The 132,998-nt window shown below is 40.8% G+C and overlaps 2 protein-coding genes across 3 annotated transcripts; both read right to left on the bottom strand.

The window, feature by feature from the left end:
- Positions 1-10,553: 10,553 nt before the first annotated feature.
- VAPA (VAMP associated protein A) lies at positions 10,554-39,498 on the bottom strand. Its single transcript, XM_061356287.1, has 6 exons — positions 39,198-39,498; positions 22,043-22,195; positions 17,297-17,400; positions 15,232-15,312; positions 12,357-12,533; positions 10,554-11,347 (listed from the first exon to the last, which is right to left on the bottom strand). The coding sequence occupies exons 1-6, from the start codon at positions 39,271-39,273 to the stop codon at positions 11,189-11,191; spliced, it is 750 nt and encodes a 249-aa protein (XP_061212271.1). The 5' UTR covers positions 39,274-39,498; the 3' UTR covers positions 10,554-11,188.
- Positions 39,499-56,234: 16,736 nt separating this feature from the next.
- On the bottom strand, positions 56,235-121,499 carry RAB31 (RAB31, member RAS oncogene family). Of its 2 annotated transcripts, XM_061356303.1 has the most exons (8): positions 121,293-121,499; positions 95,757-95,836; positions 93,039-93,120; positions 78,761-78,832; positions 76,842-76,948; positions 71,776-71,885; positions 60,358-60,438; positions 56,235-56,835 (listed from the first exon to the last, which is right to left on the bottom strand). In XM_061356303.1, the coding sequence occupies exons 1-8, from the start codon at positions 121,329-121,331 to the stop codon at positions 56,831-56,833; spliced, it is 576 nt and encodes a 191-aa protein (XP_061212287.1). In that variant the 5' UTR covers positions 121,332-121,499; the 3' UTR covers positions 56,235-56,830. The 2 variants fall into 2 exon arrangements, with proteins under 2 accessions (XP_061212287.1, XP_061212286.1); XM_061356302.1 differs by lacking the exon at positions 56,235-56,835 and having other exon boundaries at positions 60,037-60,438.
- Positions 121,500-132,998: the final 11,499 nt, after the last annotated feature.

A 132,998-nucleotide genomic window follows, 5' to 3' on the forward strand; every position in this document is an offset into this window, starting at 1 on the left:
AACAATCGTGGCTGTGAGAAACAAAATTGTAAGTACCTTCAATAGCAAAGGAAACAACGTTGGCCTGAGCGATTATTTATCAGGCACCTTTTCCCACCCTTCTTCACAAGTCTGCTCCACAACATGTGACTAGTACATTGGATGGATTCTAGCTACGGTGCTACCAAGACCCAAGGACAGTAAGTAATTCCTACATGTCTTCTACTAATGGGAACTGCCTGTGATCATCCCTTTGAAGCAGGAAGACACGATTCCCAACATCCTTTTCCCATGGGAATCAGACTGGTTCTTGTCTGCTACCATTTCCAAAACAGTCTATTGGACAATGAGAAAGCAAACAGAGCAGGACAGTGCTGTCTTCAAATAAAGAAACAGAAAAAGTCAAGGGGAAGTCAGGGAGGGGGGAAGAAAAGCCAGGGGAAAAGCCTTACCCTTGGAGTTGTTAGGCATTAGATCTCCTGAATTAATTCTGCTGAATTCTGTAATTCCACCAACAGAAAAAAAGCCCGGGATCTGAACTGTCTGTACTCTTACCCAGAGGACAAATGCTTGCTAGACAGACATGGCATTACGAATTCTCAATAAATGCCGAACTACCGGATCACTTTTAGCTCCAAACAGCAGCCTGAAGACCCCCAAAGATAAATCAAATCAATATATAGAGATTAGCTTTATTTAATTACCTAAGGTCCTATATACGGCTGTAAACAACCGTATCTTCCAGCAATCACAACAGTTTCAACACCATACGCAAGAAACACACAAGGAGCAGAATACTCCGCCACAGAACCGAGCTGTACATAGGAATCCGAGCAGACATTGCCATCTGGCGGCTAGCACCTTCTCAACAGTCGGTCTCCTAGCTTTCCCCCTTCCTCCCCAAAATTCCAATCGGAATGCAGTCCGAGGAGCCGGAAGGCAGGGGTGACAGAAACCAGCCACGCTTTAAGGGTTTAGTTCCCTTTACCAAGGACAATAAGCAGCAGCAGAGTTCAAGTTGAAGAGACCAGGAATGCTTTCCTTTAGTCTGCTTAGTAATTAATTTAGACCACTTGTTAGACCACTTGATAAGGTGAAATAGTAACTGGCGCAGAGGAGTGCCAGCCAGGTAAGAGGGTGACACCATCATCTCTTATGAAAGATGACAGGATCATCAGAGTCTGGGTAACTGGGCAAATTAAGAGGGATGCATACTGGTCCTGAAGCAAGTTCTTCTACTGAGCCCATGGTTTTAGCACACAGAAAACAAAGCATACGCGCATCTTTTAAAGACGTTTTTAAAGTCTTCCTTCAGGTTCAGACTAACGCTAGTTTCATTCCACATCATGCTCTCTCCTTAGCACAGGGGCACACCATCCATAGGAGTGGTAGTAATAAGGGAAATCACAGGAACTACACTTGGAAGAAATTTTAAATTACACTTCTAAGAGTTAAGAAATGCCCAAATGAAGCCTTACCCCTGCAGCCTTCACAGAAGCCTCTCCTGCATGCCCACTTGCCCTACAGTTAGGGTAAAACTTGTTGAACCTATGCAGCATGCACTAAAGGAATCCCTTCTTCACACTCCATAATGGATACTGGGGAAATGATTGTGCGGTCTAAGCTGTACCAACCATTTATGCATGTTTAGTTTTAAATTAATACTTGAAAACAACTTGAAAACACTGTTATTAAGCTGCAAACCTTTCACTGCTTCAACATATTCCCATCTGTCCAAAAATGTATATATAAATGGTAACTGAAAATTTTAATTATATATATATATATCACATACATGCATATATATATATATATCCCATATGCAAGTACCTTATCCCTGGAATTACTAAAACTTTTAATGCGTATCATCAGACATTCACTAAACTAAGAGCTACACAAACTTAAATACACTATATATGCTAAAAAATATTGCTACATTTTGACAGACACTATAATTCTATATCTTAATATTATTATCAGCACACCCTGCTATAAGAGGAAGTGCTTTAACTTCCATGATTCCAACCTGAACAAGGCAATAGCTACCCATGTATAGCTACAGGAAAGGGAGACTTAGAAGCCAGCAGGCACAAGACTAGGAAGGATTTCCTGTAAAAAAAAAAAAAATTAAAGGATTTCTGGTAAAAAATAAAGAATAAGCAATTTTAAAGTAACTAAAAAATTAGGAACTGTTAAAGGAGGAAAATTAGAGATAACTGAAGCAATTACAGACATATATCACATTCTAAAGGCTTACAGTAACCCAGTCCACAGTAAACACCAGTTTGCATATTAGCATACAGGCACCCCAGATCAGATGTAAATGAGTGTACACAGACAAACAAAATGGTTTTTCATAACCCAGTTATTATGCCTGCCCACAGGGGGATAAATGCTTGTGTGGCTCACCTTACGAGCAGTGCTGCATGCACTGAGCACTGGAGGGCTCAGGTCACACAATGCTCTCTGCTGCACTCAGAGCAGTAGTCAAGGAGATCAGGAAACACTGTGTGCATGATGCTGGTTAGGCTGCTGAAAATGCTTATTTCTGATTAGTGGCTTCATTTCTATGCCTCTAGTTCCACAAACACAACTTCTAAATACCTATAGAAGCGGTCTTACAAAACTGTAATTACCTGGTCTAAGGGAAGCTTTGAGCTCAGTTAGCTACTCTGAACACTCCTCCCATTCATTTGCAATCATCAAACCATTAGCATTTTCTCCAGCCTGAGCAGAGCAGGTTGGAGAAGTAGCCATGTATATATGGAGGGCTACACTTTCTTCCAACTCTTAGTGTTTCTCAACTCTGTTATCTAGCAGCTTTCTTGCACCACCTCCTTCCTGCCCCCAGGTAGATCAAGCTCCACTCCCACCCTACACACCATCCATGAGCTTACTGTGGTGATAGCTAGAGTTCTCCCCTGAGATGCCTGCTAACCTTGCAACACACCTATCTCCTGCCCACATTGCTACCACCAGCAGCTGCCAGGGTGTTTGACCTATGGCCATGTTGACAGCTTGCAAGCACATCAGCAATAACTGGACAAACAGCAGCAAACAGAATGAGTATCATTCCAGCTCACTGTGCAGGCTTGCCCTGGATGGAAGCACCAATCTACATGTCTCTCATCTCAGCTCCAATTTTCCTGTAATTGGTAGTTGGTATCTGTGAAACATCAACCTCTCTACCAAATGTGGCTTGAATTAAGAGTTCAAATTCACACAGGGAGAAGCAGGATGAAGATGCTGCAAGCACATAAACCTTGTCTCTTTCAGTTAAGTCTTCCCACAAATCCTGGAAGCAGGATAAAGATACAATTCCACCTCATGAAGAAAATCAGAAGAGATGGCTTCCCTGAAGCTGGGAAATGAAATGAGCCACAGCGCTTTCCACCATTTATCCAGTGATAAGGAAGGAAGCTTTCTAACAGCCCAGATGTCCTGAAAAGACAAAGCCACCAAGAAAGCCGCTTCTGAAGCAGTCAGCCTCACTCTTCTCATGGTCTCTTCCTATCATACTCCTTTTTTCTTCACTTGACACCAGCCACTCCTGAGATGTGAGACAGGTGTCTCATGTATCAATTCGAAATGTCAAACCTGAGGCGATTAAGGCGAACAAGGAAATTAGCCACTGCCTGAGCACCCATCTTCTATGAACCACTCCATTCAGTACGAAAGCTGCACGTTAGTAACTCCTATAACAGCTCCAGAGCGCTCTCCCTATTTGACTCAGGGTTCATTTTTTGTTTTCTGTAGACTTTCCTCCCAAGCCCTTCCAAAACACAGTCCTACAGGCTGCCCTACATAACAATTTAAAGCAATGCCTCTCAACCATTAAGAGAGCTACATCTTTATAATTTAGATTCGCATTAATATTCCTCATACAAGTGCAGAAGTACACTGCAGTCTGAAAAGCAGCAGTAACAGCAAAGCATTTATTCATTTTGACTGGAAACACGTAAGTGGTTTTAACCTCTAAGAGTCTACTATTACTGGAGCACCTTCACTTGCGGGAGTCAAATATGCTTAGGTTTTCAAGAAAGAAGTGCTTGGCTCTTCTGAAGAAATGCCTCTGAAAATCAGAGTGTAGCTCTCTCTATCATCTGTATTTGGACTATCAAAGCACCAATGGAAAAATATTTTGCCACTCCTGTGAGTAAAGCTATTACAGTGGGTTAACCCTGGCTGGACACCAGGTGCCCATCAAAGCTGCTCTATCACTCCTCTCCTCAACTGGACAAAGACAAGAAAACACAACAAAAGACTCATGGGTCGAGATAAGGGCAGAGAGAGATCACCCACCAATTACCATGAGAGGCAAAACAGACTCGACTTGGGGAAATTAATTGCCAAATCAGTGCAGGCTATTGAGAAAAACGAACCTTGTAACACCTTCCTCCCACTACCCCCTTCTTCCTGAGCCTAACTTCACTCCCGAATTCTCCACCTCCTCCCCCCAGCAGCACAGGGGAACAGGGAATAGGGATTGAGGTCAGTGCATCACACATTTCTTCCGCTCCTTCCTCCCTAGAGGGAGAACTACTCACACCCTTCCTCCGCTTCAGTATGAGGCCCCTCCCACAGCAGGCAGTCCTCCATGAGCTTCTCCAACGTGAATCATTCCCACCGGCTACAGTTCTTCACAAACTGCTCCAGTGTGAGTCTCTTCCACGGGGTGCAGCCCTTCATCAGGACCAGACTGCTCCAGGGTGGGTTCCCCATGGGCTCACAAGTCCTGCCAGCAAACCTGCTCCATTCCAGGCTTCCTACAGCCCAGTCACAGCCTTCTTCGGTCATACCCCTGCTTTGGCTTGAAGTCCTCCACAGGCTGCAGGTGGGTATCTGCTCTACCATGGGCCATTACAGGCTGCAGGGGAATCTCTGCTCTGGCACCTGAAGCACCTCCTCCCCTCCTTCTGGACTGACCTGGGTATCTGCAGAGCTGTTCTCACATATCCTCACTCTTCTCTCTGGCTGCAGTTGTGCAGGCTTTTGATCCTTCTTAAATCTGTTATCCCAGACATGCTACCATCATCAATGATGGGCTTGTCCTTGACCAGTGGCAGGTCCATCTTGAAGCCAGCTGGCATTGGCTCTATTGGACAAGGGGAAGCTTCTGGCACCTTCTGACAGAAGACACCCCGGCAGCCCTACTGCTACCAAAACCTTGCACACAAACCCAGTACAGCAATATATACTACCACTAACAGGGTAGCTGCACAGATTTAGGACCATTTGTTTTCTTTCCAAGTACAAACAGCACTGTCTCCACTGAAGATTTTTGGGGTTTTTTGCTACACAGACACACTTGTGTGTTCCAAGACTACAAACACATTCCCAAATGATCAGTCTTCCTCCTCTTTTCCCCCAGTATCTTTAGCAGCGGTCAGGTGTTGCAATCCTAGTGAGCACAATCCCTGTTAGAACACCTCTCCAACAGCTACATTTTCTGCCTGTTTAACACTCAGCTTCAAGGAACAGAGAAGCCAACAGCTAGTTCTTTAGGAAGGTACCTTAAAAGCCCATGAAAGACTTCCAAGCAAGATGAAGCAGCATTTTGGAATCAAAAACAAAATAAAAAGCAAACAAATAGAAGACTTGGACAAGGCTCAAGGAAGACTTGATAAGAAACAGGATGGAGCACGCACTAGAGAACAGGAGTTGTGCCTAACCCTCCCCACCCATTCATTTGTCCCAACATTTACGCCTCAGTTTCCCTATCTCTAAAGCGAGGATAAACTCTCCTTACAAGGCAGACTGAGACACTTAAAAGATTGCTATTTAATTACTACCCACTCCAAGAACAGCCTAGACATTGATCACCAGTGACAATCCGAATTCACTTATGCATGTGAACCTACAATAGCATTAGTAAAAACTTCCAAGAACAGCATGAAATAATTATTCCCAGACTATGGCAACTTTTTGTTTTTAGAGCTTGAATGACAGACTAACTTTTAAAAACAAATCAAAACAACTCACACGAATTTTTCTTATACACAAGTTTAGAAGTTAAGAATAACTACTTCAGTCACCTTTCAATTCATGTTTCATTTATTTCAAGTGTTAAGAGCTCAGACTGTTTATCTATAATAACAGCAGTCTGCCTCACACCTTTGTGCCTGGATACCATAACACCCTTGCAATCTTTTCCGAAGAGGAGGAAGAGAAGTACAGCACTCCACCCTGCCAGCAACAGAAGTAGCTACTGCATAAAGAGATTCAATACCCTGCTAGCAGTGTTATCAACATTACATAAACTGGTACCAAGCTGGCACTGTAATATGGTGGGAGATGCTTACTTCGCGATTTAGTTAAAGCATAATTTCTAGGGGATGAAACAACAGATTTCATCTGTAACAGTTTTCAGATCCAGGTCACCTGCAAATACATAAACCCTTGTAAATGAGGAACAGGCACTGACCTTACCATCTAGCAGTAATGAGGAATCCAGATAAGAGTCAAGTACTTTGCTTTTGCACAAGACCTCATTTCTACATATCCATTTGTCACTTAAAGGGCAAATAAAGACTGACAACACCATCACCACCTCTGCTTATGCAGCCCTGTCAGACTGAGCAATTCTTAAAACGCACACAACCTGCACTGAAAAACCATACAACAGACCAACTTCAATCACATACTTGGTGTCATGGTTTAAGCCCAGCTGACAAACAGCAGCTCACTCACTCTCCCCCCCCCTCCCACCTTCCTTCCCGTGCTCTCAGAGGAATGGGCAAGAGAATCAAAAGAATGTCACTCCCACGGGCTGAGATAAGAACAGCCCAGTAACTAAGGTATAACACAAACCAATGCTGCTACCACCAATAATAGTAATGATAAAGAAAATAACAAGGGGAGAGAATACAACCACTCACCTGCCAACCAATAACCAGCCTGACCCGAGCAGTGATCTAGGCCTTCCAGGTAACTACCCCCAGTTTATATACCAGGCATGATGTGCTGTGGTATGGAATACCTCTTTGGCTAGCTCGGGTTAGGTATCTTGTCTCTGCTTCCTCCCAGCTTCCCCTCCTCCCTGGCAGAGAATGAGACTCAAAGTCCTTGGTCAGAGTAAACATTACTGAGCAGCAACTAAAAACATCGGTGTTATCAGCGCTGTTCCCAGGCTGAAAGTCAAAAACACAGCACAGTGCACCAGCTACTAAGGAGAAAAATGACTGTTACTGCTGAACCCGGGACCCTTGGTTACATTATTTGAGTGCCCCTGTAAAAGAAATCTAGACAGGAAATAAAGAAATTGGTTTCATTAAATTGTCATTAGTTCCAGTCCTTCCTACAGAAGCTAGCCCCTGTGAAAACTGATTCCTACATTTAGCTCCCCCTTTTGTCCAACATTTAAGTGTGCCACTAGTCTGAATCTGCCACAGCAGCTCACAATCAGCAAAGATGAAGCCTCCCTGGCAACAGTGGTCAGTGCTACATGTGGACATGCCTTTCAGGACACACCGACAAAGCCACTCCAACAAGAACCAGGGCAGAAATCAAAGCACCAAACTGTTTTCACAGCAAGTGGCTGAACAGACAAGCTACAGAATTTCAATCCCACACAGAGCAGGACATTTCAGTGTTACAGTAAATGTTTATTGGGGTTGCTCTGTAACTGTGTACCTCTTGTTCTACCTCTTGGCACAGACTGAAGTTTGCCCTGGCAAGCCAGTTTAAATACCTAAGGACTCCAAACAGGAACAAGAACATTCTTTGTCATGACAGCTGCTGTAAATCTGATAAACCATCAGTTTCCTTAGTGTTGCCTGGATTCAGGCACCTGCTCTTTCAACACTGAATCTTCATCCAGAGCAGCTTCATGCTATTTACTGGCAGTACCTAGAAAAAGTTGCACCTAGGGCAGTTACACCACCTGCAAGGTGGACTAGAAACACCTATTCAGTATCAGCAGTCTACAGAACATACAGCCAGGGAGAAGTTCCAAAATGAAAAGGACACTTCCACATTTTTAATAGTTTATTAACACTTTAACTTTTAATATCTTTGAAAAAGGCCTGAAAGATAAATTTTGCATGTTGATTTTGTCTTTTCCCCTTTGGCAAAATGTCACCTTCCACCTCCTCCCTTCACCATCCCTCCTCCCAAGAGGATAATGAAATTTCAAACTAGTGTTTGGTTGCTTATATGGAAATCAGCTTCAATCACAGCAGCAGCAACATACAAGCCTGGGCAATAGTGTTTATCAACAGCTTTTAGAGAATGCACAGAAATGCATAAGTTACTTACGACTTGTGCATTGATACAAATAACTTTCTTTTAAATGAACTTCAAATATATATATATATATAAAAGCAGGTTAAATTTGGTGTCTCAAACTATTACATAAACTGTATCTTCTATTTAACTACACTTTCCCCCCTCCCAACCACCATACATACTACCTTTTTTTTTGCAAAGTATTACATTATAAAATGTAATCATTTTAAAACACTACCTTGATATCATGAACTTTTTCCATCTTGCCCTTTTGAGAAATCAGAAGAGTGATCTACAATACATACTTAACCAAAGATATGCATTTATCCTCACACGACCTTATGAGCATCATCATTTGATCATACCAACAGAAGCAGTGGAGAGACTGTATTCCCCCCATGCTTACATACACAAGTAAGCAGGTAGACAAAGCAAGAAGTTCTAACCATTTCACGAGCAAAGACAAACCATTTAATCCATATTACATAGTTCACTGAATACAGTTGATCTCATCCAAAGTGACTCCTGAGAACAAAATAGTTTCAACATTACATTTTATATACAGCTATGAAGGGATTACTGGAAACCAAGACAGTCTCCTTATACCATTAGCAAGTACAATGTTTACGAGACTGCTGCACACTTTTCACTTTGAAGAAATTATTTAAGCTATGACGAAGTTTTACCACCAGCTGTTTGTTATTTATGAAAAAAAAAATTCAACCTGATTTTATCATTTTTACCTTATTTCTGCTGCCAGATATAAAAATCTAAGACAGCTGCACTGAGCAGTGACTCCTTTTTCTGCTCTCAAGTCCTGAAAGTGCTAGCTACCTTTGAAAGCTACCATACATCATGCAGTAAGTATCTTAATAAGCAACTTAAGATTTTCCAGACAATTTTTTTTCCCCTCTTTTCCCTTGAAGGGAGGAATGACTGCTCTCTCTGAAGCAAACTACATACTGCACACCATTGCTTTAGTTATTTTCCATGTAATCAGCTTGGAACAGGCTATAAAGTTTGATACGGCAATGTTCTGTTAGAAAAAAAAGATCGGGAGAATTACACCATTCTGAACCAGCGGAACCAAAATAATCAAGACTTTAACATAAGTTATTCCAGCCACTGGGATGGAAGAAGACTTGAATGCAGACCCTGGGACAAGTAATTGGAAACATCTGTGCTTGCATGCGTAAGTGAAAAGTGGTATTTGCATTTTCTTCATCATCTTCCTTGCATATACGCAAGATTTTGTAAAAAATTTTTATCACAGACAGCAATGACAGAACGTGATGTAATTATAATTTGGGTGGGGTTTTGTTGTTTTTTTTGTTTGGTTGGGTTTAAAAAAAAAAAAAAGGCACTAGAAATCAAAGGCAATCAAGATAACATACATCTTTTCCGGAATATTTTTCTCAGCTACATGAGGTGTGCTTATACCAAGGTCTAACACACTTAGCTGCTCCACATCAAGTCAAACTGTCCAAGAGCATACACAGTTTTGCCTACAGGAGTATATCCCTTCCATAATTTTTCAAGTTTACAAGTAATTCCCTGTATTGGATTACGGCAAGTCAGAAGTACAGGTAATATTTTGTTGCAATACTGTTGTTTGGTTTTATGACATATTCAGAGATAAGACAAGACATAAGATTAAGTGCAGGGAAGCAATTCAGATCCCTCCCCAGATGCATTCTCTAAAACTTAGCTGTACATTGTTAACACAGGCAGATCTGCCAAGAGTTGCATAAAGTGGTTTTAGTTTTCTAAAAGTAAGCAACTGAGGCTCACTCAGCAAGTATCAGCTATTCCACAACATGGAATTCACTATGGGTGTCTGAATGATTCAACTTGCACTTTCAAATACCAGGTAAAACAGAACGACAAACTGAGCAAGTTAGTGTATGTGAATTGAGTACCCTTATGAAATCAAAGAATAACTCTGACTCCTGGAAGACACCCAGAAAACCCAAAGATGGAACAGAAGGTTGATTATTATACTCCCACACAATCCAAGCAAATTGTTATTATATTGAAAACATTCACGTCTGGTATTTGTACCTGCTGGATATGCAAATTACTCTGTCCCAGAGCAAGTTTGATAACCATCCTTTCTGTAGCTGAAACCAGCCAGGAAAGTCTATTTAAAAAAAAAAAAAAAAAACAAATAGAATGGAAACATTTTTCCCCACCCCCCAAGCTTCAATTACAACAGTCTAAGCCAGAGACTTAAGCAAATAAACTCCAAAATAGCCATTTGTTACAAGTAGCAAATTACCATAAACAATGAATTGTTAGGAATCCCCTCTAAAAGTACGACACACACAAACAGGCTACCCAGAAGAAAAATCTGTTAACAATTTTATTTCTTTTGTAATGTTAAATATTATGGGACAAGATTGTAAGGGTGAAGAACTCTCAACAATGCCTCACAAGGAATAAGAAAGAAATTCTGCCATGATATTAGCAAAGTAAGGTAAGGAGAAAATTTACACAGTAAGAGGCACCATTTTCCCCAGAATACCTCTTGTCATATTCCTGAATGAGTGGGATTAGCAATCTAATAAATCATTTTTCAAGAGGTAACAGCAACAGATAAAATTTTAAAGTATTATTAAAATAACATTTACAAGACTCTGAACAATTTTTGAATTCTTATTAAAACCACAGAAAGAAAGAACAATTCTTTATTTATGAATTTTCATAAAGGACTGACTGTGCAACTGACACCTGCTATTGATGACATAATGTACAATTTTGTCCAGTAGCCGAACAGTTTGTCTTTTCAAGATTGTGTTTTCTAACCGTGCGAGATCATTAAAGGCAAAGCCTGTTATGATGCTGTACACAAAAATGGCCACTTGGGCCATACTACCAATGAAGTGGTAGGTAAACAAATCTTTTTCTGGCCAAGAAAAAAAAAAAAAGAAACAAAAAAAAAAAAAAAGGAAGCTGCATTTTGCATGCTTCTCACTCATTCTTTCTACAAGATGAACTTCCCTAGAAAGAATCCAATGAAAATGGCTGCAATTACGACAAGAAGTGAAGGAAGAGAATTAGAGCCATTATCTCTGAGGGCCAAAGCTGTGGGTGATCCAGATTTATCCGAGTGCGCTACCTTTCTGAGCCTCAAGCCTTCATCCTGGGGGGGGGAGCAGGGGAACAACAAAGATGGAAAAAAGTTTATGAACACATCTTCTTTACAATAGTAAAAACTGAACTCAAAGGCCAAATTTACTGGTTAATATTTAAATAAAGTCAAAACAAAACAAAAAAACAACAACAAAAAAAAAAAACACCCAAAATCAAACATAAACCTCTCTCCCTGCCCCCCCAACCTTAGACCACATCAAAATCCAAAATATGAACAAAGCAAACTGTAACATTTCAAATAAGGACAGGTAATCCACTAGTCTCCCTCCCTGTTCGTTAAGGTAGATTCTGAAATTCTTGTTATACACAATGAATAATCCTGATTTACTTACTATGCATTAGAATTAAATAGCAGTAATTCCTTACTGTGAATGAAAAACACCTGCTTTGTGTAGTACTTCTCCAAATATTCCAATGTCATCAGAATTAACGATTTGGAGACATCAGCATTTCAGGGTTCTTTAAAAGTCTACTATGGCCAATGACACTGTTAGATACCCAAAAGCAAATATATAGAAAGACACACAAAATTATGTACTGAGAAGTTACAGGTTACTGAACAGAACTTTTAAACAAAAGTAGTGGAAAGTTGTTTTAGGTTACTTCCTCTGGCCAAACCATTGCTCTTGTTCACTAACAATTTATGATACAGAATGTAACCAGTTTGTATCTCATTTACTCATTCTTAATGCATAATCATGCACTTTAATAACAGCTACTAATTTGGTATCTCTGACTTAGACTTCAAGTAACCAAACCCACCTTAAATAAAGAAAATTATGTATCTCAGTATCTCATCCAGGACAATCACAAAGTGTCAATCACTGAGAAATTCAAAATACACAGTATATACAGGACAGGAAAACTATTACAAGTCAATGTTGACATTCTAACAGCTGCATCTACTTTCTGAATACACATCTATTGGCCTAACTGAAAACTAGACCTTTCAATGAAGAGTGAAACTACTACAACATAAACATGTGAGCAGAACTTACTCTCAGGTGCTGATTTTCATCCGTCAGCTTCATAACCTCTGCTTGAAGTCTTTTGCACTCCTCCACTAGCTTCCTTGTTTCAGTATCATTAAGTGAAACACTATGGGGTTTTGGCATCGGTCCATCCTGCTTAGATGTATTCAGTACTGGGGCAGGTTTGCTTGCATCTATATCATTCTACAAATATTAAGAATGACTTGAGAATTTTACTTACCTAGAAAAATCACCCACATTTTAAAACTGAAACAATCCAGCTACTAATACTAATACAGTTCAAAGAAGTTTATATTTACAGTAATCTGTAACAAAGACTTCTGTTAACACTTCAATTCTGATTAGCTCAGCTATTAAAAAGCAAGAGAAGATTGTACTGTTGGCACTACATGCTACTGAGACAAAAATTAATACTTTAGCCGCTTAAAACTGACACAGCAGGCAATCAAAAGATGGCATGAAAAAAAGAAAAGGAACAAACATGGGATTTAAGTTTCACAGCAGTTCTAACACACTACTAATTTTCAATACAAGTGAAAAGTCACATAAAAAGCTGTGAAAAAGCCAAAAATAGAATGAAAAAACCGGTTACCACGGTTCTGCTCAAAATCTACAATAATCTTCATCAGACATTAGTAATACAACAGATCCAACTGTATAGCCAGGTTACTATTTGTAAAAACACAACATTCATATAGCAATACACTCAGAAACAGCTCATATTCACATTCAGGCTTTTCTATTCCTAGTTGCTTGGTTGCACAGCTATGTCATTTAAACCACTAATTGCATCTCTCATAACCAAAGCAGCCTAAAGTAAGCACTAAGTGTAACAGAAAACCTCTTTGAAGGTCAACACATCTATTTAACGGTGAAGCAACTGAAAAATAAAAGATGCAAGAATTTATTTAGTTCCTATGCAAGTAGAAGTCATTTGGTCTACAGCATCTACTTGCACTTTACTTTTTTTGCAATGCAGCCATACACAGCCTAACAGCCAGATCCTGCTACTGCACACAGGTACTCCTAACTGGATTTAAAAGGACCAACATATTTGCATCACGAGAAAGCAGATCAGGATCTGTTGCTTTTTTAATTGGTTTGCTAGCTGAACTGAATTCCTTTAGTAGCACTGAAACTTCACGACAGACCTAAGACTTATCTCCCTGGAACAAACCTCTCTGCTTCTGCTGTTTGACCTCCCTGACTGGTTTCTTCATGACAATCTTCTGGCTATGACTGGTGAGCATCTGAAGGAAGTTGTTGCTGACTGGAGTGAAATACTTGTGTCCTCATGTAAGTATATCCTGAGGTGACAGGTAAGGCTTACCCTCAGGACTTGGCAGATTTCTCATTGCCAGATTTAAGATACTGAATCAACTGCTGAAGCAGGATTTTGCAACCCTATGCTGCTACTCAGAAAAATACAAATGCTACGTACAGCCAACACTGAAAATACAACATTAAAGGAAGTAGAAAAGGAGTTCGTTCTGTATAATCCACTACATTTCTCTCTCTACATTATACGTTTTATAAAATTAAAAACAAGTGTAATTTTTCTAATATCTAATTTACTAAGAAGGTAAAAAATGCAGAAAGTAGATAATTAATTGCCTTGATAATAATAACATGTTTAGCCAACTTACACTTAAATAAAAGGGTACATCTCATAAATTATCCTTCACCAAAAAAGGGGGGGAAAGTACACCAAAAACATTATGCTGACATGGCCTCTGAAAAACATCTTTACATTACAGTCCAAAAAACTGTATTAAAAGAAATGTTGCAAACACAGCTACTGGTCAGCTAACAGCCTTCACCAAGACGCTTTGCGTATGTAAATAATGAGATGGTTTTTACATGTATGGATTCATACTACTTTCCCACAACATGCCTTACAGACTACTGTAAAAGCTGGACAGCACTAAAAGTCAAGGTCATAAAATGAATAAGGCTGTTTACAGAAACAGCACTTTAGCACTCTCACGATGCTACATTAAACTAATAAAATAATAATAAAGGAAAACATAAAAAAACACTACCCCAAACAACCCAGAATATACAGTACCAGATTATATAAATCAGAATTTCAAGTATAAGGGTAAATAAAAAGTTTGTGCATAAGAATGCAGTCATGCTCTACAATACTTCTAGGTAACTGACAGTTAACTATTACTCCAAATATCAGGCAACACAGAGATCTTCAGTCTGTATACAATGAAACTGTCATCTCCTACACAATTGGAACAGATTTTGTGTGAAGGCAAGAGCATGAAAGAGGCAATGCGATTACTATTTTTTTTGTCTGATTATCTCTCTTTAGCATTACCTTAAAAAAAAAAAATGCATTTAGGATTCCTAAAGCAATTTCTAATTAATACTTCCTTTTCTGATCAAGGTGAATTAGAAACAGGATTTTTAAAATTGAAAAGCATGCAATACTTTAAAATAAAATGATGCAATTCACTTTTCACTGTACACAATATTGTATGGGGTTTTTTTTTAATCTGACAACAAAAAATCCCAAGAAAATCAATAACAACAAAACAAAAAACAAAAACAAAACAAAAAACCCCAACAAAAAAACAAACACATTTTTGGCACTAGTGTCCATTGTTGGAGGCTTTTAAGATGCAGTTTGATAGGGTGCTCCCTTTCCAACAAAGCATGGTTGGACCAGATGGTGTTTCAAGGTACCTTTCAAAATGGATTGTTTTAAGATCCTATGAATACCTAAGGTTATATACTGAATACCCTTTCTGTCTCTTTTAGTACAATTTCCTACAACCCCTTTAATCAACAAATCAAATAGGTTTAAAAAAACTTCAAAACAGATTTCCCCAAATTCCTACCAGTCAGTCTATGACAATTTCTTACTTACCAGTTTATCATTTTCATTGGGCATTTCAAACACACATCTCAATTTGGAGTCCATTAACTCATCAGGCTTCGCTTCTTTCCACTAAGATAATAATTAATATAGTTACTTAACATGCTGCACTCATGCAAACACCTAAACAGTTCATAAGCTTGCTTTTAGTACTTAGTACAGGTGAACACTGTCCTTACCCTAGCTGCAATTTTCAGATTTGCTTCTGAACAATGGTTTTTTTTGGTTCACTTTGACTACTGTGAAGTAATGAAAGCTAGAAATGGCTGATTAAGTCTGGAAATGGAAATAAGTAAATTGAATGCCAGGATGGATCCAGAGGTTTTTCGGGGTCAGGGAGGCAACCATGCAGCATCTCCTTTAGCACACAACCAGGAACAAGTACCGTATGAGTCAGTTTAAGAACAAAGTTACCATTCCTTGGTAAATGTACTCCTTGGGTCCCATCTTGGAAGCACCAATTTCAAACAAAGGACTGAAAGATACCTTTTAGTGACTCTGTATTTAGTTTCAGAGTAAATTTCTTTATCTCTTCCTATTTTAGATTTTTAACCACTCCCTCCTTTTACTGCATTACAACTTGGGCAGAGAGAATTTTTCAGAGCTGTTTTTATAAAAAACATTTTAAATTCTAATGGTTGTCAATATATTCAAATGACTGTGAAATATGCTGGAATTTCTCTAACAGACAATTAGCTTTCAAAGCATACACTTCATGTCATTGCCTTAAATCTTTAGGCCCAGAGACTGATCAAGTTTGTGGCAATTTTTCCTATATTAGGTCCTATGAAGTTACCTTAGAATCTTATAGACTAGAATAGCCAGGCTTTTCATAACATCCTTTCCCCACACAAACACTTTTTCTGTTGGTTTTTTTTTCAGTGGCATTACTTGTACAGTAACTTCTAACTACAACTACTGATATTCTGCAAGATGTTTCTCAATATTCTGTACTTGAACAGACTGTGCTACTTCAAAGGTATTTCTAAAGTGGATTTTATATCCTTACCGAATAGTTATGCTTCACTTACCACACATAACCAAGAGCTATCCAAGCATACTAATAAAAAGTAAACCTGCCCAACAATCAAGAGAGATGTTAGCTTTCTACTTACATGTCTCAAAAGTTTAACAAAATCTAACAGGTTTTCCACTGTTTCCAGCAAAGATGCCACAGTAATTTTTGCCTTCAGCAAACGGACAGAGAGCCTGCAGGTCTAATGGATTTCAGTGACTTGATATCAACTCCCCGTCTCCTCCTCTACCTTGAATGAACGTTGAACATTTCATTCAGGCATCCCCTAAAAGAGCCTCTAGAGACAGATGCCTGTGCACCATTCCCTTCCACCTTAATATACGTGCTTATGAGAGTCCACACTCTCTGTACAGGGTACGTTCTGATATCTGAAGGCTTCTTTCCCATTACTGCCAGCTTGTAACATCAGAAACAGGTGTCCTTTCTTCTGAACTAACAAGTACAAACCTAAATAGCTTCTTTCTAGATCTTTCATCAGACCAATCCTGCCTAAGAACTGAATCTACAACATATTCTATTAAAACATAAAATAAACCTATTGTTTGTGCTGTGTTCAGCCACCTGGTATCTTGCAGAGATTTATCTTAGTCTTCCAAATGTTTTAATTCATTATAATTTCATTCAACGTTTCTCCTAAGCACTTTTCAGACCTAATGCACCCATTTCATACACCTTCAGGCTTGTTTAAATATATTCAATTCCTTCAAATACAACATTTATCACTTCAGATTAGCTGCACAGAAGGTATAACATGCCAAAATTTTACCACTGAACTGACCTTACCTTGGATGCACTACTATTTCCATTCAATCAGTTCACTAGCCAGTTCTAAGAACCAAGCTTGTATTTAATACTAAAAAAACTGAATCACATATGGAAGTCATACTTGTTCAGAGAAAACACAATTCTTCTCCAAAAGAAAACTGCAAAAAACACAATTCATTTACACTTAAGCCTGAATTTTTAAGGGGAATTAAAAAAATCATATATATATACACAAGTCATTTTACTTTTACTTACCACTGCCTCCAAATCTGAAATATTTGGTGGTGCATAGGTTGTTTGTACCATAAACTTGTGTTTACTCTTCTCATTTGGGTCGTAGTCAAAAGGCTGCAGCATTACTGTTCAAAAGAAAATACAAAGCACAGAACTGTGATTCTTCAGCTAGTCACTGTGACAGGTAATTCACCATATACACAGCATGCTGTCCACTGTAGACTTACTTTTCCCTGAGCAAATACTGAAAGTTAAAATGGAATACAGAGCAGATATACACTGTAGCAACAGGTACTGAAAGGAAAAATCTTAAGTTTTTCAGAGTCTGGTGCAGCTGATACCATTATTTCTGTAATTACTATAGCTAAACATTTCATATGTTTAAACCAATCCTCTAAGGCAGACCAGAAACAAACAAACAAAACACAAGCCAAGCAAACACCACAGGACATTTCTTTGGAATAAAAACATTTTATGATTAAGTGAATGAAAAGTTAAAGAATTGTAGAACACGTTATGACAGGTACACATTATGAACCTACATTCGGTAGACCACCAAGCAGCGGGGCAAGTGCAACTTCTAACTGTATATGAATCTAAACAGTGAGCAAAACCACTAAAATACTTCATTCAAACTACAGTCAGAGGACGTAAAGCTACCTGGGGCTTTAATAACACATCTTTAAAACACTTTCAAATTGAGTTCTTTAAAAATATATAACTACAGAACACATTTTACTCAGGTTTTAACATTCTTAACTGTAAGTCCAGTCTATCAGCTAACATTTGTCCAAAAGCATACCAAAACTCAGGTACACACTTTAATTCTATGGCAAGTTTTGAGCCTCCACCACATTTTACCAGTGAAGAAAGAAGGATAGGATTCAAAAATCAAATTCCCTGTACAGGCAGCTCTAAGTGAAACATTAAAACCTGTAATACCTGCTCCTAGTATTTTATCTTTTTTTTCTCACTGCATTTTCAGCTTTCAACATATTGTAATGCAGATATTAACTAAAGAAGTCTTTTGGATGAAACCAGACATTTTTTACACAGCACCATTTGCACTGTAAGTCCCAGAGGTGGAAACTGAAAGCAGTCCAGACTTTCTGCATTACAGCCTTTTTGCTGTACTTTCAGCTTTCCAAAGCCAAAAACTCTCATCAGTCAAAACCAGAAACGTAAGTTTCTAAAGTTATTATGGTGAAATGTGCGCAACCTCTGTGAAAAAAAAACTACATTGCTGACACTATTTACAGACTTCCTCAGCAACAGCATCACAATACTTCTAAATGAAAACTTTAATTACAGAAGCATAGGGATTTCATCCAAATTATAAAAACATATAGTCTGCTGGATGGATACATCATAAGGGCTGTCCAGGTCACCCTGGCATCACTATTTTGTGTCTCATTTCCTCAGTTCAAACGACTGAAATAACATGGTATCTATACACAGACCAGGAGATTAGAGTTTTTATAGGATACAGTTGCATATCCAGGTGCATAATGTAAGGGCTTGCAGAAACACCTGAATACACAAGATTTGTTATGATAGTGTTGGGAGACTACTGAAGCAGAGGGATGGATACACAACCAGTAGTTCACTGCCAACCATACTGTTCATCTGGAACAGGCCCTGTCTGAAACAAACTACCATCAGACACAGTAAGTTGCCTTACTCCTGATGGAAGCACAGGACCACACAAATTTCATTTACAGCTATGAAAAAGCTCTAGCAGAAATACTGATTTAGCTAGAAAACACTCAGTATGCTCTGAACATTATTACCATATATTCTAAGCCAATTCAGTCTGCAGACTTCGATACTGCTACAGTTTTCACCATTCAATAATATTCTGCACAATTCTGAATCTTCATCTGATGTTTGGTTCAAGACGCTTGCCTTCACACAGAGTAAATTCTTCATGTCAGGATTGAACTACGATAGTTTATAAAATATTAAGTACAGTACCAAAATTACTAACTTGGTCTTTCCAAATTCACTAGTACCTATGAAAAAAAGGCACATCTAAATTTAATTATACTGCCACCTAACTTTAGGCATTAAATAGTATTTACAAGTTGGTAGTGTTTACTACAGGGTGGATATTTTTTTTCCCCTTAAATGTTACATACAGCATAATCAAAGCATAAGTAACTAATATGAATCATATTGATTCATATGAATTCATATGATTCATAATGAATTATTCTTCCAGGTATGGATGCTATAGCCATTTATCTTTAAGAATTGTTCCATCAACAGACTAATGAGTAGCTTGTAGTACTTCAGTTTCCAAAAGCCAAGTAACCTAAAAGATTACTCTCCATCATCACAGAACTTCTTCAAACGCTGGCAGAATCCTTGGATAACTAGTTAAATAACTTTACGTTCCTTGACCATTTGGTAACAGCTTAAAATCTCATTGAACTAACAAGAAGCAGAAAGAGATAGCTCACAAGTTTAAAAAGCTCTTCAAGCTCTTTACAACTTTAAATAATCATGGAAAATCTCATGAATATACAAATCCAGTTTTCAGTATGTTCTTGGAATCCTCAAGTAATCCAGAGATCACTTCAAGGAGAACTGCAATAAATAGCAAACTTCTTGTTAACAGGCCTAGGTTTTCTACACAGGAGAGCTTTATCTCCACAGTACATACGTCAATGAGGTCTGAAACCAGAAGAAAGAACAATAATAAGTAACAGTTACAAGTTGTGAAAGAAGCAACAAGCTATATTCTGAAAAGAAAAATCAACACTTGTTAACAACAAGCAGTACATATGATAATAGTTAATCTAGGGCACCAAGGCAAAGAAAAACAGGTCTTACAAAATTAGTATTTTTGGCAAAATCTTATAAACATGATTCACAATTGAACAATAAACAAAGTACCCATGCACTTCCCTAAAATGGCTATTAAATCACATCTCAACAATGAATTTAAAAATTGGCTTGAATCAACATCAGCACAACATATTCTGCAGGCTGAAGACAGCTAACACTACCTCAGTATTTACTTTTGAATGCAGAGCTTCAGCCCATGGTATCCTACAGTGATTTCTGTCTGCATAACAATGTGAGAGAAATCTACTTTTAATTACATGAAAGATGAGTTGGCACTGAAAACATTCAGTTGAGAGATTGATAACAAAGTGGGTCAGAAGAAAAATGATATGCGCACTTAGCTTACCAAGTGAACCAAAAGAAACCGTGTGCCTATAAAAACTGAAAAGATGAAGCTGATACTTTGGGGAAGAGAATTTTGAAAAGCACTGTGGAGTCACTATGACTAAACAAGTGCACATGAAATTTGTATCTTGGGTTCACTGCAGCTGAACAACTGCTTGAGCATTCAGTAATAAAAAAAAAAAAGATAAAAAGATATCAAAGATTCCCTGCTATGCAAACTGTGGAGTCAAGCAGTGTAATACTTTTTTCCTTTATTGGTGAACCTGAGGCTGAAATCTTGCTTACAGCTCCAATACTGTCTCATTTGAAAAACTGAAATACTCAAAGCATTAAAAGGATTTGTAACTGTAAAAACACTCTTTGCAACAGGCAAATGGAATCCTTCAATCTATTCAATTCCCTGAAGAAAGTGAATACAGAAAAGATCCCCAATACCAGATCAAATGCACAGTTAAAACAAAATGGCTCTAAGCTGAAGACAGAAATAAAGCAGGCTTTTGACTACTTGAATCTTCAACCAATTCTCAGAAAAATGCTGTTTCATACACAAGATGCTGGACCGTCCACAGTAAGCAATACTGAAATTTTAAAGGGTCACATTCTACTGATTATGTAAGATTAGACAATCACTGTCTCTCCTACGAAGAAAGTTACTATAAGGTTTTAATCAATCCCCAAGTTTTCCGAAGTTATTCCTTGCAACTTCTGAAAATATCACCTGAAGATAGTTCTCCAGCTCCTTTCAAACTTGCCAAAGGGTATAAGGATATGAATCTAAAAAGCTCTGAGGATTGCTCCATGTTTTCCTTTCACTTTGCTGCATCTCTCCAAGGGTTCTATAAAAATCATCTTGCTTGACTTGGGAGATCTAGGAGCTCACACCAGTACTGCTTATGATCTCTACAGCCTATAAAAAGGCTCTCCAAGTTGTGAAATAGGGTAAGTTCAGAGAAATAAAAGATGTTCTGTTTTTTTAGTCCCCTTACCCAAAAACAAAATAAGGAGTGTCACTGTAGTGAAACATACTATATTTTTCAAATTTAAGGGCTACAAACTGCTCCAGGTACCTAAAATAACAGCAAATATTTTTTTTAAAAAGCTATTTAATGATTACCAGTTAACATGTACTACTGTAAATACTACAAATAACACAGTTCAGAGACCAATACTATGGTCAAAACAACTCGTCTACAGTTATGAACTATTTTTTTTTAACATGAGCTGTCCAATGCTAAACTTTTAACACACCAGAGCAGCCGAGTAATGTGCCCTACTTCAAGATACAAGCACAAATGCAGTAGTCTGAAGCAAAAGTACTGTTAATGACATTGCCCGTTTCACAGAGCTGCAGATAAGTGTGACAAATGGAAGTATTTCTGTATGGAGGATTCTTCATGTATTATTGCAGCTCTACATCAAGTTGACATTGCACTAATGAAATGGAACAGTTATATTAAAAAAAATATACTTAAAAGCGCTCATATTTCAAACAATCCCAAAGATCAAGCTTCAGAAAATCTCATGAAAGGCCTATACCCACCTAACCTATAACTGCATGTTATCTGTTTTTACCTGAAACAATTACAGATGATCCAGGGTCAATAATTCCGCTGTTCGGCCTCACACAGTATCGACGAGGTGCTGTGGTCTTCACTTTGAAGCATACTTTTCTGTCTGATGGATTTCGTAGTTTAAGATTTGTAGTTACTACATCTGTAAAGGGACCTGAAAAAAGGGATTTTTTTCTTTTAAATATGAATGTGTATCTGAAAAAGATATCTGTTTGTACAGTATAAATTACTCTTAAAATATAACTTCATGTCAATAAACTTCTAAAAGCAGACTAGATCATACACGTTAAGTACATATACTGTTACACGCAAAACATATTATCACCTTAGTTATAATAATATACATTACAGCAATGAACAAATAACTCTTAAACAGTATGAAAGACACGCTGGTACAAAAATTCATATATACATATGTTAATTTTACCAAATTATTCTTAATATTTTGAATACCTAGAAGGTAATGGTCATACAGAAAAGGAAATTTTGCTGGATATTTTTGTTAGGAATAGAAGCAATACTCTATTGGAATTCTTTCATATGTTTAAAGAAAGAAAATGCTGTGATACTGAAACATACTGCTTTCTGTCCTGCTTATGAGCTCCTACAGACTTACAGAAACAGACATCAACCTCATCTTTTAAATCTGAAGGAGGCAAGAGAGATGACACTCTGTTTATACGTATACTCTGATCCACAGTAAAGAAGCTGCAGTTGCCACACTTCAATGCAGTGTATTTTCTGAACTGTGTTTATGTTAAATCACCAAATAGGAATTGTTTTTAAGACTGGATCAGACAAGAGGCATAAATTTCCATGTCACATCTTCCAACAGAGATAAACTTCCGTGTAATGCCATACAATAACAGCACAAAAAGCAAGTTCAGCGTTCTGAGCTGTCTTAGTCTCTCTTACGCTATTCCACCTAAAAGCAAGACTGTACAGGCACTAAAAGACTGTAACTCAGAAACTGGAATTTCATATAAACATGATATTTATGCAATATTTCACATGTACATTAACTTCTAAGAATCTTCTTTATTGTTATTTAAATATTACACATTAAATTACTACGAAATAATTTTCATTGGTACTGAAAACATGACAATTACTTTTTGATTATAAAAAGGCAAAAAGAAAGCAAGCTTTAGGTCAAATTGGATTAAAATTATGTGTGATATGAATAAGTGGTAAGGTACAACAAAACCACTAATCGCATAAGACAAAGGAATTCAACTCTTTTTCCAGACACCTTATTCCACAGAAGTGTCTGGACTACACTGAGGGAAAAGATACTGGCCACTATCAAAAACGCTACTACGCTAGAGGGCTCACTATCTGTCCCATGTCATTGTTTCTATAACTCACATTTGATTTTGAGAGTGTGTTAAGAGTGTTGACACAAAACACTGAGATACAAACTAATACAGGACCAAAAGGGGAATTACTGAGAATACCAAGATGAAGATACACATGAGATAGCTTCACATTCAGTGAGGCTCTTTTGAGAAAAGAGGACCCGGTATTACTTGTCTGAAGCTTCATGTCTCATCTGGCTTTATACAGTGGATGAAACAGTCACCTTCTCAATCCAAGCAAATTTGACACAGCCTCAAAGCGGAAAATTCACAAAACTACTTCAAAAGTTTTCTCCCATTTGCCTCTTGATGGCTCTTGCAGGATCCAGTTGCATTTACTTATAGAGTGTGATCCAAAAATAACTCTCATCACCCATACCACACACTGCACTAAAATGAGGCAGCTGAACACCCAGTTAAACCTTAGACCGGTGATATACTCAGAAGAAACCAAACATCTACTTTCTTTGAACTACACAAACATTTTTGAGGAAGTTACTCTGGGAGTTCTACTAACAGCCACCTAGGCATTGCCTCTGCAGGGCTCACTGGCAGCTACCTTCAATGTGGCTTTCAAAGGTGTGGATTGCTTTATTTTTAATTTCAGCCCTAAACAACTTAAGGAGCTCTGCTTCTCAATCTTCTCAACTACTTTTACTAAGGGAATTATGGTCAAAGGAAAAAAAAGGCAAAGTTCAGAGGCTCACTTTGAAAGGCAGTCATCTAGAAAAGGAGCTGTACTATTCAAAAACAGCTTCTTTCAAGACAAAGTAGCAGTGAATTTATAAACTGATGATAAACTGGGGTTTAAACTCAGGGGAAAAAAAAAAAAAAGAGATGTTATGTTTTTCTTCTGAGACATGAAAGGTCCCTTCATGCCTACCTTCACAAAGTGCATAATAATGAGACAGGATTCAAAATACTCTTCCAATTATTCTGATATTTACAGTCAGTTCTAATACCACAGATAATTAATTAAAAAATAATAATCTGCTTTTGTTCCCCAGCTACATGAATGCAATGACCTCCTCTGCATTTCCTGGATACTTCCTAAAGAAGTGCTCAGGAACTGTTTTTAGTATCAGACATTTCTTTCAGAATAGAGTGAAATATTTTCCAAGGTCTAGAGTACCCTTCTGTAAGCTTTACCTTTCACCTTCTTTCTAAAAGCTTTAAAGATAAAAAAAGCTGCATAAAGCCTCTCATGACTCGCAACTATCAGACTTAAATAGCTGGTAACAAACCGGTGCTCAACAGGATAAGGTGACCGAATTTCAGTGTTCCTGCAGAACCCAGCTTTTTTGGTAGTTTAGTGACATACTGACAGACAGGAACACACCCAAGGATAGCAAACCTGAAAAATATCTATTACCATTCAGAGAAGTCTCACGATCTAAATTAGCATGTCATATCCTTTAAAAAAAGAAATCATGCAACAGCCTAAGGAGATTCTGGAGTTCACATTCACATGAACATAAATACCCCTACCCTTGGGGGAGTGGGGAAATAAAATACAAGCAGCACTAAGAGCCTGAATGCAAAAGCCTAAATCACGATGGTTCCTTGAGAAAACAAGATGGGGGAGAGAAAGAACCAGGAAAGAAGAGAAATTTTAAGCACACAGACCACATCTAAACAAGAACAGGCAAAGACGGATACAGGCATTCCGCACACATGAAGATAGACAAATACATGCCAACTTCATCTCAGAAGACATACGGCTACACTAGCACAGTATTTATTCTCAAGAAGAGCACCTTACTCCCTGCTTCCATGACACCCAGGCCAAAACTTAGATTAGCACTTAAACCTTAAGACAGGCTCATGTCTAACTATACGCACCACACATTATGAGTACTCATCTACTGTTGTTTGCCCAATACTTCCATTGTCAACTGCTTAAGACTATCTTTTTTCTTGCATTTGTACAACTTAAAATAATGGACTTCTGGATCTGCAACTAGGGGTTTTAGATGCTATGGTAATTTAACTAATAAAGTCCTCAAACTATACTGATGTAAACAGAGATCATTACTACATAAGCCTGTAATTTCAATTCAACAACCTCTGGGAGTCAGAGCTACTTCAAAGGGGACAGGGAGTTCAGCAACTCCCTTAGCAGTGTAAATTCAAGGCACCAATTACCACATCTTCCTAGAATAAAAGTTGTGAGAGTGCCAGGTTATTCCAACTGTTTTGGACGGAGCAGTGACAACCCATGCAGACATTTTTTTCCCTTCTTTTTGACTTAAGAAGGCCTTACAAAGAAATGACAGACACCTGCCTAAGCACACTCAAAGCATACCAGAGATCTCCAAAAACACTGTGTACTGAATTTTTATTCCGCACTCTTACAGTGCAGCCACTGCAACATTAACGCTGGGGTTGCCTCTGGCAACTACGCATCTCAGACTACATCAACTAGTGGGCAGGAAGAATGACACTGATTCTGTAGAGCCAGTTTCCACAGCTGAAACAGTGCCAAATTTCTCAGCTTGCCACAAGTTTGCAAGTTATAGTGCAGTAAAACCAAAAGACTATTACTGGATACGTAGGACCTACATAGACATATTTTGATCAGCAGTGTCATTTTCTTTTCAGAATCAGGTCTCCTTCAGCTCCTCAGCCTTCTACTGCCTGGGATGGTCAAACATAACGGAAAAAATTATTACACAAATACGCCTTTTTGAAGGGGTTAGACAAAATTGCACAGTCTGCGGTACCCCTGGGAAAGGTGAGATCACTGTCAGTATCTCTAGTTCTTGGTAGCACAAAGCAAATATAAAAAGCCATTGAGAAGCACACAGGTTTAGTCATCAAGCAGCTCCATTCAAAACTAGTAAGCTTGTCATAGAATATTGCCTCCACCTAAAATCGGTAAGAAATTATAATTAAATTAAATCTGTGATAATCAGAAGGCAGATAACTGCCAGAGTTGTAAAAAAATGAGCATGCATTATGATACAAGTTCAACAGCATTTTATATGAAACAGCTTAAGTATATTGTCCTCTTTGATTGAACTGTAGCTATTGTAAAAGCTAATACCTAGGCTGACTCTGCTAGAAAGCACTCTATTCCATAAACAGAACTAAAGTTTATTTAAGCTGTAAATTGGCCCAGTCAAGTGATACATTCAAGTCACATGTAAAATAAGTACACATTAAAAAGTACACAGACTGGCAAAAGGAACCCCAGCACCTTAAAATGTGTAAGTTAACACTAACTTCAAAAACTCTTGGGATTATACCCTTTTAGTGGGATGCTGGTTTTTCACAATTGCTTCATCACCTTTGAAATTCCAAGAGCACTTTAACATACACAAAACAAACATACAGAACACTTCAAGGCATTGTTACCAAAGCAAACTTAGTCAGGTTGTGAGCACTACTGAATGAAGACAAAGTTAAAATCACCAGGATAGAAACTAACAGTAGTATTAAAAGCCATCAAGACGAATTTTGGGAGCAAGTTAAATGACTTTTACAAAAAACCTGACAGGAACAGAAGAAAATCTCCATCAACTCATTGTGCCAGAATTGGAAGTAACAACAGAATAAAGAAATTAAATGTACATAGTCTCTTATAACCTACACTCACATGGTGTAAAAGACATTTTATTTTTTTTTTAATTAGGTCCAAATTGAACTGTTTTTCTTTCTCATCATTTGTCACTGGAATTGTGGAATGAGACCTCTGGAGGTCCCCTCCCTCAGGAAGTCATCTGGGCCAAACCTCTGCTCAAGCAGGGACACCCAGAGCCAGTCAACCAGGACTGTGCTCAGATAGCATCTGAGTATCTCCAAGGACAGACTCCACAGCTTCCCTGGCCAAGCTGTGCCCATGCTTGGGCTTGCTCACTCCCACAGGAAAAGAAAATAAAAACTACAAATTGTTTCCTGATATTCAAAGGAAACCTCCGGTGTTTCAGGTTGTGATTACTGCATACTGTCTTGGCACCTGGCACCACTGAAAAGAGCCTGGCTCCATCCTCTCTGCAGCCTCCCTTCAGGTATTTGTAGACATTGATAAGATTATCACCCTGAACCTTCTCCAGGCTCAACAGTCCCAGCTCACCCAGCCTTTCCTCATAGGACAGATACTACAGTCCCCTCATAACCTTCCTGGTTCTTCAGGAGTCTCTCCAGTATGTCCATGTGTCTCTTAAAACGAGCTGAGAACTAGACCCAGCATTCCAACTGCAGTCCCACCAGTGCTAACCAGAGGGGATAGATCTTCTCCTTTGACCTGCTGGCAACACTCCTCATTCAACCTAGGATACCACTGGCCTTCTTTGAAGCAAGAGCACATTTGCTGGTCTCACAGTCAACCTGGTATCCACCAGGACCCCCCAGGGCCTGTTCTGCAAATCTGCTTTCTAGCTGTGCAGCTCCCAGCCTGTACTGGTGCATGGGGCTGTTTCTCCCACAGTGCAGGACTAGTTGAACTTCGTAAGTCTCTTGTCAGCCCATTTCTGCGTCTGCCAGCCCTCTCAGTGTTCCTGGGTGCATTCCCTGAGGGCTCCAAGACTCAAGTATGCCCAATTTACTTAAATATTCCCTGACTTGATCATCCTCCACCAAGGGTACTGAAGAGAATAGGTCTAAAAATGAAAGACCAGTGTTCTGTAGTGAGTCAAAACTACCCTGTCAGATAAAAACAACCCTGATCTTAAAATATACACAAAGCACTCTACTGTTCCAAATCAATTTTGTAGTACTTTCTTAAAAAAGCATAGTAACACAACTGACACAAAAAAAAGTGAAAGGAATGGGGTTTATTTCCATAAATTAATATTCAGACCTCTGTGAAAATAATCTGAAGAGAATCTGTAACATGCACTGCCAATGAACATAATTCCTTTCTTTTGAAATACCAAACCCATGAGCATTCAAGTACCTTCTTGAAAAATTCAGACTCTAACAAATCACCTATATTAAAATTATTCACGGTCTATGAACCACAACAGTTTAAGTTTCATGGATTGATACTTCACTATTACAAGTCTGAATGATGAGGAATGAAGGTGCGAGATTAGTATTACTACAGATAACCATGGCTTTTAGGTAGACACACATGTACTAGAGCAATAATATAGCATCTTTCACTTCTTATTCTACCCTGGCACTTGAGAAAGAGGTTTTAGTTTTATCATCAACCTGCATGTAAATGTCAGAATGCAAAAAACGCTTTATTAGGAAGCTGACACACTTCGGTGTCCACAGCTTCTGAAGCCTAATTCCAGGCTAGCACTGTTTACCATGGGTAACATCAGATTTTATCTGAGCTCCCCACGAGTGCATGCTGTCAGCATCCATGCTGATATATTTCTGTCAAAGATTTTTGCCTCTAAAAAGTGCTGAGACAATGCCCAGGTTTTAATCCGAGAAGAGCTCATCTCCTCTGTCAAAGGAGCAGGCATGTATGTATGGCTATACAGCTTAGTAGAGGTGCTTATGTGGATGTTGGCATACTTAACCGGAAGCTGACGTAAAAGAAATGGGAATTGAAAACTTTTGCTAGCCATTCTGACAAAAAAAAAAGACAAAAAAAAGGACAAAAAAAAAGACAAAAAAAAAAAAAAGACAAAAAAAAAAGACAAAAAAAAAAAAACCAAACCACAAACAAAAAAAAAAAAACAGGAATACAATGCAGTGGCATTTCAAAGCAGACAATTTTTTTTTTTTTACACATTTTTGGATCCGAATTTTCTAGTCACCCCAGTCTGTTACTGACAAGTTGTTAGTAGCCAAAAAATACAGTAAAAATGCAATAAGCATCTATCTCAATGGTAAAATACAGCCATAGATCATTACCTTGAATTCTGGTAAAGAGGACATCTACTTTACAGATTAGATAAAATACAGACTAAAAAGAGATTGTCCTGTATTTTATGTTAAATACAGAAAATATTCTTTAGCCTCAACAACAAACACCACTAACAGAATGGTGTAACATTGAATAACTTGATCTAAAGATAAAGCATTTAGCAAAAACTTTAAAATCTAGCAGTCTGAGTCATATGTCTATTCTTATTTTTCCGATTGAATAAGCGCCATTACTAAAGAACTTTCATGTTACTAACATCAAAGGCATGCCTGTTACTTAACCTCCACATCACTATGAATTCCTTACTTGCAATTTAGCTTTATTTAGTTATATTGTTATTCTTGCCAACATGTTAAAAGCCGGAAATTGGCAGCTCATAATACTACTAGGATAAAATCTTATGAATCTAATGATAAAGTATTAGTCATCCCAAAGTGCTCTCACCACTGAAATAACAAGAGCAGTGGAAATATTCTACTATTGCTAAACATGAACATCTAAACCAGCAAATTAATCCCAAAGTCCTGAAACAACTAAGTAATACGTACAAGCAATCCTTCAGTACAGATGCAGTATTAACAATTTTGGTCAGTACAGAGAATGTTACAAACCCTTCCTTGCTGGAGTAACTATTCTCTTTATTTGCATAAGGTAGGGAAACTAATGAATTTGACAATTACGGAGGCTATTAGCTATCAAGAACACCAACAAATTTGAACAGAATCAAATGAACAAGTAACTTCTCCCTTTCTTTTTCCTTTGAAACGTGCTCAGTATTTCAAACTGCTATATAGCTTACAAAAAGCTTCAGAGATATTGAAAAGCCCAGATCTGTCATTTAAAACAGTTAAATATTCAGCACGCTAAAATATGTATGCATCCTCAAATACAAAATTTCCAATTGGATTCACCTTACTGATCTGAATTGTAACATACAAGATACTCTTCAAACTCTACAGCAGTAATCAGAATCCTTATGATCATCTCAGATGACAACTGCAGTGGCACATAGAAAAACAGTCTTTCCACAGAAGACCTGACCAAAACCTGTTACCTGGCACTTTTTCCAGTGTGCTCCAAGAACTGGGTATCAGAAGCCAGACTCAAACATTAAACAGAACACTAGAGCTCTTTGTGGTTTTCATCAGTTTCTAGTACCCCAAGAGTGTAACTAACTTTAAAAACAAATCCATTCCTTATTCTCCCAGTGTGGACAAAAGGCCAGAATTCTTAAACAAACAAACAAACACACAAACAAACAAACAACAAAGAACAAACAGGCACCAAAACAGAGTTTCAGGTGTCTGACTGTTAGACCGTGTTAGACACTTAACACATTAAAATTTCCTGCATACAGGTCTAGCTAATAGTGGACTACCACCCAAGGAAATGAACAGCTCACTTCAGTTGCAGGGTGACCTTTCATTCTCTGGAAGCACAGACTACAGGTCTCCATCTCCCAGATCTCTGAAAGACAAGTACAGCATACCCTACAGTCACTCAGGAACACAAACACAAGCTTTAAATGCAAGCTACAGTCACAGCCTTGTCCCTCCTTACGTTCACATCACAGTACTGAGCTGACCTAATGCAGCCATGCTTCCCAGGACCAGTCAGCTCCCTTCTACAGAAGCACCTGAATTCTAACTTGAGCTGTAACATGGAACATGTCTACTACATGTCTAGTAGAGATCCAAATTAAAAACAAAATAGTTTATACTTCCATTTGGTTTACCAGACTAAGTGGCCATATTAACATCATACTGTTAACATGTTAAATCAACATCATACTCCTATGAATTATAATTACTAAGTTTACTTCACACATAGAGCAGTTACTCCTAGGTATACAATCTTCAATTAATGAACACCCCTTCTTACAAAGAAAAAAAAATATTAAATACCTACAACATCAGTCATGCTATTCTAATGTCTTGGAATGCAATATGACATATCAGCTTCTAGCTTCAGTACATAATCAGGTACCACCACTGTCCTACCAACCTTTTAAGAACATCATAACCTCATGACCTACAAAAAGCCTTCTAAAGGCCACATGAAACAAAAATAAATTTATAAGATGGTATCTGATGAATTTAAAACTAATTTTGCCCACAGTTTTTAGAAGGTTGGTTCAGACTGACATGATTTAGATTTGAAATTTAACTAATTTCTCATGATCTAAATACATTCATATTGGTGTCAATTCATTTTTGTACCAATCCTACCCTTTAGCCTACATAACTTTTCTTTTCCCTAGCGCTTACCTCTTCTAATATATTTATAGACAGCAATTAGATCCCCTTTCAGTCTTCATTTTGCTCAGATAAACAATCCAATCTAGTCTCCTTCACTTATGTTATTAACTTGATATTTGCACCATTCCCACTTGGGTTCATTTTCCCCTGACTAGGTGTTGCCAGGGATGCATTCAGATAAAGCTTCATCAATGTCATAAATCCTGACATGAATGCTTCCCTCATTACAAAACTACAGTCTCATCTTTGCCCCATTTCATGACCCATCACACTCGCAGTAAACCTGTGATGAAGTACTGGGCTCTAGTTTTACTCCTTCACCACTTCCAACTAAAATGAGAAAATAGCAATCCTATTACTAGCACACATCAAATGCACAATTTTCAGGGAGGTCCCTCAGGGATCCATACTGGGACCAATACTATTCCACACCTTCATCAATGACATAGTGGGATTGAGTGCAACCTCGGCAAATTTGCAGACAACTACAAGATCAGTCATGATGTTGATTTGCTTGAGGGAAGGAATGCCATCCAGAGGTATCTTGATAGACTTGAGAGGTGGGTCCATGTGAACCAACCTCATGAAGCTCAACAAGTCCAAGTGCAAGGTCCTGCACCTGGGCTGGGGCAATCCACAACATAAATACAGCCTGGGGAATGAACAGGTTAAGAGCAGCCCTCTGGAGATGGACTGGGGGATACCAGATGATGAAAAATTGAGTAAGACCTGGCAATGTGCATTTGCAGCCCCACTCTGGGCTGCGTAAACAGAAGCAGGGCCAGCATGTCAAGGGAGGTGACTGTACCCCTCTCTATTCTCTCCTACTCTTCTACCCTTGGAGTACCGCATCCAGTCCAAGACAGTCCTGGAACTGTTAGATTAGGGGGCAGAGGAGCACCACAAAAACAATCAGAGGGCTGAAGCACCTCTGTTGTAAAGACAGTTTAAGATAGCTGGGGTTGTTCAGCCTTGAGAAGTCTCCTGGGAGACCCTGTTGTGGCCTTTCAATACATAAAGTGGGCTTCAGAGAATGATGGAAAAAGACTCTTTATCAGGGTTTGCAGTGACAGGACAAGAGACAACAGAATTTAAACCGAAAAGAGGGTAGGTTTGGACTGGACACAAGGAAAAAAAAATTTACAGTAAGGGTGCCGAGGCACTGGAACAGGCTGCCCAGAGAAGCTGTGGATGCCCCATCTCTGGAAGCAGGTTGGACAGGGCTTTGAGGACCTCGTTTAGTGAAACACGTCCCTGCCAATAGGAAGGGATTTGGATGATTTAAAGGTCCCTTCCAACCCAAATCAATCAATGATTCGATGAAATAATGTAATAAAATCCAGTGGTAACATCCATTTTTGTTTGAGGGAGATACACATAAGAGAGGAAAAAAGAAGACAAAGAGAAGGAGGACTCGGGTCAGACTGGCACATAATACCCAGGACACTCACACTGCATTTTATTCCACTTTCCATTTATCTCCATGTCTTTAATTATTCTTTCCTCTAAGGCTTTGCATACTGTCAAGGTCAGACCTATTCAAGCAGTGAAGTATCAAATTAAGAATTACTCCAAGCGAGATTTCATTTTTAGAAACACAGGAGGGAAAAAATCTGATGTGACTATCTTTTTTAAATGCAGGCAAACAACTGTTTTTCTTTTCTTATTCATGTTATCAAGAATGAAACACCTGAAGTCCTACATGAGGATAATATGTTCCAACCTATCTTAACTCTCAAGATCTTGTTCATATAGAAATAAATGGAAAATATTTAATTTACATAACCATGTATTTCTAAATACTTTCAAACCATAAAATGAAATATGACATCTACACTGCCAAATAATTTACAATGTAATGAAATTAACTGTATGCAATTAAAAAAAAAAATACTAAAAGGTAAGAGAAGCTAAAGAGGGCAATATCAGTATGCACCAGATAAAAGTCTTAACTACCTGAAGGAAAACAAAGTTTCCGAAGTTCTAACTAGTGTTTCTGCATTTTTATTTTCAGCAATTCACTGTCAGAAATTATCTTGGTCATTTTGATTTTGGGGGGGTTTTGGTTTGTTTTTTGCTTTGTTTTAAAGAAATTGGCTTATACACACCTGGCTCATCTAGCAATAAAAGCCTTGACATTTGACCATTTTCACACTGAAAAATGTAACACTTATCTAATTAGTCAGTGATTATTTAGGTTTTTTTCCATTTTACACAGAGCAAGTTCTCTCCAGCAGCCTTTTCCAACTTGGATTTATGCCTTGTAAGCTGAGCATGTAATAACCCTTTAATGACTGATGGTCACAAAGACCTGGTTAACAAACATCTCCTAAAGACAAAGTTGGTCAGAAAGTAAAACACACTCACAAACCATAGTGAAGCCAAAACAGGAACAACTTATAATGCCACAAAGGACAGTTAGTACACTAAATGTTCAGACCTATTAACTAAAGCATAAAACAGCACCTGTGGCAAGTTTCTACTTTTCAACTTGGCCTTGAACAATGGCACAAAGTTCACGTATAGTACAGGGTTTTTTTACAATATTAACACTGTAAAGTGATCTAGAACTCTTGCTTATACTATCAACCAGCAGAATGAGTAGGCACTATGCTACTTACGATGTAAAAGTGAAGCTTCTATAATAAATGACTACACTATGAGTACAAGACAGCGAGGTTTGGCTAGTGTTTCTCTGTTTAGTGAAGATGCAATATTAGGTAAAACAGAGTCCTACAAATTGCAGGTAAAGGGAAAAACTTCCAAATCTTCACTGCTGTATACCTCTGTCATCACAGGAAGACCTTCCATTACTGAATCTTAAAACAAATGGCAAATCAGATCTCCCGAAATATAATTCAAGACCTATAACATGCCTGACTTCACAAACAAACTGCCATTTATTTGTCAGTTTTAAATGCAGTCTAACACCATGGTAGAAGAAACCTCATAAGTAACACATGGTAAAAAACATTCTCTTCCTTTCATTTCCTCAACACATCCCCACTAATAATTGTGTTTTAATTTTCATTAATAACTATCATAAAAAATAGTAATATTACATTTGAGCAAGAAAACAGTGGATAGAAGTACAGATATATTCAGCAAGAATAAACAATTCCAGGAATTCCTCTTGGATCAAAAAAAAGTCAATGACTACTTGTTGAATACTGAGTCACTGTATGGGATGGTCAATCTTTGTCATTACACAATACTCAGCCAGCAAAAACATTAACTTCACTGGAATCACTTCTAAGTATCAAAAAGCCACAACTGTGTTAGTAATCCCAAACAGTTCTTCCCCTCTGCACTCCCATTGTTTAGTTTCAAAAATGTTCTTGAACAAGATACCAGAAAACTGACATCCCAATTGCTTTTTATTTTTTTTAACCATAGAAATCTGGGACATCACAAATTTGCTGGTACTTTGAATAAAGTGAAAAAAGGCATAAATTTGAAATAAGCAAAACTTACAAACAAATAAGGCAACAAACTTCAAATCCTTCCTACACTAAAATATATTCTGTGCCAACTCTGGCAACGGACCTTGAGGGCAGGGGATGCATTTAACATTGAGCTATTTTTACCTTTAAATTTCACCTTCTCGACTTGCAGCAATACATAGCCTGTGGCTTTCAATGTTACCAACAGCAATGTAGTGATTACAAAATCCATAGCAATATCATTGTATTATTTAATAGGTCATCAAAAACTGGATTTCAGAATGAGCCATACTTAAGTGAAGTGCTCTCTACCTCACCTGGGAAGAGTCATTTGAACATATACCATCGGATAGCTGCTTTTATACTAAAAATCCTATATTATAAATCAGATTAATAATCAGAAATGAAACATCATCTGTTATACTGATCTCTCCCAGTAACTCAAACCATCAACGGGAAAATTTACTGCACACAGACATGCTCAGAAGTGGACTTCAGTCTGCTTGCTTGCTGACTTATTCCTAGCCTCGAGGTAATAACACCAAAAAAAAACAGTGTGCCTCATTATTTCGTGATGTTTACAAAGGTAACAGAATTGGATTTCACAAACTTGTAAGTAAGAACTTCAACAACGGATATCAATTTAGGATATTCATACATTTTTATATTGCTAGTCAGACATCTGCAAATCACATGAAATTCAAATTCTGAACAGTGTCTACTAATCTTCCAAGGCTCATCAAATCAACTAGAGTAGATTTTCAATTAGGTGTTGCAGAACCATGTCTGAATGAAAGATTTGGTGAAGGTTTTTTTAAAAAGGACCATCACCCAAGACCAACTTAAATTGCTACTGTTACTTAGAATTGCAAAACTGGCTTCTTAAGGGAGACTGAGTTTCCATACAAATGCTAGAAATCTTTGAACTGAAAACTTCAAGTGCTGCTATTAAACTACAAACTGCTTAAAAAATAAAAAAACCACGTTTACTCCCAAACCACCAATTCCAGATTACCATAATCTTCACTAAACTAGAGCTACAGCCAGTGATGACATGCATGAGTCATACGAAAAAGACCCCAGTAAGAAGCAGATGTTAGCTAAAGTGTCTCATGTTTCCACTCTTCCTATCCAGTCCTAAACAAACCCAAACTTCAGATTCTTGAGGCTCAACAAAATAGATTAGACTAAAATACAGAAGAAAGCTGATCTACAGAGGAGTAATATGGCTGAAGATCTGGATGCAAGTACCACGAGGCAAATTCTCAATGCTCCATACTGAGTCTCTGAAACCAGTATTACACAGCTTCTCAACTGCCTCTTAGTTGCATCACTTTAAAGTATGATTTTCCCCCTCATATTTGCACAATACTCTGAAAAGTACTTATTTGTTTTGCCATTTTCCTTAGGCATTCCTGATGGTTCCAGAATCCAGATATCTAGTTATCATAAAAGCAGAGGGAATTAGCCATGACCCAAAACATCATTAATGACTTAAGTTTCAAGGAATACAAAGTACTAATAAACAGGATTCTAATATTTTGGTTACCAAGGTAAATGTGTAATGTGTTGGCCACCATGGGACATGTTCTTTAGACTTCTCCCTGAAACTGAATAAAATTCAGAATAAATGTATTACAGACCTTGCTTTTGCTAATCAAGTGCAGTAGATTAAAAAAAAAAAAAAAAAAAAAGTTACACCAGGCAATGATTAATTTAAAGCCTTGTTAACAGCTCCTTAAGATAAGTGCTATATATTTTTTAACTTAAATAATTCTTTACATGGGGTCATACCAATACATTTACTGTCACTTTTATCCTCAAGGTCAGCAAATCCTGAGGCAAGAAAACCAACAAAACTATTTGCCCAATTTAGACAATTAGACTCAAAACTGGATCTCTGTTATATGCACATCAGCAGTATGACACTGTCCCAATAAAAAAAAAAAAAACCTCTGAAAAATCAGCTGCACTGAAAAAAAACCACTTTTTCCTACACTAGGTTACACTTATTCTGAGTAATACGTTCTCTTACTAACCAATTACTTTCTAAAAGATAACACTCAGAATCCCCCTGCCAATACTGTATTCTTCAATGCAGTATTTTAGAACTGAATTAGCTTGTGGCCCACAAACCTTTTTAAATACCTCAGAATAATAAGCAGTTAGAAAATATTTATTGAGAGTGCACTCCGTGCTCTCCCAATAGATAGCTCTTTCTATAGTATATTACTGTAATAATATAGTAATGGAGAATGCTTTCTATGGAATATTAAAGACTGCAGCCTCATTATGTTTCAGATTTTTGCTCAGTCTGCTCTATAGCAATTTTGCTAGTACATGCATTAGCCCAAAACCAAAATTTATGCCTAAAGAATACACATTTCATTATTTAAGTACATAAACACTCAGCACAATAAGGATCACTGACAATGGCTTCATACTAAATTTCTAATCTAGTATTTATTCTATATTCCCTGTATCATCACTTTGTTTCATATCATGTAAGTATGGCTTCCAGCTTAAGACCGTTCAACATCTGAAAGCTTTGAATTAGACATAGTAGCTTTTTAATTCAAAATTTCCATTTTCCTCCAACCTGCCCTTGCATTAAGAACACTGTATTGAAATCGGAGTGCAGTCAGACCTGGCAGCATTTTAAAACTCAAAACAGAAGTGGAAAAGATAAATTCTTCTATGAATGTGCAATTCCTCTATATGAATGTGCAATTTAAAAAATTAAAAACTGAAGCTATCAAGAAATCTGCATTGTGGACAGATTTCAGGCTTTATCTGATTTGACAGATTAATGAAGCAAGTACAGTTTGTTAAAAGACTGTCTAAGAATCAGGCAAGCCAAAGGTACTTTGGGAGAACAGTGTTCTTCTCTAACATAAACATTAATTTGTTCTAGTTGCCCATTTAAAAATTTTTTTACACCATCATAAATTCCACTCTGTCCCTCTAAATCAATGAAAGATAAATCTAATAAAAATGAAACAGAATAAAATAGGAACATTTATAGGATTAGGTGTAAGTACATGTACTGCTAAATTCAGATAACATTAACACCTTAAAAAATAATCTAATACTGCAGATTCTAAATCTGAAAAGTTATGAGATTTTTATTAATGACCCTATGGGTATAAAATATAATCACAACATAGTACTGAAAGCTACTTATCCTAGAATGCTTTTGTTTATGTCCTTACCTTTCAAGAATCACTCATCTTTGGAAGAACCTTTCTTTTCACAACTACCGATTTTATTAGCAGAGAAAAAGCCCCACATGATAACCGCACTAACTGGGACCTATGTTCATAGAAACGTGCTATGCCAGTCACAGTTCTGCGCTCACCACGCAATACTAAACAAAAAAACTTCCGAAATGAACACATTCCTTTCCCTCATTCCGAAGAAAGGAGTGAGCTGGCTGTTTAAGTACCGAGAACCTCTCTGAAACATGACAACTTGGGGAAAAGGGCGGGGAGCCATCTACTAGGCCAGCGGGCCACGCAGCACCGGGAGAGGTTGCGAGCGCCTGCACCTCCCTACAGTGATGGTGCAAAACCGCAGCAGCAGCGGCGGGGACACTGGCAGGGCAGGGCCGGGCTCTGAACAGCGCTAGCCGCCGGCCCGCAGGGCGCGGAGGGGGAAACACCAGGCGCGCGGGTCGTCCCGTGAATCGTGTTTCACCCCCACACACCCCGCTCCCCGGCACGGCGGCAAGGCTTGAGCCTCCCGCCTCGGGGCCTCTCCGATCCACTACAGCCACAGGGCCACCTCACGGAGAGCGCCCGGCAGCCACGCAGACCCTCGCGGACACAGAACTGACATGTGCGTAATTCGCCCTCCCCGGACCCCGTTACTCCAGGGCCAGGCCTTCCGAGCGGAGCGCTGCCCAGCATGCGAGAGGAACACACCGAGCAGGGGGCGGACTGGCGCAGCGTTTGGGGCCGGAAGGGGGCGGCCGGCCCCCGAGCGCCGCACCCGGCAGAGCGGGCAGCGGGCAGGCACCCGCTGGGGCCGCCGACACGCTCTCGAGTCCCCACGGGATTCCAAGATGGCGGCGGCCGAGCCCGTTCACCGGCTCGGCGGCGCCCCCCCCAACCCCGAGGGACCCGAGCAGGCAGGGCCCGGCATCGCTGCCCCGGGGAGGCAACGCGGCGCCTGGAGGCGGCCCAGGGCCGAGACGAAAGGGGACACCCCGCCGGGCTGGGCTGGGCCGAGCCATCCCGCTACCCCCTCCCCGCGCCGAGCTCCCCCTCACCTTTGAATTTGAGGTCGGTGGGCGGATCGAGCACCAGGATCTGCTCGTGCTTCGCCAGCGACCCGGCGGCCGCCATCTCGCTCGCTCGCTCCGGCGGGAGGAGGAGTGGGGGGAGGGATGAAGAGGAGGAGGAGGAGAAGGAGGGGCGGGAGGGGGAGGCCGGCCGGCAGCGGCGCCGCTCCCTCGCGGCGGGCTGTATCTCGGCGCGGCTGAGGGCGGGTGCTGCCGCTGTGCGCGCTCCTGCCGCCGCGAGCCCCGCTCACCGCCCTGCCCGCGTGACTGGCTCAACGGCCGGCCGGCAACACCACCCCTCCGCGGGCACGAGGGCGGCGGGGCACCCTTGTGCGCATGCGCGCAGCGACTCCCTCTGTTCTCACCCCCGCCTCTTCCGTTCTGTTCCCGCGCCGGCGGTCGAAACGAGACCCTCCGGCGTGGCCCCCAGAGCGAACCGCCAGGGAGAAGCGGTACCCTGCCGAGTTCACGCATACACAGAGCCCAGGCAGGGGCGGCGGGAGCAGCACGCGTGCGCTGAGGATAGCCGGAAGGGGAAAAGCGCCACCAGCTCTGCCAGCCGCGGGCCTACAGCGCTGCTGGGGGAACTACGGCTCCCGGCGTGCTGCGCGGCAGGACGCGGGGCCTGCTGGGAGCTGTAGTCTTTGAGCGGAGCCAGGGCGGATGCTGTTCTTTCGGGCCTCATGGGGTTGGGAGGATGTTCTTCCCTCAAAGCTGCAGGAGGGACGGCGAGCTCAGGTGATGGGTCCCTGAGGGACACTTGGGAAAGGGGCAGATTGGGCAAATAGTCTTAAACTCACCATGGCCACTGGTTGCTCTGTCTTGGGTTCAGGCTTGAGGTGTTGAGTCAGCTCTCGGCTGCTGTCAGGTACCTGCACCTGGATGGCTGTGGCCTTACCTAAAGGCACCTTTATTGCCCTGCCAGGCAGCACCCAGGCACTGACGTGGGTGGGCCTGGCTCTCAGACAGGCCTAGAAATTGGCCAAAAACTCTCCTCAAACGGGAAAGTTTTTGTTAGGTGAAGGCTTAGGAATGTTAACAGAGTTGATGCTGAGAGAGATTGAGCTCTTGCAAAACTTGAATGAGAAGTTAGAGTCATTACTTATTAATAGGCAGAAACATAGGATATTTGCTATCCTTCTCACTTGCATATTTTGTCAGACTCATGTTTTCACCATAGGCTTTTTCATTAAAGCCATCCTTTCAAGCATATGGTGCATCTTAGGATATTCAAATACAGCAGTAACAAACAAGAAGAAAGAATCAGGCAGCCAAACCATCTGAACCTTGACTCCTATGTCCTAAATCTGCTCTGAAGACTCTGACTGTAACATCTGTAAGTTTGTACTCATCCAAGGTTGGAGTACAGATGATGGAAATGTAGTCAGAAGGATTAACATACTTATTTTTTTCTCTCTTGCAATCTGGTGTAGGTATGCCAAGAAAATGTATATATGGGTATACAATAACCCATTTGAAAAATACCTCCTGGTAATAAATACCTTGAAATTACTTAAGTGTTTTACCTTCAAAATCAGCTCATCATGTGTGGATCACATACTTTGGTGAATGCCTCTGTCTCAGCCCCACCATGAAGGAAGGGTTTTGAAGCCATTTGGCAGGGGAGACCCTCTAGGTAGTTTATATTCAGGCTCTGCCTTGGCTCCAGCAGTGCCTTCACTCTCTGTTTCAGCTGCCTGCTTTACCAAGCCTGCCACCATCACACCTGCCTACTTCAGCACTTTTCTCCATGCTCTTGCCAACAGCAAATGACCATGTGACTTTTAATACCAGTGCTGACTGAAGAAATAAGTAAGAAGGGCTGTAGAAAAGTACTTCAGAGCAGTTTTACTTGGAAATTGGCTTAAACAGGTGGAGTTTTATGGTGTATATGTACAAATGTCACTAGAGGTCTGCAACTGCCCTGGCTGCAGTTTGCCTCTACAGACTTATTTTATGATGTGCATAAAACAGCATCTTAAATTACAGTGCAATATTTTAAGTTATTGTATAGTGGTCTGCTGGGCTTTGTTAGCAAAACCTATGTTCCACTCTTTATGCATTGTTGCCCTTCAGATGTGGAAGATAATCTAAGATAGAGGGGTTTCTCCTGCACTAGTGTATATTTTCTTTCTTCTTCTGTTAACATGGACCGTTACTCTATTACCTCCATTCTCCATCTCTCTTCATGAATCTGCTGAAGATCAAGCCACGGTGTACACTTCTCGCATATGGTAATTCAGCTCCAGAATTACCTGGTGATTATGTACCAGAAGAACCACATCTTGGCTTGCAAAGAATCAAGATACGGGGAACTGGTGCAAAATACTAAATGCCATAAAAAGTTCTGTCTTTTTTTCTTTTAATAGGGTTAAAAAGTAACAGTAAAGAGTACTAAAGATTTAAGAGAAGCTTCCTCTGTACAGATTTAGAAGACAGAAATACCTTTGATTTCTAATTCTTGTATCATCTTGTATAAGAAAATCTGAGGGGAACCAGAAATTAAGATCTCTCCTTAATGCGACAACAGGTCTTACAGGTCTTGTTTGACACAGTTGTGCAATAGACATAACTGACATAAGGGGATGTGCACTGGCTGGGGAAGGACCGGGTTAATCCTTATCACCAGCATATGGAGAGGCAGTAAATGAAGGGCAGGGCACAGCCTCAAGCTGCAGCTCACAGAGGGAATATCACAGCATCACTGAGGCTGGAGGGGACCCCAGGAGAGCCGTAGTTCGACTTCCAACTCAAAGCAGGGTCAAAGCTGAATTCAGGCCGCATCACTCAGGGCTTTGGCCTGTGGGGTTATGAAAACTTCCAAGGACAGATTTCACAGCCTCTCTCCACAGCCCAGCTCAATTCTTGCCTGTGCAGCTTCAATCTGCTCATTTTGTGTTATAGTAATGGCAAAAAACATAAAACACTGAGTGGGTGGCTTAATGGTAATTATGCACAAACGTGATTTTTTAATGTAGGCTTTGTTGTTGCTTGAACACATTGAGAACCTTAATAATGCATTCATCTGTTTTGTTGTGTTTAGTATCATTTCTGATCTAATACTTTTATTTAATCCAGATTGATGGCATTTTTTATATTAAACAACACCTGTGCTGTTGATCAGCAGTATCTGGCAGACTTCTCCAACATCTGATTCATCTTATTTCAACACCTCATAGCACAGTTCAGGAATGAAATCTTGGATCTATTGCAGTCAGTAGAACTCATCTGGCTGATTTTGGTGAGATCATGATGTCATTCCAGAAGTGTCTTTAGTGTATTCATCACTACTTGTAAAAGAATAACATTTACTTTATCTGAGGTCAACTTTTGTCTAGTGTGTTTGTAAATCTTCGTGTTTTTCACATTGTGAATTCAGTATCATGTTACAGTATCTCAGTTGGAGGTTTCAAAACTTTTTGCTATTATATATTAAATAAGTTCCCTCTATACCTGATAAGTAACAGAATAGATTTGGTTTCATAATAGTGTTTTCGACAGTATATTTTGTGGGTAGTTTATTCAGTCCCACCAATTCTGAGCTTGAAAATATTTTGCAGTGAAACAATATCATGACCTTCTTTGCAATTTCTTGCTATTATTAAGACTGTCAGAAAAAGCAACCAAGTGCTGCATTACTTGTCATGTTAATGCAAAAATTCTAGATCTCATGCAGTGAAGTATCTCATGCATTCCGCACTGCTAAGTCAGTGAATATTGTAAAATGTAAAGTTATAAAGGTAAGAGTATGTTTTAATTTCTCTTTAAAGAAGTACCTGGCCTTTTGGTGCTTATTCTGAAATACAGAACTGTTCATACAGCAGGCTCTAGTCATCATTTACTTGACTGCTAATGAGTTACATATATAATTTCAGGCCCACTTGTTATATTGTAAATCAAAGGTAAAATTGCAGTCCGCACTATTGTTGAATATTTATGGCATTATTCAAATGTTGCCACAGATTGGAAAAGCAGATCTGAGTTGAATATCTTCAGGTTTTTTCAGCTACACTGTATTTCTTTGCCCACTGACATTATTATAAAAACATGCAATGCATGTTGAATATTCAAGTAGAAAGAAGCCAATAACACATAATGGGATTGTCATAAATGGCTACAGCATAACATTTGATGTGCTTTACTGTTTTGGACCCAATTTTGTTCTGAACACAGAAATGCCCTAGACCATTAACTTTTGTAGGAACAAGAAAAGAACGTCATCTTTTTGACATCTAATGAGATCAAAAATGCCAGCTTTTTGTTTAAAGGAGCATTTTAAGAACTGAATGATTCCTTGGCCAATTTCATATGTGCTAAGCCATTAATCCTTTGATAAAGGGCAAAGTTATTAAGGAAATGGATTTTTGAATACTGTTTTCAAGAATTGATTTTTACAGTTCATATACATTTGTGAGGGATGTAATGAGGCAATTCAATATACAAAATATGAAATGTGTGTATATTGGCTATTGTTTCCTGGTGTTGCATTTGTAAAAATGCACACACTCCTAAAAAGTAGCCCAAAATCAAATATGCATGAGTAAGTGTACAAACGTAAGTACATAGTTGAAGCTTACCTCCAGCAGGGAAAAACTGTCTTAACAGTCTTAGCCTGAGAAGTAATTCTGCAGAACCAATATGATGGTGCCCTGTGGTCACTGCATCTCTTTCCCAATCTGATATTATGGCAAGCAACATCATAGTCTTTCTCAGTCTCAGTTTGGGGAACTTATCTGGCAACAGGTGTTCAAATCTCCCTTTTCATTTGCTTTGTTAATACACATAGCAGCTCTGCAATACTAATTTTGCCCTCAGCATCTCCTGAGCAGTCCCAGGAAGCTCTCCAATTGTATTGTTAAATTATGCCTAGGTTCATTTCTAAGGGGTCACAAGGTAAATAGGAGCAAATAATGTCATGTCGATGTGTGAAAGACAAGCATTATACTGAGACTGTGCATGACACATAAAGTGCTTTCCCTCTACTAAGCACTGAGAAGACCCACACTGAAATGCTGCATCCAGTTTTGGGCACTATCCTTTAGGAAAGATGTGCAATAATTGAAGGGAGTCCAAAAGAGAGGACCTGTAGTGACTAAGATCCAGAAAATAGATTGAAATATGAGAACAGGTTGAAATACCGAGGTTGTTTAGACTAAGGAAGACAAGATTGACTCACGTGTTCAGTGTTCAAGTACATTAAAAGCTATTGCAAAGAGAAAGAAAATAGTCTGCTCTCATTTACTTGGAATAGGACAGGAAGTGATGGGTGTAGATCAAAGCAAGAACTGATTTAGAGCAGATATGAAGAACTTTTAAGAGTAAGGATAATTAACAAAAGAGATGGCCTGAAAGCACAATCCAGGGAGTCCCAGTCACTGACCTTTAAGAACAGGTTAGACATCTGTTGGGGCGTATAAATTTAGCTGATCCTGCCTTGAGATGTGACCTCTGAAGTGCTTTCCAACCCTATGAGTCTATCACTGTGTAAATTCCACCATGCTCAAACTTATCATCCACAGTGGAAATGTCCATTCCCCAAGGTCTGAGCTAGAGTCCATTAAAATCAGGGGGAATTTTTCCAGTTACTTGAATAAGCATTGGATCAGGCCCTAATTGAATGTGTAATTTGGAGCTGTGCATGGAATTTGGTCCACAATTCTGTTAATGGTATTTGCAAATGAGAAGAATCCAGCTCCTTTTCCCAGGGTCCATTAGTTTGCAATGGCTCCAGGAGAAAGTAAACGTACACTGAAGAAGCAGTGCTAGATTCTTCTTACAAAATTGAGTAGAATTGGCTGAATACAAACACAAGGAAAAGATCTTGGAGGGAAAATGAGCAACTTTTCTCAAGGAAGAACATTTCAGACAGCTATTTTTTACATCAATTAAGCAGGGCCAGACAGAAAGAGATAGTGAAAACTATGTTAACAACACTTTAAAAATAAATAGGTATCGCAGATGTGAGAAAGAAATGTTTGTCTCTGCTGAAAGACCAGATTAGCCAAGAGTCTGAAAATGGGCAAAGCAGAAGAAGGAGAGACATGGAGAAATTCAAACTGGCAGTGCATTCAGTCAGTTGCATAGTGGCTGATGAAATATCCATTCCCCCATAGTGTATTACCAAATAGCATAAAGCTTTTCCTCCACTCTGAAAGATCAATTAGATCACAAGCACTTATGCCAGCTGAAGCTCTGCCTCTGCGATTCCATGTTTATGGAATCCAGAGGAATACCAATATGCATAAAGTTAAGATTTTGCAGATTTGCAGAATAACACCTCCTGTGGGCATCCACAGCCTCTCTGCTTTTGTGAGTTGTGTGCATCTCCTGGAAATTCTTTGTTACCCTTGTCTTGTGGCAGGAAACAGGCAAGAGCTCAAAACCTCCTCTAACAGATGCAGGAAGCTAAGGTTACTAATGTGGGGCTAATACATGAAAGATCTTTGCTCTTGATTAATTCATTATCTCTAGGAGTAAAGACACAAGGTTTCTAGAATCATCTCCCCACTCCGATCTGCTTGTTGCAGATATGTTCTGTGTCTGCACACAAGCTTAAACATTCTACCTGAGAGATCAGTTATGAAATGTTTATTTACTCTGCATTTGGGTAACAAAAAAAAAAGAATAAAGTCTGCATAATATTATTGATGGAATCTTTGACTGCCAAATACTGAATTATTTATAGTTCATTGTAGAAATGATACCCAGGAGGACCTGTAAGATTGCGATACGCAGTTGATACACTGCACAAAAACAGAGTCCTGTCTTTCAGACTTTGTTCTGGTATTTTGGTGGGTCATCTTAAAACAGGTATGAACACTTTGCAGAGACAAAGCTGGAAAACCTGACAGTATTTTTGAAGCTGCAGAAAACCCCATGTAGCAAAAGATGCTCTGACATGGATTACCTCATGTGTGACTTTTCCACTCCCAACCGATGTGCACCCATTGGCCAGTTATCTTTCAAGTTGTGCACAATTCCCTGGTGCTCCCCCTCCCTGGGGGTAACCCAGACCCTTCGGCCCTTCAGCAGGTCCTACCTACAGTGTGGGCACTGCAACCCTTTGCATGGCTCTCCGCCTACAACCATGAATATTCACCATTTTCCTCCCCCGCGCACCAAGCACTAACAGGGAAGTTTAGGAAATCATACCTATTCACCCACTACTTTCGTCCTGTGCCCACCTACATGTTGCAGACAAAAACTTAAATAAATGTTTCTCTGTTAAATTCATAAATAGTTAAAGGCTTGTAAAAATTTTGTGAGCATGCTTTTTATAGATACTTTAATTGTGCAGTCACTGGTTTCATGCCACAGGATTCCTTGCTTCAATTCTGCTTTGCAGTGGAAAAGACTCTCAGTGCATTGAGGCCATTCTGCTCCTACTCCATCACCCCCAAACTACTTACGTCTTATTTTGCTGTTTGGTTGGGGTTTTTTTGCCTTCCTTTCTCCTAATCCACATTGTTCCTGCCCCTGTCTTCCTGCTGGCTAGCATACAGATAGGCTAGCAAACTTCCTCTCCTTTCACCTTCAAATCATAGAATCATAGAATAGTTATGGTTGGAAAGGACCTTAAGATCACCTAGTTCCAACCCCCCTGCCATGGCCAGGGACACCTCACACTAAGCCATGTCACCCAAGGCTCTATCCAACTTGGCCTTGAACACTGCCAGGGATGAAGCATTCACAACTTCCCTGGGCAACCCATACCAGTGCCTCACCACCCCCACAGTAAAGAACTTCCTCTGAGCACTGGGTATGACCACTTGTCAGAGCTCCTCTGGTCCTGGTGCTCTGGGTTATCGCCTGGTGCTCATGCACCACGAAGGTGACCCCTTGTGTGCTGCAGCTGGGAGGGGAAGGGCTTTTTTACCAGCAAGAGTCTCTGGGTTTTTTTGCCTCCTTTGCAGCCGAGTACAGCCCCTCGATGGGGCTCCTTTGGGCTCTTGTGTCCCAAAGGCAGCTGCTTGTGCTCCACGCAGGTGGCCCTCGTCCCCCGCATCCTGGGGGGGACACAGTGTTCAGCACTCCCAGGGTGGCCCCAGCATGGCCCAGGGACTTGCTGCTGTCCTCGTAGCATTGAGCAGCACCCTTTGTCAGGCCCATTCTGGCTGGGTTCTTGCAGTGGTCTCGCACCACCTCAGCACCACTCCTGTCCCGGCTTTCCTTTGCTAGACTGCAAAGGATGTTTTGTCAAGCTAAACTGAAGGATGTGTTAGCCTGCTGCTGGCTACGCATGTGCATCGTGTTGATTCTTGTGAGCATCAGCTCTGAAACAGATTGAGGAAAAGAAAACAATCTAAACTAAACTAGACATAAGTGAGCTAAACTAAGATAAAATCACTTTATTTGTAAATAAATAAAATACTCTTTCCACCTATAACCTTTCTGGTTTGTGTCTTTGAAGGTGCTTTTGGTGCTGAAAATCCCTTGGCATTTCAGGCAAATAATGGTCTCATCATTATACAACTCATTGTGAGTGCAGGGAATGGAATGGAATCAAATAGAATGGAATAGAACAGAGGAGAACGGAATGACACAGAATAGAACAGCTATGATATGTTATGCATATAGAAATGAGGCAGGTGTTTTTTCTCCTTCTTTGTCCCTAGTATGAGAAAAAGCAATTTAATAGAAAAAAGCAGCAATTTAACAGAAAACAAGAGCAAGCTACTGCAAACCTGGAATGTGATTTTTTTTCCTGTGCCTGACCATTCCTTGCATGTTTTCATTCCCTGAGTAAGGCAAATAATAGAAATGAGGAAAATGGGAATATATAGTGGAACACAGAGTAGTTTCTGTTCATTCACCACCCTCCCTCTTTGGGCCAGCACCACAGGCTTCAGAGAGGCCCAACGTGGGCATTTAGTGGGTAGTATCTCTTCCACATTGAGACTCATCCTGGTTTTAAAACCTGGCTTGATGTTTAAGATCCGAAGCACCATGTTCAATACCCTTATGTCATTCTGTTCTCTTTGTTCCTTGCAGCAATTTTGTTGTCATTTGCAAAGTTGTCAGCAAGGAGTTTATGTTTTTTCCAGATCACTGATAAAGACATAAGTGATCTGGAAGCCTTTGAAGCCATTAAATAAGCCATTGGAAGAGAGGAGAAACATGCTGATGTAGCTGCTAATTGGTTCACACAGCACTTGATACAGGTAAATTGATCTTGTATAGTACTGGGGCTTTCTTACAGGACTGTCATGCAGGGCTACACCAAATGACTTAAAGTAATCCATGTGTATTAAGTCAATACTTAAGCAACTGCATTTTAGTCTCACTTTGTTGCTTGACTACACCCATTTTCCATAAAAAAATATATTGATTAACATTACATAAGGTACTACCTATTTGTTTCCCATATTTACCTTTATGAGTATTTTGTTCAGGGCCTGTGTAATGCTTGTGATTATCTGAACCCATTAGGTTTATTCTTTAGTGTGCCACATTCACTTTTTTGCCAGTCATCTGAAATTTCTCCTGTGCACCAATATGTGTTCATAATGAATATCAATGACTCCAGAAGTATCTCTACCAATATTTGTCATACTCTTGAGAGCATTCAACACTAAAGATTTCAATGTGTTTTGCTTTCAGGGATGAACATTCTCTCACACACACAGCAAAAGGGAAAGAATTTCATATCACTTCAGTATTCTAACAGAAAAAAAGCCAGCTTTTCAAAATAGCTTAGTAAAAACTGTTCTTTCTTGTCCAGAAGATAGTCCCTAGGTGAATTCAGTTTCACTTACATCAAAGGCAAAAAATATATCATTGCATTTTGCTCGTTAGCTATTCAGAGGCAATACAATTGTGACAGAAACAGTTGAGCCGGAATTTGGCTTATACATCAGTAACAAAACTTTCAACTAAGTTAAAATATTGGATGTTCAATCTTAGGGATGGATAAACTAAAAAGATCACTCTTTAGGCAATTGTCACATTCTGAGTTCATTTTCCAAGTCTGGCACGTTATCTTCAGCAAATCTTGGGAGGCTTAATCTGGATCACTTTGATGGATGGCGCTACAAGGAACTGCATAATTATATTATTAGTAAGTCACATTTTAAATCTGAGAATTATCTTCCTTAAATGCTGTCTTGTATTTGGGAAAGCTTACGTATTCCAGTGACATCACACCTGGTATTTATTCACTTTTTTTTGCCTTTATATTTATTGAAAAGTGAAGTGAGGTTTTAAATCTTGTGTTTGTCTCTTAGAGAGTGCATTGGGTAGTTTCCGAATGACTCATTTGGGCCACTGACTCAATTGTAACAAACTTCAGTAACAGCTCATTACAAAAGACTTAGACAGGATGGGAGGGCTTCTGACCACATTATGATTGACCCAACTTACAATTGTTTCAGCCTGAATATGCTGGATTAATTCATCCTTACATGCAAGCAGAAGTGATTCACTGATGGGATGACCATAGCAATGTCTATCGATTACCTGACTACTTTTCTAGAAACTAGAACTGCAGAGTTTGCCCAAGATGAGCTTAAACAGGCTTGCACATTTGCAGGTTTTACTGTTACAGTTTCCTTTGTGTGAGTTGAGTAGCTAATTAAATGCAACACGTCCCTTCATTGTGTCATCAGCACATACCAGATGACATCATAGGGGAATGAAATATTTGCAGTTGCCTCCCAGGAAAACTTAGAAACGCACAAAGCCACCCATGAAGTCTCTGTATGAGACAATACAGAGGCCAGTCCTCATGGAAGCGATGGAGTTGCCATGGAGGCCTGACAGAGGAAATAATTCAGTGTACACCAAGGCAAGCTCAGGCGTCAAGGTCTCAAAGGCCTGACTGAAAATTGCCAATATTAAGTAGTCTCAAAGAAGGATGGTGTAGAAGAATACGTCTTCTCCAGCCTCTGTCCAGAGAGAATGGATACATAAATCGGAGGCATTTACCTTGGTGTGAGAAGGATAACAATTTACAGTCAGTCACAATCAGTAAAAATCTCACTGTCCACAGACTAGCTCTGAGTACAAAGGACGTAGGTAAATGACAACTATGATGTTAATGGCTCTGTTTAAGATTGCAGATGATGGCAAAATTTGATAAGAGAATTTTTCCAGCATATCATCATGCACTTTTTATGACATGGTTGTGTATGAAATCAGATAGACCATCTAGGTTGAAACACAGCTTGCCTATATTTCCAGCATGATCTGAAGATACCAAAAGAATATCACAGGTTCCTGAACTCTAATTTCGTGCTTTGGCTGCCTGGCTTAAAATATACATTGACATTATCTAGCGCTCTGATTTTATTATGGCTTGGAGCTCCCACTAAATGGAAGGGAAGATTCCAATGCTGGTTGAAAATGACAGGGATTATGTCTTTCCTCAATCATTTTAGGGGAATGAGGCCTTCTTATGGGAATTCTGGCACCATTTCACCAAAAAAGCTAGCTTTCTTCAAAAGCAGACCTGTCAAGAAGGCAGCCTCAACAACTTCAGTCTCTGCTTCACTACCAGAGACATGGACTGAGTCATCTTGCCAAATAACTAAGTAACTGCTTTCTCAGAGCTTTGAAACCCATAGCCCCCAGACATCCTCACCTTGCTGTCACTGATGTGATGTGAAACAGGCTTCTCAGGCGAAGGCTCTCCTTCTAATCTGGTAGTTGCTTCAGGCCCTGTAATTCTTTTAACTGTGTCCATCACACAAGGAAGGGTGCAATTTTCTGCCATGGTATGCATCTTTCACTGGTGCGTGATCCGCCGCGAGATGAGGTGAGGTGTCTGGAAGACATGCCCGCTGACAGTGATGACTTGGTGACTCAAGTCTTGTGGATTTTTTAAGGCATCAATTTCCTCCCGGGAAAAATAAAATTAAAATCCCTCCATTTTATGTTTCAGTGACGGATGTTGTGTTATTGTAAAGCCTTTATACTCCCAGCAGCAAGTACTTAAGTACATACTACATGCTGCGGTAAAATCAGTCAATGCAAAGCTACTTGGATACATTTATCTCCACCTCATCCTTTATTCCGTAGGCTTCTCGGGAACAATTTGCCCCTTTTGTGCACAATCATTCCAAGACATCACTCAGCCAGAATCAAGCTTCACGAAAAGCTAAACCATGCAGGCAGGGTTGTTGCTTATGTGCACTGGAATGTATTAGCGAGAGCCCTTTGTCCAGGGCTCCAGCTCAGTAACCGGTGTGTCATAGACTACATCAATGGCCATCATATTTTATTCAGTGGACTTTGTACTATGTAAATTCAGGCATACCCACAGGTAAAGATATGGTATCCTTTTTTACAGGTGGAGTCTAGGCACCTGATGCACTCTTAATCTTGTGTTTGTTTATGCTTACTTATTACCTAGGGTTTTCAAGTAACTATGGTGTTGATGTGCTGTGCTATGAAATGCATGCATGTGCACTCTTTGACCATTTATAATGTGATGTCCTTTTTACACCACATTCAAATTTCCTATTTCAGGCATCACTTTTGTTCCTTCTCTATCATCTTGGTGGGGCTGTAACTCACCATGAAGAGGACCTGCCAGGGTAGGATATCATTATTTTGTTTGTCCCTTTTTTTCGTTCCAAACATTATTTTCCTTTTTCATAATTTTGGAATCGATGTAACATTCTGGCTTTTTTTTCTTATTTCAAGAAACCTATTTCCCCTCCAGAAATTCACCTCCTAAAACCATGAAAAATAAACAAATAACCCAGGCTGTGGTGAAAACAAAAAGGGCAAAAAGCATTTTTTTTTCTGGTATCTCAGTCATGAAGAGTTTTATCTGTTGAGAGCCCTTTCCTAGATCATTACGAGCTCCTATTTCCAGCATATCTCAAAAGCCTCCTTTGTAGTCAAAACTGCCAAGAAACTGAGTCACCTCCATTAGAAACGTCAGCAGCAAGTAAGACTTCCGTCCCTCCTTACTGAGACTATGGGAGAACCATTTCAGTGCTAAAGGCTGTACCGTGGGAGGAGAGCTGGTTAGGTGCCAGCAGGCGGTTCAGGTTCCCACCTTGAAAGCAAATTTTCCCTCAGAACGAGGAATGACCTACAGAGTGAGGTATAACTTGGAGGACATGTGGTATTTCTAAAGGGAATGGTGCCAGGAAAGCTGTTTAATTCTCATTTGGCTTCCTGATGGTCTCAAGAAATAGCACAGAAAATTTAAGTCTTTATTCTGAACATCATTTCTGAGGGCTCTTTATTAGATTCCTACTGCACATTTTATGCTTTTCTGGTAAATATCTACAGTGCAAAATTGTCCCATGTGATGAGTGATGAACACTGACAATAACTCGGATATTGGTAGTGATTCTAGATTTGCTGATGACTTGAGTTTTTGCAGAGCTAGAATATTGGAAGTGTTCTGAAATGCACTTGTGTCATCCAGGTTGCATCCACTCTCTTTCTTGCTAAACCTCTGTGAAAACTCCTGATATGTATTTGTCAGCGAAGCAGTCAGATTCTTTGAAGATGACAAGAAGCAGGGATTTCCTTTATAAGGTACTTAACCTACATTTCAACCCTATTAAACAAGCACAGAAAATCTGTTACTATCCTCTTCCTCATTTTTTATTTAAGTCAGTGACAGCAGTGCTATCGCTTGTGCCCCAAGTCATGTTATATTGACAAAGAGGATGGAACGCTATGTTCATTTTCCTCAGGGGCATCTCTTAGACGTGTATGCTGACTTCCTTATTGATTGGTACCAGTCAATATGTAATCAGAAACATCAGGATTGTCTCTCTCTTAGTCTGTAACAGATCATTTCCCCAGAGTACTCTACTTGCTATAGGAGAACAGGGATTTAGTTGTTAGGTATTTATTTTTGGTTTTAAACATGCATTTTACTGTCATGGAGGGAGAAGGAATGGCTCTGACTTAGTAAAATAAATGTTCATAAAATGGACTTCAGGAGAAATGTATCTTTGTTTTCTAAAATTCCCAGAGTGTGGCAATCAGAAAGGCTGAGTGTTTCATCGCAAGTAAGGTGTGTCTCAAACTCCTTTTGACAGATGACGGGAGAGATAAAGCTCAGGCTTTCAGGGAGGTTTTGAGAAAACAAGGTAAATACTGTTCAAAGAAAGCTGCCTTTTTTCTTTTCTTTTTTTTTTTTTTTTCTCTTTAAGAAAAAAAGGAAAAAAAAAGAACTTCTGAGAGTTTCAGGGATAAAAATTATTTCTGGCTGGAGTGATTTAATAGCCAGAAAAAAGAAATCCTTTCCAATCTGATGTTTAATACTTAACCAGAAACCTCAAAATTCTCTTCCTTGTGCTAGACTTTTCTGCACTGAATAAGAACATCTTACTAAAAACTTGTTAATTGGTGTGGTACTAAATGCAAGTTAGTACAGGTCTCTTACAGTTCAAGTTCTGCCAGTGTCCTATCTTCAAGTTTTCCCGACTGTGTTACAAAACAACTCCAGAAACACTTCTACACCCTGTCTATTCAAAACACAGTGATTATGAATGCTAGTATCATGAGCCTGTCCTCATATTCCTACAGAACGCACGGCAGTGGTAAGTGATAATGCAAACTAATGCGCATCAAGACCCATTTGGTAGTATCAGAAACAGTCATTTTGCAGTAAGGGCTCTTCTTAATCGAAAGAGAAGAAACCCATCTGAAATACATTTTTCATAGATAAAAAAATCTCCATTGTGCTATTACTTATTCATTCTCAACCTGCTAAATGCAGTCAAGCACTGATTTTAAAGTTTCTAGTGAAAAGTCTTACTTTTGGACAGTGAGAGAGCCTTTCTATCAAACAAAAAATAGATGCAATCTAAAGCGTCCCTTAGTTTTGATCCAGAACCCCATTGTACATGAATGTATCCTATCACTGACACCAAGTCCTCAGGGAAGAACCAATTAACGGAGGCATTTGTACAAATACTTTTAGCCAACCTGTCCTCCCATGAGTGTTTTAATGCTTTTAAGAAAATTGCTCTGTAGCCTTGCATGAAACAACATTGAGAGGAAAAAAAGTAATAGTCCTTCATCTTACTGTTTTCTTTTCAGGCAAGGGAGGGATTTCACGAACCTGGTAGTAGCCTGAACACTTTTGCAGATTAGCTGAGGGGGTGGAGGTATGAAGTGGATAGACGATTTCATCAGCCTTGCTGTCCTGATTTCAGAACAGTGCTCTGGCAATCACAGGATCTGCTCTTTGCAGAAAGACTGAAGCTGCAGTCGTGATGGTTTTGAAGTCCAAAATGTCAAATACCTTTCCTTAAGTAGCCTGAGACACAAACCTCTATCTTTAGAAGGAAAGCAGAGGAGGTTTATTTTCCAGCCAATTGTACAGCTCTCCTCTCATTGCTAAATTAACTCTGAACTAACCTAAAGCACCATGAGAACATGCTTCCAAGCCATGTAATTGACAATGCAAGGACTGATCCATCGAGGGGCACAAATCTTTCCACACTGAAGGGAAAAACAGTACTCCTGATTTTCCAACACACTGGTCATAGTTAAAAGGGGCTTACTTATGCTTTCCCTAAATTAAGTACATCACCTTTTACAGTTTACAGTTACATACCTGGGATTGTTGTTGTTTATGCATAGCTGGAGATACGATACATAATTTTTTCAATGTGATTATGAAGGCTTTAAAGAAGGGAACAGTATCTTCAGGGAGCTACTAAACTCACAACCTATGTAATTCCTTTTAAAATGCTGGTTTCTCCTTACACAGAGCAATAATGTTCTGTTATTTGAGTTACTGTGCTTCTTGTGTACTGGTGTGCATTGAATTTATCACGGTGGTAGAAAAGCTTTAGTACAAAAACCTGGTTTTCCTTAAAAAAACAAATCAAACCAAATAAAACAACACATTTCCCCCCCTCCCCAAAAAAACCCTCAAACCAAACAAAAATCAAGCCCCAACCCTTTATTCATAGTTCTTGTAGCTGTGATAACTACTTTGAAAATATGAGCCAGACAGTCAAAAAACTGGTGAGTTCAAAGACCTCTTGAAACAATAGCACTAAGAGGTATGAAATACTGCATACTTCTTAAGGGAGTGTTAATTCTTAATTCTTAACTCCTAAACACAAGTTTAAGGGACATAAAGTAAGGGAAAAAAAATTAAATGTACTACCAAAATAAAAGCATACTGTCATGGTTTAGCCCCAGCTGCCAGCTAAACCCCACACAGCCACGTTTTGCCCCAGTGGAATAAGGGAGAGAATCAGAAAGGAGAAAGTGAGAAAAAGACTGAGATAAAGACAGTTTAACAGGTAAAGCAAAGCCATGTATGCAAGCAAATCAAACTAAGGAATTCATTCACTACTTCCCATGGTGAGGCAGGTGCTCAGCCATCTCCCGGAAAGCAAGGCTCCATCGCACGTAACATTACAACATCACTTTGAATGTCCCCTTGCTTCCTTCTTCTTCCCCCGGCTTTAAGTGCTGAGCACAATGTCATAAAGTGTGGAACATCCCTTTGGTCAGTTGAGCTCAGCTGTCCCATCTGTGTCCCCTCCCAGGTTCTTGTGCACCCCCAGCCTACTCGCTGGTGGGGTGGTGTGAGAAGCAGAAAAGGCCTTGGCTCTGTGTAAGCACTGCTCAGCAACAACGAAAACATCCCTGTGTTATCATCACTGTTTCCAGCACAAACCCAAAACATAGCCCTATACTAGCTACTATGAAGAAATTTAACTCTATCCCAGCCAAAACCAGCACGCATACAGAAGAGTGTATACAAGCCATACTAGTCATGGTTGCTATTCAAAGCAAGCGGTAACGGTAAACTCACTTTCTACTGACAGCTGCTATGTTAACTCCCAGGCTGATACTGCCACTCAGGCACCTCTCTTCTAATGGATAAATCAAACAACTTAGCAAAGGGGTTTTCTGATACTCTTTTTCTGGTTTATGAAAGTTCACCTGCACTGCAGGATCCCCCAGGAATGCACTGAGTTTCTGCTAAAAGGCCAGCCACACACACTTCAAGTAGCATCTAAATCCCACGTAGCCATCCACAGACTGCAGACAACCATTTTCCAAAAACAAATGATATGGAAAATGGGACCTATTTTGTTCTGCATTATTGAAACCAGAGCCATCCCAGAATCAGAGGTATTTAAAACATTTATTAGCATTAATCACTGGAGGTTAAATAAAACACAAAACCCCTGTATTTTAGGGCAAAAAATATTATTAGGTATGATACAATTAATATGTAAAACAGAAGGTAAAATATTAACAGATTGCAGCATCCCATACATGAAGCGATTGGGTCCAGCCCAGTCAAAGCCCTTATATAAACAAAACAGAGGAAGAGTACTTAGCAGGTGATTTAAAACTGACTCTGGTTTAAAAAACTAATGGTAGCATAGTAAAACATATCATCACTGTACTGAAAAAGTCTGATTACAGTCAGAATGGCTGCGTATCTACTACACACTTATTACCACATGCCATGAAGCATTAGTGAAGACAAGGGATGACAGGTAACTTTTCTAGGTATACATACAGCCCCATTACATTATAGCACTTTAGAGAGACCTGCTGTACCATGAACAAGAACAATCAATTCTTTTTCCCTTTTGATTTTTATTAATGGGGTGTTACTTCATTACTTCTGAGTCCCAATTCTTGAAAAATAATGCCATTTTTTGGATGTTTCAGTCTGCAAGACAAAATTTTTCTGTAATATGCCATTTTCATGCATAAGAATGGCAAGTCAACAACTGTACCTATGTGCATCTCCATCTTCTTGCTACCTTTGATCTGTCACTTTAAGTTCATAAAAGTGAAATGATCATTAACAAAAAAATGTACTTACAGAATACAATGTGCAGGATATGACAACCAGACATAGTGAAAAAACCACTATTATGTCAGCATAACAATATAAAACTGTACTTATATACACACACGCATATGCAGAGCATATATGAAAACTAGTTCCTTCGTAATCTTGTTTTTAAACTAGTTCATGACGAGCCAGAAAAGCACGTCACCCACACTGGACAGTCACAGTCTTGAGTCATGGTGCAAACAGGCTCCACCAAACACCCTTGATAGTGCAGCCCGTGCCTCACTCCTGCTGCCAGTTCTCTAAAGAAAACCAATCTTGGACAAATCCAGCACCAGCTGGCCAACCTAGAACTGCAGTGTTATTATCATTAGTGCTCCTGTACAGTAATATAGTTTTCTCACGAGACACTTAACTACCAAAAGGAATTCCAGTTGCTGCTGAAAGTTTTGACTCCAAGTCTGGGGTTTTCTTGTATGTCATTCTGGCCATTTATGAAGAGTGTTGGTACTTTCCAAACAACACAGGCAACAAAAGGAAGCAAAAATCATCAATTTGACATTTGAAAATCATAATTTTTTAAACAAATGGTCCCCCCATTTGAAGAGGCATGTTAAAGCTGCAGAGGCAACATCATTGTCAAAGCTGAGCCCTGTCTTCAAAGAAAGTGTGAGCTGTTCTGCACAGCTCAGTGGCCTATTATTTTTTTACTTGTGGCTTCAGAGTTGTCTGCTGAAGCTCACCGTAATCCAAATCTCAAGAATTTACACAATCAGAACCCTTCCCCATTTTAGTCTTTTCCTTGACTAAAAGCAAAGTAAGGGGATTTAGATTTGGCCAACCACATTCAGAAATATCTCTCTGCCTACTTAGCCAGCATTAGAATTTTAAAATCTGCCAGATATCCATGCAAGAACCTTCAATTTTAACCTATCTTAAACTATAACTCATAAACCTGTTTGGATTCACACACAGCTCAACGGCAGCTGTGAGAGCTGGTTGTTCAGCACAGTATCCCATGCAGATCAGCATCGATTGCCAGTCCCAGCATAAGTTAGAGTACACAAGGTACTTGCAGCATTGTCTTACAAAGCTTTCAGACATCTCAAGCAGGGTTTAATGAGTTTTGAGATGTCACATCAAAAAGAAAAGAAAGACTAAGCCACAAAGATTTATGAAAGCTTGAAAATGAGTTATGCAGAACTACTATAGGCTGAACTCAGATTTATGACACCTTTAAAAATGGGATTTGATCTCACCTTGTTTTCTCAGTAACAGGTCTAGCCTTTTACTGGGTTTTATTTAGGAAGAACCAGATCTCTTGCAGCACTGGGTCATAGATCCCATAAACTGTATGATTCTGTGACGTTGATAAGCTTAATATTTCTTTAGGGCTGAAGGCCAGGTTAAATTCTTCCTCCACAGCCAGGTGAATGTCCAGGCACCCCGGGAGACCTGCTTATACTAGGATGGGATAAAATGTTCCCTAAAGGAGCTGTCTCCTTCCCCAGCTACCAACAGTGATGACTGCTGAATTTTCACTTGCATAAACCCGGATTATCTGTGAATAGTTGCTGCAATGAAGCAGGGACATGGGTCATTTATCATCACAGGTGACAGCTGAAAGCTCACCTGAAATACCCTTTCTCATGGTAGCTGTCTGAGTCTGTGTGTTATCCCATTTTCAAGTACAAGTGCTTTCAGGAGTCCAAAACATAGAAGAAATGGATTATATGTAAGAAAACAATGCAGTTTAGATTCTTAGATAAAATCAAGTTGGACATTTCCCACCTATAACTGCTTCAAGCCCTCTAAACACAAAGAAACATTCCCCTTGATTTCATCTGGCTCTCCTTCAAGCCCTAATAATTAGTGCCATATTATCAAAGCAATCTCACAACCAAGCAATAAGCTCTGGTTTTATGTATAAACACAGGAACCCAGTTCTAGCCTGCCTGCTTGTGATTTATTGTGGAAACTTGTTTTTCCCTTTTGTTTGCTTTCTGTAAGCTCCCCAACAGAAGTACAGAGAGGTTAATTTTCCTCCTAAGAGAACAAATGAATGTTGTGGAATGCAGGCTGGACTTGGGTTTTGTAGCCTGCATTTCTTACCCTAATTTTGATTTCCAATGAAATTGAAGATAAATTTGGATTTTATCCTCTCAGTCACACATGTGCATAAAAGATGTAAGCGAAGAACACATACAGTTTTACATTATTTCTGGTTCATAACTGGTATCATAACCACCTATTGGATTTTGTTCTTCAACACTGCATTTTCAAGTGTGTCAAGCTCCAAAGGTATCACACAGGAGATCTTCCATAGCACATCCCCATGCGAGTGAAGAGCCTAGTCCAAAAATTCACAGAATTGCATTTGTAAAGAAACATTTTGGTTTGTTTTATTAGATTCCAGCCTTTGACCCCAAATTATATTGTGCTCTCTTAAGCTGTTTTTGTACAGAAATATCATTCTTCCCACATGAAGACTGCTTGGAGTGCAGCAGGGAGACCGCGAGGAGCGAGGCACTGTGGCACCCTCTGTTAGAAACCAAGGATGTGGCGTCTTTGAGCAGAGACAACTTCAGTCTGGGGCACAGATCTGGAGGAAAGCTGGTACACAGTGGAGATTAAGCTGATGTTTAAGAAAGCCCATGCCCTAGAAAGGGACTCACTTCAGGCAAAGCGCAGTGGCTGCATCTGGAGCAGACTGGAACTGCATGGGGTCCAGCAGTCTCTTTCATGACAATTCCTTCTTCCACATACACAGCACCTCCTGACACAGGTTAACGTCTAGTCTGTAAAAACTGCACTTCCTCATCCTTTGGATCCATTTTTGCTCTACTTAGCAAATTCAGTCAATTTCTTGCTGATGTTTACCGAAAGTACAAGATGAAGCTACAGATTTAAAAAAACACTGAAGCAAGGTCCAGCTAGAAAGATGGCAGAGCAACTGTAAGCCAAAATTCAGGGCTTATAGGGGTTTTCTTTCACCCTATTCTTACAAAGAAAACTCTAAAAACATGCAAAGTCCACTCTGCAATGTAAGAAGGTAAGTTTTCGCAGGAAATCTAAATTTTATATATAAAAGGATCTTTTTATTAAAAAAAAAAAAGTCACTGGTTTGAACAGAGCATCAGAGTACTTTGACACTGTAATTTTGACAGGATATTAGAGAGGATTTTCCAACTAGGTTTTGCAAAATCCCTTTGAAGTAAAGCTTTCTGCTTCAGGTCCTTGCATTACTGCTCATGGGAAGTATTGAAATTACTGCTTTCAAGATAAGGAGCCACGTCATTGAGATCACAAAGTCCCTTCTCAGTGAGAAAAGCAAATGGTGCTGTTTTTCAAGTAAATCTAAAGAGATCAGGTTGGGTCAGCAGCACCGCCTACCCGTCTGTGAAGTCTGCTTTCCAAGTTTGATGGCTCCATTGTTAGTATTTTCATGAGGATCTAAGGGTGGAATCTGCCGACCTGAAACAGAAGAGGAGACAATGAATTCAATTTTCCTCATGTAGTAAACAACACATGCAGTAGCAGAATGGTTTAGTTTGCATAAGAATCCCATCTGTCAAACTTCACCAGAAGACAACTGTCTCCTGTGTACCTTGAATATTTTCTCTTGCATCCTGCTTATGAAAAGATTTTTACATTTAAAAACATGTATGAAATATGTCTATTGAGAATGCATGAAATATATTGAAATTATGTTATCTGTGTATTTAAAAATACAGTTATCTTACAACTAAGAAGAATACCCAGCTTTCTCCTAATTGCACCTAAGTGTGAATGGTGCTAGTTTAACAAGATCTTGTCTGCCCTAAATCCGCCTGGCATTTAGTCCCTGACCACAAGTTTTACAAAGCGCAGCAACTAAATGCATGCTGCCTATACTTGAAAAATGAACCTGTTTTGACTGAATGCCTCTGTCCTCTGAGGGGTACCCATGCCTTTCCAGTTGACAGCTTTGATTACCTACCACCCCCTTCCCCACAAACTCTCCTGACTTTTTAATCATCTTATGGGGCAATTATTTTAAGTGTTTTAAAGAATTTCAGCCATTGCAGCAGAGCTAGAGATACCTCCCTGGGGCAGAAGGCACTGGTCCAACTCCCTCCTCTGTGTGTCCTTCTACAACTGCTGCATCTTCATCTAACTGGCTTCCTACTCATGGACAACATACAATGTGCTTGATAAGTAGAATCATAAATGGGAAAGAAGATCCTCCCAGGTCCAGTCTATCTTCTGTCTCTGCTGTGTGCCTGGCTTTTCCATTACACCCATTGTGTGATGTCTCCTCCATCAGTATTTTGGAGTCATGGTAACATAACATACTTCTCATTACCTTGTAGATTTCCTGATGGGTTTTTTTCTGAAGTTTAATCTACTTCCTATGAATTATTCCTGGTTTTACTATTACGCGTGTTAAATAACAAGAATTGAAATATTTAACATTTGTTTGTTACATGCCACTTTCAGGGGGCATAAAGATCCTGTAAACAGCTCATCATAATCCAGGTGGATTTTAGAGTTTAGGTTTCCGCATCCTTTGCTGCTTTTATTCACAGCTCTCTTTTGGCAAATGTTCCATGAATTACGTATCTATGTTGAAGCCCGAGTCCTACAGATTACCTGGGGGAGGAGTTGTGTGAGGGTGAGTTTAAAGCATTCAGGTAAAATCCAAACCCAGTGAAATCAAACCACAACATTTCATCTGTAGAACTTGTCCGTAAATTACCTTTGGTCAAGCCCATCAAAATTTCACCTCTCTCAGTCAGTCTGAACAGGTATGTTATACAACAAACAAAAGCATGCCTTCTGAAGCAGATAATCTTGGCTGTTTGTACAAACTGAATGAGAGGGGGAAAATTCCTCACATTACTAAGCTAAAGATAGTGTATTTGGTCTCACAGAGTGAGAAATGGGTATCTTGAGGGCTGAAGCACGCATAAGCACTGGCACTGCAATGCTGCACCCTATTCAGGTCACTAAAATATCACCTTCACACCTGGCTTACATTCTGTTTGGACTTCACCAACTTACTTTTGTTTGAAAGTGCCCTTCAAAATGAAATTTAAAGCAGAATGAGTGGTTATAGACAGAGCTGCTACATGTATTAGTTCTGCTGGCTTTGTTTGGAGACTAAAGAGAATCCACTAATTATTAAAACTGCAGAGAATAAGACACTACTACCAAGAAGGTAACACCGTTGTCGTAGAGACCTGCAGAGAACTTCTGCATCAGGTACCTACTATTTCCAAAATGCTTTCAACTCAGTCCCAACTACAATAAAACCCCATCATCTGACCCAGAGCACAGTGTAGCCAAACAATTGGAATCTACAGGCACAGTTTCCATAACATACCATCAAGCAAATGCTCTCTAAACACTTGGTTCTTCTAACAGCAAGTTTAGAAGAGGAGAGCTTTAACATGCTAACTAGCTTAAGCCCACATTAAACAACTATATTGCCTCTATTTGTTTTTCATTCAATGTTGCATATTTCTTATGAGTTTCACCTCTTTTCTACAGTACTCTTGATGTGTATGCAAAGAAACATGCTAGCTTATCTTCGGAACAAAATAATTCCAGGCTTCAAGGTCAATGAGCACTTTGTCCAGTTCAGACCAGGACACAATATATACCAGTAAGAATCACCTTGATGTATTTCATTTCTCAAAACAATAAAACCACAGAGATAACAACTACAAATAATAAAGAGGAAAAAAATCTCTAGACATAATATTTGCTGATCAGTTATTCTGGCCTTTGAACTTCAGTACTATTTGTCATTAACTAGTCCTGTTTCTGTTGTTTGGACTCCCCTGGAATTCAATACAAGGAAATAAACATTTAAACAGTGAAAACTCTTCAAGTTTAAGAGTATCTTTTTTAGTAGCTGAGTTTTTTATCATCATTTATGATTTCTTTTATTACCAGATTTATTAAACCCTTAAGCCATTTTGGTTTAGTAACAAGAGTTATCCCTGCCCAAGCAGCTTTTACCACCTGATGAGCAGTTGACAGGAGTAACCCTCTTGGAGTATAAATTCAGTCTAACACCTGAGAACCAGCTCCATAGCAAATGATACAGTGATTTTTCACCAAGGGTCAGGGGAAGCGAATAACAGTAATCAGTCAGAAACCTGTCTGACTGATTGTGTCTCCCTGGGCCTCCTTGACAGCAAGATGCTGTAACACAGAAAGCTTTACACAGCAGCAGAACACTGAAGGTGAGCAGTGAAATGCTGAGCCTGCATCTACACTTCCTGCTTCTAAACCAGCTCAATCAGTATTGCTACCTAAAAGTGCCATGATCATCTGATCTTGTCATTCAGGTCTTGATAAATATAGCATCAATATTGCTGACACCAACTCAAATATAGCTGGCACGGAGTCAGGATCAACAGAGGTCATAAACTGAATTAATTTTAGAAGATATATAAACATTTAAAGTGTGTATCTCACTGGCATACACGGTTCCAGAGCAATAAAAAAATGCCCCTGTATTAGATAACCTACAGCACGGTTATTAATAATTAATCAGTATTATTAAATAATATTAAATATTAATATTGTTAATAATCAGCATGTTATTTCTTTCATGCAGCTGATGTCAGAAAGGAGCAGTAGTGCTCTGACATCCAGCCCTGCAATTCGCCTACTGAAGGAATAAAAAGATTAAGGCAATTCTTCAAACTGAAAACTGCTCTGTTAAGATAGAGTCAGCTCAAAAGATGCATGGGCGATTGAACTCATCTGTTGCTTAACTTGAATATGACAAACTAGACCACAAATAGAGTCTTTTCTCCATTTGGCAGAGCAGGACAGAACAGAACTAGCCAGCTTCTCAAAGGCCGCCAACAGCACATCTTAAGATTCCAGATTAAACAGCCAATCACACAGAGAAAACCAGATCTGCATACATTTACCTAAGAACTCTGCAGGTGAACTGGTTAAATAAGAAACTTAAGGATATACTATTACTGAGACAGCATAAAAGTCCCATATGGTTCCCAATTCTGGTATTTCTATGGAGGAAGACCAGCTGACTGCAATATAAAAATTAGATTTTGCCCTTGTATTTATATCTGATCATATATTTGGGGTTCATTTTGCTAATGTTCGGACCATGCTTCACAGATTTTGTGCAACAGAACTGTCTGTAACCATGCACCTCTACACGTTTGTGCAGAGGTGTTGGTATCCTCCATGATCTCACTGTAGTAAACGCACGATGGTGTGTAAAACAAGGGTCACAAGAGACTGCCCAAATACAGAGTTACAGAAATTGTCATTGTTCTGAAGTGAACTGTCCAGGTTAACAGGTGGGAAGCACTAAATTGATGGCATCTCCTCCTTTCTGGTATGTCTGAATTTGGCTGAGGCAGTCCAGCATGAAGGTCAGGGTCTTCTCCAATGCCTGGTAGAATTCCAACTCCTTCTACTGAATGTGAGATTTGCTGATGTAAAGAGATTAATCAGCACTCTGGGAGTTGCAGTTCTGAGGGTGCCAAAGGCAAAGAGATTGGGAAACAGGAGGATGGGACAAGAGATAAGCAAAATGGGAAGGAATTAAAATGAAAACTGGAGCAGGGAAGCCAGAGAGATACAAGGACTGGGTGACAGCTCTGTGAGCAGAGTTGAAGAAAGGCAGATGGGAATTGTTTTGCTGCAGCTGGAAGCAGGATGCGTCATCACAGTAACAAAATCTGCAGTTTGCTTCTTTTAGAATGTGATGCTCCGGTTACAAGCTGTGGCATCCATTAGCTAAGAAAAATCAGGCTTGGAGTTGAGCTTCTTGATTTAGGTTTGGGGCTTGCGTGAGTGTGTGTGTTTGGGGTTTGTTTGTTTGCTTGTTTGTTGCTTTGTGGGTTGTTTAACATGAAACTAGTTTCATCATTGACCAGTACAAGAGTGCACGAAAGGCTGGGAACAGTCTGAAAGCTGAGCATAAAGGACAAAACCCACCACTGGTTACCATGCTGACAAAGGGACAGATACAACAATGCATTGAACAGATACTCATTTAGGGTGAAAACTGATGTGATGTGATCAACCCAAGCTGGGACACCCAGATAACGAAGTTCAAGTCCAAAAGAAGCACGGTCTTACTAACACAGCTACAACAATTCTGCTAAGGGTCACAGGCAAGACATGACAGTGCTGCATGGTGGCTTTCTGCTCATTTCCCCCATCTGTTCTCTTCCTGAAAATCACATAGAAATTCGTTTTTTTAGGGGCCTGAAGGAAGGGGAGATATTCATTAGTTCAGGATGTGCAATCCATTTCACTCTGCCCTGGAGCAGCAGCCTGGCAGCTCCTACAGCTTAGGTGAACTTCTCTCATGGCTCACCTCAGGAAAGGCAGACTTCTTCAAGTAGTTGTACAACAGCTATACAATGGCAGAACCTGCTCTTACAATTGCTAGCTGTATCACAGCAGGGTTAGCCCCTGTGAAGCATTGCTCTCCATAAACCTCATTAATAAAGCATAGCCATTTGTGAAGGCACGGCAGAATGAAGCAGGTACATCTTATCCAACAGTTCTGGCATCTGCATACAAGACTTCCTGCACCTGTAAGATGTAGGACAGACACGTCTTATCTCCCCAGATACTTTTATCCTTCAAAATCAGTTTCACCAATATTTCAGAAGTTCCCCATGACTCTCACATGGGTTATAAAGCTTGGCCCACCTATCAGTCTCTACTGTCTTTTTCTCCCCATACTTGTAGTGAAGCAGGATTTCCCCAAATGACAGAGATGACAGCTGTTTACTTCATATTGTAAGCTTTCATGCAAGGTAACACATCTTTACAATACAGGATATTGCATAACTGAACATAGTTAAGTTGCAATTATTTTCATACTCCTAATAGCATCTCCAAGCAAGAAAATAAAGCAAAAGTGTAGATTGCTGACACTGAAATTCTTGCTAGGGAAAGCAGCAATACAACTAAATTTTGCTTGTTTAATTAAAATCTGCTGGAAAAAGAGAGAACTTTTAAATCTCACATGCATCAAAGTAAACAACAGAATTCTTAATTACTTTAATTACTAAGAGATGCAACCTTGATTTGATGTCCTGCCTCTAATTAACTTGAGGTTGTTTTGTTTTATTCACTAATTTATGTTAGAGAGTTTTCCTATGGTTGGAATGAAATCCGGGACCTCACACATTTGACTTCATAAGTAGTCCAAAAGCCAGCAAGTTTTGCTTCATTCATTAAAATTTGAAAGCAACAGGAGAGCTAACCCTAGAACAGGGAGCATAAACTGTAAAGAATATAATCTCAAACATAAATTAGGGCAATGTTTTTCCATCTTTTCACAGGGTGTTCACAGTGAACACCCCCTACAGAAATTCAGTTATGACCTTGGGCTGCCTGAAAAATGGTGTGATCTTCTTTGTTAACATAAATGTACATTCTTTTCTTCTTAGACCTCTCCAAAGTAGTTCACAGATAACAAATCACAGGACAAAAACTACCATACTCATCACTCACAAAGCTTGAAAACTGTCCACCTGCAATTGCACCCATCCAAGTCCATCTAAATCAGTGCAAACAACAACGTCCACTGGAAAGGATCCCTCCCCATTCCACAGATGGATGCTCCACAAATTCCATTCTGGTTTGTCCAGAATACAACAGGTTAAACTCTGAACTCTACAGATTGGATTTGCTTTGGGGTTTGGGATTTTTTTCCTAATCTCCTAGTATTTCTAGGAAAAGAGTATTTGGGTTACATTAAATATTCAATATATGAGCTGCTGGCAAAGCATCAGAAAATCAATAGCTTCATACATTTATTAACCGAGCATTTGCCACATGAAAGGATAGATCCTGAGACAGAAACTCTCTGCTCTAATTAGGAAGCCTCAGCTAGGAAGAGCATCCTTATCTGGATTTTTAATCCTGACTCTCCTCATAGTACTAGCATCAGTAAGACTGAGCATGCTAACAACTCTTTACACACTTCCCATAGAGCGATTCTGACAGTTTCTCTCCTCACTTCCCTCTCACCCTTGACAGAAGATGCTGGAATGCTTCAACTGTGCCCCTTCTGGTAGAACAATTGTCTTCAACATATTCCAGACTTCAAAAATATAATGAATGCCCATCATCTACTTCTTTTTGCTTAAGCACAAGCATATCTCACATTTCACTTGGCTAGGTGTTCTTCAGCAGATCACTCATCCCACTGCGTGTTTACCTTTGGACCTATTGACGCAGACTGGTATTAACCTGGGAGGTACAGCCCCAGCGCTATCATTTATAGAGGCTGGCTTTTACGTGATCTTCTTTTTTGTATCTGGGGCATCTTCACAGTAAGGTAACAGGCAATATACACAGGCTAAAGAGAAGCAGCTGGTCGTATACTACACTTTAATAAGGTAACTAAGGCTTATTCGAGTTCTTAAATGAATGGGTGTCTGAAAATTGCAAGGGTGTGACTGCTACTAAATGACAGTATGCTCAGGACAGCTTATTTAGTCATGGAAAACCAACCAGTTTTAATGGGTAAGCTGCCTTCCCAAACACAAGCAATGGTCAGCAGACTAAAGCCCCACAACCAAGAAGGGGCAACACATGAATGGTATGATCACCTGCACAGGCACAGCTCTTTACTGTATTATACTGCTACTGGATAAATACATTCCAGTCATTTTTGCTGCTGCTGAAGTATAAACCAGCAACAAGGAACTGCTGCGTGTATGATTTGTCTAAGGCTGGGAATAAAATATTAATAACATTTGATCCTACAGACAAGCAGCTATTAAAAAAGAATTACTGGAACACATGAAAAAACACTACAGTAAAGCCCTTTTTATGTCAAAAACCTCCCAAGAAAGACACTGGGAAAAATTTAGAGCAAGGGGGGAATATACAAGTGTACTAAAAGTATTATTTTCTTGTTTACAGGTAAATCAAACCAGCCTGTGACATTTCACAAACACTGCGAGCCTTCAGTGAGGCACTGCTAAATGTAAGCAGAGTAAGTGTAGTGGCTTGATATCTGAAATCACAGGGGTACAACAGACAGCCAGGAGCTGCATCCTATTATGCAGCTCAGAGAAAATGCTCCAGCACGGAGAACACCAACTTCGCTGACTCTTGCGCTTAGTCTGCTTCTTCAGCCTTATTCACCTGAGCACGTGGACTGCAGCGTCCCCCTCCTGCCAGATTGGCCCCATCTTGAATCAGAAACTTCTACTCTCACATTCTGTATTTTCTTGAGAAGAGTGAAGGACAATGGATTTATGCTGAGACTGTGATTTAGACATCCCCCAGAGCAGTCATATCCTCAAATCCTGACAGAAACTTATCATAAAATCTTTCAAAAACAGTGTACTATAATAACCTCAGAAACTAAGTGATGTCTCTATATATAATCTTTTTAATTTACCCAAGATTTATCTGATTGTCAGCAAAACATCCCAGTTCCCCTTTTATTTTCCACCTTCTTTATATCATTATGTTGAGTAAGTTTTTCCCACTACACTGTATCATTCTGTTCACAATATTTTCCCTGAAAAAAAGACAGTTGTTAGATACTTTACGAAGGAAAAATGATTATGTTCAAATGCCCCTGGGAAATGAAAAGCATAAGCAAGCAGGAGGTAAATTTTTAGCTAAATTAAAATGTAGTCTTATCCTTTCTGTTTGGGGTATCATTTTCTAGAAGGTTTTTAATTGAGAAATTCTCCACACTTGTTGGAATATCCTTCCAAATCCAGGCTGTAAAACAGACAACATGTACAGCCTACCTACAATATCCAAGGTAAACAGAAGTTGCTGACTGACTCTCTGTTCAGAGACTGGGGATCTGGAGCCCTTGAAGCTGAAGCTGAAGCTGACTGGGACGCACTGTGCCCTTCTACAGCAGCACAAAGAGAAGGGTGCACACTCTTGGGCAGTGTTAAAGCAAAAATAAAGCTATAGCGTAACTTCTAGGGCCCCACACGAACAAAATTATTCAACAGTGTAGGAGACATGGCCACAGAGGGACTTCATAGACATGTGAAGGTAGAAATACTGCCATCAACTTAGGCTGGACAGGATCTCTTTGAAATTGCACTGAAGTGGTGTGAAGCATCAGAAAGTTACCCATATCCTCTGCCCAGTCACAACCATACTGATTAATTCTCTTGCTAGTCAAGCAGGTTTCCACTATATTTCTATAAACTTACACTACCAATTCTCTCCTTTCTCTCCACTGAGTACTTGATAAGGTCATGACTACATCCACTGAGACCAAATACTTCTATATATAGAAATAATTGCCTGTGGAATTAAGTGCACTTGCCTGAGTATCTAGTTCATACTAAACTTAATTTAGCTGATTCTCCTCATCTGTTATATCCATTATTAGGGACAGCATATGCTGCAGCACTGCCTACCGAAGGCCGAAACTAATTAACTAATTGTGTGGCAAGGATGAGTTCCTCCGTGGGAACACTCACAGCCATCAGGTACAGACAAACTATCACAAGCAAGAACCAGTTCCTCCAGACAGCCATGTTACACACTTCTTTGTAAAGGAAGCAAAAGGAAGGTAGTATACTCTAGAACACCAGTTCTCATTAACTGCTTCAAATACATCCCACGCAAACAAAGCCAACATTTGAACAGACCCCATCTCAGGCAAAGTGTAGTAGATAATATGAGCTGATTGTGAATATGGGAAATGAAATACAACTTTAAAAGAGGCTTTAGGGAAACAATGTTGAGTTTCTGGACATGCTGCGCTCCAAAGCAGGATCCCTGGGGAGGAAGAACCACCAGTAGTGGAAGAGGATCAAGTCACGAAGCTCTGAAAAAATCTTAACCCTTACAAGCCTGAGGATCCAGAGAGAGCAAACCAATGTCACTGCGATGTCTTTATCATTCCTATGATTTTTTAAAGGTTATGGAGAATGAGAGAGGTTCCCTACAACTGAAGAAAGGTGAATGTTGTACATGTCTTCAAAAAGGGCAGTAACAAGCCATGGATCTATGGGCTGGTTAGCTTCACTCGGCTTCCTGGGAAAACCATGGAGCAAATCCTCTCAGAAACTGCTTCTGAGTACATGAAGGTGAAGAGGTGACTGGAACTAGTCAGCACAGACTTACCAAAGGTAAACCATGTCCAACAAAACTGGTTGCCCTAAATAACAGTGTGACTGAACTGTGATTGAGGGAGAGCATTGGATGTTTTCCACTTTGACTTTATCAAGGCTTTCCATACTTCCTCCTTACAGCATGCTGGTATATCCAAGTTGTATAGTCTAGACAGGCAGACTGTTAGCTTTGTGAAAAACTGGCTGAATCATCAGACTTAAAGGCCAGTGGTTAACACTATGTATCTACTTATAGGCCAGTTATAAATGAAATCTATGCTTAACACCTTTTACCAGTGGCCTGAAGGAGGAAAACATATGCACCCACCTCAACCCTCAGATGATACACAACTCACTGGCACGTCCAATACCCTTGAGGGCAGGGCTGCTCTTCAGAGGGCCTTAGGCTGGAGAGAGGAATGGGCCAACAGGAGCTTTATGTGGTTCAGAAAGGACAAATGACAAGCCCTGCTTGTGGGAAGGAAGAGCCCTTGGCTATGAGACAGGATGGGGACTGGCTGCCCAGGAAGCAACTCTGCCAAAAAAGACCTGAGGGCAAGAAGCTGAGCATGAAAAAGCAGTGCCCTGGCAGCAAAGATGGCCAACAGCATCCTAAATTATACCAACAAGAGCAAAGTCCAGCAATCAGGTGAAGTGGTTATCCCCTTCCAGATATGGTCCAACACAAGCTGGTTAATACATCCAGGTTGGGGCCCCAGGATACAAGAAGAATGTTGACAAACCGACACAACTTCAGAGGAGGTCCACCAAGACAGTCAGAGGACTGGAGCACTTGCCCTGCACAGAAAGGCTGAGGAAACAGGGCTTGGCTGCAGTTCAGGATGGTGACAAGATGGCCATGGGGGACTGCAAAGCTGCCTGTCAGTACCTATGGGAAGGGCTGCTAAGAAGACAGATCCAGGCTCTTTACTGAAGTGCATCCAGGACAATGAGCGATAGTGGCCATGAACTGAACCAGGAGAGGTTTGAACTTCATACACCGGCAGGATGCCACTGTGAGGACTATTTAAACACCATACTCAACTGCCCAGAGAGGTTGTGGAATATCTGCTCAGGCCCAGAGAGACAATGGCCAGAACAACCTGGTCTGAATTCACTATCAAGTCTGCTTTGAGTGGGATGTTGGACTGAAGGTCTCCTAAGGTCCTTTTCAGCCTGCAAGGTCCTTCCTACTTGCAGGCAGAGACCAAAACTGGAACCCCTAGAAGGCAAACTGAACAAGATGTCTCTTCTTGTCCTCATGAGGAATGTCAGCCTCAGCTTGTCTAAAAGACCTGGAGAGAAAACATTCTTTTTAAACAGATTCCACTGCAATGACTGTTCTCTACTTATCACAGTTCTCCAGGTGCATTTCTCAACATTTAGGTTTTTATCAACATAATGATAAGATCAACAGTATCAGCTCTATAGCAGGCTTGGTCTGAAACAGAAGATGTGACCCAAGTCAGGATTTATATACAGATTTAGAAGGAATAGGCTTAACCTGTATCTACTATCTACTATGCTTTGCTCTGGTGTAGTCGAAGTCATTCTTAGTTTATGTCAGCATAAAATACAGCCATGCTACTTGCCCAGTGGATTTCTTGATGTCCTTGGGAAAGAAGCTTTTAGATTCGAAACAGACAGCTATTTTTCAGAAGGCCTCCAAGCAATAACAAATAAATAAATAAATGAAGCATTTACTTACTTATTCCTTGAAAAAGTTCCTCAATGTTAACAGCGTTCTTTGCACTGGTTTCAACAACGATTGCACCTATAGATTCTGCGTATTCTTTGGCATCCTTCATAGGAACCTCCCTACCAAAAAAACCAAACAAGAACATAACAAATTTTCAATAAATAATCAAAAACGGTGCAATCAGAAAAGCATTAGTATGCTCTTCTCTGCAAAAGCAGTACTATCTTTCTTCTTCTTATGGCATCTTCGTATCCTAATATCAAAATTTCACCCATGATGGAGCTACAGTTTTCTTGGACTTGCTGCTGAATCCATGCCTTGAAAAAAAGGAAGATAATTTAAATGATGACCCCATTTGTTTGTTTTGGGGTTTTTTAATCAAACTTGGCCATGATAAAAAAAAGCATTAAAACACATGAGAAAAGACACAAAACTCTGCTGGTCCACACCAAGTGATCTGCACGACCCATACCAAGTGTTTAAACAAGACAGGGTATGACCATTGTAAAGAACGTGTGTCTAAGTGTTTGCAAGCAGCGAGGAAACAGAGATTCTGAAAGAAATATGGAAGCCACTGACTGAGCACACAGGCAAAGACAATCTGGGACTGCCAGATTCACTGAGGAGTGACCACCATTCTGTGCCATGTCACAGCAGTGACACCATCTTAAAATCACTGGTAGAACATCCTCACTTTGTAGCCATCACTTCATATGTCAAAAGCTGGTAAATGCAGTTTACAGCCTGCAAGAGACCTCCGCTTCAGACACAAAGCCAAGCCCCCTGCTGACCCTGGATATGCCTGAACCATGTGGAAAAGCTGAATCTGCCTGTGTTTGCTGCTGTCCAAAGCCACCACTATTCCTGAGACTGAACACACTAACAGGCACCCAAGGTGTATCCGATCAGGGGAGACACATTGAAATACCAGGCTGCCAGCCTTATTTTATTTCCAGTTGTTCTATACACCAACTGCTGTGATTTGTGTGGCTTTACAGCTCTGTCGCACACACTGCTCTGATGTACCAATCCAGAGACTCCCAGTACAACTTCCTCCTAGTATGACTGCCTTGTGCTTTGACAGAAGGTATCTAGGTGGGAGCACAGCAATGCAATTTCACAATTAGCTTCTGAAGGTATGTATTTTAAATTAATCAGACCTGCTGTTCATGGGAAATGTGCAGAGAGACAGAATAATTGCCTGGTTTATTACAAATGGTTTTCAAAAAATTAGCCTGCAATTCCAGCATCTGGATTCAGAGCTTGTTTCCATGACTTGCTTCTTTGTATTACACATCTTCTTACTGCAAAGGCACAGGGAAAGCAGCATTCCCATTACTATTTCTGTAATGCCACCTTGGCCTTGTTTATGAAAGGTACCACCATCTGCGGATGGCCCTGGAGATAAGAAAAAAGGAATGTAACTATGTAAGATAATATTCAAACAACATCAAAGGAAGAGATGTGAGAGCATAAGAGTCAAGGCTATGTAATTAAGACTGTCAACTTGCTGTAATTTAGATGAGGATGCAAACTTCAGGAACTGAGGAAATGGTTCAGCAGCAGCAAGTGACCATATCCCAAGGAAGTATCACAAAACTTCTTAGCCCCATCTGATGACATTTCTAAAGGAGGCCTATAGGAGTCCACAGCACATGGGCAATAAGCATCATGCCATCCAGTGCTGCCAGCACCAAGAAGGCTGCATGCATCAAGTAGAATTAACATAATCTGGATGTCAACATTGCTAAGATGCTACCTTGTCAAAAGGAGAAGCGTAAGTGCTTGAACTCTAAACCTAGAGATGAGCACACGCAAGATAGGGTGAAGAGAGAAGGAAGCAAGAACCATCAGTGGAGTGCTGAGAAAGTGTTATTCCACAGCTACTGGGAAAGTTAGAGGAATACCTATTCTGAAAGATTCAAATTATTTCATAGAATCATAGAACGGTCTGGGTGGAAAGGACCTTAAGATCATCCAGTTCCAACCCCCTGCCATGGGCAAGGAGGCCTCAAACTGAACCATGTCACCCAAGGCCTTGTCCAACCTGGCCTTAAACACTGTGAGGGATGGGGCAGCCACAGCTTCTCTGGTTAACCTGTTCCAGTGTCTCACCACTGTCATAGTACAGCTTTCTTGTATCTCATCTAAATCCCCCCTGTGTAAGTTTGAACCCATTATCCATCCCAACCATTGTATTGATTCACTCTGCCTTGAGATTTTCTGAATAATTACTGAATAAAGAAGTATTTTGGAAGCAGAGAGAGAAAATCTGAGCATGAAATTCTGCTGAATTCTCTTAACCAAGGATCTAGCAATTTCCAGTGAACACTATTTCTTAAGAATGTGTGCCACATTTTTAGGGAAGTAAAATACTTGTAGCTGCTGTTATGACTACTCACTTTTATAATGCTCAAAAAGTATTTTTAGCCACTTAAAACAATTTAACACTGAAATCTCAGCTCCTGTCTTTGAAACTACTTTTTAATAACCTGCCAGAGGACAGGACACGTATCAGAAAGAAATGTCTATTACTATTACTTATAGAATGCCAAACACTCAACAGTACTAAAGTTGACAGCACTATAGCAAAGATGAGGATTTTTACTAAACAAAATTGCCTGTCCCCCTACAGAAATTCCTTCAATATGGAGGGGAAATTTACTTCAACAGATTGCCAAGATCTGCTGATAGCCTAATTAACAACACTGAGAAAAGCAGCATGACCCCTAAGTGTCCCAAATCCATCCTGGCAGCTCAAAACCAAATTTTAGATGCTAAATAAGCAGGGTAACATTGTGAATGATTATGAGAAATAGTGTCAGTCTTTTCCCAAAGGAGGATAATCAGTTCTTATTGCTTCCATTCATTCCTCCTTACATTATGCCTTCTACGGTCAGAGAAGGCAGACTCAAATCAACTTGAACCAGGTCAGCCTGTCCTCTTTTGCATCTGTTCACATTGGTCTTAAAAGTAGCTGTCTCTCTGATATCCACCAAAACATCTGCCAAAAGTTCTACAAAACCAAAGCGAGATGCCAAAAACGCATACAAACAGCAGCTTGCTCCTGTGTGCTCACACCATCTTATTTTTAATTTCTCTGTGCCCAAGGGCATATGTATTTTCTACTCACTGGACACAACCTGATAAATTGGTGACACATTTCACCTAAAATCATTTTTCCTGAAGTAAATTTGAAGACATAAAGCAGTCAGAGAATGCATACAGCTACATGTGTTGCATAAACAATCAGATTTCTGGAAGGACTGTGAAAACATATCACGTACAAGACAGTCTGCCCTCTATTTTTCCACCAAAATCTCTTCAGCTGGACATCACTGGATGACTTCAGAAAGAAAAATGGCTGGGGGACGCAGAAAAAAATAGCTGCATGAAAAAACATTCTCAAAACTATTCATAATTATGGTGAGAAAAAAAGCCTCCTCCCTATAAATAATAAAAAAGGAGTAAGAGACATTAGTTCACAGGGTACCATGAGGACCATGCAAACACCAGAACATTTTGTGCATGGAAAAGCTGTACTGGCTGAACAGGAGCAAGAAACAGATGATCAGCAATCGGTAAACAAGTAATGTTTGAGAATAACATGGTGGGAAGATCAGTCACTCTGTAATGAACCCCACTATCCCCACAGCTTTTCTAGGGTGCAGAGTTTTCTTCATGTCCTCAGGTGGAATAGCATTTAAAAGCTTGCGGCCATGGCAAATGCTACCAAAAGCAGGATGAGGGCTGGTTATGGATTCACCTGCAATTGCTGCCATTTGTCACAATCTCCAAACTTATTGCCCTTGATTTAATCAGGCAATTGTATTCTGGGAACATTTACGCAATGAATTTAAAGTGACTCTCAGGGCAACTGAAAACTCTTATTAGTACTAACTGGTTTTTGGGTTTGTTTTAATAATCATCCTTTTTTCCTGCTTCATATTTGGAAACTTACGTTTTGTCATACAGCACTCAGTTTCACCACGTTGACAAGCATCATGCCAATATACTGTCTCCCGATTCTTAGCCCAGCAGAAACCAGGAGTCTTCTAGAATCAGGGCTTGTTCTGATCTTACAGGAATCAATTACTCACAGTTTGTGTTGCTTCATGGCTGATGGGAGCAGAGGTGAACAAAGAAAACAACCCCCCCAAAAAACCCAAAACACATATGCCTTGATTGCATACGCCTTGATTAAATAGAGCACTGCATCACTTGAAATTACACACATGCTTCAGGGTTCTGGTGAACCCAGACCAATGTAATGATTATAAAACTACAGGGGGATGTATTTGAACAACCATAGGAGCCTATGAGATCCTAAAAGGAAAACATCAAATATGAATGTTAAGTCTGTACTCATAGTTGAAGCAAGAAATTAAGAGAGTCATGGGCTGACACAAAGGATCATTCCTGTATAGCAGAATGTGCTTCCATTTCCAGAAAGGATAAATGCAAATCCAAAATAGAGCTAACAAGCAGAACACTGGCTTCACTCTTATGCCAGACAGCACCATGGCAGCTCTTCTGCAGGAGTGCAGATACAATCATCCCCTTTCACCCTGGAGGTTCTTTGCTTCATACTGATGACACAAGTTTTGCTTTAAGTTATGCTGCTAAGAAACAAAAATGCACTTTCTACACCCAGTATTATGGGACAGTTTCAGTTGTGGCAAAGCACAAGTTCTCGGAGCTTCTCTGTGAATAACATTATTCTACCTCAAGCCCAGCCTTTTAGCTCTACACCGCTGGTTTTGCTCATTGCTTCATACATTCTTCACCTTTTCATATGAATGGAACATAATAAAGAAAAACAGAATACTTCTCCATTCCAAATGGTTCAGCAGCCAAAGGGTGTACATTGCACAAATACACAGGAAGGGCAGTAAAAGAGGGATAAAAATAAGTATGTAATTCAAATTGTGCTGCTGCTGGCAAGTTCGTTAGGGAAGACTCAACAGAGCTGACCAAAATTACATACTATCGTAACAACGGTACAAATCGGTTACCTGAAGGAAGGAAACAATATAGTTACTGCAATTAAAGCAACAACAAAAATAATGTATTACCTGATATCAGAAAGATCACATTTGTTTCCAGCAATGGCCATTACAATGTTTTCAGGACCATGTTCTTTCAGTTCTTTCACCCATTTCTTCAAAGTATGAAACGAATCCTAAGTCAGAGAAATAACAAATAAGCTAAAAGCCAAGGCTCCATTGACGTATTTGCTTATTTTGTGAAGTTAGAGGAACACAGCTTTGACAGTATTAATGCAATAATAACTTTATAGATCACAAGACCAGAAGATCACTGTATCTATGTAATCTGCTTTTTAAACTTTAGGTTATAAGACTTCCTCAAACTAATCTTGAACTTGGACACTTGGCCCCTTTGCCCACCTCCCTTCCCCTCTCCCCCAAAGCACTGAATGTCTTTCTTAAACTTTCTTTTTTAGGCTAGTAGCCATTTCCTTCACTTTTAATGTGAGCTTCATTTATCTAAGATCTGCCCAGTGAGTTAACATCCCAACCACTGTCATATTTTCAGTAACACCCAGGAAAGCTTTCACAGTGACACTCCTCTCCCCTCTTCTCTGAATCTGTGACCTGGTAACCCCCAATTTACTCATTATGAAACCAAAGGGACAGGTGAATATTCACTTGGCTTCTTCCCTCCAAGTACAAAATCCAGACACTTTTTGATGTTACCTTTTAATAGTAAATTTTCTATTTCCTTACACTGATGAACTAATAGCATTAAAATCACTGCTGCTCCTAGGTTGAAATTATTACTGAAACTCAAAGTGGGTTCTCAGATATATAATAAACCATTCTTCCCCTTCAGAAATGCACCTAAGAGTTACGCCTAAATCAGCAACGGCTGTATCAGTATCACTGAAGGGAGAACACTATCAGTCATTTGGAGAAAAATGAAATCCATTGTTTTAACAATCAACACTGAATATTAAGCACCAGAAAGTGAAAAACACATTGACCTTCCTCTCCTGTTTTCCCCTCTTGAGCTGTTCCACATAAGCTTGGAGAAAGGCTGGCAAAACAAAACTCTATTCCTATAATGCATTACAAGATCAACTGTGAGATACATGAATTAAGAATAAGCATCAATCCAGCATGATTCACTCTTCCTCATCTTTTCTTGGGAAATTAGAAAAGGAGAACAGTACTGCTGTGCAACAGTGGCCACCATCATTAGCCACAGATCATTACACTAACCCACTGGAGAATCAACCCAGCCCTCTCAGCCTAGTAGTAAATAATTCAATTGGCAGGGAAGGAGTAAAATGCTGGTGAAGTGTCATGACCATCCACCCATTAATACCACCTCTAATTCAGCTTTATCAGCAGGGGTTTCTTTTAAAAGCAGTGGAAGAGGCCTTCAGCTAGAACCTCCTTGACTACTCTATCTGAAAACTGAGCCAGAGCCTTTTAGGATCAGAAAATATAATTTTCATTCCAAATTAATAATGTTGAAACAAAGGCCAGAGACTTTATATTTCATTACTGGCTTCAAAGTTAAGATATGAGTCCCACAGTGCAAACAGGAGATGATATGCTTAGTTAAAAATAATTAGTTTTAAAATCAGTAACATGCAAACAACTGAACTTGTGTTCCATTGATAAAGCAACCAGCTGCTTTTCATAGTAAAAGTTCAGTTCCATACAGAGAACAGAGGTGGTGGTGGTGAAAGGGGTATTGCAGGGTATTACCCTGTCTACTCAGCCAGAGGAAATCCAAAGGAATGCAGTCTCTGACCTTTTGTCTAGATGAAGTTTAAACAACACAGAAGCAGAACTTTGTGTTTAATTTTTTAAGGCAGTGGACACCTCCATCCAAGTCTACACAAACTATCAAAGCCCCACAACAGGGATTAACTTATAAATGCTTCTGCAGTTGTGGGTTTTAAATCCAGCACTGGTCCAAGCAGAAGAGTTGACACAAGCAAAAAGCATACAGGTGGTCTTACCTGTTTGGTGATATCATAAACTATCACGGCTGCTGCTGAACCTCGGTAGTACATTGGAGCCAAGGAATGAAACTGTTAAAACACAACACCCCCGCCCCAAAAAAAACATCATTAATAAATCACAGTTATCACACTCCGTGTCAGGTCACAAAGACCTGCCATGGCAGGACCACTGACTTTCTTTCATCCCATAGAGAAGAGACCTTTTGAGTGGCTACCCATCTCTAATTCTTCTCAAATGTCAAAGAAGCAGAGATCCCTTAAATCCTGCTGTTCTTTATCCTGATGGATTTATGTAATCAGCACTTAGTAGTTCAATGCATCTTTTCCACTAAAGGGCATGGATTCTGAAGACAAATTCTGATACACAGATCACCTACACTTGGAGGGCCAACTTGACAGCATTTAGACCCCTTCACCTGACAAACCCCAACATTTTGCTTTGTAGTTGGTAACAGACTGGATTCATCTGGGGCTCAAGTTTTATAAAACACTGCAAATGACTTGGATAAAATTAACTTGTCAAAAAACTCTGACCACCTGTCATGTTTACTTGTCTATGACAGCTAGTTAGAAAAACATGGGTTCCTGCAGTGCAGTTACTCTTCAGCTTCTTGTTTCAAGGGAAACATCCTCTAAGAAAAAAACCACAAGCAATAAATATGTTTATTATAACAACAGCTTGCCAATGACAGCATAATTTTTGTAATTTACCATGACTAAGCAGCTGATTTAGAATTTCAGCTTATAATTACACAGAGAAAGGAAGTCAAAAAGGCTTTCTGCTGATTCAACTGAACTTTGTCTTAAGCAAACCAAAAATAATCTTTCTTGGAAAAGACATTTACTCTCACTGTACTCTCGCAGCCATTTCACAAATCTTTATTTGCAAAGTGAACTGCAAAAGCTTCATATAAAGCTGTAACTAATAGCAGAGGTCAACTCCTAAATCAAATGCATGACTAAAGCAGGGCATTCACTGCCCACTGAACATGCACAGATCCACATGTTAAGTTGCAAACCTCTGCAGATTTACTGGAGACATCCTTTTCTCAGAACTGTGATTACAGACTGAGCATTTAGACCTAGCAGCCTGCACGTTTCTTGCTGTTTCATGTGCAACGTATAAAGTGAGTTAATTGTAGTATTGGTTCACTTGCCAGTGTGTAAGCTGTTCATCACAGATCACACACTCGGTTCAAGGTTGATACTTTCTCTCATAACAGCAAGGATGCACAACAGCAGTGACAGATGGTCAAGTGCTGAAGTGTTTTGGGGAGCGAGGCAGGTGGTAGAGCTCATTAATAGGAGGAAACAGCAGGAAGGAGGATGAGAAAAGAGAGAGGAATCAGTCAAGAAGCGTGATCTTAACAAAAGGGATCAGCCAAGATCCTGGGGGAGCTAGTCAGACACATGTCCTCCAGGCTTTCAGTGTGTGGCTTGTATTACTTGCATGTTTAATGCAACAAATGTTTTCCAGATTTTTTGGGCTTCTAGATCATGACATTCATTTCCAGTGTGTTACAACAGAATAGGCTATTTCAGCTGGAAGGGACTTACAGTGATCATCTAGTCCAAATGTCTGACCAAACCAGAGCTGATCAAAAAGCATGTTATTAAGGGCATTGTCCACATTTGTCTTAAACGCTGACAGCTTGGAGCATAGACCACCTCTCCAGGAAGCCTGTCCCACTGTTTGACCACCATTTTGGCAAAGAAATGCTTCCAAATGTCCAGTCTGAACCTTCCCTGATGGGATGCAGCTTTGAACCATTCCCAGGTGTCCTGTCACTGGATCTGAGGCAGAAGAGAGCAGCATTTCCCTCTCCACTTCTTGGGAAGCTGTAGAGAGCAATGAGGTGGCCCCTCAGCCTCCTTTTCTTCAGACTAGACAAGCCCGAAGTCCTCAGCTCCTCAAAGGACATTCCAGCTCTTTCAGGAGCTTTGTTGTCCTCCTCTGGACACAGTCAAGGACCTTCACATCCTCCTTAAATTGTGGGGGCCAGCACTGTACACAGCACTAGGACTGAGACTACAATCATGCCTTTTGACCAGCTGGTTCTGCTGTGTTTGATGCACCCCAGGATGCAGTTTGCCCTCTTGGCTGCCAAGGCACACTGCTGACTCCTACTGAGTCTACTGCTGACCAGCACCCCCAGATTCCTTTCTGCAGGGCTGCTCTCCAGTTGCTCCTCTCTCAACTTATATTAGTGCCTGGCATTACTCCATCCTAGGTGCAGAGTTCAGCATTTCAACTTGCCAAATTTCATCCCATTAACCATTGCCCAATTCTCCCACCTATCCAGATCCCTCTGCAAGGCATCTTGTTGCCCAAGAGAGTCAATAGCACCTCCTAGTTTGGTACTGTGTACAAACTTACTAATGGTGGGTTCAACTCCTCCATCCAGACCATTGATAACATCTTGAACACGACTGGCCCTACAATTGAACCCTGAGGAACACCACTGGTGACTAGTCACCACCCAGATGTAGCCCTATTCACTATAACCCTTTGAACTCTGACTCACCCAGTGTTCCATAAACCCACTCATCCCACAGTTGGACAACTTGATGATGTGAGGGGCAGTATCAAAAGCCTTACTAAAATACAGAAAATCTACAGATTTCTTTCTAAATTACAGAAATTCATCGCCTTCCATTCATCCATTAGCCAGGTGACCTTATCACAGAAGGAGATGGAATTAGTTAAACAAGACTGTCCCTGTGTGAGCCCTCCTCCCCCATGTCCTTTTTGTAGATTGGAATAACACTGGCTAGCTTCTAGTCAGCAGGGCCCTCCCCAGAATCCCACGTCCTTTGGTAGATGATGGAAGATGGGTCCTGCTGTAACACCCGCTAGCTCCTTCGGAACTCTGGGATGAATCCCACTAGGTGCCATTGACTTGTGAACATTCAGCTGATACAGCTGGCTCCTAACAATTCCAATGTCTACAAATGAAAAGTCACTGTTCCTGCACTTGTAGTCCTTCAGTGCAGGGGACTGGACAGCCTAACATCTATCAGTGTTATTCAAGGCTGAGGCAAAAACCACAATGAACACCTTCGCTTTTTCTTCATCCCTGTTACTCAGATGACCACGTTCAACAAGAATGTTTTCTTCAGACCTCCTCTTGCTATTAATATGCTTTTAAAATCCCTTCTTGTTATCTGAAACAACACTGTCCCATTTCAACTCTCGTTGAGCCTTGGCCTTTCGTGTCTTCTCCCTGCATAAACAAACTACAGCTCTGGACTCTTCTTGAGAAGCTTGACGTTGCTTCCAGAGAGCATACAGTTCCTTTTACTTTGTGAGCTCCAAGAGGAGTTCCCTATTCATCCAAGCTGGTCTTCTGTCCTGCTTACTTGACTTGCAACACAGTAGAATTGCCTGCTCCTGTGCTTCACATCCCAAACAACTCTTCCTCTATTCACAAAAGTAACACTAGGAGGGCATCTCTCCTAGTGAGTACCTGTGACAAGAAGTTACCTCCTACAAACTTCAAGAATTTCCAAGACCTGCTCATCAACACATGTGTTGCATTAACAGTAGCCTGAAAATTAGGGACCTTAATTGTAGAGGATAGATCTAACCTTTCATGGTGTATGCACACTCATCACACAGTATGTTAGAAATTGGAAGGGACCTCAAAAGATCATCTAGTCCAATCCCCCTGCCGGACTCCTCCCAGTCTGTAAACTCTTGGGATAAAACCAACATAGTCTACACACATGGAGATTTGGTTTTAATCTGGATTACACAGTATTCATAAATTTACAAAGAGCTCTAAGATAACAGTAATCACACTTCCCAGGAGCCATGCAGTTAAACTCACATACTTCAAATTCCTTCAGTAATGGCCCAGAAAGCACACTGAGAACCTGTACAACATCTTGGGAATTTCAATCCTTTTTCTTCTGACCAGGTGACAAGAACACTTTCCATAATAGCTGTTTCACTGAAGATTATTGCCAGTGTTAGGGCCAGAAAATAGTCGTGGTAATAACAATAACAAAACAACACAAAAGCAGACCTCTTTCACTGGATCATGGACAAGTAGAATTGAATGCAAACAACCATTTTTTGGGTAGGATTAATTTTTAGCTGGATTCCCAAACCAGCTTGTTGTTCATCAGATAAGCTCCAGGCTCAACCAAAAGGAAAGGGTGGGAAAGCATGGCTGAGAAAAAGGAGGGAAGACAGGACTACTAGAAAGCAGATTCACGAAGTTTAGACCACACTCAAATAGCTCTGCGCTTGCAGAACTTCTTTGTGCACATCTCTGCTGGTACAGTCTACTGTCACTGGCAATTTTACTGTTTTTCCCATAATGAAAGCAATGGTAATTTAAAATCAGTGCAGGTAATATGCAGAAACAAAGAAAACGTATTTTGAAACATTTCTGGAGATTAATTAGGCTTAATGACAACAGTGTGTTGCACTTCAACAACAGAAACTCCAAACTGTGTCAAGCTATGTTTGACCTGCTGCTTATTTCAAGAAACATAAAAAGCATCAACCAGAGGCGCAGCATGTGGGAGGAATGCATTTAAGACAAAATAATCTACTTAAATATCCTAATTCTTCATAAGACTGGAAAGAGGGAGGGCAAGACCACAGCAAGCTAGGCTCAGAAAGGCAACTGCCTTTGAAAGGCGCTCAGGCTCAGTAGTTGTTGCTAATGTAAGTATGATCTCCCTCATCTACTCTACTGAAAATCTACTTGCTCAGCTGACAGGATAGTTATTTCCTCTTTCATGATTCTTGAGTAATATTTTAGCTATGAGGCCTTTAAAGAGGACAAACATTTTGCCCACATTTGGGCATGCAGATTCACGATCTGAGTGTGTTTTTAATATCGAGGGATAGAATTCATCTGGCATGTAAATTCATATTCCCATTTGGATAAACCTGACACTCAAGATTTCGTATCTTACTTTAGTCAAAGTGCCCAAAATGGGATTACAATGCATCTTAATGCAATTTCTTATAGTCTGAGAAGTACTTTTAAATTGTTTAGTAACAACTGAAAGTACACCAGTAACTGTTATCAGTTACAAAAGTAAAGAATATCAAATAAAACCAAAATTAAAACCACTCTGTCATTCTTTTGTACATTCTCATAAACAAACATGATGATACACCATGTTCCAGTCATAAGAAATCACTGCTGTCCGCAAGAAAACAGGAAAAAACTTTGCAGCACAGAATGAATCAACAGGGTTTGAAAAACTGTAACTCTGAGCAAGATTCATAATAAATAAGTGGACTCTGTGGTTTATGGGCATTGATTTTCAAATATCACAAGCATACTAATAAAAATCTTACGATTATTTTTTTTTCTTCTAAATCAGTGCCCAAAAGCAAAGTCCTCTTGAACCTTTATCTGGCCTAATTACCTGGAAAAACAGAACCACACAAAATTAATTAAAAGGATACAAAATACTAATGTGCACGTTTTTCACCTCCCAAGGACCAAATGTAGGACACATGTCCAAAACAACTGACACTCAAAAAAATCAGCTCACAAAATTAAATCTCATGGGACTACCTCTGTAGTATAAATGACAATGTCTATAACCTTGATTTTATAGCTTAGTATTTCTGTATCCAGTAATTCCAAAGAAAATTAGGAGAAAGAGGAGCAGTTTGAGATTTACCATGAGAACAGCTCTGCTTCTCAAGAAGGGCCACCTAAAATGCTCGGGCAGCCACCTCTGGCTCTGCCACATGGACTCCCAAGTCACAACCCCAACTTGCCGGGGAGTCAGCCCCTCCATAACCCACAGCCAAGAGCAGTGCTCTGGCAGTTGCAACTCCTACCTGCAGCCAGCAGCAGCTCACACCACCTTGGTCTAACAGAGCAACACAGACCCAAACCAGCCATGTCTCAGCTCCCACTATCACAAAAAAACACACTCCTAACACATTTCAAAAGCTAACCAAGATCCAGACTAAAATAGTTAGGGTTTTTTTCCCTATATTCCTACAGGGATCATATGGCTTTGATGATTAATAAAATTCTGAATTCCTAATTAATAAATTTCTTGTAATTTACTTGCCCTTTGACTTACTAAAATTCATGCATCAATGCTTGCCTTTAGCTGAAATATGAATATCGAGCAGTTTTGCAGTATTAACTTTTCCATTCTGATAAACCAGGCTCTTCCAATCTGAAGATGGAGAAGAAAGAGCCTAATCACATTTCTCTGCACCTGATTCAGCTTCAGTTCATCCTTCCTGACTGCTGGTGATCACATTTGTCTGCAGCACTCCAAACATAAAGCAGCATTAACTGCATTTCCCCTTACATGTAATACATTTTCTCGTGGCTGCATCATGAACACATGATCATACTTTAACCATTAAATACACTGTATTAATTAATACATTAAATACATTAATACAGGTGGCTTTCCTCCTCTGTTTCCCCCAAAACCCACTTACAACTTTACAGCATACATTTTTGTTGGGAGTCAAAAGATACAAGTACTTGCTGCTTATACAACTGAATTTCATCCACACCATTTCCCACCATGTCCTTCTAGGGAAGACCCCTTCATATAATGAGTAAGCTGACACTAGCAGCTCACCTACTGTTGAAACTTAGAAGTCCTGTGCCTCTCATTCAGTATCCACAAAACATCTGCCTATTTGCAAATACTGACCCACTTCATCACTCATTAGGCCTGTTCTGCTTTTGTAGGAGTTAATACCAACTTGTGAGGTTGAGATCACCAAACCATGCAATGCAATACTTAAGTCATAGGGGTATGTTTTCGAATACAGCAGCTACGGCCAGGCCAAAAGGACTATTCAAAATATAAATATAAATATTTTTTTTTTTTTTTTTTTTTTTTTTTTTTTTTCACCAAAGACATGCCCCCAAAACCTAAAAATCAATGACTTATATAGCTTCATGGAGACTTTTAAGAATCTCTTCCTTAGAGCACACCACTCAGCGTGCTACACAGTCACGTGAGTTCTGGTGCAATGCTAACTGGGTTCAGAGCACCTTCGTACTTGTGCTGCACTACCAACGCATCCACTTTGCTCTTGTGGTTCATCATCTCTGCCACCAAGGAAGAAGTTGAGCCCACATGCACATTATCAAATTTCCTCCGAGAGCAGGTCCCCTTTTCTCCCAGGCTCCAACCAGAAGCTGCCCAACCTTTACAGCTATACAGCCCTCAGCACAGAGGACAAATTCAGTCTTGGGTGTTGCAAATGCACATTCAGCATAACCAGAGCTGCTCTCATTGATTCCAGGAGTATTTTGGGATTCTGCAACCCCTCATCTGGCCATCTCACGGAAGCTTTGCCCTTATAAAGGGCAGAAAGATGGAAGCAACCAGCCACTAAGGAATTTACCACCTATCTGAAAGCTCTGTAAAATTTGATTTCTGTTTCCTGTGCATGTATCTCATCATGGAGGACGGTATATTTGGTCGGATATGTAATGCTTTTCATGTTTCCTCTGTACTAGCAGTACAGAATGAAGAAGAAAAACCCACATGGTAGCCATATCACAGTACTTAGAAGAGAAAAATTAATTCAAGGGAACATAATTTAAATCACACCTGAGCTGTATTAGTGAAGTCTCTTAACCATGTCTCATTTAATGCTACTTTAGAAAGCAAGAGAGAGGCCAAATAAACAGAGAAATGAAATCTACCACTCCTGCTTATTTACACAGAGGCTGACAAAGACAGTCTGGATTCATTCAATCTGACAGGCACACCAGGAAACACTAATCTGTGTCAGCAGTTCTTTGCACCATCTTTGTGGTACACCCCAGTGCTGGCTTACTGCCACAGCAGGATGTCACTTCCAGACTCCACAGCCAAGAGGAAAAAAGACAACAAACCCAAAACCAATGACAACCACCCCCCAACTCCTCTACTGGGTTGCTTTTACAGTCCTAGACTGTAAAGAACATCACATGTTCTTACTGCAACAGCATTAGAACTCTGCCTACAAACATGTCTGGAAAGGATAAGGATGCACCACATAAGCAGAATCAGACCAGCGCTCAGCAAGTGTTATGCACCTTCTTGCGACAAGAACTGAATTTGGCTAAGATTTTTCCACATAGTGCCTTTTCAAGCACCTGCAGGTGCACAGCAGCACAAGATTTGCTTCCTGACAGCTGTAATCATTCAGCTAGTCATTCCCATTCTTGAGAAGCTGCTCTCTGACTACATACACTGCATATGAGTGGCCAAGACCGCTTGGCTCAAGGTCAGAGATCCTTACCCTTTCTTTGTCTGGGTGCCATTAATGGTAAGGACAGCCACAGCTTCTGTTTAGAAGCTTACCTGTGTGGGCACTGACACAGGTCTGCAACTTCCTTCCCTTCCTACTACACATACTCGCCTTTCTAGACTAGGACTTCGATGCAGCTTGGTCCCCTTGCTCAGCAGTCCCTCCCCAGCCCCTCTGCAGGTGAGTTTGGATGGCCTGTTTCTCCTGCCACATGGCCCCCACAAACCCCTTCAGTTCTATCCTCAAACCCACCTGAAGCACAGTCCTCCTCATGCTTTGGCCCCCATTAGTACAACCCAAACCACTGAGGTTCTCATGGTGAAGAGCACGGTAGACCAGTGTCAGAAACACGCAACTACCAGCCTGTTTAGGAAAGCTGCCTTAACTGTTTCCATGGATCCCCACAGGGAAAGAGCCAGAGGCTACCACAACTGCAACCGACTTGCATGGCTCATTAAAGAAGTCCATGTACCATGAACAGTACCCATTCTTCAGCCTGGGAGCCTCTACTTGCCCAAGTCTGAGCATTTACATGTCCCATTCCTGTCACCTTGGAGGCAGCAGCTACCAACAAACAGAAAGTCAGGGTGTGGAGAGAAGCAAAGGCAAAAACCAGACTCATCGAACAGATTATCCCAACGCATAAGCTGCTCCCACAAGAAGCAGCACAGGGAGGGAGAGATACAAAATTCCTGACATTCTCAGCTGGCAATGAGTGAATGGAAAAATGCTATGCGTGAAAGCCACTATCAGATACCATTAGCACTTTGTAACCTTGAGTAGTTTTCCCTGCATGATTGAAGGCTGACATTCCAGTTCTCAGGATTTGCAAGCTGAATAAATCAGGAAAAATCTGTCTGCTTCTGACCTACATGTATTTTTTGCTAGCTAAATTTAAGAATAATGAGCGTTTTTCTCAAACATGTAAAATTCTAAAAGTGAAGAAGGGAAAAGTTCCAACACTTTGCCATACATGATGCAAGTTTGTTGGTGCTTAAGAAACAACACATCCACACGCATCTCTTAATTTACCGTGCTTTATGCTCACTCTAAAAATAGCAAAAATAACATATTCACTTCCTAGCTCTAATGCCACTGGTGCTCTCACAAGCACACATACTACCAAGTCACCTGCTGACCTCTACAGCACGCAAGAGAGCAGTAGCTCACTGCAGGGAGGTGCTTGCACCATATAGAAGGAGCCACTTCCATGCTGACTGAGTTCTGGGCTATCATCAGCATCACCTATATAAAACTGTAGAGCAAAATCCAGCAGAAGTTAATTCAAGTCATTGACAGGTGGTGTTAACTCCTCTCAGGATAGTCTGGTTTCAGGAGACATCCATAAGCTCAGTGATTAGGTTGCTCAGTTTAGCAAATACGTCCCAGTCAAGACTGCAGCAAGGACAAGTACTCCTCTCAAGGAGCAGTTTTCACACCCTAACTTGTGTCTTAGAATCACCAGGACAGCTACTGGCACTCAGACAAGAGGGGGCTATAAAGCGCTGTAGATCTTCCATCAGTCAGCCTTTGACTTGAAATGGAGAAGTTAATAACATAAGCACACGGCTCAGGGTAATTCCTATCAAATTTAAATTGGGCTCTAGTAATTGAGGCTCCTTCTATTAAACAAAATTAAAAATCCCACAGTTCAGCACACTACATTTTAAAAGGACAGAGATAAATTTTCCTGCCCTAGAAACACAGCCCTCAGGCTCCCTGACTATTTGCTACAATATTCCTCAGCTGGCAAAAAGGAAAGCTGGCAGCAACCCAAGGTATTCACACAAAGCATTGTAATTAGAAACTACTTAGGGCACCATATATGCTAATAAAAACATCATTAACTAACTTGTGAAGAGTCTCTTCTTAGGGGAGGGAATCTTTGCTAACAACAACATAATTGTTGTGCACTGAAGTCCTGAAGTCCACAGCAACAATTTGAAGCTGGGGGGGGGGGCAGGGGGGAAGTGAAGATAGGGAAAAAGAGACATTTGGAAGATGGTGGGGTGGAGGGAAAGTGATTCTGAGGAACAGAATAAAGCAGGCTTGTCTAACAGCACAATGGCATAAAGCAACTGGGTCTGCAGAGAGTAGTACTTAGGCACAGAAAAGTAAGGGATTTTGCTAAGTGTGCTGCCAGTTTGAGATTCTCTCGATCCAAAAAAGGGAAAAAAAGGAATAAGATAAAAGGATTAAGAAGCTCCCTCCTTTTGTAATTAAGTAAAATGTGAATTTTCCGCAGCAAAGAGCTGCCAGAGAGCCATGTACCCTCTCCAGGATCTCCTCCAGGACACATGCCAAGCTTTTGCTCCCACCAAGGCTATCATGGAAATGCTTTTGATCTCCATTTTTTCTGCGCTGTTTTCATTCTGCAGAAGTGACATTTCTCATTATTTCCCCACAAAATTGCACTTCTGGCTCCTTCACTACTCTTGCCTGCAATTCCAAGTTTCCTGACACAGAAGAAATAAAATACTGTACCTATTATCCATATGAACCAGAAGTTATTTGTTCTCCATGACCAATCTCTGGCTGGCTGGCCTGTATATTAAGCTGCTTCAACTAACTCAGTTATTCCTAAAAGCTTTTAAACCCAACAATGACCAGCGTTTCCAAAGGCTTGTAACATGACAAGTGGCTATCTGAAAGTTGATTCAATGCCTCAAGGGGGTGCTGAGTGCTTCCAGCTGGCTTCTCTGAGCACCCAGGATACAACTCCTTTTCAGAAGCAGCCGCACGGATTTCCAGTTTCTCCCAGCTGACTGGAGGCGGCCAGCAGGCACACTGGTTCTCATAGAGCATTGCTGAAATAAGCGCTTGTGACTAAGGTACTGATGAGTGGTTTCTCCACAGTCTCCAAGCTGGCATTTTCCCAGTTTGTTGTGCAGAGAAACTCATGAAAAAGGAGAAGAAAACTCATGAGAAAGGTGAAACTCAGGAACGAGGAGCACAGACCTGCTGCTGTTATTTCCACCTGCCTCCTCTACCATGCTTAAGGTTTGAGATTATTGGCATAATAAGGCTTCAGTTAAATCGCAACCAGGGCTCCTCTGCTGTGAAGGCTCCACATCAGCATGTAGACACAGCAACAGCTGGGGAAGCACAGGGCACCCTGACCCCAGAATAAGCACATGCAAGCCCTATGCTTGGCCTTGCATTTAGGAGAACATAGCCAAAGGCAGGCAATGTTGAAAAAGCAGGAAGTTCTAAACACAGCTATCAGCATTGACAAAACTTCCAGACTACAGCAGTGGAACATGAAGCCTCACAGAAAAATTGCAAAGAACAAGGGAAGAACAACAAGCCTCAGAGCAGAAAAACCACTCGGAATACATGTATTAGTACATTATGAAAACCAGCAATTGGCCCAGGGGTTGGGCGAGGCTGGAAGCTTTGGTTCATCACTGTTGTAAGGAAGATTACGAGAAAGAGATTAACAGTGGGAGAAATTTGTTCCTGAACAGCAGATGAGAAGGAGCAACACAAGACAAAGTAACCAAAATCCCAGATACAAATTAAAGTGAGTAAGGTACTGAGAAGCATCATATGTTTAGCTGTAAAATGGGGATGGCTCTAATACAGAGAATGACCTGGAACAGTAGGGACCTCACCCTGGGAAACTTGTCTCAGTAGCTGGCACTCAACATCCACTGACTTTGTTTACTCTATCACTCCAGTTTCATAAAGTCCTAGTGAAGGATTGGGAATACATCGTACAGAGAAGAAAAAGGTGGTCCCTGGCTTGAAGAGGTTACAATTTACAACTAGACATCAAAACCTGTAAGATAAAACTTATTTGTAATATATTCTGAGCAATTTAACCAGGTTTGTGGTGGTCACTGCTCATCACTGTTGAGCACAGAAAAAGGAAATAAAAAAAAGGCAGATGTTTGAAAAATTATGAGCTTAAAAAATGCAGAGGAAACATAAGGGACTAGATAGGAAGGATGGACTCTGTGCCCTAGAGTCAGAGCTCAGTCACAGATTTCCTGGCTCAAATGAGGCAGTGGTTAGTTCAGTAAATATGACTTTATTAATATTCACCTACTTTAAAGAAAAGCTTTGAAAGCCTTAAGACTATGTGAGAAAACAGATTAATACTTCTATCTAAATGTCAAGAACTGAGTTTTGTGTGCTGAAGAGCTAAAAGGGAAAATGAAAAGAATGCAGAGGAGGGCAGCAGAGGGGAGAGAGTAAGCAAGGAAACTCAAATCATGGGAAAGAACCTCAACCTTTGCTACCTCCTGCAATAATTGTTTAGTTATCAGCTCCAGACCACGCAGAAATGGAAAAAACAAGATTTAAGGAAAGGCATTATGCTATACTTCAAATATGTTTTTCAAGATCTGTTTTCCCGTAATAAATAACATACTGAACTGCTAAGTGCCAGTAGATTTCATGAGGGCTACTTTACATCATGCTGCACATTGTAAATAAAAGCACAAGCATTTCCTGCACTTAAGAGCAAAAATCTTCATCACCTGCAATTCACATACAAGGTATGGAGAATACAGTGGGATGTATGAGGACTGACATTACAGCCTGTATAACCACCTCATTTTACCCCAACCTAACATGAGCATAACTGTATTTCTCTATGAACAAGATCACTGCAATTTCACAAGAAAGTCTGAAGATATTTTAAAACACGTGCATAGGGTTTTCCACGTCTTTCAAACTTCTCAGGATAAATGCCGGCATGTCTTAAATGAACTCTACAGTTCTACAGCATATTACTGCATACTACTGCTTGAGGCTATTAAAAGAAACAAACGACCAACTAGGCTTACATACAGTCAACATAATGCACATGAGCCCCATTTTGCCTTTTTTTTTTTTTGAAAAGCCAAATGAAAAGGTGCTTAATTTGAACAATTCACTTCACACACTTGAAAAATCAAGATGAAAACCCTAAGTGATTCAGGTTGCTGGTTCTAATTTCCCAAAATACTAACAGCAGACACAACCTGTGCCCATATTCAATGTCCCAACTCAGGACAACCACAGAGGCATAGAATGGTTTAGTTTGGAAGGGTCCTTAAAGATCATCCAGTTCCAACCCCCCTGCCATGGGCAAGGACATCTTCCACTAGACTAGGTTGCTAAAAGCCCCTTCCAACCTGGCCTTGAACACTGCCAGGGATGCAGCAGCCACAGCGTCTCTGGGCAACCCATGCCAGTGTCTCACCACTCTCACAGTAACAAATTTCTACCTAGTATCTAATCTGAATCTACTCACTTCCAGTTTAAACCCATTCCTCCTTGTCCTATAGCTACATGTCTTTGTAAAAAGTCCCTCTCCGTATTTCTTGTAGACCCCGTTTAGGTACTGGAAGGCTGTTATAAGGTCTAACTGGAGCCTTCTCTTCTGAACAAGCCCAGCTCTCTCAGCCTGTCTTCACAGCAGATGTGCTCCAGCCCTCTGATCATCTTTGTGGCCTCCTCTGTACTCACTCCAACAGGTATTTGTCCCTCTTGTGTTGGGGTCCCCAGAGCTAGATGCAGCACTGCAGGTGAGGTCTCACGAGAGCAGAGTAGAGGAGCAGGATCACCTCCTTCGACCTCCTGGTCACGCTAATTTTGATGCAGCCCAGGATACGGTTGGCTTTCTGGGCTGCAAGCACACACTGCTGGGTCATGTTGAGCTTCTCATCAACGACCTAAGCTCAGACCACCCACCAGCCCATGTGCTGGAAGTCAAGTGCTTTCCAACACCAACAAAAGCTGACAAATGTAAACCTGATGAAACCAGAGGGGAGCTGGAGGTAGCTTGGGCACTGCCTGAATTGTCCTGAGGAAACTGGCTGACGATTCATCTTGCCTCTTCATTTTCCCCACCTGTGAAACTGGAACCTATTTCTTGGTGACTGCTGAGCACCTGCTTTGCAGAGCCTTGCCAAGATTCAAGTCTATACTTACAAAGTCTTCTGAAGATGAAAGTTTTAGATAAAGTATGCCAACACATTAAAAGAGACCTTGGGTAACAAAGACATACAGCAATGCAATACTCACCCGTTCCTGACCAGCTGTGTCCCAGATCAGAAACTTATGAAGCTCATTCCCACAAGGCACTGTTTTAGTCATGAAGGATGCTCTGAAAAGAAGGAAGCAGCAGAAATCTGTAACACAACCAGCACTCTGAATATGCAACTCACAGACCACAGCAAGTTCTGATGGGTTAGACCGCATATGAGGAAACTCCAAAACCTTGATAAAATTCCTACAGAAGTGAAAGTCTCCCTTTTCTCAGATAAAATATATGATACCTACATATCTATCCTAAACGCAGGTAAAAGCCTCTGAGGTTCAGGGGGCATTTGTACACAGGCCCAGGAACACAAATGCTCCTGCTGCTCACACTTCTGCTAACAGCTACCTCCATCTTCTCAGTGATACGGGCCCAAGAAAAAGGCATCAGCCAGCATCATACCAGGCAACAAATGTGCAGTTTTTCAGTTAAACCTAGAATACTGGATCACCAGGGAACAGAAAAGTCACCTTGTGGAATGCATATGGTGAACAAATGGAAAAAAGTTCTTCCCTCTCTCACCTCAGATGAATGAAGTCCTTGTGGCTTCTGGGTTTTGTAGAAGTGATTTCTCTGTGCTTTCACAGTGATTTTTGTTCTTTTAGGAAAGAAGGCTGCAAATTCATAGGCTTTTTCTATATTACAGCATTTCACTTGAAAGCTGCCTAGGAGACCCCCAAACTCTATCAGATTCCCACCCCCCATCCTGTGTGGACACTGATGAACAATTTCTGTTGTGGTAACCTTCTTCCTGGCTCATAAAGATGCATTTGATACAATGCACTGTCATTACAAAAGCACTGAATTATATCAAACAACGTGTCACTGATCAAAACATTTCCTGAGGATGATATACGAGAGTTCTCCTCTACAGCCAACTGAAAATCATTGGAATTTAACAATACTGCACTGCTTATAAAAATATTAAGGCCAAAAAAGCAACAGCGTTTTCATTGGTTGTTTTCTGGTGTATGCTTTCAGCTGCCACTCTCCTCAAAGCATTAAGTAACACTTTACAGCTTCAAAACCAGGAACTTCAGAGCTGCAGCAGCTACTGTAGATTGTATATTGTAGATTGTATATTTAAAATATTTTATTAATTTGAAAGAAAATAAAACCCTTATCTGTATAGACAAGTAATATCACCCACGTGCAAGGCAGCCTTCATGCTTTAATTTTCAAATGGAAAAAAAAAATCCTTTTACTTTTCATAATTATGATAACAGAGGGAAAAATATTTTTCCTATTTGAGCAGAAGACATTTACTTAGCAACAACAGCTACTTGGGGAAAAAGGCTGCTGGTGATTTAGAAGTAAAGAACCATTCAAGTTCCCATCAATTCCTTCACTGCAAGTGTCCTTTAGTCAGTAATGTTATTCATTACTTGCTTCCTTTCTCGCTGTCCATTTTCTCTATTCATCACATTGAGCAGTACAAAATTGCCCTGGAACTTCAACGTGCAACTTCCAGCTGAAAATCCTTCATGCATTGAAAGGCAGAGCTTTAAAAGCTGTCATCTAACCCTCTAAACAACACAAGGCAATCAATACCAACCCTTCACAGATTATTCAAGACAACTCTAACACACAAGCCAGGTCAGCCCTTCCCACCCAAATCACTCCTTCATAAACACTGCATATGAGCTTCCTTTCCTGTAAGAGAACAACAATTTTCAAAATATTCCAGGTAACACAGGACTTGACAAATTTGTCCCCAAGATGTTAAAAGAAAAAGATCTGAAATTAAAATCAACTACAGAATGTTGTGGTTTACGCAGACACAGAATTAATAAGGTTCTGATGGTTTGACACATGGAAGCTCAGCAGTTTTTAAAGAACAGGTATGAATTAACTATACTTAAATTGCATTGTCCCTCTTTTGAGAAAGGCGGGATAACATGATACATCCCAAACCTAGATGAAAACTTGTCCACACCTGCGAAGACAGTGTCCATATTCCAGCCCAGCCTGGCAGGACACACAGCACAGATCTATGTGTGTCAACAAGGGCTCTCCATGGTTCTTTTTCCATTACCCTTCTATGGGGTGTCCTGGTCGTTGTGCAAACCACAGCCTCTTGGGATGTGGGGTTTCAGTTCTTTAAGCTCTCAGGATCAGGTTTTGATACCTCATTGACCAGTAGGAACTAAAATTACTTTAATCCTAAGGTCCTACGACCAAAATACAATCTAAAGTGGGAAGCTCTTGACAAGACAAAAAAGACAGCAGCTGAGTAAGACATCTAAGAATCTCTTGGTGTAAGATGAGTGAAGAAAAACAAAACAGAACAGCTTGAAGTCATGGCCATGCACAACACCAGACAATACTGCATGGTTCTGGACAGTCCCAGGAAAAGAGGCTATTTCAAGAGTCACCATTCAGAGGAGGAGAATGGCAGAGCTCTTTTAGCCTCTCCATAATAAGACTATGCTCCAGTACAGTAAGCTGAGGGACCCTCTGTATTCCCAGAGCAGGGAGAGCAGAGCAGACTTGGTTTGGAGCAGCCCCACACTCTCTAAACACATAGTATGAGCTGAAAGCATTTAAAGGAGAGTAAAGAGTTGAGTGAGAATGATAAACTGGGGGCAGAAAAGGCATACAGTATTCATAGACTTGAAAGCAAGGAAAAGAAAGGAGCTCAACAGAAGGCTGTGAGTTAAAAAAACATACAGAAGAAAAAAGATACTATGTGTGGTACTTACCCAATAGTAGGGCTAATATTGTGGTCAAAGTGGTCTTGGACAAATCGACAAACAATGCTTGATTTCCCAACCCCAGTATCCTGAAAATAAAGGAAAGCATGGCAGTGAGTTCAGAGGAGCCTCCATATCAACACTTCACCTTAAGAAATAGCCCAATATAAGATGAGAAATTAAATCCCCTCTTGTGGCCAGTGGGGCAGGTTAAACATTTCAAAAGAAATGTGAGCATAAGGATTACCCTTTTCAAAGGTCAGCATTGTGAATGGAGCTCCCTGGTCCTCTTCCCAACACTCCTTCCTCTCCAAACCTTGTGTGGTTTTGGGTGGATTTTACATTCCTGGTGCAAGGACTGCAGTACTTCAAGCACAGCCATTTACTTGCACAAGAAAATCCTGTGCTTTCAGAGACATGGCACATTACCCAGCAAAGCCAGAGAAATAATTTCATTCTGGCCTGTTGCAAGGTCAGCCCAAGTATGCTCCCAAAACAGATTGCTAACACCAAACAACACCAACAGTTCTAACTTAGTGGGATAAACCTTTTCATGGCAAGATACACAAGCCTGCTTGGTGGAAACTTTGCAGAGACTTCAGGTGGTTTTTAAAAGGCAGAAATCCAAAGATGTAGGTCCCCAGAGCTATCCACATGCAGGTTGTGTTACTAGACTGCAGTGAAATAGCATTACTTTAAATGCAACACAACCTGCTCTATACACTGCAGTGTGGCAGACTGCTTTCATTTGCAGGAACAGTCTTTTTTTCCTCTCCCCACAATCAGAAAGGAAAAACAACAGCAGTACAGTACTGGAATAAAATTCAGAATAACCTGGGAGTGGGGGAAAGCCTGGCATTATACAGAAATACTAATTTAGGCAATTAAGATATCAACAACTCCCCCAGAATTCGGCATTTTTCAGTTTGCCTCTGTTATTCACAAAGCCTTGGATGACAAGTAGAACAACTTAAATTATACAGGGATTTATCAAGGAAGAGGAATAGCAATATTGCTGTCTCCCACAGAATTGCAAAGAGCCTCCTTAGAGATGAAAAGGATGCCAGGAAATCGATCCTGACCTTTCCAAGACATTAACAATGACAGCCCAGGGTCCAATCTAACTCATTAAAAAGTCAACAGAAAGTTTTCTATTAATTTCATTGGAAGTGATTGCAGAACTACCACACTGCACCAGGCAGTTCCATTCGAACCCACATTTTAGGACACTCGACTAATTTACACAAACCTCTCAGAAAGTGCCAGGACAAGACAATACAGTTTGTTGAGAGCACCATGCACACAGCTGCATATTACAAAACGCAGGCTTTGCCCACACTTAACTACATAGATATAAAAAATTAAAAAAGGCTTTGCCTTTCCTGTAATCAACTTTCCAGTATTTCATCTTCTTTTTGAATATGAAAACAAAGCCTGTACTAAGATTTCCTTTCACCATGCTTAAATGAAACTATTGCCACTGCAAGCCAAGTCTTCATAGACACCACTTATTAGAAAACTGTCATTTAAACTCTCATATTTAATTCAAAGCTGTCCTTAGTCAGCTTAAAAGCCCTAATAAATGTTCATGCTACACAGACGGTTGTTTATCTACCGTGTTCAATCAATAACGAAAAAAAGATCTAAGAGAGGACCAGTGTATAAAAACAGCCACGTAGCCTTTGATCAACAGCAGCAACACATCCTGTTGCTATTCCCAAATTTGGCCTTCACTATCAATTCCAGCTAACATCTCTGTATAATTACTACACCAGGGTGCCAAAATACATTACAAAAAGTCCTCTGCACCAAAACTGAGGATCTAATTATTATTCCAGATTTTAAATGTTGTGGAAAAACCAGAACTACCATCCACTGGGTGTGAGAAATTACATTTCCCTCTTGTGGGGAGACAGACTTTCTGCCACTGTATTCTAAACTATGCATTGACTCCCATGACCTGATGATGCTTTAGTTTCATCTGCATCCCTCGGTTCCCTTGACAGGTCACTCAGAAGGGCAGCTGCAATTACAGCTCCTGAACAAAAGGAGCTGATTCTCTGGCAGAGATGTGACATCCACAAGTGTGGATTAAAGCTTAGCTCATTTTCCTGGAAACTCTTACCTCTTCATCTTTCATGGCTCTTACTAACGTTTCATGATAATGTTAAAGGAACTTTAAACATATCTATTGCTCTCGCATCCCTCACAAGGAGCATGGCTAGAGTTAAGCATACACCAGGCATACCAATAGCCCTCAAGAAGCTGAAAGGCATTCGTACACTTTGCTCCTGGGGTTGCTTGGACTACTGAGAGAGCTAAATTTAACCTTTGTGTAACTCCAGTGAAAGCAATGGATTTAGACCACAAACAAACCTGGTTTTAGGGTGACCACTGTTGCAGCCAATGGTCAGTGCTTTCCAGGAGCCAGGCAATTTATCGCACCAAGGTGTTCAGTTAAACGAGCACTCCCAGCTTCTGTTTTGTTTCCTGGATGATACAAACAGCCAGCTATAGGAGTCTAATTAAAGCACAGAGGGGAAGGAAGTGAAAGAGAAAAAGCTTCCTACTTAAGGCAGTGATTATCATTCCATCACAGGATCTGAAACTACCAAGGCAGTCCATGTGACTGTACTCGCACCCATCAAACAAGACCCTCACTTGTCTGAAAGCAAAGCAAATCATGGTGTATGAACATGATATAACTCGAAAACTTAACAGAAATCTTTCACTGCTAACCTGACCTTATCTTTTACTGACAATAGGGAACTATCAAGTCAATCTCACAGAAGTCAAGGAAAGCAAGGTTGCTTCAAAGAAGTAGAAAAGGCATTCATCCTCAGCAATGCGTTGAAATTAAACCTCCTTGCTAAGGCTGTACAAAGCTTTCCTGCTACCATCTGCTTTGTCCTTTACTATATGGTCTTCCTCTACATGCATCTCTTTCCCTAACATCTGAGGGACTGATCAGTTTTGTTCCTTTTTCTTCAAACAATTGTAACAGAGTTACCAAGCCACATGCCTGTGTAATATTTAGGCATGCAGAGAACTGATTTTTCTTAGTTCTCAAAGTTCTGCTTTTTACCAGATTTCTACATGCTCCAGTCATTTTTTCTTTTTTGTTTTGCTCCATGTTGGTGTATATAAAACATCAAACATACACCAAGGAATAACATTTTGTCTTATCTAAAAGGTCACACTGGTATGGAGTTGAGTGGATTGGACCAGTTTCAGAAACTGAGAGCATGATCTCAGGAGTTACATCCCGCTTTAAGGAACAGATACTGCAATTCTCCAGAAAAATCCTTACCCATGGAAAATCCAAGGGTTTCAGCATTACTAACTGACTCATCACAATCAAGAGCACACTCCATGAAAGGAGTGTCAAGAAAGGAGTGAGTATAAAACAATTATTCTGAATCAAGAAGTTCGCGATGCATTTGATAACCCACTCATGGGACCAACTGCATGCTTTGCTTTTCTCCTTTCTTCTCCAGAAGCCTTGTAGGACACTTACAAAATACCAGTTATAAACAGCATTGTACCAAGATAAGCAAAAGGAGTGGGGAGGAAGGAAAGGAGTAAAAATATAATCCACCGTAAGTAAATTGCTATTACTTCACCACAAGTAGCTACAACTTCAGAATCTCCCACTGGTCAGCAAAATGGATTTGGAAATCTGAAACCGTATCAGATGATTCTGATAAATATGAGGAACCAGTGCAAGCATGACTATTTCCTGATTTTTACCCGTTAACCTGAAAAGACAATTTCTGCTCTTCCAAATTCCATTACTCACAGATTGAGGCGGGAGGATTTTCAGAGCTCTAGAATGGAGAGCAGCGTGCCACAAAACACAGTGATTCCACCCACACTCCTGCTCATGGAGAACCACCCCACTTGGCTCTTCTCAGCTCTCATTACTGTAAAGGAGATGAGACAGTATTTCAAGCCAGCAGAATTGCAGGATGCTGGCAATTCATTTGCAGGCAATCAACGACTGAGCTGCTGATTTCTTCTGGCTGATTTGCAGCAGCACAGAGGAAGATTATATAAAAAAAAAAAAAAAAAAAGAAAAAAGGGAAAAAAAGAAAGCAGAAGTTCAATACGAGCAATATATCAAAAAAGAAAACCATTTTCCCATTACAAGTAGGCAGTTGGTATATTCCTCTGTTCATTGTTTCAGATGCATTTATTCTGACAGAAAAACTAATGCAGAAAAATTTAGCTCTTTAATTTAAATTTGGATGCCTCATTTATATCTTTGCACAGCCACAAGACCCAGTTCTCCAAGCACTCTCCCAAATTGAAGGGAATCCTGTAAACACGTCCCTGATTAGGATTCTAGTCTTTAGCCTTAGTATTATAATAGCTTTTAATAGATTCAGATGGGTCAAGACCTATTGTGCTGAACAAACTAAACTCTTCATGTAAATTCTGTTTACATCTGAAACAGAATAAATGATGAATTCACAAAAAATTCACACATATCGTGACTGATGACTAAACAGCAGCCCTATAATTATGCACACTGCTGCAAGAGCTTTTTTAGCCTTGACTACGCAGACTATGTTAACACATAGGGCATTTTTAATATATATGGAATTGGGAAAAAAACATGCAAAAATCCTTTTATGACTCTAGGATTTTGAAAAAGTAAATAAAACAAGAATTCTAGACAGTACTTCACATGAGGAAATGGCACATTCACATAAGAATGGATATGCTTGGTTCTCCCTTCTGTCCTCCCACTTGCGAAGTAAGAAAAAAATAAAAGAACATCTGGTTTGTAACCACCACAGATCTCATGACTAACTTCCCATTTCAGATCTAAAAGAGGCTTGAGATACCCTGGAGATGGGTGCCACAAAAGTCTGCATTGAGAAGTAATGGAGAACTGATCTCTATAAAACAGGGATCCAACACACGGCTCCTTCAGAAAGATCGGAGTATTCCCATCAGCTTAGATAAAGCCAGGATTCAATCCATGGTATTTCAATTTGTATAGATTTTTACAAATTGAAAGTGTCTGTCTCTCGAAAGCATTGCTTGTAATAACCAAGATTCATTGAGACACGATCTACAGGGAGAGGTCTCATTAAAACTGTCTGGGTTTAACATGCATTAGTCTTACACATCAGAAGAATGATCATGCCCTAGCAACCTGGCGGGTATTAATACCAAGTGCTCAAAAAAACACAGGTAAAGCAGATTTTATTTCAACGATAATACGAGAAGTACTTGAAAGTGACAAGTCTTTATCCTTTGCATAAGCAAGAAACTGACCTCACAGCTCACACAGCTTCCACAGAACTCAGTAGGACTCTCCTGCACCTCACAGGGGGAATGTGTCTGCCTCTCAGAGCTCTACTGCAATGGGGATCCCCAAAATCTGACCTACTAACCCACCCTAGCTTCAAAGCATCATGAGCATCTGGCAGCTCAGCCCTTCCTCTGAGAATCCCTGATCACAACAGTTTCAAGAGTGTGACCAATGCCATCAGGGCTGATGTAGTGTAACCCCAGGGCAGCCTCCCATGGCATAGCTTCTTCGTCAAGCATACCAGCTGGAGCTACAGTGCTGCACACACCAATGGAAACCCAGGTTCCAGGCAGAAAGCAGTACTGAAGCCTACCAGCAAGCTGTTTGGAAGCTTTCTCACAACAGACTAGCATCCAGAGGTGCAGTAAGCACACACACCAGAAACAACTATGGTCACATTTGGCTCACTAATGATCTTCTCTGCACATTCCAGTGAGATAATGCTGCCTTGTGTCATCTTTCAGACACATTTGAGGGGTGGAAGTAAATGAAAAAGGCTTGATCAAACATACAGAACAAGGGTACAGTCAAAAAGCTGACCCACTCTCCTGGAAGAAGATCTGCTCAGAGAGGAAGCTGGCTGCCCCTGATTATTAAGAGAAGCAGCAATTCCTGGCTCTCTGTCACATATTCATGCCACCAGACAAATTTATTGACTGGCTCATTACTAACTGAAAATAACAGAGGAGCCAGTTTATGATCAAGATTTCCCAAGTTAAATTGTCTTCTTTGTTACATCAATTTGACTCCTGTCAGTGCTAAAGCAGAGAGGAAGGAGATTGCCTTGCCCAGTGTGGAACTTTCACTGTTGGAATAATTAAGATGTACAGATTAAAACATGTGAATTCGTATGAAGGTGCCAAAAAGGAGAAAAACTGTCCTTTATCATCAGTACATTTGATACTTTAAATAGCAAAAAAAGGCACTGAAAACCTCTGCAACTGGCCAAGCAAATCTGAGGTACAAAGGCATGGTTTAAATTTAGGGGAAGAAAAATAATCAACAAATCTTACAAAAACTGCAAATGCAGAGAAACCTTTCACTCTGGTAGCTCTGTAAAGCACAGCTGGTTTTGACTTGGCAGTTCAGCTTCTGCACATTAAAATAGCCATTCTTTCCACTGTCAGAATTGGCCACGCTTTAGTTCTGATTTACAGTTGAATCCCCCTGGCCCATTCCCATTATTCTCAGCAGGACTTTGATGGAATATGAAAATTTGCAGCAGCATAATCACATCGCAGCAGTACTAGATGGTTAGCATTTTATTAGCTATCATCAAACAAACTGCTAGGCCTGCACTGTGAAGTACCACTGGCCTTTTGCAGAAATGTATGCTCAGCTCTTGTCAAGCTCAGATCTTGGATGAACTGGTATTTCGGATGAACGTCACTTCTCAGCCAAGGTCTGGCACGCAGTACTGAGACATCCAACCTGCATCTTCAATGCCTCTGGAGATGCCAGTCCTTAACCCAGAGGTACATGATGTGGTAAGGCACGAGTACAGGATTATGGCTTTTAAATCCCAATGGAAGTAAAAAAGCAATGAAGTGAACAACAAAACAAAGCTTTGCAATTCACATCCTTCTTTAGACCCCTATGCCTGCCATTAACATTTTAATCATTACTCAGATGATCAGATGCAGGCAGCATTGCAATACTTTCCATGTCTTACTAATCCAGTTACAGCTGCTCTGGAAGGCTGTGGCTTGAAGAGCATCTGAAACTTGCTTTGGATTTTTATCAACTGTATGAACATACAAGGAAGAGTTATATGCAACAGACTCCTGATCACAGTTTCCATGGGCACTATTTTAATCCAAGAATTACTCTACCAAATAAACTTTTTGCTAGCCTTAAACACATCATTTGTCCCTCCCTCTATTTGGGCATTACTCACTTGTCTGAAAACACTGTAAGGAGCAATACCTTTGAAGAGACCCAGGTTCAGAGACACCCCTGGGCCTGAACTGAATCTGCCAAGCATCAGGTCTGTCCAGCAAAAATGCAGCCATGCACCACAGAATAGCATCTAGGAAGAAGTGCAAATAGCTTCTTGCTGTATTCAGTTTTTCCATCTGCAAGACTTATCAAGCAAGCAAATCCCACCACTCCATAAGCATATAGATGAAGATATGAGAGCAGCTCTTAGACTGACACAGTGCCTTACTGACCAATACAAAACTGCCTAAGGCTTCAGCCTGGAGGGATGGAGGCTGAAGAACCCTACATCCACAGTCAAAAGACTACACATCTCATTCAGGACACAAATTATTTCTGCAAATTCCAGTTTTCATTACAACCCTGTATAATGAGAAAGAGATTGTTTCCTCTGTGAGTAACATGATTCTCATGTAGTAACATGAGATCCTCATGTAGTAACACGAGATCCTCATGTAGTAACATGAGTAACATGAAGATCCTTTGCCCATTGATTTGCTGGGATCCCCCTTCCAGAGCTACAGAACTGTCCCAGCAGGCACACATGCTTCCCAAAGCATCAGCACAATTTTTCAGCTCTCTAACAGGTCCTCCCATATAAAATATCTGATGTCCCCCATCACCATTACTTTCATTGTTTGACTTTAGTCATTACCAAGCTTAATAATGTACTTCCACAGCAAGAGCTCCAAATGACATCAGGTGAGTCCTTATGCCACGAGTGATATAGAAGAAGCTTCTGCAAGGGGCACTCGGCTGCAAAGCAAAGTTTTGAAAGGGAAGAACTGGAACCAGAGCTGGCCTCCAGGAGTGTGAATGTGCAGCCATGCACTTTCTTGTGTTAGGAGTACTCGCCAAATGAATAGCAATGCTCCCATTGAACATTGAAACCAACTTCCCGCAGCTCTCAGCACAGATCTCAATGCAACCGTGTTTTGAGGGGGAGGATTATTCTGCAGCATCTCACTTCTTTAGTAGGGACCACCACAGTTCTTTCAGTCATCTGTCAGAGTGTGAACCTTACAAGAACATCCCAGTCTGCATTTCTGTTCATTGCATGCCCTTCTTTAAACTCATGAGATGTGGTAATAATGGTTATCTTTTAAGTCAGTCGGTATATGACTTCCATAAAGTTAATATGGTCTGTGTCAATTCTCCCAGGTAAAAAACCCTACACATCATTTCAAATTCCTAGTGTAATTTCAGGCCAGTGCTGGTATTGAGCAGCACAAATCTGCTACAGAATAGGCTTTTTCCTCGGGTGCACGTTACAATTATATTAATTCTAGCTCCTTCTACACGTAAGAACCAGCTTGTTCACAGAGACAGGTAGCCCTGTTATATCAGAATACAATCCTTCCTCCTAGTGCTGCAAGAACTGTATTTGGCACAGGAATTTCTGGCTCTCACTCTCAGCTCACTAGCTGTTACATGAAAATAACAATTACTTGATTTTACCTTGTAACAGCATTATGGGGATTTAAATCAGTGATAGCTGTAAAATGTTCAGACAGTACAGTGGCAAGGAACTGTTTAAGTGTTTTAAGAGAGAGACTGTTATGGCATTAGATCAGTGGTAAGGAACAAATCCTTGTTTTGCACCGCATGAGCAGTGGGTGGCAAGTTTAGCAGTCAGTTAAACTATCTACTACCCAAGAAATCACAAAGTGGCCCATGTGGCTGCTGTGCATTTACTCACCCAGTGCTTACAAACCGTGCTGCTCTTCCATGAGCTGCAAACTCTTGTGCATGTAAACTTGGCATGGGAATATATAGCGATCTTTATTTACGAGACAGGGGGCTGCGGAGGGAAAGGGAGATCCAAGAAACTTCCTTTAGAGCTATTCTTTAAAATAACTCCAATAGAATGAAAATAAATAGAACAAACCATACATAATGCAAAACAGAAATGCATTCATGAAGAACATAGCCTGTGGGTCAGTACTCCAGCTACCTCAGTTCCCTTCTCTGCAACATGAATCAGGAACAGCAACTCTGTGGAATATATTAAAAAATAATAACAACAAAGCAACTGCAGCCTACTATGCTCTGGAATGTCTAACCTAGCAATTTTAAAAGCTCATGTGCTTCAGTAAAAAAAAACCCCAAACGCATACTCTAATTTAGATATCTATGCTTAATCACAGCATTTTATTGTACAGAGTACAAGCTAACCACACCACCGCAGTAGTTAAGAGTATGGATAGCAAAGATAATAGCCTTCAATCTTTATTAATAGTTAGAGACTTCTTCCCCACATCAAATTTCCAGCTAGTTCTCTGTGTCATTTCTTACACATTTCATCCCCCTCTTCACACAAGTTATCAAATTCAGAACAGTAGCTGAACTGCCAAGAGAAATGGAGGATTTGAAATTTAAATCAAAAAACAGAATCTCAGTTAATTTCTTATGCCCTTGACAGCATATACTGGAGAAGAATTGCTTAGCCTGGTGAAAAGGAATACGGGAACTTAGTGTTTATTTGCATTCCTTCATCTCAAATTGTGGCTTTTGGGGGCACTGGCTATTTGCTCAAGATGCTGAACTCCTTGCTTTGAACTGGCTCGGCAGTTTCAAGTAAGAGCATGACATCCATAAAAAGCAGCTGCAAATAAGGTGGTATCAATCCAGCTGACTAAGAAGATGAGACGATGAAAGGCAAAACAAGAAGACACACACGCATCTTCTTGGGAGTAGCAGCACATGCCAACAAAAAACCCTCTTGCTGGAAGGGGGCCAACCCAACAGTGCAAACCCTGAGGATATCCTTAGTGTGACTTGTTCATGCTTTATACTACAGTAAAGCAGCTTTTGAGTGGAACAGTGTACTCACGAGCTGTGTAGAAGCAGTCTACCCTTCCAGGGACCTCAGTGTTGAACAAGGTAGTAGCTGATTAGGTCACAGGGAACACCTTTGCTTTAGAATATGACTCAAGACTGAACACACGGCAAAATGCAAGTCCTCTCACGCTCCCTGACACACCAAAGAAAGCTCCATCACAAAACCAAACACCATAAAACCTTTCTATTGGACTGTGCTGCAATGCAAGGGAGGACATTTAATTGGGAAATAGCACCACCTGGTGACTCCTGCTACTAAGGGAGAAGGAAACGGTCAACTTTGCCGTAGCATTACAGGAGGAAACGAGGAAGTAGCACTGGCTAAATTGGGAACCAACAGCCTGAGTAAGGAGGGAGAGGGAACTGCACGACAGAGTTGAAAGAACTAGCCAGGTAAGGCTGAATGAGATGGAAAGAAGAGTGTCTGAACTGCTTCCCCTTTGGAAACAAGAGGCATCTCCCACTGTTACCACCCTTGTGCGGCCTGTGTGACAGTAAGTGTGGTGTGAATGTAGCAGTGGCAGCTGCAAAGGGATGCCCATAACCCACACATAAATCACTGTTTTAATGAACCAGGAATGAAATGAAAGGGGAAAAATCCCCCAACCCAAAAACACATCCAACATCCAGACCTGCACAGTATCAACTATGTTGCATGCCACACAGAGATATCTTAGGCTCATACCAAAACGAAACTCTTGCCTGAGGGACTTCATAAAGTCACTACTGTCCAATAAGAAATTCCTCTAATTGCCTTCTATTGATCACTGAATCATAGGATCCTCCTGAACACAGCATAACACAGAGCAGGAGGCAAACCTACCCAGTCATATGCCCTGTGATAAGGAAGCATATTATCTTACACTTCATAGTATGCTCTTCCACCTCTTCACTCCCACCACCCCAGTTCACTTTAATGACCTCTCTGTGTTCCTGGCTTGCCGATTGTCCACCTGAGCACCATCACAGACACTTGAATATGATCACTTCCATGTTCACCACTTCATTTCTGAGGTGAAGAGGTGAAATGAGAGCCTTGGTTTACCATGGGAAAATTCCTGCTGTGGTGCCACAGTGGTGGTTGCCACACGTTATCCCCCTGCCAGCAAAGGAGGAACCAAGAACAAGCTTAAAATATCTCTCCAGCATGTGAAACCTCAACAGGAAGGAACTAAATAAAGCAAAGGCAAACAAAGAAAAATTGCAAGTCATAAATTAATACCTATGTCGTTTTAGTGACAGCAATACCTGATTTTGACAACTCAAATGGTCAGAGTTTCTTTTCTGGACAAACAGGGGAAGCCTCTTAACATCTGCAGGCTGCCATCCTCCTCCTGCCCTCCCTATCTCAGGATGGACATGCTGTTACAAAAATCCACTCAGTGTACTACTCTTCCCAGAGATAAATTCCTATTGAAAGTACATTAAAAATCTGTGTGAATAACACCTGCTCAGGAATCCTGATAACTGGCCCTGAACTTGAAAAATCAAGTAAAGGATAAGTGTAAGTGTAAGGAAGTAACTTACAAGTCGCTGTAGCTCACACTGTCAATGATACAAGTATTGATCGTAGGGGCTGTTATCTCTATTGGCCATATGCACACACACCAGCATACTGATCGAGCTTAATATCATTCATCATCATTGTGCAAGGCAGGGATCAGAGAGACTGAATTCAATTTTCAGACTTCAGTCATAAATAACCGGAGGGTTTCACAGTTCAGTAAACACATTAGGCAACAGCATCCTGACAAATGCTGTTTTTGAGTACAGTTTGGCAGCAAAAAAAATGGGATAACAATTTGTGTTATTCTTTCCAAACCAAATTCTTTTCCTAAGTGAACCTCCCGCACATGTATCTGCAGCAGCTGAAGCTTTTAAAATTATGACAAAAATACGAGGAGGAGATAACCTTTGACCCGAACTGCTGTTTGACACAAGCTTCTGTTCATACTCCAACACGCTGTCTCTTCCGCTGGCAAATCCTATCATTAGGGCCATAATTTCAAAACACGTGGCTTGTTAGTGTCATTTACCTGTCCCCACATAGAAGATACTAAAAATCTTCCAGCCAGTCTGGAACTGAGAATCCAAACATAACAGTTTCATATTCCAGATTGCCTACAAATCCAAACAAAGTAGTTTAACTAAGTGAAGGTAGTGGCTCTTACGCAATTAAAGATATTCACAACAACTAGATATGGCATTTGAGGAAACGGCTCTTGTTCAGTTTTCTATTTCAGTAATATAAAAATTGTCCACTGGCTGCCTGGAAAATTTGTTATAAGGCTGAATTACCTTCAAATTTGCCTGTACAAGCTCAGTAAGCAACACAACTCAATATTCAGACATTCCCTTCACGATTTGAACTACCTCATCTGCAACTTACTATTGCATTTCATCCCAAAGAGAAAGAAAAAAACCACACAAATTGTGAGTGCCAACTGAAACACCAGTTGAAAACTTCAGTCCTGGAGAAAAAAAAAAAAAGCCTGATCCCTTCTCTTTTGCAGCAATGGGCAACAGAGAGGAAGAAGGCAGAGTTTCAGGGTGAAGCTATATAAAGCCATTTCCCCTGAGAAATAGGAACCAACCTCTTGGCCCCAGATCTTTGCTTCAAATCAGCAGAGCCCTAGCACAGGGTATGTCACCTACCAACAGCCAGAGGCAAAAAACTCTTCCTTGCCTTTCCACTGGCCAAAGGCAGCCAGATACCAGCCACCTTGGGGGGTTCAGGAAATACCACAAGGGTAGGACAGGGGCTAAGGATTTCGTTCCTGGTTTTATTGCCAAAACCTCTGCCACTGCTTATCAGATGATTTTAGCTGACGCAACAACCTGTAAAATAAGGAGTCTTCAAACGATCACTGAAGTCTCGGGTAGTCTCTCCCTTATCCAGTCTAAAGGTTGGTCAGCATTAAAACGTTATCCTTCCTCTGGGGCACAGGGGAAGAAGGTGAGTTGAGAATTACTGGAATTTGCTGTTGTTACCTATAATTAAATGTAAATAACATGTGCATGTAGATAATGTACATCTCTATTGACACTAAATGACATCAAGGAGAGGTCTAAAACCCTTGAAGCTGGGCGTTTTATTTCCTGAATCGATGCACAGGATTAGCAAGAGACAGCCAGCGGTCTGAGTAAACCTAAATCTGTGTTAAGAAGTCCTTCACTAAACTATTATGCTTAATTAACTTAGATTAATAGGGATTTCAGGTTCACCCATTGTCTGGATCTAAAGTCTTCCCTAATTCAGTAAACATCAACACTTATTTTAAAAAGCATTATATAAAGACCTCCCTCATGCTTTCCCCTCTGTCACCATGCAAGGAAACAGAAAAGATAACAGCAAGCACAGTGTAATAAAACACAGGGCTGAGGGTTTTATCTGTGGATTTACTGTGTGCTGTCGTGAACTTAATGACAGTAAAGCTATCTCCACCACACAGGCTCATAAATGGAAGACATTATCAGCGCAAGACTATATCCCTTAAGCAGTTGATTTCTTGAATGTGTTCAGCTCCTATTGATTTCACCGGGAATTAAACCTAGCAACTCCTAAACCTGTGCCACAAAATTCAACTTTTTAGTGAAAGTCCTTTAAAATGAGCCAAAATGGGTTTTGTTGCTATTATTGTTAAGGCACCTTCATCTCTTCACAAGAATAACCAGGACATAAATATCCAACTCAAAACTGACTCAGAGAAGAAAGGTTTTATTCACCTGGGCAGTTCTTCTCATCTTCACTCATAAATTGGAAACCAGAAATGGTCAAAAGTGTACAGACTTCACAAATCTTAACTGAAAACACACTGGAAGCATTTCAATTGGAATGCTAAATCATAAGGATTAGTACATTTAAGGACATCTCTTCACTGGACAAGAACAGTTGGGGGTAGAAGAGTGGATATGATCTTTCATTCCAAAGGTACAGAATAGTTGCCCTCCGGACATACTTCAATATGTCAGTCACAGCTTGAGTGTTTAGGATACTGTGGGACTGAGCCTAAAGCTCCCGCAGACCCCAGACACAGCAGAACGACAGGCACAGGGATTTTGGACATTAGACCTTTCCTTTCAGATCTGTGACAGAGTGCAACATAAACAACAATTCTGCAGGTGCAGCTGGACAAAAGCGCTTTGGAACGTAAATGAAACAATGCTCATTAAGACAAAGTTACAGCTATAAAAGAAGTAAAAAGGAAACTGGAGGCTAAACCCGAGGAAGTGGTGACAGGGATTTTCACCACACCTGATTATTTTGTATTTATTATACTCCCTTCATCGTTTTGCTCTGTATGATTTTCTGATTCCTTATCTCAGCTTCTCTTCCCCTTGCTCCTGCTCCAACTTTACCCTCTGTGTTACTCATTCCCTCCTTCTGTGTTCCTCAGTCCCCCACAACACTCCTCTAATGCTTTCTCTTGGTCTCTGTTTTGGTCCTCTACTTCTTCCTCCTCTGTTAGTCTTTCTTTATCCCTTTGTTCCTCCAAACGTCCTCTATGCAGACTTTTACACTCCTTTTAATACTGGTCATCACTTAGAACTATTCCTGAAAAATTTTTTAGACTGCAGGATTACCACTGTCCTTCAGAGAGACTTTAAACATTTGGACTTACAGAATAGAAGTGCCAAAGATTTGCTCTTGCTTTTCTCCATACCAGCCTAAAGGAGATGGGAAACCTGGCCACAAAACTCTGGATCAGCTTAATAATACCTGATCAAACAAAGAAACATCTCCAAAGAGTCTACCAGATGCTGAAAATCAAGGAGAGGTAAAACTGAGCTACTTATCTGCCTCTATTAAATGTCAGGAATTGCTCAAGAGTTGTGTTATCTGAAATACCTAATTTACATCAACTTTTTCTCCTTCTCCTTCACACAACACCTGCATTCAGCCGTGTATTAAAGTGTGCACTGAGCTTTAAGCTTGGGACCCAATTCACCCCATTCAGCAAAGGCTGAACAATGTACCCTGATACACTGCTGAAGAGGGATTTACCCCACTGCTCAGAATCGAACATGTGCTTAAGGATGCTATCCAAATTAGGGCTTCAACAACATAATCTTAAATCATCAATTGTGTTATCTGGGTTTATACAGCTGCCAGTTTTGTCACGTAAAATGTACTTCAAGTGTCTGTATAATACCCAACCATGCATTTATTCTTTTCAAGCACACTCTGCAGATAAAAAATATAAAGCAAAACATTCAAGGGGCAGAAAAATAGCCATCAAAGGACAGAACAATTGCCTGACAAAAGACTATTCACACGAACTACACTCTGCTGCTGGAGTTGCAACAGTTGAGATTAAATGTGGGGGAGAATGTTCAATACCTTCACTGACATTCAGGCAAACTAAGACAAAAATGAAGTACAACTTTCGTTGAATTCTTCACAACAGTAAAATCATCAAAAAAATGAAAAATGCTGACTTAAGGGATAGGGTAAGAAAAAACATGTTTGTAGCACACTCAAGAACTGAATATCCTAAAAGCAAGACTGCATGGTACTGCAAAGGCTGAAGTCAGAATGGGTTATGCACCATATGAAGCACTTCTGGCCTAAATGTGGTTGGAAACTTCCTGTTCATATCAGGTTTAACAAGATACATTGAAAGTGTTGATTTTGTGACTCTTAGAATAGACATATTTAGTACAGTAAGGGAAAAATAAGATCATAGAATCATAGAATAGTTAGGGTTGGAAAGGACCTTAAGATCATCTAGTAAAAATCCCCCTGCCATGGGCAGGGACACCTCACACTAAACCATGCCACCCAAGGCTCTGTCCAACCTGGCCTTGAACACCGCCAGGGATGGAGCATTCACAACTTCCTTGGGCAACCAAAGAAGCCAGGATAATGGGCTTCCTATTATATAAAGAGAATCTGTTCTTTCTCATTTCTCAAATCCCTCCAGGAATTAACCAACCACCAGATTTATCCAGCTACAAAGTGGAAGCGTGCCCTTACAGGCTGGTAGTGGTGTGTGTCAGTCGCTGAGAGGTTTTATTCTAAATTAACAAAGACTGTCTTAAGCAAATAAACACAGTATTTGCTTCCACAGGCAGCAGAAGGTGCTTGAGATTAAACTGGGACTGCACATGGGCACACACCTCAAATTTTTCAGTTGTTAATAGTCTTCTAATTCTTCAATTACTAACCATACTGATAACATATTTTCTCCCCCTTAAATCAAGTAGTTAAAAATGAATTCACATCCCAAGTGCCAAGCTGAGCCTTGGTGTCAAACGACACATTCAAGGGAGTCCTCTCAGGGGTGCTTTTCACATCAGTCTTTGGGAAGCCCAGGGATCCCTACTACAGCTCCTATGGGTTGGCACACACCAGACATTGACAAACTACCTAAGGATTCCTCTTCTGCCTCTGAAGCAACACATGGGCACATCTAGAGAACACACAATCCTGGAAACAAGGTACCAACTGCTGACGACGAGCATAAGCCAGGGATGGTTAAAGATAATCCAATGCCCACTGTATCGCACAGGTCACCAGTGAGCATAGGAGGATGTGAAAATTACTTCAGACACATCACACTGCTCAGAAGCACAGCTTTGCTGATGAACCATTAGATCCTACCAATACTTGTTAAGATCTGTTTGCTGCAGAATTAAATGGGACAAAAAATTATTTTTTTAAAGTTAACCCCACTTTAAGAAATACTTATAAGTCACTTTGGCTCTGTAAACAGGCTTTAAAGTAAAGGAAAATCTGCTTCAGAGAGTCCCTGTACATGAGCCCCTGCAAGAGGCTGATATTTATCATTTTAAAGTAAGATTGCCCTTACAAGTTTTTTCTAGTCCCCTGCAGTTGTGTGTGGCAGAGGCTGACCGGTCCAACCGGGACACCCGATGACGTCTGCAGCATCCTGTTGCTCTGCTGACAGAGGAGGAAACAATAACTCGGGGACACAAAGTATTTAGTAGCTGGATTTCAGGCACATGTACTTCCACATGTTGCCCAAATAAGAACATACTCTGTCCAAAACAAGAAGTGCAAAACCGTAACTGCTCTACCAGCTCCTCCAAGAAATATAAAAACCACACACTAACTAGCATTTATGGTTAAAAATAGCCAGGCGAAAATACAAAGCATTTGTTCCACTGCCTGTTGTTCAGCTTTCACGAGCAGCCCCGGGAGGCTGGAGATTGTAAATCAAACCACTGGCATTTGCTTAGACAAGGCTCTGCTCCAAGCTGGCCTCCCATCCACCTCCACTGGCAGCTTTCTAAAGCTTGGATTTGCCTTCACACAGTGGTGTTCAAATCTGCAAGTGTTCACAGGAAGGTTGTGTAAGATGTTTCAGCAGAAAACTGAAACGTGTCCCCTTTCCTGGTGTATTACAAGTTAAGCTGAGATGGAATTTAAAATACTTCCTTTCACCTCGACCCTTATGCCATTATTCAACCTCTACAAGTTAGGCTGAGAGAAGAAAAACATCTATGTGAGTGAAACCATCTTTTATGCTCATTTACTTCAGCAGTGGGTGCCCCATGGCAGCTCTCGCACACCTTCTGGTGAGGGGCTGCAGAGTTATATTCACATGAGCTGCCCCTGAGCTGTAAGCATAAGGTAGTGGGAGCACAACAAGCCCTGACAAGGAGCAGAGGAAGTATGAGGTGATCTAACCCATCAGTATGATTAGCACTGGATGGAGCTAGGGTTCTTTTTTCATATATATTTTATAACATAGCCCATTGTCCAAAGGAAGTGGAGGGGAAAAAGCAAACCAGCTTAAATCTGCTGTAAAGGTTCGCACGCTAAGCATTTAGAAATACCAGGCCATGTCAAGTAGAAGGAAAAGACCAGGATGAACACTAAGGTCGTAGTGACCTTAAGGTTTCCTTCCGGGAAAGCCCACCAGTGCAAAAAACTCCAGGGGATACAGGAAATGGCAAGCCCTCCTTTCCCTGCGTGCGCTACCCAAGGACGAGCTGTTCCCACCTTTGTCCTCACACCACTCCTGCAGAAAGCTCCAGGGACACCAGAGCAGCCACAGCCAGGATGGTGATGCACCACTGAAGCTGAGGAGAAACAAGCTGCTCTCCACAGTTTGTTTTCCGAGGGTAAGGTGGAGTTAACCCAGCAGACCTGCTAAAGCCAGCTGTGTTACACTCTGTCTTCCCCCTCAAAACCAAAGTGTAGGAAATGAGGAGCATGGTGCCTGCCCTGGTCTCATCCAAACAGGAACACAACCAGGAAATACATGACCAACAACAGTCTCTGAAGGCAAATGGCATTTGGAAGAAGGAACAGCACGGAGGCTAAAGACAGGTAGGAGCAACCAAAGCAGAGCTGTGGCTCCAGACTCCCTGGAAATGCTTCTCTCAACAAGGAGTCGTTTGAGACTCAGTTTTAGACAGGGTATGTCCATCCTGCCTGTACACTCACAGCACCCACATACCCAGCTCAGACACAACCCAATGCTTGCAAAATTTACCAACACTGTAATTTACATACACTCCCCTATGTAAAAGCCCTGCAGGTTCAGAGGCAGCCCATGAGCAGCTCAGTTAATGCCTACTTTGCCACTTCCTTAAACTGCACTGTAATTGCAACATACCCTATCAATAAGGCAAATCAGTGCCTTAGAAACAAGTTGTACCATCAACCAGGATCTTGGAAAACATACTTGAAATGTGAATAAAAGGTGGCCTTTTAATATGGCTTGACTTACACTAATTAAAAGGAATTGTCTGATGAGAGGGTTTTCCTTTTCCCTGCACATTTCTTGCATGCAGTTTCTGGCTGATTCAGAGAGTCTGCCTCAGCACTACTTCACAGAGTAGGGCTAAAACTGCATTCATCAGTGTATTATAAAAGAAAGTTTATTACCAATTTAACTTCCTTATTTTGGTAGAAAGAATTTCTTTTTTCCCCGAGAATTACTGTAAACCAAGAAGTTTCACAATTTTTCAGCCAATACCAAGAAATCAAACAGAGGGACTGAAGCAAGGGCTTGGGGAAACATAAAGAAAACCCCAAATTGGTAACATTATAAGCAAAACCAAAATAAATGCAATTTGAGAGACAGTATAACCAGAGCCTGCAAATGATTTCTGGATAATAGCCACAGCATGGTGTCATTCAGCAGCAGATGGGAGCTGAGAGCTGATTGTCAGTGGGTCAGAGCCGATGTGCAGCAACAGGCACCAGCTACGGGGTATTCTTTTGCAGTCCAGCTGATTTGTAGTAACAAGCTTCCTCTTCAGAGGCTTTGCAGCTACTGAAAGTAAAACCATCTTCAAGTCCTGTCTTTGGGTGTTTCAGAAAGCCAGTCTGGTTGTGCTGCTGGAAACGAAAGCAGAACGTGGCCTCTGCTCTCATCTTTTCCTAGAAGGATGCTCTGGCGATGACCCAGCCTACTCACTTTTCTAAGCAATCCCACCTAAAACTTCAGGGAAGATATGAGTAAATAGAAAAGTTTTGCTGATACGGCAGGAAAGCAGTACAGCCAAGGTCAGTATTAAACCCTGAATTCTACTAAGTTCTGAGAAATTGTTTACCTACATATTTAATGTCTACATTGCAAAAATCTGATTATTGTCATTTAAATATTCTGTAAGTTAATAGCAAAAGGCTAGTTTAAGCTTCTGAACATACTTGTTTGGTGGTACAAGAGAAAAGACATTTCTCACTTGGAATGTAACTGGATTTTTATGCAGTATTTTTCACAAAGAAACCAAACCAAACAAAATCACCAGTCCTAGTCCCCATGAGTACCCTGGTAGACTGTTCTTTTGAATGGCAAAGCAGGGCAATGTAGAATGTAAGTGCTACGTGCACAAATTAAGTGCAAACATCAGAGCATTCCTCACCAAGGAAGAACACCATTTCTCAAGGAAATGAGGCATATGTAGTCATGCTAACCAAGTGTCTGGCTGGCTGCTTCTCAGTTCCCTGGGGACTAAAAAATCATTGTCCGGTTTTACACGTGATTTGATGTTTCACCACAATGCAAAGAAGTAAGTGGCTATGGAAGAGACACAGATGAGGACTCCTTTGATGGAAAGGCTGCAATGATGTACACTTTACACCACTGACTGCATGAGACAGGCAGCCATGCAAAGTCATGATTCAAAAATTTCTCATGATAGAGCTCCTTGTTTACATAATAAACATAATGAGTAAGTGGATGATGATGAACTATTAACATGGAAAAAAAAACAATCACTTGCCAGTCTCTACCCACTCTCAAGACAGATACTTTGTGGACATACATTTAGCTCATCAGTACAATTTTGGTTTTGGTACTGCCTTCAATGTCTGCACTATTTTGGTCGCTCTTGTTTTGTTTTAGGCTAGAGCACTGCAGCATTGATGCATGCACAGCTTCTGCACCTATGTAGCATTACTGTCTTCAGTAGGATGCTCAACACATAGACCCCCTTGCACTTATCTAGTGAGAAGAAAGGTCCTTAACTGGTACAACCCATCCAGGGGTGCATTCTTGTTTTTAACAACAGGGCTCCTATTTGGGTTGGGACATTCAGGCACTAAAAGCATTAATAATGAAAACATTTTAAGAGTCAAAAGAGTAGTAAAATTGTTGTCTTTTATAAACACCAACACAAACCAAAAGGTTCTCAGTCATACATGTTCAGTGTAATAGATATTTGGAGAAGAAGAGTGGGTACTTAAGTTTTGCACTAAAAGGCCTGATGCATGCATATGCTCAGCTATAGGAATTTGTTCTCCACCAGCAGAATCCAGAGCTTTACCGAATCACAGAATCCCAAGGGTTTGAAGGGAGCTCAAAAGATCATCTAGTCCAACCCCCCTGCAAGAGCAGGGTAACCTAGAGTACATCACACAGGAACTTGTCCAGGCGGGCCTTGAATATCTCCAATGTAGGAGACTCCACAACCCCCCTGGGCAACCTGTTCCAGTGCTCTGTCACTCTCACAGTAAAGAAGTTTTTCCTGATGTTCACATGGAACCTCCTATGCTCCAGTTTACACCCATTGCCCCTTGTCCTATCACTGGACATCACTGAAAAAAACCTAGCTCCATCATCCTGACACTCACCCATTGCATATTTGTAAACATTGATGAGGTCACCCCTCAATCTCGTCTTCTCTAAGCTAAAGAGACCCAGCTCCCTCAGCCCCTCCTCATAAGTGAGATGTTCCACTCCCTTAATCATCTTTATGGCTCTGTGCTGGTCTCTTTCAAGCATGATACACAGGTAAGAAAAACAGAGATTTTCTCCTTAAGAAAACTATCATCATATTCCCAATTACTTTGAATGTCAAACAAATCTGAGCTCGATTCTGAGCTGCACACTGAGGTATGAGACATTGCCAAAGGTAATAAACCGTTCTCCATAAAAGCAAATGGGATTCAGTTGTGGAGAAACACCTGAGGAAACCTCCTCTTCCACGTTTGTCGTTCCTTTCACAAACGTAGGCTTACCAGCTTCAGACTGCATGCTAGCAGAACACATGGCAGCAAGTGACTCCTTATGAGCAAGAAAATGGAAACACAAACAGGGGTGAAAAGAATGAAGTCTCGACCAAAGAGGCTGTAGGCACTATGTTTAGGAAAAACTTTCCACAGTAAAAGCAGTTAAGCTCTGAGACACAGCCCTGTGACAAGAGAACCTTCATCTTGAGTTTTTAAGGAACAAACAAAACAATCATGTCAGGAAAGTTAGGAGTTTTAGGGTCAAGGGATGAACTCTAAGCCTCTTCTTTTCCTAACTCCTTTGGTCCTGTGATGAACAGTCACAGCATAAAAATGTAATAAACAAAAACACAAGGAAAAGAGTAATGGAGGTCACTTTAGAGGGTAGTTAGCCAGCCACCTCCCAAAGCCTCACTGAAGGGCTGTCAAAGTTTCCTCAGGAAGTGACAAAGACAAGAAACTTTGCCTCAGTCCCAAACCTGGCAATCCCTCCTGCGGCTGCCACACAAGAGTTATGTCAGGACTTGGCAGAGAGCTGTAGATCACTCCTCCAGCCTGCATAAAGACAATGTCAAGAGCCAAGGTACCTGGCACTCAGGAGCCACAGCCAGATTAGGAAACCTGGCAGCCAGACACATCTCAGCACTGAAGCATGGCTCAGGAACACACCAGCCCGCCTCCTTCACCCCCTCAGGAGGGTGCCCACTCAGGGCAGAAACATCATGCCAGTCAAATGGGAGCTATGCTTCATTTCACTGCATAAACTGGGCTGTAGCTAAAACCTGCTCAACCCCAGGAAGAGGTAGTCTCTTTAATACAGGCAGAACTGTTGAGAACAGGCTGGTCCGAGAGACCAGGAAGAGTTTGAAATGACAAGACAGGACTTGGAGCAGGTGCTCAAGTATTTGCACTTACAAAGATTAACACCTTCTGCATGCAGATACCTCACTGCCCAGCAGCAATAATTTACTGTGGAAGCAGTTAAGGAGGAGGCTTGAGGCCACTTGCATACTCAAGAGAGCATTAGAATTGTACCTCCGCAGCTCTTACACCTCAGACTGTGAGGCACTGCACAATTAGGTAGGCATCCTGCTCCTGCCAGCCCACCATGTTCCTCTTCCTGCTAGCTGGAACCTTCTCTCCTCAAAGAGCAGAGCATGCTTGAGTTCATGAATAACAAAGTGTGGCATCAACAAATCCTGCCTCCCAGACTGACTCACCTACCCTTTACCTGCCCGTTTCCTCTCTGCGGTTCTCTTGCTGGTGTCACCTTCACCATCTAGAAACCCCAAGACCATTGCCTCCTTGCACACTACTCCAGGCTGCTCCAGATCGCTCCCATCACACCCACAGAGAGTTTAAAAAACCCCAAGATACTCTGGAGGAGGAGGAAGTGAAACGCAGATACCCAAATCCCAGTTTTGCTAGATTTAAACTAAAAATTACAGGCCATGTTCCCTCACGGCAATGCAGGGCTACATTCAGAAGCTGGTACTTACTCCCCACGTCTAGCACAATGGCTGCAGGCCAAACAGTGATCCTGGAGCATTGGGCTAGCTCATTGGGCCAGCAGCATGGAGTACAGCTCTGGCTTCTCTGTATCAGTCTCTCCTCACCTTCCCATCTAGGCCCCTACAGACAAATGGGGCTTGTGGGAGAAGCTGGCTTTGAAAACATTGAGCCAGCTACAATTTTTCCTCATTGGGGAATTCTGAGGTGGCAAAAATAGCCCAAGCCCATGCCCTTTGCACAGCTGAGGGCCACAGACCATCAGTGACCCTCCTGTCTTAGAGAGGCAGCCTAGGACTTTGATCAGAAGTGAAGAGGGACACAGGTTTACAAACTGATTTAATCCCTATTTCTAACGAGTATATGAAGTAATCTTGGGACTTGGACATGCCCAGACCAGGGGGTCTACTAGATACAATACAGATTAAACTACTAGGTCCAGGACTTACTGAACACAACCGCCAAGATTCCTTTTGGTAGACCTGAAAACATATTTTTAAGTTATCATCTAGTTTTCAAGCAGATCAGATTAATGTCTGCACTTGTTTACACAGACAGGTATAGACTTTCCCTGTTCTGGAATGTCGGAACTCCCTGAAGGGATTCATCATCTAAAGGATTCCTCTCTTTTGGGAAAAGTGTTAACTTCCATAGTAGATGTGATGTCTAAGATCAAAAGTAGATGGTTTTATAGGATTATACCCTATTAAAACACAGGAAGGAACATCTCACTAACTAGAGGCACTTATATCTTCCTGAGTGTTCCCACTGCCACCCTGTCATTTTAATGAATCTACAGAGTAATTGCATACTCCTGGTAACACAGAGCTGCTTCATAGGTTTCTTTTCCTGTCTTAAAAGAAGTAAACAATTGCCTTGCAAAACGTCCAGTACATTTTGATGTTACAAACCGTCAATAAACTATGGGCAAGAGGAACATCATCCCACAAGACAACTTCATCTCTATAAAATTACAGGATTTTCTGCTGGAAAGTAAGACACATCCACGTATTCTACCACAGACTGTTCATGTTTGTATAAACCACATTTATTTTGTCTCTGTGCCATTTTAAAAGTCAGCAGCAGGAATTCTCTCCGAGAAAGGACTAATGGTCACTGCCAAATACTTTGGGTTGAACTCTCCAGTGCCCTGGTACCACATCCTGCCACTGACTCCAGAGGCAACGCACCCACTCCGGCTGGGGTAAGTGTGAACACAAGTCAGAGAGAACTCGAGTGTCTGTCTGGGTATTTTTTTTAATGTCCAGCTCACTGATACTGTATGAAAGAGAATTCACTCTAAAAGGCGCTCATTCTTGCAGCTTTTCTGAATGCTTACAGAGATGGGGATATAAAAGCAGCCTAACCTACACATGGTAATTTGGTATGTTTGAGTTTAAATATATCAATAAATCACAGAACCGTTAGGGTTGGCAGGGGCCTCTGAAGATCATCCAGTCCAACCCTCTGCAAAGGCAGGGCCACCTAGAGCACGTTACACAGGAATGTGTCCAGGAAGATTTTGGACATCTCCAGAGGAGACCCCACGACCCCCCTGGGCAGCCTAAACAAAACCGTATAGTGATGCTCTGATAGCAACTGTCAGCAGAGGTGACTCTCTTCTCCAGCGGTGCTTGTAACAACCCGGTGAGCACAGCTTTGCTGTTAAACTCCCCAAGTGCAGGGCAGAGAGGGGGCAGGAGAGCCAAACTGCACAGCTAAGCACATTGCTGCTCCAGATGTGAAACGCACACACGGGCTCGCCAAACCGAACAAAAAGGGGACGGGGAAAAAGAAGAAAAAGCAACGGCAGAAAGGGCATTCCCACAAGGAGCCGATCAAAAGAAGCCCTGAATAAACAGAAGTGAGTCATTAAACAAAGCACCGACACAGCACATGGGTGACACAGCGCGCCCGGGACAAGGAGCCGCCCGAAACGCCGTTTTCGGTGCCGCTTTCCTCCCTTTCGCGTCCCACTGTCGCTGCCGGGATCCGGCGAAGTGACAGGACCGCCAGGCCTGCCGCGGGGTCTGCGGGCAGAGAAGCCCTCCCGGACGCCTTTCGGGACTCCGGCACCGGAGGGAGATCCTCCGCCGGGGCACCACCGCCGCCGCCTCCAGCGCCCAGGAGAACCGGCTCGGCGGCGGCCCCTCTGCGGGGAGCGCTGTGGGACGCTCTCCCCTCGCATCCCCAACCGCCAACCCGCTGCGACCGTCTCACTTTTTAAAAGTTCAGAAACAAGGCATAACCTACACGTAAAACGCCACCAAAGCCCCCCTTCCCCCTCCCCGCAGTGCGCGGGTGCCAAGTTTCGGCGTGGAGGAATCCACCGCGGCCGAGCCCCCCTGCCCGGGACGGAGAGACGCGGATCTCGCCGGGAGGGAAAGAGAGGGGCTGGAAGCGCTCCCGTTTTTAGCAAGCACCTCATCTCCCTCAGTCCCGACCTGCCAGGCGGCAAGGGAAGGAATGGGGGGAAGCGATCCCCGCGGTCCCCTGTACTCACTCCAAGCAGACACACTTTCAGCTCGCGTATCGCCATCATCTGCCCGGGACCCGGCCGCTCCGCATCCCCCACCACCGCCACCGCCGCTCCGCACTGCCCCGCCGCGGCGCGCCACAACCGCCTCCGGCACCGGGGCCAGGGCCGGGACCGCGACCGGGGCCGCCCCCACGGCCGCCGCCGGTCACATGTGCGCGGCCGCGGCCCCGCCTCGGCGCTGCCCTCCGGCTGCCGATCGTCGCAGGTCCCGTCTGTGAGAGGCCTGCGGCGGGCGCGGGTCGTTTCGGGGCTGCTCTGGTCGGTGCTAAGCCCTGGAACAGGGTTGTGAGCGAGGATACAGCGTGTTGGGAGGGGAACAACCGGGGAGAGAGTTGTGAATCCTTCATGGGCTGCACGTACCCTTAGACCCACACACCGTGTGCTGGTCTAGACACCGGCTTTGCACTGCTGCGGCAGGAGACCATCTGAATCCATCCACTGTATTTTTAAGTTTGCCTTTACATATGCAGATAAACCTTTAAAAGAGTAACTTTAAAAGAGAAATCTCTGAAAGCATAACTCTGTTCTTACACAATCCTACTAATACATACCCGGTTTTGGTTACACCAGTCAGCCTTGGGTTGATGGTAGGGCTGCACTCTGTGATTGAAAGTTATGCTAAATACTACATCACAGCGAATGTTAGGATTGAAATCAATGGGGGGAGGGGGGGGGGGGGTGTAACCACTCTTCTCAGTCCCAGAGTTTACAGAGAAGAATTGCATGCTATAACCCCAGAAAGCAGAAGCGCATTGTCTGCCAGGTATTTCAAGTGATAACCTCTCCTGTGCTTACAGTTCTATTTTAATTTTTTCATTAATGTATCAGTCAGAATTGCTAAAGGGAAATGAAGGAAATCTCGATTAGTCACTGTGAGATTACTGCCACGTCATTAAAGAGCTTCCTGCCCATAAACTGCTGTAGTGTTCATTATGTCACTAATTAGTTCCACATGGGCTCCTCTGCTCCCACTGGTAGCCTCTTCCGAATCCTAGGCCAAGGCAACGCTTGGAGCAGAGTAGTTGTTTTCCCCAAGGAGGAGAACACAAAGTGTTTCTAGTGGAGTATCACAGCCTGTCAGGAGAGAGTGTCAAAAGGGAAACCAAAGGAGACACTCATCAGAGATGCTTGTGATTTAATTAAGCTTTGATTTATTTCTTTTAAGAGAATTTAGTGAAGAGAAACAAAACACAGCAGGTTTTCAAACAGCCAAGAGTATTGCTGGGAGTCTGTCTGCTCATTGCTTTTCCACAAGAATGTGTTATACAATGAAGTCTTTCAATAAGTAAATAGGATACACTCACTAAAACAGAACAATTGCAGTTTGCACTCATAGCACAACTAATTTAAAGCAGCTTGACATTTCAGCCCGTAATTAGCTCTACAAATATGAATTTTTGAAGTTTTTACACCCTCCCACCCCCATCCTTTCTTTCAGTTTTCAGTCCAAGTTTAATGTTGCTCCTATAACTTTGATTCAGACTTTTCCACTGTTGAGGGACTGAGATTCACAGACAGTGCTGTGGTTAGGGATCACCTTTCCATAAATTCTTCTGGTTATTTTTTTTTTATCACATCTTTAAATGTTTCCATGTCTTTCATGTATCCCATTAGTCATCTATCCCTTTGGTCCCGATTTTGGAATTCTTGAAGTTGGGGATTTTTGCTCATTGCACACATAAAATGTTATATCAGCCAAATTAATTTCAGCAAAAAACACTTGAATTACACTAGATTCTAATCTACATTAGATTGTGGATTACAGAAGGAGGCTGAGTGTGTTCAAAGCTGTTCTGTGTTACAAGCACAGCTTGATGGCTTGTCCATAGGGATGCTCGGATTAAGCTGTAATGATGTAATGGCAATGAGAGCATCCACAGAACAGATTAAAATGATTTACTGTATGTGCATTGACTCTGCAGCTTTAACTGAGGCACCTGAACTTTCCAAAGCCTCTCAATGCAGGCATGCACTAGAGTGCAATTAATAAAGTTCCAGTTTGGGAGAGCACTTGCTTAAGCCTCTCCATTTTCGAGATGGTAATACATCCCACCAACTTCAAAGGCATGTGAGTACGTGTCTAATTGCTGCGTTGACTCAGTACCACTGTAATAAAAACCAGCACAAGTCAGATTCCCATCTTTCTTCTTATCTGGGGAAACTGCTTCTCAGATGCACAGTGGTGAGACAGGAGCCCTTGCTAAGGAAGGGTTAAAGCCCAGCCCTCAAAAGCTTACTTCTGAAGATAGCAGATAGCCAATTAGCTACTTTCAAATAAGCAAATTGTTTAAAACAGTAGCACTAAGGTGACCCTGTGGAAGCTGTTCAGGGTGAAACACCATGAGAGAGAGCATTAGGAAGGGCAATTTTACTTGCACAGGCAAAAACTCTGAAGAGCCAAACAAAAAAAGAACAACCAGAGAAAAAAAATAACCTACTGTACTTGTTTAAACAGAGTCCAGGAACCACAACAAAAAAGGGGGAGGAATATCCCCCAAATTAGGGAGATAAGAGAGAAAAACAACAATACAAACAGACATGTGCTCCAGTATTAAAAAAAGCTCATGACGTTCTTTCTTCCAGGAACTGGCATAATCTGTGTGTTTGTCTGCATGCAAGACGCTGTGGTCAGGAAAACATTTTTGAGGAATTGGTCATGTTGCAGTGTTTTCAAATGGCTGGTTAAAAGCAAAGAAAAACATCCTAAGGTTGCCTTTCTGTCCCTTTTGTAGCCTCTCATCCAATGAATAATTATATGTTTTGAAGCAGTGATTGACCTCATTTCTTTCTACCCAACTGTATTTTCCTTCTGGGAAATAGAAAGCCAGGGGGCTTTGTTTTTCATCAGCCTTCCCTTAAAGGTTCAAGTAATCTGTTCTCTCTTCAGAAATCACTTCCTTCAGTTTCCAGAAGCCAGACCCTCCTTTAGCTTATTCTCATTTTATATCAGTGCAATTGCACTCATCTCAAATTAATTAATTTTGAGATATTTAGGTCCTCAGAGCTGTGCTTTAGCCAGCAAGATGTGATCTGGCTCAAGGTGCTTTCTGAGTGTGATAATTGGAAAGTTTGTTCAGGCCTGTCTAGAAATTCAAGGTAGCACTAGTCTTGGGAGGGTAGGACTGATTCATCCTTCACTTTGGCTTTCTTTTTGTTTTGCTTACACAGCTAAAGTAGGACTATCCTATCACTCACCCAAGGGTTTTTTTTCAGTGTAGCACCACTGCTTTCATGTAACAGAGGAAGAAGAGAGCCTCCTTCTTAGAGGCACAAGACCAGGAGTACAGAAGACTTGAGTTGTTCTCCTCCTGCTTGCAGCATTGCCTTGCTGTGAGATCTGTGGTTGGGTACCTAACCTGACTCTGCCCTGCCATGTGGTCCTGAAGCAGTCGAGGGCAATAGTAGCTGGGGCTGCTGCTGCTTCCCTTCTCTTTGCCCCTTTGTGCATATTTCTGCCCCTCTGTGCCTCATGCTGGTAGAAAACTAGTCCTATGTTTAAAAGTTCTCTACAGCCTCAGTCTCTTCCTCTCTAGAAGTGGTGTAGTGGTATTTATGTAGCCTGTATTCGTAGGAAACTGGATGTTTGTGAATTGCTGGACATGTCCCCAGACTTATGAAAGCACCTGCCTTCCTCCTCCTACTCTCTCCCTGGTGAGTGACCTAGGTAGAGAAAGATGAGTCCAAGACCTTGATGTATACCCAGCTCACAGAACTGCTGTTGTCTGTCCCAAGCACCTGATGAGTTACTTCCTTTCCCCACTGTTGCTTTCTCTCTTGATTTCTTGGCAAGCATCTTCCCCACACAAAAATGTTATCCCTCCTCTTCACTGTCGAGTTCAGTCTAGCCCCTCCTACTATGGGCTGCCATCCCAGCGCTTATTCCCCAGGCATTGAGCAGGAGCAAGTTAACTCTGTGCTGCCTGGGGAGAAATACCTCTGCATCCCATGGATGACACAAATGTGCAATACAGTAATGACTGCTGCCACAGACAGCAGGCATTTCGCTGGTGCCTGTCCAAGGAACTGCCAAATATCTTAAAATGAAAGCAGCTGCTGCTGAGCAAGCAGTTCTTTGAGCAGGAGGGACAGCTTGCAGCTCAGACCCTCGTTTTCATGCAAAATCCAGTGGTTACGAAATTCTGGAAGTGGCTAAAATTCTGGAAGATGCTATTTTTTGTTCATTTGTTTACTTAATCACCACAAAGTTTAGAAAAGGGCTGCTCTGGGAAGCCAGCATGAGATTCCTGCCTGAGATGAAAACCAGAGAAGTACAGGAATGACCTGGTGGAAATTCAGAGCCTGATTTTGATTTCAGTCACATAGGTCTTAAGCCACTGCAATTTTTTGAACTTCAGTTGGGCTATTCCACTTCATTTCACATGCAAAAAGTGAATTAGGTCCCAGAAGAATCTGCAGCTGCCTGTTACTTCATTTTATTGTACTGTTGCTTCATGTTTTAACATCTCTTGTTTGTGGCATTTATATGGTCCAGTCGCTCCTTCCCGAAGAGAAAATCCGATGGGGAAGGATAGAAGGGAATAAACTTCTGCAAGAATCTACTTGTAGCTTCACTGCCAAATCCTTTGAAAAGCAGCATTATTGCTGTTCAAAAAGAAACCTGTTCGTATAAAGCTTACTGGAGTGCTTCTTGATAGACCTTGTATCAGATGCACTGTTCCTAAAGTGCTTGGGGAATATTTTTGGCAGAATAGGTGTACGTTTGTTGAGAGGGTCAAATTTACTCTACTGGTATGCTGTTACTCCCCAGGGCAATCTCCTGTTGCAGGAGAATGGTAGTGAGAAGTCATGCAAGTTCTCTCATTCTTTGCAAGTGATGTGCCAATGTCCCAAGCTGGTGACAGCACTGCATTTCTCCACTGAGACTGTTAGGTGGGGGAAGAATCAAAAAAAGGTTTCTTTTCTTGCACCTGAAAAACAGAAACTGAGATACAACTTCAGAACACTATAAATACTATAGGCAATTAGGCACCAAGAAAGGGCACGAAATAGCTAAAGCAAAATGTCAGCTCCAAAAATAGATAAAAATTTAGCTTTAGATAGATTTAGTCTGGAAGTTAGGAGAAGGGCTTTCCAAGGCTTTGGAGAATTTTTCTAATAGTAGCTGTCAGAGCAACAAACAAAAAGGAAACTGATTTGAAAGTAGAGCTTTTTATACATAAAAAGAAATTTCTGAGATGACCTGAAATAACACAAGTCAGAACTCAGTGATCCAATAGATTATGTCCATATTGCCAAGTAAATTTGCCAGTCAACACCAACTGCTGAGGTTGGACATCAGGCTTGATATGTCATGAGTGAATCAAGTTAGAGCTCTTTCTACTGAGACTGAAATCACTAATGTATTTCATTTAGTCCAGCAAAAGCCATCCAGCTGTTCTGGCTTGTATATTGCCTTCAGCCTGTATATGACTTATACAGGATGAATTCATAAAATCAATTCCTGATGAAAGCTCCATATCTTATTATCGATCTCCTTTTTCATATGAACCTTATGAAAATACTGATGTGAGCCCATGATGATGTATGAGTGCTTCCTCATGTAACATTCTGTACAAAAATATGCATGAGCATGCAGGTGTTTGCAGTGTCAACACCAATCCAAACAAAAGGTTGTTGTGATTTCGGGTACTGAGGTGCAGTTCAAAACAGGGGGCTCACTGATTGTGAGCATTTGAGGTTGCAATTCGGTAGTCTCTGTACCTATTGTAACATGTTTTGTTTTGCACATCCTTTCTTTGGACTTCCAATTTGGAGTACAGTTTGAGAACACAGCATGATGGTTATTATGAGTGAGTCCGCAAAGGTGACGTGAACTGTCTCAGTTTACTTTTGGTGGTGCTGACGTTGGTTTGTTCCATTCTTTTCATGCTTCTTATGTAGCTGATACCTGTCAGTTGCTGCTTGAAAAGGGAATGTAAAGATAAGCTTCACCCAACCAGACGTTGTCTGATTGGAGTGATAATTGGAGAAAGATTCCATTTTAAAATGCAGGGAGACTTTGAGGCAGGACAGCGATACCTTCTTGCCTTTCAGCTCACTGCAGGAGCAGCCCAGTGAGGGTCTCATAAATTACTACTGTATTTACTGAATAGTACGGCTGTTTCCTTCTAGCAGTATATTCCATAGTGCACTATTCTCATAAAGAATGGTGTAGTATCTAGTGGCTAACTTTGCCCACTTTACCACCATTAGATTTGTATGGGGTGAAGGAGCCTGTGTTTACTACCAAATGAAAGGAGGGCATCCACAATTCTCCTTTTAATTAAGCCTAGCCTTGTAAACTATGAAAAGGGTTATTATATTAAGGCCAATGTTTTATTGTCAAGCAAGTAGGCTCCTATTGTGCATATTGCCAAGGAGAGATAACAGGGCTCTTATACTGTCAAAAATTTGTCCTGCCAAGTGGTAGTAGCAGTGTCTAAAACATGCCCAGTGTGTGTGTGCTGCCAGCCAGAGAAGGATTGAACCTCACATTGATTTCTCTCATCAGGCAGTGAATGCACGTTTACAGGTACTTCCTCTGGTTACAGAAGACCCAAACAGGGATCTTCCAAACAAGGTTCAAATTAACATTTTCAAATGGAAATGCATCTATCCATTCCGGCCTTACAGTGGTTTAGGTGGCAAGTAGGGTGTCTGTAGCCAGCTTGTGGTGTCCCTTTTATCTTTCTGTCTGCATTGGTTGGAACTGGGGTGTTCATGAGGCAATTGAAAAGGATAAATTAAAATTCAGTTGTAGGCCAGGTGGTGACTGAAGAGACATACCTTGTGGGCTAAACTTGACTCATTTGTTTAGATTTAACTGCGAGAGGGTTCTTTGCAGTCCAAACAGTAAATAGGAAAACAACCTGAGAAAGAAATCTCATAGGAAGAAAAATCTGATTAAGACATTCTTATCAATGAAAACAATCTTCTACAGCATGAAAGTTAAGAGCTCCTAACTTTATATCTTTTTTCCCTGTTTCTGCTCTGAATAAAATTCAGAGTCTGAGTTTGGGAATGCGACCTCTCCTTTTCCCACTGCCAGTCTAAACAGTCGTGAAATGAGAAGGATGTTTGAAGTAAACTCCAAATCCCATTTTGGGTCTGTGTTCTTTATGAGGACAAATTAACTCTTAAAGTAACCTGTACCTTTGCAAAGTTTTGGCCACACAAATTATAATTATTGCTGTTATGATGCCTGTATTTTTCTTTGTCAGGACAAATCCTTCCTTAATATTTATTCCAATTTCCATGTACATCAGCGGTAATACTGGCTGTTTATGGACTTCACAATGTGCCTCCAACACAGATAATCTGAATTTGTTCAAAACTAAAAATAAATGAGAAGTCTGTATGTTTTGTAGGTTTTTGAATACTTGCTAATTAAATGCACTACTTGATCGACAGCTTCATTTTTGTAATGAGGAGTAATAATATATCTGTCTTCAAATAAGCAATAACTTGTCAGGGCCTTAAGTGCACCAAAAGAGGCTGATTACCCTGACATAACTAATAGCTGAGAGACTATCTTGAAGAGCAGAAATTGGAAATATACACAATGCAGCATATTTTATCAGTCCAGATCGTCTACCCTCCCTTTCTATCATTTTTGTGGTTCCTTTAAAGATAACTGAACAGTTTAATGCCAAGCAAAGTTCTATACTCATCCTGCATTCTAAGTATACGCTGACATACCTTCACCAAGTATAAGGTAGATCGCATCTCTCACCTTCACAGTTAGAAAAGTTTTAAGAGCTGACGAATAAAAATAAAAGAGCAGTAACTGGAAAGGTCAGTTGTGAAGGTGTACTTTAAAGAGAACTGGCAGTAGTTATCTACAGCAAAGCGAAGATCTATCTGCAGGAGAACCTTAAAGAGAAACTGCTACTGTCATGATCTTTCTAATGTTATCAGAAGGGTGATAAAATGGATTAGAAAATCGTTAAATTTGACACTTTGGCAGAGACCAAATATCATTCAGTCAAAAACCAGAAAGAGTCAAAAGTCTCATTTTGGTGTCAGGCCATATTAAAAAACAAAAACTTCTCTTGGTTGAGCTCTTCAGCTCTTGGTTGAAGTCTCGGTTTGGGATAGTCCTGCTGAAGTCAAATAAATCCTTTCAGTAAGACAGGAGGCTGGAAAGGAGATGTGGTGCCCAGCCCCTTGGTCCAGGTGTTCATGCAGTGAGGGAGGAGCTTAGCCCATGGACAGTCTGGGCTTTATTCATACTACTATCGTTCACTGAACTGGGCATGTGTCTTGTCTTTAATGCCTATTCCAAAAATGCTCAGATGAGCTACACCTCGGTGGGTATCTCTCTTTTGGTTCCTACATAGAGAATGGGAGCACTTGGGCATCTGGGTGACCTGAATCACAGCGCTTGCTTGTGGCTGCAGAGCAAACAGCAACCTGGCAAGTAAGGAAGTCAGACCTCTGGAAATAAGAGGATTTGAGGAACTGGGTCCCACATGATTTGCACAGAGGATGTGGAAAAACTGAACTCCCAGCTATCTTTATCCTGCAGGAAGGGGAGGTAAATGGGTAAATGACACTGTGTGAGTTCAGACTTCTATCCAAATGCAGAGATTCCTGGGTGTGTTATCCCATAGCAAGTTCATAATGTCTTATTTATTCCAACACAGAAGTAAGGGCATAAGCATCCCTTTGAGGGAACCCTGTTGTACACCTATTCTTGGGCTGGTCACCCCAAAAATAAGCTCAAACTGAGGGCTGGTTGGTTTGTTTATCCAGCCCAAGTGAAGAAGTAAAATAGGCAAGTAATTAGGCTCTAGGTACATATGCTGTGTTAGTGGCATCTAAGGAGATGAATGTGGAAGAAAAAAGGATGCAGAGGTTTTTAAGGCTAAGAACACACAAAGCTTATCTTAAAGCAAGACATTCTGCTCCCAGCTCTATCTTTATGAAATCTCTGTCTCTGGATCAAAGAAACAGAATTGCTCTAACAGCTTGTTTTTTCAAGATAAGCCAGACTTTCACTGCCTCTCCTCCAACTTGCGCTGGCATGCTGTAGATGACATGCTTTTCGGTTTGTTTACCAAAAGGTATGATGAGATAATTAAGGCATCTAAACTAGAGCTTTCCAAGAGAAAGAACTTTTCTTTTATTCTCAAGTTCCTAATATCCTAATGTAGTTCTGTTTCCTGATAATTCTGAGGACTGTACAGATTAACTTTTAATGAAGGACACCACAGCAAGCACAGCCTTGTGGTTCACCTATTTCTTGCTGAGGCACATTACAAACTAAAATCTTCCCTGTGTACTTAATCTCATTTAAATCTTAAAGTACATTTGAGTGAAAGGATGTAAGTTATTATTTTAAAGCTGATCCATGAACTTACAGGTTAATGGCATTCATACTCTTAAAAAAAACACAGTTGTAAGGTTTAGAGAACTAAATAGCATCTGTGTAGTACTAATTCTCTATACACGGGTCTTTAAAAACAGCAGACTGCCTTCCAAAGTCAAAGGCAGAAAGCACTCTGAAAATATTATATTGGCACTGTTTCCTATACTGAATCTTTTCCAGAATAGGGTCAAAGCTAGAGTCTTTCTTTTAGCTCCTATTAGCAGGAGAGTTCACCTTATCCCGTTCTTATCCCAGCCCATGGCAGTGGGGTTGGAACTGGATGATCTTAAGGTCTTTTCCAACCCAAACCGTTCTGTGATTCTATGATTCTGCCTGTTTGTAGGAATATGAGTCTTGCAAGCTCCCTCTCCTCCATAAAACTCATCCTTGTGAAATAGGGTAGCCTCAGCCTGCCTTTTGCTAGTTTTCCTTTATTCCAGTAAGATGTCCTACCTCACAAATACATGGATTTTGACACAGAAGCAGTTAGGACCACTGTAATATGTCATTTAGCCACTGAACCATACCAAGGCATTGAAAAATGGCACTGGAACAAGAAAGCCTTTCTTCTCTGGCTCCATGATGTACAGTGCATGTACACTGCATGGTATGGCATGTGTCGTGCTACCCTCTGGGTATTCACAAGAGTGGAGGGGTTCTGCTGATCGGACCATAGCATCCCTCAGCCCTTCAGGGCTGTAAGAAAGCATGGCCAGGATTCCAAGGTGGTTATGTCCTCCAAGAGCATCAAAATGGAGAAACCAGGGATAATGGCAGGCTACTGTTTAGCAAGCAGTATAAAAAATCCAGAGACATAATTCCTGATCAGGACCCAAAAAGAAATTGAACATAATATATTAAAACAGATGTTTTATAAATGTAATTGCTTTTTAATAATTGAACTCAAGACAACACTATCACTCATACCAGTATAAAACCCTCCAAGCAGGACTCAGTTGCCCAATGTTAGAGCTCCTTGTTCTCAGTACAAATGGCTCCTTAGTCTCAGAAACAAAATCAACTCTGTGGATTTCAAAATGCTGCCTGGGAAGAGATGTGAACAGGAAGACTGCAGAAAGAGTGAGGTATGTGCATGCAAATGTACAATCACAACAAACCCAGCTCAGCAGGCTTATGGATGCTGAATTAATGGCAAAATTGTATTTACATAAAAATGTTGCAACCAACCTGTTAGAGAACAGATAGAATTTTCTTCTGTGTTGGGACTGCAGACAGTGTCCCTTTAAATCAGTGTTATTTTTTAAATATTTTTAACTTTCCTGCCCTTTACTCCCAACAAGTCTGACTGTAGTCTCATTGCCAGTGGAATATCTGAAGGTGAACGATGCAGCTTTCTCCTTTTACGTTGGTATTTTCACTGGGGTTCGCTGGAATAAATGACACTTGGAAATATACTGAGGTTCTCATGGGCTAAATCCATCTTTATTCAGAAAGAAGATTTCCTGTATGCTGAGCTTGACAAACATATTCCACTAAATAATTACTTTGATCCCACCCACATTCCAATACCACTGTGCATACTTTGTCTGACTTTCTTTATGAATCACCCAATAAAACTCACCCAGTTCAAGATATTATTGGCAATGTTACAGTCTACGCACATTAAATCTCATTTTAAATAAAAACCTTTGAACCTGAAATGTTGCCAGTGCTTGAATCCAAGAAGTCGAAATCCAGAATGTAAAGCTTCTTAATACACCTCACCCCCTTCAACTTGTTCCCACAGTTAAAAAATATTACAGCTTACATTTGTAACGCAACCAGGCACCCATGGTTCAAGCCCTACATAGTGGTAGAAAAAAGAAAGGAAATGGTCATTTATATATCAAGTGAGGAAAGTTGCTTTGGAAATTTGCAGCCAGGAGTTGCTTTAGGACTGTAATTGCCCTTTCACATCTTAGGGATTTTAGTTAAACAAAGGCACTATTTTTGAACCAGACAGCTCTTTAAACTTTTGATATTTGCTATTACAAACCATCTGGCCCTGTATATTGTCAGATTTCATAACTCATACTATGTCACCATCGTCCTCAGAGATTATACGTGGGGTTTTATGTTTATCTGTATCCCCTCTAGTTTTCAGTACATTCATTTCAGATAAACCACTTTGTTCTTTGGATTCCCTCCCAGTTCAATAGCTGAAAAGGTCTGTGCAGAAACCAGCCCATGTCAAGAACCTTCATTCACTTGTCCTCCTTATTTTGAGTAGCTTTTTAGTGGTTGTTTCCTGTTAATACAATCCTTACTCATAATCTGTAGGTCATTTTCTAACACTGTAA

The sequence above is a fragment of the Neopsephotus bourkii genome, unplaced genomic scaffold, assembly GCF_033783945.1.
Source record: "Neopsephotus bourkii isolate Nb327-2 ecotype Australia unplaced genomic scaffold, CSIRO-AGI_Nbou_v1 NB_846, whole genome shotgun sequence".
Lineage (NCBI taxonomy): Eukaryota > Metazoa > Chordata > Aves > Psittaciformes > Psittacidae > Neopsephotus > Neopsephotus bourkii.

What these genes read in the sequence shown, in the direction of transcription:
- RAB31 (XM_061356302.1), bottom strand. Translation starts at nt 121,331, where the DNA reads ATGATGGCGATACGCGAGCTGAAAGTGTGTCTGCTTGGA. An exon ending in TTTATGATATCACCAAACAG is followed by an intron (nt 76,949 to 78,760) that starts GTAAGACCACCT and finishes TCTCTGACTTAG; the next exon opens with GATTCGTTTCATACTTTGAA. An exon ending in GGAACTTTTTCAAGGAATAA is followed by an intron (nt 60,439 to 71,775) that starts GTAAGTAAATGC and finishes CTTCTGTTTCAG; the next exon opens with GTCGGCAGATTCCACCCTTA.
- VAPA (XM_061356287.1), bottom strand. Translation starts at nt 39,273, where the DNA reads ATGGCGGCCGCCGGGTCGCTGGCGAAGCACGAGCAGATCCTGGTGCTC. An exon ending in CACCGACCTCAAATTCAAAG is followed by an intron (nt 22,196 to 39,197) that starts GTGAGGGGGAGC and finishes CCCTTTTTTCAG; the next exon opens with GTCCCTTTACAGATGTAGTA. An exon ending in ATCATCTGTAATTGTTTCAG is followed by an intron (nt 17,401 to 22,042) that starts GTAAAAACAGAT and finishes TCTTTTGAACAG; the next exon opens with TAATGCTGCAGCCTTTTGAC.